At 40.0% G+C, this 125643-nt stretch overlaps 1 protein-coding gene across 2 annotated transcripts; it reads left to right on the forward strand.

Moving 5' to 3' along the window:
* The first annotated feature begins 59126 nt into the window (after nucleotides 1-59126).
* mpped2a (metallophosphoesterase domain containing 2a) lies at nucleotides 59127-121512 on the forward strand. 2 transcript variants are annotated; one of them, XM_058088725.2, is made up of 7 exons: nucleotides 59127-59492; nucleotides 61531-61800; nucleotides 81528-81709; nucleotides 85813-86038; nucleotides 116416-116531; nucleotides 118305-118418; nucleotides 119952-121512. In XM_058088725.2, the coding sequence occupies exons 2-7, from the start codon at nucleotides 61688-61690 to the stop codon at nucleotides 120068-120070; spliced, it is 870 nt and encodes a 289-aa protein (XP_057944708.1). In that variant the 5' UTR covers nucleotides 59127-59492; nucleotides 61531-61687; the 3' UTR covers nucleotides 120071-121512. The 2 variants fall into 2 exon arrangements, with proteins under 2 accessions (XP_057944708.1, XP_057944709.1); XM_058088726.2 differs by lacking the exon at nucleotides 59127-59492 and adding an exon at nucleotides 60755-60876.
* Nucleotides 121513-125643: the final 4131 nt, after the last annotated feature.

Here is a 125643-nt window from a genome sequence, read left to right on the forward strand (position 1 = left end):
TGAGACCCCTGCTCTATTGGATGGTCATGAGAATCAGTTATGATGATAATTTCAAGATGACGCTATGCTTTTTGTCAAAGATTTCACCGTATTAGCATGTAGCAGTGGCTTCCGAGAAATGTCTGTTCTGGTTTGCTAACATGCCTAAAGTGGCAAACATCAGGCAGAAGTGGTTGGAGTTTCAGATTCCTGACAAGGAAGAGAAAAATATGGGACTTTGTTGTGAACAAGGGCGAAGCTGGACTATCCGCAAAACCCGATGCCTTTCCAACATTACTTGGTTTTGTTGAAGAGTCAGAACGCAGACTGTCTTTTAACAATTTAATTAATCAGTGTCCTTACTGTGTTTGTTTTCTGTAAGTAAGCGTTTGTCTGTCTAGCATTATATAGTGTGCATATAGGGACCGCTGTACCTGCACGCATTACAAGCTCACCGATGTCTGGACTTGCTAATAGCCTTTTCCAAGTTTTTTTAAACACAATTAGTCCCGCAAAAATCATTTAATGACCACATTTCCAATACTGATGTGCCAAGATTTTCTGCGCTCAATTAATGCAGACTTACATCAACACTCTTGGAGTTCATATACAGTAAGTCATGGTCTCCAACCAGTATCTCATGAGTTACTAGAAGCTCCCAACCACTTTTGTCGTAGCTCTCCAAAGGGTTTAATTATTTATTATCAACTCCTAGTATATCGATAAAATTAGAAAGTGAGGTTCAGCAGTAGCAGCGTTTGGAATTGTGATCAATCACAGCAGAGTGTATATACAGTAAAGTCTCGTTATATCGATATCGGTTAAAACGAATTACTACTTATTATGATACTATTTTCATTTCCCGGCAAATTTCTAGTCTTTTATGATATAATTAGCTCCGTTAGTACGATACCCGGTTATTATGATAATCCGGTTACTACGATGCCCTTTTCATCTCCCGCCAGCCAATTTGGTCTGCTTATATCGATACAAAAGCAGCTTAAATCAATCTTTGCTTAAGGATTTCAATACCAAAAAAGAACACGGCGAACGGCTGCTTCCAGTCAACTTTATTTTTCACACTTCCACCACCAGAGTGCAGCACACACAGCGGAAAACACCCGTCCCTCGCGCCTACCCCTCCGGGTGGCAACACCTTCCCTATCGATAGTTCCGGGGTGAATTATGTCCCGGTAACCGGTAATCACTACAGCGTAAGTTTATTTTTATTTACTGTAGTACAAAATGTATTGTAGTACAAAAGCATGCTAGATACGCAATCCATGAACTCAAGGAGAAAATTACATGCCATATCAAAGATCCGCCCACTTTTAATGCAGTTCGGCGCAGGATCGGATATATGGATAGTCCGGTTATATCGGTATTTTTTCCGACTCCCGAGAATATCGATATAACGAGACTTTACTGTATTTAATTTAATTTGCTTTTTTGTCTCCAAAAACAGGTCTTGAAAAATATGTATATCAGATATTGTTAGATGAAGACACTAACATCTGAAGCACCAGTACTGCAGTACAATTTCATGGGTGTAATATATGTTTTTACATTTTACTATTGATTCTAAACCCAAACAAATCAGAGGTTGACCAGCGTCCTGGAAAGGATTGTGTTGAACATGTACCCGTATCTGACAATTGATGAGAACCTAACAAAAGATGACAAGCAGCCACAAATCATAGCAGTGACAGCTCAGAGGTCACTCCGCCCTGCAATAACAAGATGTCACTTTTTTTTTATTTACTACCAACGATATTTAATGCATTGTTAAACAGACCAAATATTATACCGTGATTGTGCAGTCTAGCAATGGTTTTGTTTCTTCATAGCACATTGACATATTTACTATTTATTTAGAATTCTTCTTTCTCTTCCGCCCTTTCCCTTCAGGGGTCGCCACAGCAAATAAATCTCCTACATCCAACCCTGTCTCTCTCACACCAACTACCCTCATGTCCTCCTTCAATACATCCATAAACCTCCTCTTTGGTCTTCCTTTATGCCTCCTACCTGGCAGCTCTAAACGCAGCATCCTTCTACCAATCTCTCCTCCCAACCATCTCAGTCTGGCCTCTCTGACTTTATCTCCAAGGGCTCTAACATGTAATGTTCCTCTGATGTACTCGTTGCTGATCCTATCCATCCTGGTCACTCCCAATGAGAACCTCAGCATCCTCATCTCTGCTACCGACAGTTCTGCTTCCTGTCTTTTCCTCAGTGGCACTGTCTCTAGACCAAACAACATGGCTGGTCTCACCACAGTTTTGTATACCTTTCCTTTCATTTTAGCTCAAACTCTTCTATCACACATCTCGACTGGAAATTTTTCTCCACCCGTTCCATCCTGCACCTCCTTATCACAATCTTCTTTGTTTTGGACTGTTGACCCCAAGTACTTAAAATTCTCCACCTTCTGTATCTCTTCTCCCTGTAACCTCACTCTTCCAATTGGGTCCCTCTCATTCACACACATTTCTTTTTAATTTATTTAGAATATAGAAGCAAAATAATAATATAATTTCTTCAACCGGCTATTTGTTGATGTGATGTGACCATGAACAGTCAATTAACAATTCATCATAACGAGATTTTAAAGGCAAATAATAAAAAAAAATAACCACCAGTTTAAAAAATCACATTTATTTTCTAGTGTTGGGAAAACACTAACTGTACTATTTTCATTCATTCATTCATTTTCTACCGCTTTTTCCTCATGAGGGTCGCGGGGGTGCTGGAGCCTATCCCAGCTGTTTTCGGGCGAGAGGCGGGGTACACCCTGGACTGGTCGCCAGCCAATCACAGGGCACATATAGACAAACAACCATTCACACTCACATTCATACCTATGGACAATTTGGAGTCGCCAAACCGGAGTACCCGGAGAAAACCCACGCATGCACTAGGAGAACATGCAAACTCCACACAGAGATGGCCGAGGGTGGAATTGAACCCTGGTCTCCGAGCTGTGAGGTCTGCGCACTAACCACTGGACCGCCGTGCCGCCTGTGCTATTTTCTTTCCTGAAAAAATAATTGAATTAGTAGTGGAATTACACCTTCAAAATAATACCCCATTAGTGTAATATGTATATATTTTTAAAGCTGCTGATTTCTTTAAACAACAAATTCTAAACTGTGATGATGGATTGCCGACTTCTGGGTCAGTGTGAAAATCAGAGCTGTTCTTGGCCTTATGTCACTGGAATGAAGACATTTTTAGACTATCAGCATGCCCTCATGTAATACTCCTCCATAACATACTCGCTATGATGTACCAGCATACCCACGTTCTACCTGAATGTTTGGTAACAGCCAAAGGAATGTGCAGGCAAATAAACGGGCACATATTTACACACAGCAGCTCTACTTCCTCTTGTCTCTCCCCGTCAGCCCTTTCCATGGAGGACTTAATGAATATTTCCCTTTGAGAGGGAGTGTAAAACAAACACAAGCCTGCTTCTCTTTTCCCCCAGTCTGGTTCCTTGGAGGGAAGATGCAAGACACATGAAAGGGCTGAGAGACCAGAGAGCAAATACAGTATTTTGGCATCTGCACTGCATGCTTTCCCTCCACCAAATCCTCTCCAGTCCTCTGATCATCTCCCCCAGCACTACAAACAGTGACAGCACCGAGCGTGGATGATGGTTTTGAGGCTCAGAGAGCCCAGGCAGAGTTTTTTTTTTTTGTATATCCGCATTTGGAGAGAGAAGCTCAATCACTTTCAAATGTGATTTAATCAACGTGAAACAGAAAATGAAACAGAACCAAAAAATATTATACCGTATCATCACATTAATTATTCCTAATCAGCAGCATTAGCATATGCATGCACTAAACACGGCCACTTGTCCTGTTCAACTCCCTCATCTCATCTCTCGCCAGATTAAACTAGAACAGTGTCGCAGTGTGTAGCCACTAAACGATTGCTGCAAAGAAAATCAGTTGAAAAATGTGTCAAATATGACCAGTTATGAGTAAAACATGGAGTGATACAACCTTTGACCCCCATTACTTGGTCTGCATGTACGATACACAGATTGCGGTATAATCTGTTTATGCAGTTTCTTTCACATTGAAGGTTCCAACCTAATTCTGCCTTATATTGCATCAAACAGACTAGCGTATAGGAATATGAAATATGAATGAAATCCGGCACATCACACTATTGTTTCAATACAGCACAAATATAATAATAATAATAATACATTTTATTTGTATAGCGCTTTTCAAAATACTCAAAGACACTTTACAGAAGAATGGAGTTGAATAAAAGCAAGTAAACAGAGTAGAAGATACATTAAAATACAACATTCATTCATTAATACACAGTTAAAACATGAGTAAAAGCGGGGCGGGGCACAGACATTCATTCATTCATTCATTCATTTTCTACCACTTTTTCCTCATGAGGGTCGCAGGGGGTGCTGGAGCCTATTCCAGCTGTCTTCGGGCGAGAGGCGGGGTACACCCTGGACTGGTCGCCAGCCAATCACAGGGCATATATAGACAAACAACCATTCACACTCACATTCATACCTATGGACAATTTGGAGTCGCTAATTAACCTAGCATGTTTTTGGAATGTGGGAGGAAACCGGAGTACCCGGAGAAAAACCCACGCATGCACGGGAAGAACATGCAAACTCCACACAGAGATGGCCGAGGGTGGAATCGAACCCTGGTCATCCTAGCTGTGAGGTCTGCGTGCTAACCACTCGACCGCAGACATTAAAAACAGATTTCAAGAGGTGGGTTTTTAGTTGTTTTTTGAAACTGGGAAGGTCAGGGCAAGCACGGAGTGAATGGGGCAAAGGACAATCGGAGCTTGGTCTTACAGGGGAGTGCCAGGAGGTTGGAGTCTGAGGAGCGAAGGGGACGCGGGGGATTGTGTGGATGGAGGAGGTCTGTGAGATATGGGGGGTGTCAGATCGTGGAGGCCTTTGTAGGTGATGAGAAGAACTTTGAAGTGAATGCGTTGGGGAACGGGAAGCCAGTGGAGGTTTTTGAGGACCGGGGTAATGTGTTGACGGGTGGAGGTGCGGAGGCGGGCAGCGGAGTTGTGAATATATTGTAGTTTGTTGAGGGTTTTGGACGGTGTACCGTAGAGAATACTGTTGCAGTAGTCCATTCTGGTTGGGATGAATGTATGGATCAGGGATTCAGCGGCAGAGAATGAAAGTGATGGAAGAATGCAGTCCGGGTTAACTGTTTGATGTGGGGTGGGGTCCAGGAGGATACCAAGGATGCGGATGAGCGGGGATGGAGTGAGGGTGGCGCTGTCAAATTGAAGATAGAAGTTATGGGTGGGTGTTGTGATGTTTTTGGGACCGATGATGATAATATCTGTTTTGTCACTATTAAGTTTAAGAAAATGTTGTTCCATCCAAGTTTTGCAGTTGGGGAGGGTGTAGTAGATGTTGGAGGTGATGGAGGTGGTAGAAATGTATAGTTGAATATCATCGGCATAGCTGTGGAATTTGAGACCCGGTCGACGGATGATATTGCCAAGTGGAAGGATGTAGAGGATGAACAGAAGAGGACCAATCATTGAACCCTGGGGAACACCTTGAGGTAAAGGGGCTATATGGATATGTGCACGAACTGTTGACGATTGGTGAGGTATGATTGGAGCCAGGACAGAAAGGAATCAGTGATATTGAGGCTGGTTTTGAGGCGGGACAGGAGGATCGAGTGGCTAATGGTGTCAAAGAATTCCAAAGAAAATGGAGCCACATTTCACATAAATAATAAACGGTTTGAGTGTGCAAAGCAAGAGGGTTATTTTTATGTGAAATAAAACTGAAAACTAATGTTAACTCTGTGCTGTTTAAATTACTTTGGAAGCGATTGGTGGGCCGGATTCAAACGCTTGGTGGGCCCCGGGCTGCAGTTTTCTCACCCCTGCGTTATGGAGTTAAAATGATGTGAATACATTTATGTTTTACTCACTCTTTTGGTGATCGTTGGTCATTGGTTCTGCAGTTCCACACACAAAAACAAATAAATGTAAATAAATAAAATATAATATATTCACTCATTCATTCATTCATTTTCTACCGTTTTTTCCTCACGAGGGTCGCCGGGGTGCTGGAGCCTATCCCAGCTGTCTTCGGGCAAGAGGCGGGATACACCCTGGAATATAAAATATAAAATATAAAATATAAAATATAAAATATAAAATATAAAATATAAAATATAAAATATAAAATATAAAATATAAAATATAAAATATAAAATATAAAATAAAAAATAAAAAAAATAAATAAAAAATAAAAAATAAAAAATAAAAAATAAAAAATAAAAAATAAAAAATAAAAAATAAAAAATAAAAAATTAATATAAAAAATAAAAAATAAAAAATAAAAAATAAAAAATAAAAAATAAAAAATAAAAAATAAAAAATAAAAAATTCATTCATTCATTTTCTACCGCTTTTTCCTCAGGGTGCTTGTCGAACCGAACAATTACTGACACCAAGTAATGGTGTTCGTCCATGTTCTTCATGGCTCGTATTTGTATTTTAGTCTGATTTAATAATTAAAGCACATTTCAAAAACCGTCATGCAGTGAAGCCACTAAATTCGATCCAAGGGATGGCTGTATACCAGTGCCATTTTTTTTATTTGAAATTGTTTAATAATATAACTAATATTATACCTGATAAATAAATTCACCAATATGAAATTAAATTAATATTAGATTAAAATTCATTATTGTCATATTTAGCACAAAAAAACTAGCAACAATACAGAACACCAGGAATGTTGGTGGAAAAGTGTGAAGACCTTCCATATAATTCGAGTATAATAAAAATTTCGTTAACAACAGTGTTTACTACTGTTTACGTCGGTACAGACGTTCGGTGCACATCCCTAAGAATGAATCCTCTATTGTTGTTTTCCCATGAGACAAAAGGCTTCTATTCTGCTCCGTGGAGAAATGATTCACAATCAGCAAGGACACAAGACTGAGATTGTAGAATGACTGATCGATGTGTTTTCTTCTTTGCCCGTATCACAGTGAAGAAGCACTGAAAAAAAATGATCTTTTGTCTTCTTTGTTGTGGTCTGCATGGCGCATGGAGTGTTTGCAGTCTATAGTGAACGTGAGAATGTACAGGTCTCAATAACAGTAGATGACTCTGTCGGTTCCTGTGATAACGTCGGGATGCCATGACCCCCAAATGTCTCAGGAGACGACCTGTTCACCTCTGGGATTTGTTCCTCTGTTTCACAATTCCTTTTTAGCCTTAAGCTATCGTCCCTGTCCCTGAAATCCTTTCCACATCATCCTTCAATCTTCATCCTCGTTCTCTGCCAGCATATCGATTTTCTATTTTCCCTTTTCTCCCACCCTCCCTCTGCCTTGTCCTGCACCTCGCTCCATCATCTCGAACACACTTCCTACAGTTTAGCCAGTTCGACTGAGGTTTTTTTTTCATCCCACGGTTTCACTCCTCTCTTTTTTATCCTTCCTCTATCTGGTCTGAGTTTCTCCTCTTTGACAAGGTCATAGCCCAAGCCATGCTTGGAGCTGCTTAAGGTTGGTAAATGGAGATATAATGTAATAGAGTGGTGGGGTAATACAATCTAGGAGGCCCAGGCCTGAGCACGGAAAAATGGGCCGGGCTGGACTGGGTCAGTTGGGATCACAAGGCAGCCACAGCCTCAGCAGACGGTTTGTTCAAAATGATCAAATAAAGATTTAAATGCCTTTCAGTTACTTACATTATAACAATATATATGCTACTTTATACCTCCATGCCACTGATCAAAATTACGCTATAGATCATAGGAAGTGTGCAGCCGCAGTATTCATGGATCTGACAAAAGCCTTTGATACAATCAATCATGATTCTAATAACTAAATTGGAAAGGTACGGAATAGTTTGGAAGATGAACGGAAGCTGAACTGAAACGCTGTAGAAATAGTTGAATCTATGCTAACATTAGCCTGCTAACTATGCTAACATGCTAACGTTAGCGTAGTTGCATATTTTGCTATTTTCATGGGTAATTATGCATTTACCCATGAAAATAGCTAAATATGCTAATTTTATCCATTTAACATTAGCATACTAGCATATTTTATATGCATTTACCCATGAAAATAGCTAAATATGCTAGTATGCTAACGTTAAATAGCTAAATAGCATGTTAGCATTGTTAGCATTGTTAGCATGCTCACGTTAACATACTAACATTTTATATGCATTTACTCATAAAATAGCTAAAATGGTAGTATTAAGCTATTTTATGTTAGTATACTAACATATTTTATATGCACTTACCCATGAAAATAGCTAAATATGCTAGTATTTATCCATTTAACATTAGCATACTAGCATATTTTATATGCATTTACCCATGAAAATAGCTAAATATGCTAGTATTGTAACGTTAAATAGCTAAATAGCATGTTAGCATTGTTGCCCATTTGCCCATAAAAATAGCAAAATATGCTAGTATTTAGCTATTTAATGTTAGCATATTAGCATATTTTATATGCATTTATCGATGAAAATGGTTAAATATGCTAGTATGCTAATGTACTGAACTGAAACGCTGTAGAAATAGTTGGATCTATGCTAACATTAGCCTGCTAACTATGCTAACGTGCTAACGTTAGCGTAGTTGCATATTTTGCTATTTTCATGGGTAATTATGCATTTACCCATGAAAATAGCTAAATATGCTAATATTTATCCATTTAACATTAGCATGCTAGTATATTTTATATGCATTTACCCATGAAAATAGCTAAATATGCTAGTATGCTAATGTTAAATAGCTAAATAGCATGTTAGCATTGTTAGCATTGTTAGCATGCTCACGTTAACATACTAACATTTTATATGCATTTACTCATAAAATAGCTAAAAATGGTAGTATTAAGCTATTTTATGTTAGTATACTAGCATATTTTATATGCACTTACCCATGAAAATAGCTAAATATGCTAGTATTTATCCATTTAACATTAGCATACGAGCATATTTTATATGCATTTACCCATGAAAATAGCTAAATATGCTAGTATTCTAACGTTAAATAGCTAAATAGCATGTTAGCATTGTTGCCCATTTGCCCATAAAAATAGCAAAATATGCTAGTATTTAGCTATTTAATGTTAGCATATTAGCATATTTTATATGCATTTATCGATGAAAATGGTTAAATATGCTAGTATGCTAATGTACTGAACTGAAACGCTGTAGAAATAGTTGGATCTATGCTAACATTAGCCTGCTAACTATGCCAACGTGCTAACGTTAGCGTAGTTGCATATTTTGCTATTTTCATGGGTAATTGTGCATTTACCCATGAAAATAGCTAAATATGCTAATATTTATCCATTTAACATTAGCATGCTAGTATATTTTATATGCATTTACCCATGAAAATAGCTAAATATGCTAGTATGCTAATGTTAAATAGCTAAATAGCATGTTAGCATTGTTAGCATTGTTAGCATGCTCACGTTAACATACTAACATTTTATATGCATTTACTCATAAAATAGCTAAAAATGGTAGTATTAAGCTATTTTATGTTAGTATACTAACATATTTTATATGCACTTACCCATGAAAATAGCTAAATATGCTAGTATTTATCCATTTAACATTAGCATACTAGCATATTTTATATGAATTTACCCATGAAAATAGCTAAATATGCTAGTATTCTAACGTTGAATAGCTAAATAGCATGTTAGCATTGTTGCCCATTTGCCTATACAAATAGCAAAATATGCTAGTAGTTAGCTATTTAATGTTAGCATATTAGCATATTTTATATGCATGTACCTATGAAAATGGTTAAATATGCTAGTATGCTAACGTAAACATGTTAACATTGTTAACATGATAGTGCTAAGTGTTAATATATGTATTTACCCATGAAAATAGCAAAATACATTAGTATAACATTAGCATGCTAACATATGCTACAGTTACCATGCTCTTGAAAGCCCTTGAAGGCATTCAATGTTAAATGATTACTGTTATACGATATAATATACAGTTGTACTCAAACTTAATCAACACTCATTGCAAATGCTATTTATTTGCCAATTTTATAAACCAACAAAACCAAAAATATTTCAATATCTCAACATAGTTCAACGTCTGGCTGCGCACCATAGATGAGAGCTGTGTGTCACTTATTGTTCCACTTACCGCCTCTCCTGTAGCCTTGTTACATCCGTGTCCCGTTCCGGGATGGATCGCTGCTAGTCCCCCTGTCCCATCAGTGATGACCTTCAGATGGATTCTGATGCATAGGACATCACCCAGCTTGGCAGCGTCAGATGGGCCACTGCAAAGGCAAGGACGCAAGTACCACAAATAGATCACAGAAACAAACAGCCACTTCGTCTCGGAGTGAAATGGGAATACATCAAACTCTGATGTTGCAGTAGGTCATTTGCGCCAGTGAGTCACTGCACATTCACTATATGGACAAAAGTCGTGGACATGCACAGCCTGAAAGGGACTTCATGCCAATGAAAATGATTAAGAACATCACCACCGGCTATCATATATTTATAACAGTGGTTTAGAAGAACCGATTGTGCAAAAAATGTCTTTCACTATTACGAATTCAACTTCATAAAAATGGTGTAAATTGTCACTGTTCCAGAATAAGATGTCACTCACGACTGTCTGGTTCATAGAGTGTCCACACACCCAAAATCAGTCTCAGAAAGGCGAAAAGTTCACACACCAACTAGAGGCCCTGATCAGGTCTTATCCCAGGGTACAGGAGTGGAGAGGCACAGTCAGCCTCCACTAGCTTACTGCCTGGAAAACTGACTTTCTGTCCGGGCTCCGGCCCGTTCCCACCCCCCCGGTCTGGCGCAGGGCCGCATCCCGACGGGCCCGACCATTACCATGGTAATGGTAATGGCGATGGCAGCGTGGCTGGGCTTCGGCCCCATCCGCGTCGACGGCACCCCGCACTCTTACGGTGGCGAGGGCACGGCGGGCACGCCCGCGTATGGCCACCACCTTTCCGGTCCGGCGTGGGGCTGCATTCCGACGGGCCTCGCATTCCCAGGGTCGGCGACGGGCCGGGGCGACGGCGGCTCGGCAGGGCTTCGGCCTCGTCCGCGGTCAACAGCACCCCGCACTCTTACAGCGGCAACGGCACAGCGGGGGTTAAGTCTGGGCCTTGGCCTGGCCCCACACCCCGGTCCGGCGTGAAGCCGCGTCCCGACAGGCCTCGCATTCCCGGGGCGACGGCGGCATGGCTGGGCTTCGACCCCATCCACGTCGACGCCGCCCTGCGCTCTTACGGCGGCGAGGGCACGGCGGGCACGGCGGGCACGGCCATGTACTGCGGGGGGTTAAGTCTTGGCCTCGGCCCGGTCCCATCCCTCCGGTCCAGGGCCAGGGCGACGGCGGCTCGGCGGGGCTTCGGCCTCATCCGCGGTCGATGGCGCCCTGCGCTCTTACGGCGGCGACGGCATGGCGGGCACAGCCATGTACTGCGGGGGGTTAAGTCTTGGCCTCGGCCCGGTCCCATCCCTCCGGTCCGGGGCCAGGGCGACGGCGGCTCGGCGGGGCTTCGGCCTCATCCACGGTCGACGGCGCCCTGCGCTCTTACGGCGGCGACGGCATGGCGGGCGGGGGGGTAAGTCCAGGCTCCGGCCCGCTCTCACCTCTTCGGTCCAGCGCGGGGCGGCGCCGACGGTCCGTCTGGCACGGGGCCTCGCTCGTCTCCCCCTCTGGCGGAGACTCCAGTTGGTCTTAGCAGGTTTTAACGAATGTTGTTATTTTTCTCAAGCTGCTTTGCGGCTAGGGGAGAATACCAAGAAAATATAAATACGACACCATAGGTGTGCAGGCAAATACAGCTATTGTTTACAAGAACTTCCTGTAAACATCTGCTCGTAAACAGCTGATCGTAGTTTCCACAACCAGCACGTGTAACAATAGGAATTGATATTGTTGTTTGGGTTTGACACGGACATCTAGAAAGTGACGAACCGGAGTTTAGAGTTCACGCATATGTATGTATTTGTGATGAATAAAGAGACCCAGTGAGGGTCATGTTCAAAGGTCCGGTTTGTATTGTCAGGATCTAAACCAAACTGACGCAGAGCGGATGCTCGCCGCAGTAGCTACTGGTTTCAGTGTGTGGCACTTTTTTGGATTGGATTGGATCAGGACTGCAGCCTTAACAGATCCAGTGTGAGCCGGTCAGTATAGACAAAACTCTGACCGTACAAATGTCCACAATTCTTTGAAATGTGAGGTCATGCGTCACCCTCACAATGACGAACCTGTCCTTATCAACCACAGCAGATATGACATTTTAAAAAGCCACCACTGGTAATGATTTTAATCAAACATTATAAGAAAATACTAAGCATTGACTTCAATTGCCCACAAAGTCCTGTATTTTCTGAGTTTGCATCACAATAAATCTATTGGCTGAATTAAAGTCACAACTTACCTGACAAAAGGGGTGACGAGGGGAAGCATTGGGGTTAAAAGTAGTAAGAACGGTAAATAACTTCTTTAGAAGAAATATGCGATGGCCCCTCCCCTTGCGCCCTTTCTGCCATGCTGAGTAATTACTTGCCCTGGCCTCCTGTAATAATTCCTATTACAAGCAGAACGGAAGACTCGGTAACTCAGCGCACAGGACAAGGTGAAGGCAAGGCCACGGAGCTGTGGATCAATATTTCATTTACTCAACCTGCTTTACCATCCTGGGCTAGGATCAAATTCACCAAAGGAGGCGGACAGAAGAAAATAAGGAAGAAAAAAAAACGAGGTTCACTGAAAACAACAATAGAAGCCCCCTAATTTCTTCTGGGTGCTTGTGGAGGTCAGGTGAGTATGTGTTAATAAACATACCTGGCCCATGATCAAGGTTGTCAATATGATGCACCATAATCAAAGCAGACAAAAAGTTGGTCATTAAGACAGCTGAATGATCTTGTCTAATGATGAGCGAATACACCACTATCGGTATCTGTATCTGTTCATCCAAATAAATTATCTGTATCTGGAAGTGGGCGTGGTTTAAAAAAATGTGTGTGCACAGACCATCTTGGGAGAGGCAATCACTGTGTGTGACTGGCCAATCACAGAGTGTGACAAGTGAATACTTATTGAGCATTTTCTTTGAAGACAAGTACGGATAATGACAAAATGTACTTGTTTCATACTGATATCTGGCAAAAATGCATTATCCGTAACGGATACTCGTGTATAACAATCGTTATATACTCGTTATATACCGAAGTCTAACTATATCAGACCTTCCATCACGCTTGGTAGGAGTTTAGCCTTTTAGCTGACTGGATGTATGAGATATTCTTGTGGTCTGCCCATACCATAAATGGTTGGTCTACTCTAAAGGGTCCAGTTGGATCAAGATTGGGGTGGTGGTAAACAGCTGCTTAAACTCCTGGAACGCTTCTTGTGTTTGATGGTTCCTACCGAAACTAGTCTTAAGTCTACGGTAATGCAGATAAGGGTGATGCGACACGGCTGGAATTTCAAATAAACCTGCGTTAAAAGTTGGCAAACCCCAGAAAGCCCTGTCGGTCTTAGGAGGTTCTGGTTTTGTAATTTTGTCATAAAAATATTTTTTTCCTGTGTCGTGGTTGTTAAACACACGTGTTGGTAAACAATTCAAATGTTTGAGGTGTCACTAAAACAAAAAATATGAACGTCAGTCAGTGTTCTGCTTGAATTTGCTCATCTTTTCAGATTTTTTGGTCAAAATCATGTTTTCGCTGAAACCACATTATGTTCTAGTGCTGATTTATAAAGACTCAAAAAGACGTTGTATTCTGATTAAATAAAAGAGTCTAAGTTTCTTTACATAGTTTCAATGTTTATGTAGTCCTATTATGTAGTCCTAAAACTCAATATTCTGTGGGTCTTGAAAGTTCAGCAAAAATGGCCCAAAACTCTGGCAAGTCTCAAATTGACATGAATTGTTCAGAAGTTGCTATATTACTTCTAGTCCCGCTATAAATGTAATGGTAATGGTAATGGTAATGGTAATGGTAATGGTAATGGTAATGGTAATGGTTTTATTTCATTTGAACATGCATCAGATTACAATTGAGTGCATCCCATAATCAGTTCACAGTTCCACATGTCCAAAAGGAGTAGGAAGAAGCAAAGCTTATTAAATCCTACCCCTCTATCTGGTACTTTTACAATCAGTAACTGTTACATTTGTTCACTTCCTGCTTTCCATAATTCAGTTTAAGGTTTTTTTTTTGTTTTTGTTTTTTTTTATAATGTACCTCGTACCGAAGTACGAGGTGATATGAGCATCCAATGCCATAATGGGTACCATAGTAAGTGTCAATATAGTGATATATATAGCACATCATGACTGGTTCAAGACTCTTCATCCTTGTATTTAGCAAACATCAACTGCTTGTATTGTTTCTTGAATTGGCTCATCGTTGTGCATTGTTTGAGGTCCTTACTCAATCCATTCCATAGTTTGATTCCACATACTGAAATGCTATGGTTGGAGTTGGCTCATGACGCCTGCCTGTGTGTGTTTGTCAGTATGTCTCCAATAATATAATGTTGCAGAAATATTAATAGTACACCATGACTTTCGACAGCCCATGTAATGTCTTTAGTTCTGTTCTCAGTTATTTTTGTCCTGGCCCCATCTTGTGTTTTACTATTACGGCTTCCACATTTAAGATTATGTGCATTGGCACCGTCATTACCCCAATATGTCAAAATGAAGAGAAATGAAGAGAAATTTTTCCAGGGATGTGAATGGGAAAGCTGACTATTTAGCGTGTTCACATCATGTTGCAGTGCTGAAAGAATATAACCTTCATCGCCATTATGTGACAACTTTCATTGACAGAGGAGAAAAGAGAAGGTGAATGAACTGTTGGGGGATCTGAAGAAACAGAGTCTAAGTGGAAGCCAGCAGGGTTTATCGTGTGTGGTTATGTGTGGGCGACTCTGGAACGATATTTTCACCACCTTGTATTATACAGCTTTAATAAAGGAGAATCAGAATCTGCTTTATTGTCCATGTATGTTGACACACTCCATATTTGATTCCGTTCTAACATCACTCTCTATTACAAAGTACAGCAATAGTTCGGGCAAAAGGTGGGGTACACCCTGGACTGGTCGCCAGCCAATCGCAAACTTAATAAAGTTTACATATAAAGCAAAAAAATCGCCAAGTTGGTAACAAGGAACCGAAGATTCATTTACAGTATTCCAGTATTACAGTATCAGTTCATTCATTCATGTACGATCACTAACAGCCAGCAATCATCAGGAAACAGGCAGTCCTGCATGAAGTATACAGCCAATCAGAACGCTGAACACAATGAACAGGTTTTCCCTGAGCCAATCAGGACTGCTGTGGCTCTATATTTAGTCGGCTACAGCCGAACAGATGCTGAGACTAAATAGACACGTCTGGACAGGTCTTCAACTCAACTGGTAGCAGAAGTCCATAAATGAAGAGCTTGCAACCAAAAGGCGCTAAATCCAATTTTCACTAAGTTGCATGTTTTTCATGAGTTTAATAGACCTCTGTCATGTGTATCCAAATCACATATTTTGGTCTTGAAATCATTTTTAAAAATATGAAAAAAAGTGATATGAAATTTATGCTTTCAACCAAAAGGCGCTATTTCCATTTCAGATTTCAACCAAAAGGCGCTAAATCCCTTTCTTTATTTTTTATTCTGATTGGCCCAAGTTTCCCATCTATTGATAATCTGACCAATCAGAGAGAAGAATACAATTGGCACTGCACATACAGAAAGCCAGTATCAGTGCGCATCCTGTTTTGTTTGTGTACATTAAGTACACGTATGATAGTTACAGTATGTTATGCAATTCAGGAGAACACAAATTGTGTTTTTACAGTATTCTGTAACATGGAAGTTTTTTATACGCCATAAAAGGCATGTCTCTACCTTGACACCTCCAACTTTCATGAGAAAGATTATTTTACTGTACTAAAAATCATACAATGTAAAGAGTTTGTAATGAGATGATTTTTGTCACTGTCACCTTCATGGTGCAGTCAAATATGAGCACTGCTTTTAATAACATTTTTATTAATTTTATTAATAATAATTGTATTGTATGTTGAGAATGGCTTCTGTGTTGTAATTATTTTATTAGCATAGCACATTAAAGCACCTTACATTCTTTTACAACAATGCCATTGAAGAAGTTAAAGGTGACTTCAAATTTATTTCAGCCAAAAGGCGCTAAATCCATCATTTCAGCCAAAAGGCGCTAAATCCGAAAAAAAAATTAATTTAAAAAAATATATAAAATACATGGTGTGTGCAGGATTTTTATAGCATGCATTTTTATGACCTATATTGATAGCTCTTTCATTTGCAATATAGACTTGATGACCAAATAGACTGATATGTGCGTAATTAAAAATCATTGATTTTCTCGAAATCAGTCAAAATGGATTTAGCGCCTTTTGGTTGCAAGCTCTTAAAATACAATAACAGACACAACAGAGCACCGTAAGATCACTTTAATACACCACAAAGGACGCAGAACACAATGCATGTTCATACGCTATGAAAAAAAATTGCACTTTAAAAAAATATGCGACAAAGCCAGCCTGCGAAAGGTGAAACCAGGATGTAGACACGCTCTACTACTATATATATTTACATAGTACATACATATGTCTCGGTGTTTCTGCACTACCTTGGTTATCATACGGACAAACAATACGCCTAACAAACTAGTCACTAGTCACATGTTGGTGACTCAGTGTCAGTGAAGAATGGACCATGGTTCTTTTAGAGTTGAGACACGATAGACAGATTCCGGCCAGAGAATCCTTTAATTATCTTTATTATGTGTGTGTGTTCATAGAGCGCACACAGAACAATGAACAACTCTATGTCTGTCCCCATCCTTCCCCCTGCACCATGCACGGATGAGGCATTATTAAATCCTACCCCTCCATCTGGTACTTTTACAATCAGTAACTGTTACATTTGTTCACTTCCTGCTTTCCATAATACAGTTTAAGTTTTTTTTGTTTTTTTAATAATGTACCTCGTACAAGGTGATAATATGAGCATCCAATGCCATAATGGGTACCATAGTAAGTGTCAATATAGTGATATATATAGCACATCATGACTGGTTCAAGACTCTTCATCCTTGTATTTAGCAAACATCAACTGCTTGTATTGTTTCTTGAATTGGCTCATCGTTGTGCATTGTTTGAGGTCCTTACTCAATCCATTCCATAGTTTGATTCCACATACTGAAATGCTATGGCTTTTTAACGTAGCTATAACCATCCACTTTTTCAAGTTATTTTTGTAAGGGAGCATGGGTGTCAAACTCATTTTAGTTCAGGGTCCGCATGGAAGAAAATGTACTTCCAAGTGTGTTGGATCGGTAAAATCAGGGTATATATTATATACACAGGCGCACAGTGCACACATGTCACCAAAACCTCACAGGCTGGTGTTTCACGGTGTCAGGCACATTTCAATACAATAAACAATCACAGCAATATAATCACTAATGTAACCATCTTAACCAGAATGTACATTTTTGTATTAATTGTCCCATCACATGTAATGTCAGATCATTATTCCTTTCGGAATAATGCATTTTGGTCAGCTATGAGTATGAAATTAGTACATTTTGACATTATCCAAATTTGTGTTTAAAGAAAATGTTGTTAGGTTTTCTTCAGCTGGCCTCTAGTCCAGTTTGTATCTAAAGTTACTTGGCAAACACGTCTCGTACCGTATGTGGTGCATTGTGATATGTCAGCATAATACAATACAATACAGAACAATACAGTACATGCATCAGATTACAATTGAATGCATCACATAATCAGTTCACAGTTCCACATGTCCAAAAGGAGTAGGAAGAAGCAAAGCTTATTAAATCCTACCCCTCCATCTGGTACTTTTACAATCAGTAACTGTTACATTTGTTCACTTCCTGCTTTCCATAATACAGTTTAAGTTTTTTTTTTTTTTTTTAATAATGTACCTCGTACCGAAGTACAAGGTGATATGAGCATCCAATGCCATAATGGGTACCATAGTAAGTATCAATAATTAATTGGGTACTCTAAATTGTCCATAGGTATGAATAAAATAGTTGTTTTTCTATATGTGCCCTGTGATTGGCTGGCGACCAGTCCAGGGTGTACACCGCCTCTGGCCCGAAGACAGCTGGGATAAGCTCCAGCATACTTACGACCCTAGTGAGGATAAGTGAAAATTGATGGATAATACCTGGATAATAATTTTCGTTATTTTTCTTTATTTTCTGGAAAATGTCCTTGATTTTTAAATGCAAGTGTTGACAGGTTTGAATCAAATCTGCCTCAGTGCAACTTCAATTGGAGAGCATACATCACTGGTGATCTATAAACTGAACAGAGGCAAGGACTCGACTTTTCTTTCAAAAACCAACACTAGTGTTTGTCGCACAGCTGACAGAACCTAGATCAATATAGGTGAGAACGCTTGTGACTGTCTTGGTCTTCTCTCACAATGGCTGCTGTCCTTTCTTAGCCGCAAAGGTCAGATTACCTGAAGAGGGGACAGCTGAGAAAGAGAGACTCACATGCTTTAAAGACTGACATAAGTCATGGGCTTTGGGGGCAAAGGAGGAGGACAAGGAGGAGGAGGAGGGAATTTAATAAATAACAAATTCTTCTTGGCTCCACTGCGCCAAGCTTTGTGTTTAATTGCACAATATTGATTTTTCCCCTCCCCGTCCTTTCATTCTCAGGACCATTTTGGAACAATCAGGTGGCCAAGGTGGGCTTCCAAGTCGAATGTCATTTATTTTTCTTCCTCTTTCTCCTCATCTTTCTTCAACCCCAGTCTCCTCATCTTCATGTTGTCCGTCTCATCATTATTCCTCCTGATGTTTTTTTTTTTTTTATTGTATTTTGTGCTGTTTCTAGATTCTGAGCTGTCAAGGTTATCTTAAAATGACTTTGAATACTTCCCATCTGGAGTTTGATAAATAGAAGAGATAGGGTGCACAGCAGTAAATGGTCTTTTACCTACAAGACTCTTTTATTTGTTATAAGTGATTGCCGACAAAATAACCCAAAAGGCACAGTTTGCAGCATCTAAAATTCCAGGAATTTTCCCAAAAGGTTTTGCAATCTAAAAATGGAGTGCTTTGCTGTTCACACTGTGGTTATGTATTTCGTCTTCCCAAATAAAGATTAACATTCATTCATTTTCTACCGCTTTTCCTCACGAGGGTCGCGGGGGTGCTGGAGCCTATCTCAGCTGTCTTCGGGCAAAAGGCGGGGTACACCCTGGACTGGTCGCCAGCCAATCACAGGCCACATATAGACAAACAACCATTCACACTCACATTCATACCTATGGACAATTTGGAGTCGCTAATTAACCTAGCATGTTTTTGGAATGTGGGAGGAAACCGGACTACCCGGAGAAAACCCACGCATGCACGGGGAGAACATGCAAACTCCACACAGAGATGGCTGAGGGTGGAATTGAACCCTGGTCTCCTAGCTAGGAGGTCTGCGCGCTAACCACTCCACTGTATGAACTCATTCGCTGCCAAAAATGTATTTAACATCTTTAAAGATTTTTTTTGCACGACAGGGACAAATAGATGATGATGATGATGCAACTCCACAAACAAGAGATCATGTTTGGTGCAAAACTCCACACAGAGATAACCTAGCATGTTTTTGGAATGTGGGAGGAAACCCACACATGCACGAGGAAAACATGCAAACTCCACACAGAGATGGCCGAGGGTGGAATTGAACCCTGGTCTCCGAGCTGTGAGGTCTGTGTGCTAACCACTCGTCCACCGTGCAGGTTGAAAGCAAAGGTTAACAAGTTTGGAAAAATACTTTTGAGTGTCTGTTATCCAGCAGCCTTTAAATGAATTGTGAGGTAAATTATATGTTTCAACATGCATGGAGGTCACGTTAAATGTCATTAATAAACCAACTGTAGCTTAACCTCATCAGGTTTCACATCATATATGTCAACAGTGCCATCGCATTGCTCTCAGCATCGTCTCAGGATGCAGGTGTATATTTTCATCTAAAAGCAAGCAATTTGGAGGGATCCTCCCCTTTAAATGCCAACTTGACATTTCCTGTCTTTATGAGCACAGTGTGCTCTATTATAGAATGAATAGCAATTAACACATGGGAAAATGTCAGGTGAATTACAGCCCACTAATATGTACCTGTGATGTGGTGACATACCGCTTCTTCGCTCCGTCTCAGTCATCCAAACTATCTTAAAAAGAGAAGGTTTTTGTGCCTGGATATATTTTTCGCAGTTCCTTACCATCATCAAGCCAGCATTACTGGATGTCATCTTAAAAGGTCAACAAATATCTTGAGTTGTCTTTTGTCTTATGTTTGCTGATCTACCAGTTGATACGGTCCTTAACTTTCAGGATACAGTTTACCGGGGGTCTCAAACACGCGGCCCGCGGGCCAAATGTGGCCCGCAGGACACAAGTTTGAGGCCCCCGCCTTGATATGAAAGTTTAATGTTAGTGCGGCCCGTGCAAGTTTGATATGGATGCTGTATGGTATCATGTACCCAGAAAAAATTATTACGTTTGATTAATGTTCATGTTAAAGGTTAAATAACTTAATAGTTATCCTCCCTATCCGTGTGGAAGTGGTAAGTTTTTGGCTATTTAAGTTTAAAGGAAATAACTTGATGGCTACCATTTAGGTCGCTAGCTCTCTAGTTTGCGAGTTAGGGCTGTCTCAAGACCCTGCAGTTGCGCAATATGTTGTAAATAAAAAGAGTATAAATGTGACTATAGTCGTGTTTTGTCATGTCTACAGGGCTCTAATAATGCTTTGTTCATTTTAATCTGAAAAAAATCATTTGTCTACCCACCAACTTTATGTGGTTTCTTAAGTTTTTATTATTTGCCGTTTTATTATTATTATTATATTTATTTATTACTGATTGATTGATTTTCTTTATTCTTGATTTGTTTATTTTTCATCTTATTTTGTGCAGAAAGATATTTGAGAACAGTGGAATGTTTTATCAGAGCTTTTATTGTAGAAAATCAGAACCAAAGCACTGAAAAAGTTTGTATATTTTTCTGTTTTTAATAAATGCGTTTTTTTTGGGGGGTGGGGGGGGTCCTTGCCCAGACCCTAGCTCCAGTGGCCCCCAGGTAAATTGAGTTTGATACCCCTGCAGTTTACTGTATTTACTCTATACTGGTTGGTATTCAGGCTGCATGGCAGACGAGTGGTTAATGTGCAGACCTCACAGCTAGGAGACCAGGGTTCAATTCCACCCTCGGCCATCTCTGTGTGGAGTTTGCATGTTCTCCCCGTGCATGCGTGTGTTTTCTCCGGGTACTCCGGTTTCCTCCCACATTCCAAATACATGCTAGGTTAATTGGCGACTCCAAATTGTCCATAGGTATGAATGTGAGTGTGAATGGTTGTTTGTCTATATGTGCCCTGTGATTGGCTGGCCACCAGTCCAGGGTGTACCCCGCCTCTCGCCCAAAGACAGCTGGGATAGGCTCCAGGACCTAGACCTAAAACTAAACTAAACCTAAAAAAAAGGAACATAAAATAAACTGTCACACAGGAACCAACACAGGGCGTGACAATTGGTTCAATATTTTCGATAATCAATTGTTTTATTTTATAAATGGAAATCATGCATAATTTAATAATGGTTATTTTTAGGAAAATATATACTATGTGCATTGCAATCGGAGTTCTTGAGGGAGTCCTACTGGTGTGAATGAAGCCGGCAAACAAAGATACATTTAAATGAAATTGTATATTATAAACATTTTGGAAAATGAGGAAGCGGGGAAAAATATAACAATATAAAAATTAAACAGAAAATCAATTATTTAATAAACAGGAAAAACAGAGCTTTTATCTAAGTTGCTGGAAAATAATAACAAAATAATATTGGCTTTAGGTGAAAAAAAATGTAAAGGCCATAAAACATGCACCAATATTTATTAATTAATAATAATTAATATTTATTAATGTCAAAAAGTCAAAAGTCAATATGGCAATAAAGATTATAAAAAAAATCATTTACATTTGTGTTACTTGATTCAATCATATTTCAACAATATTACATCCATTGTACACTGTGCATGTTATAGTAATAGTTAGCATCAAGTTTAGCGACCTTTAAAGATACAATATAAAGAGACAACTATTGAAAAAAAAACAACAGCCGAAATCAAGGTAACACAATAAAACCTTAAGTCAAAGACACTACTAGTCATTTAGTCACGCAATAATAAATTAACAATCAAGTAAATGAAAAAATAGACATTTCCGCAATGGAGTTCATGGCCCGATCGGCACAATCAAACAAGTAACTTTTCCACACAAGCTACAAAAGGTAGCGGCTTGTCTTCCTTCGTTGTCCTCCGAGTTGGTGACGTTTCAGCTCAATGGCAGGCGAAGTTGATTCTGCAGAACACGGTTCTATCCCGGGAAGAGCCAGACAGGTTACACTAAACTCTACACCAGTGGTTTTCAACCTTTTTTTGAGCCACGGCATGATATTTACATTGGAAAAATCTTGTGGCACACCACTAACCAAAAATGTTCCAAAATGTCACCACGACCTCACACGTGCATCAATAAGTCTATGGGAGGAACAAGGTAGGTGTTGCCACACGGACCAATATTACATTGCTCTGCCAGTCTTTACACCACAGACACTCCACAGTAGCCACGTTTTTACATCACCACTTTTTCTCTTTCCGAATGACCTTTCGGGAAACAATGGTATCCATAGAAAGGAATATTCCAATCTCTTGTCTACATGCGCCGTGAAAATAAAACAGAATAGTCAATAGGGCATGCCCAGTAAAACGTAAATATCAACATCACGTGATACCGGCTTCCCCGAGTTTTTCTTTCACTTGTTGGAATAACTCCGTATTGCCAGTTTTTCGTCTGTCCAGTCTTGAAATTTAGTTTGAATCAAAAACAAACTTTGCTTAGTCCAGTGCCGATTGCTGGCCTCCATTTTTAAAAGTGAAGAACGTCTGGATCTGCGTGTTACGTCATATCTGAGCATGCGCTGAAAGAACGCACCCGGGATCAATTTAAACAGGAAAAGATCAAATTCAACCTTGCTAATATTTTATAATTAAACTCAGGACATGTTTTATATAGATATATATTTTCTTTTTGAATAAAACTGCACTTGTGAATAAAGTATAGAAGGGTTTAGATTCTGTTCCACAGATGGCGGTAATGCACACCAAAGCTGCTTGCCAACCGCCAATAAACAACAGAAGAAGAAAAACACCACGAAGAAGAACGCAGTCTGACAACTTTCCGTTTGAGCGGGTACAAGATACCTCAATCGGATTGGTTAAAGGAATATTCCATCCCTGTTTGAGCATATAAACCAAATGCAATTGGAATATTTGGGTCCATGTATACTATTGACATAATATTTGCAAATGATGATTAATGAATGTTAATTATAAAAATATTGGATAATTCCTCACGGCACACCTGACGGTTGTTTTTTCTGACAGTGGTTGAAAATCACTGCTCTACACCACACTAGACTCAATTTCAAATGTTTGCCCGAGGTGACAAACCCACAATTAACTGGGATAGGTTACTTTAATCAGTTTTAATGAACAATCATGGAAGATTATCAAAATACAATTACAACTAATGGATGAAAAGTGAGTTTAGAATAAAAGTGACGATGCTGAGAATTAAACTAGGTCCTAAATTACACAGGATTAACTTTAGAATGTAGATACAAATCAGCGCTGTGTCATTTCTGAATACAAAGTGTTGAATTTTGTTTAATGCTGTTGCTGATTTGATCTTTTCCCGGAAAGTGGAATTTAATGTGCCACCAGCAGAAAACGAAACAGAGGATGAAGCAAAGTGTTATTTTATGTTATTTTCATCAACTGTTCTTTTGATTTAAGGTAAAGTCATCAAACATTGAAAAGGAAAATTCACATGGCGTCCTTCTGCTGCTGGTCATGCTGGAAAAAAGTTGTCCAGCCTTAGCAACAGTATCCATGTGGAGCGGAGTAGTATGGAATGCCAATTCTTTCTGCCGGAGCGATTCATTGCCGATCGTGTTTGCAGCTACGCTAAACCCTTTCTGTGTGCAGCTTCTTTCATCATACACACAATACCATCTACATTACTACTACTACTACTACTACTACTAAATCATGTCACTTTCAATGACATCATTGCCAGAATGTTGACAACCAATTCATTAATATCACAATGTTAGTGTGATTGGGACATGGAGTTATTAAAGCATAAACAACAACCTTTTTTAAATAAATTCACACATTTATATGTTCTTTCGTCATCCCTTTAATAATCCCTTTAACCCATCACCATTCATCAGTCCTATGTTAGGACTACGTTAAAAAGCCATAGCATTTCAGTATGTGGAATCACGATCTGGTTCTACCATATTTTACTTATTGTGTGGAAATATGGGCTAATAACTATAAAAACAATTTTCACTTGCTAAATGTACTGCAAAAAAGGTCAGTAAGGATAATTCATAAAGCCGCCTACAGAGAACATACTAACTCCTTATTTCTAAAATCACAAATACTTCAACTTGCTGATATAGTTCATCTTCAAACAGCTAAAATAATGCATAAGGCTAAAAATAACCAATTAGCTAAAAATGTCATCCAATACTTCTCTACAAGAGAGGAGAAATATGATCTCAGGGAAGAACTACATTTGAAACACTTCTATGCTAGGACTACGTTAAAAAGCCATAGCATTTCAGTATGTGGAATCAAACTATGGAATGGATTGAGTAAGGACCTCAAACAATGCACAACGATGAGCCAATTCAAGAAACAATACAAGCAGTTGATGTTTGCTAAATACAAGGATGAAGAGTCTTGAACCAGTCATGATGTGCTATATATATCACTATATTGACACTTACTATGGTACCCATTATGTCATTGGATGCTCATATCACCGAACACTTTGGTACAAGGTACATTATTAAAAAAAAAATTGAAATTTTTGAAAAAAAATTATTATGGAAAGCAGGAAGTGAACAAATGTAGCAGTTACTGATTGTAAAAGTACCAGATAGAGGGGTAGGATTTAATAAGCTTTGCTTCTTCCTACTCCTTTTGGACATGTGGAACTGTGAACTGATTATGTGATGCATTCAATTGTAATCTGATGCATGTTCAAATGAAATAAAACCATTACCATTACCATTACCATTACCATTACCATTCAGCATTCCTAAAAATAGTAAATGCCTTCATCCTAATACCAACTCAGTAATCATCAATGACAGATTTCCAATCCAGCCTGCCTGAGGTCACAACTCTTTAATTATCCAAACAGGTCAGAGGTCACAGACACTTATAATGCAGCAAGGGGTCAAAGGCCAGCCAGTGAGGTCACAGAGGTCAAGGCAGAAGCAGGGCATATGGGGAATCCGGTTGCAGATTTTGCTGCTTGCTAACCAGGCGTGATTACTGTTGGTCGTGGGGGGGTGATGACTAGCAGAGGTGAGACTTGCAATGCCTGATGGGCAATTAAAGGCAGATGGTGGCTGTAGAGTACAGTATAGGACATTAAAACTTATGGGAAATAATGGAAGGTTTTTTTTCTTGATTCATTTCTTGGCATGTATGAAGTCAGTCATCCCAGAATGCATACGGTGAATAATAATGAATGTATTTTCCCATATTATTACATACAGTAAAGTCTCGTTATATCGATATCGGTTAAAACGAATTACTACTTATTACGATACTATTTTCATTTCCCGGCAAATTTCTAGTCTTTTATGATATAATTAGCTCCGTTAGTACGATACACGGTTATTATGATAATCCGGTTACTACGATGCCCTTTTCATCTCCCGCCAGCCAATTTGGTCTGCTTATATCGATACAAAAGCAGCTTAAATCAATCTTTGCTTAAGGATTTCAATACCAAAAAAGAACACGGCGAACGGCTGCTTCCAGTCAACTTTATTTTTCACACTTCCACCACCAGAGTGCAGCACACACAGCGGAAAACACCCGTCCCTCGCGCCTACCCCTCCGGGTGGCAACACCTTCCCTATCGAGAGTTCCGGGGTGAATTATGTCCCGGTAACCGGTAATCACTACAGCGTAAGTTTATTTTTATTTACTGTAGTACAAAATGTATTGTAGTACAAAAGCATGCTAGATACGCAATCCATGAACTCAAGGAGAAAATTACATGCCATATCAAAGATCCGCAGGATCGGATATATGGATAGTCCGGTTATATCGGTATTTTTTCCGACTCCCGAGAATATCGATATAACGAGACTTTACTGTACGTACATCCATTCAGATCCATGCAATCATTGTTATATCCACTGCTACATTAAAAGACTTTTGCATTCATCAGGTTTGATGTTAAGGACTTCATTGGGCTTTGTTACGCTTATGCTTATTATTGCTTATCGTTTGGAGTCGGCAATACTGCAAATTTTGGTATCAAACTGACTAAGTACAGGGCTGTATTTACTGCCAATTCTGATGATTTTACCTTAAATTTTTTCAAAATCATTGAATTATTTGGTGGATTGGCTTTTGACACAATAAAACACAGGACAAAGTTTATAGAGGAACAAAAATGTATTTAACTTCATTCATTCATTCATTATCACATTCGGTCAAATACTGATAATTCGATTCTATCGTTATTTGGATTGATTCCATTATTGCTATTTTGGAGGTAATCAAGATGTAGGTGTTTATGAATTGTTTACTGTGGCGTACAATTAGTACAATTCACCCCACAATCATAATGGCAGCCTGCTAACTGCTAACTGAATCAATAGACAAACAAACACAAATACAATGTAAAGAGTGACATCATAGTCTTTATGGAATTAATAAAAAAAAACAGCTTTGATTTGCATGCTACTATATGCTCACAGAGGATATACACACTATATTTATAATTACTGCATATGTATGTACAGTATCGACAATTATTGACACTAATAAAGCCTGGATGCTGCTGCATCGAGGCGCCACCGTACACTCCTCCCCCTCCAAACCCTCCTGCTACCTTGATGTAGACGGTCTCTTCCAATTTCAGATCAACATTTGCAAAAAATAAAAAATATATATAATATATAAAATAATAATTTAATTTAATTTAATTTAATTTAATTTAATTTAATTTAATTTAATTTAATTTAATTTAATTTAATTTAATTTAATTATTTTTCTAAATTATTTAAAGTATTTGTACAAATTACTGTTCACGCTGTACATTGTTGTTCATATTTGATGTCATCTATTTATTCTCCACATTATTTTCACATGTTTCACTGCTGTGTTATTGTGCAATGACAATAAAGAAAGTCTATGTCTATGTCTATGTCTATGTCTATAATAATAATAATAATAATAATAATAATAATAATAATAATAATAATAATAATAATAATAATAATAATAATAATAATAATAATAATAATAATAATAATAATAATAATAATAATAATAATAATAATAATAATAATATAAAATATAAATAAAATGATAATTTTCATAACTACAGACTATATTTAGCTCCAGAATCTCTTGAATCCTGACAAAGGAAGCTAACAAGCTTAATGCATATCCAAGTTAACCTTAGAATATGTCTTATTAAAATGCATTTTAAATTTTTAAATGCAAAGTATACTCACCACTAATAAATGATAATGCAAGATTATTGAAAATTATTGGAATCTGAGGCACAGTCTCGCCCTTAGCCTGGTTGTCAATCCAGGGGCACAAATGTTGACTCGTCACTGCGGGGCTCAACCGCACAGCAATCAGTGGTACAAACTTAATATTGCTGCTAACATAGATAGAGAAGCTACACTGTTTACTTGTAGTTCACAGTACATATCAGCTAAATCTTCCATAGCGACCATATGCTTCCTGGGAGGGAAGTTCAGGCTGTCTGCATTAACATGCACTGAATAGTGGCAGTGACCTTGACGGCCGCAGTTGATTGGTTGATGTCATAGGCATCAGTCATGAACGCTGTCAGTGTGCGTGTGCCTGAGAGATATTGTAGCAAATACCATTTGGTGTCATGGCGTATTCTCCATTAACATTCATTCATTCATTCATTTTCTACCGCTTTTTCCCCAGCTGTCTTTGGGCGAGAGGCGGGGTACACCCTGGACTGGTGGCCAGCCAATCACAGGGCACATATAGACAAACAACCATTCACACTCACATTCATACCTATGGACAATTTGGAGTCGCTAATTAACCTAGCATGTTTTTGGAATGTGGGAGGAAACCGGAGTACCCGGAGAAAACCCACGCATGCACGGGTGCTAACTCCACACAGAGATGGCCGAGGGTGGAATCAAACCCTGGTCTGCGCGCTAACCACTTGACCGCCGTGCCGCCCCTCTGTTAACATAATTCATGATATTCAGAATAAAACAAACACACACTTGCAGACTGAAGAAAGAAGACTTTGACTCTAGAGCAGGGGTCTCAAACACGCAGCCCGCGGGCCAAATGTGGCCCGCAGGACACTACTTTGAGGCCCCCGCCTTGATATGAAAGTTTAATGTTAGTGCGGCCAGCGAAAGTTTGATATAGATGCTGTATGGTATCATGTACCCAGAAAAAAATATTACGTTTGATTAATGTTCATGTTAAAGGTTAAATAACTGTTAATAGTTATCCTCCCTATCCGTGTGGAAGTGGTAAGTTTTTGGCTATTTAAGTTTAAAGGAAATAACTTGGAGGCTACCGTTTAGGTCGCTAGCTCTCTAGTTTGCGAGTTCGCATGTGTCTCAAGACCCTGCAGTTGCGCAATATGTTGTAAATAAAAAGAGTATAAATGTGACTATAGTCGTGTTTTGTCATGTCTACAGGGCTCTAATAATGCTTTGTTCATTTTAATCTGAAAAAAAAAAATTGTCTACCCAGCAACTATATGTGGTTTCTTAAGTTTTTATTATTTGCCGTTGAATTATTATTATTATATTTATTTATTACTGATTGATTGATTTTCTTTATTCTTGATCTTATTTTGTGTAGAAAAATAAAAATTAAGATATTTGAGAACAGTGGAATGTTTATTCATTTTTCTGTTTTTAATAAATGCGTTTTTGTTGGTTTTTTTTGGAAAACCTGATGCGGCCCAGCCTCGCCCAGACCCTAGCTCCAGTGGCCCCCAGGTTTAATTGAGTCTGAGACCCCTGCTCTGGAGTCAACAGGACCAAAGAGACCCAAATATAATCATGCAATTATTATTGTTTCGCTTTATGGGAATCATGGAATTAATGAGATTCAAACCAAAGATGGCCGCCACATTTCCCAGGAGAGTCAAGCTATTGTTGAAAGGCCACATCCTACACATATCTGCTATGTTAAACAGTCCCGATGCTCGGATACCATTTACTGCAATAGTAATCATCATGTGTGTGTGTGTGAGAATGATCTGCTGTCCTTTGGGTGTCATCTGTACTATGAAATAACTTCCTGGGGAATTTTACCTTAATTGGATATGAATTTTTTTTAATCAAATTAAAACAAGGCTAAAAGTGGGATTACACTTCAACTATTAACCCATGCATTTTATTTCAACTTTTCTTGTTTAATGGCAGGTCTGCACGGTGGTCTAGTGGTTAGCGCACAGGCCTCACAGCTAGAAGACCCAGGTTCAATTCCACCCTTGGCCATCTCTGTGTGGAGTTTGCATGTTCTCCCCGTGCATGCGTGGGTTTTCTCCGGGTACTCCGGTTTCCTCCCACATTCCAAAAACATGCTAGGTTAATTCAAACAAAAAGGGTCAGATCATTTTGCCTGACCCTGTATAAGGAAGTCCGCCCCTTTGTGAAGTCACACAGGGGCAGTTTTTAACCACGCCTATTGAAACGGAGCATTTTGAGCCATCCTGAATATCTTTCAGGGCTCACTTCCAAATGCGCAAACCTCATTATCTGAAACTTTGGCATCGTTTAACACGAGAATACAACATTTTAACTACATTTATAGGTCAGAAAAATGGAAAAAGCATCGTAGGTCCCCTTTAAGAAAATGTTGACTGCCGTGAATAATTGAAATTGCCGCAGTCTGGTTCTACCATATCTTACTTATTGTGTGGAAATATGGGCTAATAACTATAAAAGCAATCTTCACTCGCTAAATGTACTGCAAAAAAGGTCAGTAAGGATAATTCATAATGCCGCCTACAGAGAACATACTAACTCCTTATTTCTAAAATCACAAATACTTCAACTTGCTGATATAGTTCATCTTCAAACAGCTAAAATACGGCATAACCAATTAGCTAAAAATGTCATCCAATACTTCTCTACAAGAGAGGAGAAATATGATCTCAGGGAAGAAGTACATTTGAAACACTTCTATGCTAGGACTACGTTAAAAAGCCATAGCATTTCAGTATGTGGAATCAAACTATGGAATGGATTGAGTAAGGACCTCAAACAATGCACAACGATGAGCCAATTCAAGAAACAATACAAGCAGTTGATGTTTGCTAAATACAAGGATGAAGAGTCTTGAACCAGTCATGATGTGCTATATATATCACTATATTGACACTTACTATGGTACCCATTATGGCATTGGATGCTCATATCACCTTGTACTTCGGTACGAGGTACATTATTAAAAAAACACCTTAAACTGTATTATGGAAAGCAGGAAGTGAACAAATGTAACAGATACTGATTGTAAAAGTACCAGATGGAGGGGTAGGATTTAATAAGCTTTGCTTCTTCCTACTCCTTTTGGACATGTGGAACTGTGAACTGATTATGGGATGCACTCAATTGTAATCTGATGCATGTTCAAATGAAATAAAACCATTACCATTACCATTACCATTACCATTACCATTACCATTACCATTACCATTACCATTACCATTACCATTACCATTACCATTACAAACATACCAAGGAGAGCACAAATTGAGACAATGTTTACTTTTGTAAACAAAAATGACAGCACAACATGTAACAGGTCAGTAAACACAACTGCTAATACTATCGTGAATAATAAAACTCCAAACAGCTAACAGCTAACAGTGCTGGAAGAGAGCCTATGTTCTGCAGAACTGTTCATGTTCTGAGCCGTTGTCCAAGAAGATTACGTTGTCTGAGATCCACGGTGGAGAAGTGGTTAGCATGTTGGCCACATCGGAGATCGGGAAGACCTGGGTTTGATTCTGCACTTGGGCATCTCTGTGTGAAGTTTGCATGTTGGCGTAGGTTTTCTCCAGGTACTCTGGTTTCCTCCCACATTCCGAAAAGGAATGAAGAAATACTGCATAATTGCATATTTTACATAATTTTCCCACAGTGCTTTTTGCACCGGAGCATTACTGAACTGACAATTTTTGACATGCTGAGAGGATCGGTTCTTTTCTGACTTATTTTAAATATGTACTTACACATCCAGAACAGGGTCATCTGGAGTCAATCCACAATCTAAAAGGTCTTCTATTGTTAAGATATTTTACTTTCTGCTCCCATATTGAACAAAGAACTGTGCACTCGGGCCAACACCACAAAAAAAAAAATCATCTGCAACAAGACACTTGCGGGTCAGGCTATTCATCTCCCGAAGCACAGATATAAATAATGGGAGTATTGCTGTCCACTGTGATCCCCCCACCCCCACACACCCCCACACACCCCCACCTCTGCTGACTGGGCTGTCAGGAGCTCAGCAGCTGCATCCCGGCAGGCTGCCTTTGCACCACAATGACAATTTATCTCTGCAACTTGGATTACGGTGGATCTTTCCTGTTCTTTGATCGTGATACAGTCTGATGACATATATTCCCTTCACCGCCAAGAGACGCCACAACAGCCGACTAAAAAAGATCCTCATGGGTGAAAGAAAATGCTTCAACCTGGATTGTGAACGAGCGTACCGGTATAGGTTTGTTCGCTTGAAAAAAATGCTTCTAGATAAGGAATTTGAAATTCAAGTATCGATACGTGCAAAACCTTCAACCAAAGTTGAAACATTTGTCACTTGGCGGGGTACACCCTGGACTGGTTGCCAGCCAATCACAGGGCACATATAGACAAACAACCATTCACACTCACATTCATACCTATGGACAATTTGGAGTCACCAATTAACCTAGCATGTTTTTGGAATGTGGGAGGAAACCGGAGTACCCGGAGAACATGCACGGGGAGAACATGCAAACTCCACACAAAGATGGCCGAGGGTGGAAATTGAACCCTGGTCTCCTAGCTGTGAGGTCTGCGCGCTAATCACTAGACCACCGTGCCGCCCCAATCAAAATATAACTTTCATTATTTTCATTTGTATTCAACTATCTGATCACAAGCTCAAAAGAAGTAGGCTGAAGCACAAGCTTATGAATGCATACCCATTTTTGTAAGATATAATCATGTTCATACCACAGTCTTGTTATTATTATCATAGTAATATTGATGATGATGATGTAGCCCTATATTTTTTTCGCTTATACAGCAGTACAAGCGAAATTGTGCAATATCATTATTGTTATTTTCATTATCATTATTACCACTATTATTGTTATTATTATCACCATTATTATAATCATCATTAATATTACCATTTTCATCATTATAGTTGTAACAATTTTTATTTTTTTTTTAATTATTTAATTTTACAGACTTCATTGCTTCTTGTAGAGTACTGTATCATTCCATGTGTTGTTTTCTGAAATCTGCAGTATTTATGTTTTTATTGTCAATTTATTAGCCCACTTTTCCCCCCTAAGTGTAACATTTACATATCATTTTGTGGATTGCATGTGTCTAATCTTGTGCATTAAAAAACAAAGAACTTGAGACTGTGTCTGAACAGGTGACCAACCCAAACATCAGTTTCTTCTTGTTAAGCCCTACCTTGAGGTTTTTAGACGTGGTTTTAGTTTGTGTGTGTCTAGTCTCTGTGCTCAAACCGATGACCAGCTCCATCCCCAGTCTTCACTTGCTGTGCCTAATCTGGGTTGTTTGTTTGCATTGTATTTTATTGTATTGTATTGTAATGGTTGTTGTATTTTGATGTATGTAGGTAATGTTTTTAAATGAGTATTTTAAATCACCACCTTTCTTTGTTTTATCATCAACAACCAACTCCATTTTTGAAGCAATGATGTCTTGCTGTCCGTTATTACTATTTTTTGTAAAGTAATAATTAATATTAATTAATAATAATAATTATTATAATTATTACCTCTATATTTTATGTCTGATTAGCCTAGGTACCTCTACCAATTTTGTGGTATTCTTATGTTTCTGATATCATTCAATCAGAGATGACAAGACAGGATGACTTATGACTACATTTCCTTTTTGTCTAAGACAGGGGTCTCAAACTCAATTTACTTGGGGGCCACTGGAGCTAGGGTCTGGGCGAGACTGGGCCGCATCAGGTTTTCCAAAAAAAAAACAAAAAAAAACGCATTTATTAAAAACAGAAAAATGAATAAACTTTGCTTTGGTTCCGATTTTCTACAAGAAAAGCTCTGATAAAACATTTCACTGTTCTCAGATATCTTCATTTTTATTTTTCAACACAAAATAAGATCAAGAATAAAGAAAATCAATCAATCAGTAATAAATAAATATAATAATAATAATAAAAACTTAAGAAACCACATATAGTTGGTGGGTAGACAAATTATTTTTTTCAGATTAAAATGAACAAAGCATTATTAGAGCCCTGTAGACATGACAAAACACGACTATAGTCACATTTATACTCTTTTTATTTACAACATATTGCGCAACTGCAGGGTCTTGAGACACATGCTAACTCGCAAACTAGAGAGCCAGCGACCTAAACGGTAGCTTTCAAGTTATTTCCTTTAAAGTTAAATAGCCAAAAACTTACCACTTCCACACGGATAGGGAGGATAACTATTAACAGTTATTTAACCTTTAACATGAACATTAATCAAACGTAATAATTTTTCGTGGGTACATGATACCATACAGCATCCATATCAAATTTGCACGGGCCGCACTAACATTAAACTTTCATATCAAGGCGGGGGCCTCAAACTAGTGTCCTGCGGGCCACATTTGGCCCGCGGGCCGCGTGTTTGAGACCCCTGGTCTAAGATGATGCCATCATCAAGGATCAAAGAAAAATCTCGCAGAGACTAAATGTACATGAACTAATCACTCTTTGTGGTCTATTGGTCCAAGATCAGCGGTGTAGTGAAGCCCACTTAAAATAGCCGCCACTTAACACCAATACGCCAACATGTCCCAATGATGTCATCTGACCTACTGTTGACCCTTTAACCTCCTCTGTGTTTCAGAACTCTAATGAGTCATTGACCTCATCTCCTCCCACATCACCCTTTACACCCATTTTAACCCCCCTGACCCCTGTGGTGAGGTCATAAGCCTGTTGACATCAGCAATCATCACTTTTTAAACTGATATTCATATGTCAGTATATCTTGCAAATGTCATTATCATTAAAGAGGAATCTCATATACAGCAGATACAATCATTTTAAAAGGGAAAAACGCTGTCTTAATTAAATGTTTTGGTTTATTGGGCTTCATTCAGATAAATTGATTGAACTGGCAAAAGGGAGGAGGCCTTGTCAGAGTTTAGGATAATGTTTCTTCAACAGCACACGCTTTTAAACATATTGAAGTACAGCGACTAACTGAAAAAGCTCCTGTCTCCTTAGCGCATTAACCAAATTAGGAAAGTCATTTCAGAAATAAAGAGTAGCTTTTGAATGAATCAATCATTCAAAATTGTTGGTAAATGCATGAGTGATGAATAAATATACAGCAAGTATAGGTTCTTAATATCTGCCGGGGTTTTGCAACTACTGAACCATAACCCTTAGGTCACATGTTTTTTTTTTTTTTTTTGTTTGTTTTTGTGTGTCAATGTTTAAACAACAAAGACAAAAAAAAAAACACTGCATGCAACAATTTTTGTCGAAAAAAAAAACGCATTTGACACAGCTATCTTGGAAAAATAACCTTCAGCTACTAAAAATATACCCTCAAAAAGAGTTTTGATTGACACTGTTACAGAATGTTTCATACCGTGTATTACAATATATTATAATTTCCTGTAGGCGGCACGGTGGTTGAGTGGTTAGCGCGCAGAGGACCAGCTAGGAGGACCAGGGTTCAATTCCACCCTCGGCCATCTCTGTGTGGAGTTTGCATGTTCTCCCCGTGCATGCGTGGGTTTTCTCCGGGTACTCCGGTTTACTCGCACATTCCAAAAACATGCTAGGTTAATTAGCGACTCCAAATTGTCCATAGGTATGAATGTGAGTGTGAATGGTTGTTTGTCTATATGTGCCCTGTGATTGGCTGGCGACCAGAAAATGAATGAATTTCATTAGATTGTGCAAGTGGTCATAATGTGGTTGCAGATCCAAGGTTCATAAACAATGAAAATCTACTCTAAATCTACTCTATGGTAAGTTTGGGATTAGACCGGAAAAAGAGGTACAGGAGGGGAAATAACAGAGGATTTTCTGGTGAAGTCTGACATCAGGTCGAGGCTGAGCTGCTACGCAAACAGTCAAGTCGCTGTAATCATCTCTGTGTAAAAGGAGCTTTATTCCAGCTGGCCTTTGCACTCCCCCAGGGGTATGAAGGCAGAGCCGAGGGAGAAGGACATTAAGGCTATTTTGTTTTCAATACCTCCACCTTACAAGGGTGGTTAGCATATGGGTGTGTCGCGGGACAGCAGTCTCAGTCGGGAAGCCCAGAATTCCCGGTCCCCAGCCACCTCCTCGAGTTCTACCAGGGGGGACACCAAGGCGTTCCCAGGCCAGCTGTGAGACATAATCCTTCCAGCGTGTCCAAGGTCTGCCTTGGGGGCCTTCTCCGGCTGGGTATTCCCGGAACACCTCACCAGGGAGACATCCGGACTATATGTCGGAGCCACCTCAACTGGATCCTCCTGGATGACTGAGCTCCTCATTCATGAAGTATTAAAATTCATCTTTCAAAATTGCTTTTAATGTGTCAAATATTTGTTTTTAATTATTTGGAGATTGTTGCTGACCGTCACTGACCGTCCAAAAATAGATGGTGTACCTCCAGCATCAGGATAAGGGATAATTTCTGTCTATAATGTGGAATTGGCTTTAATTGAATTGAATTTAACTGTGGTTTGAAACCAATGATTAATCAAGTCTTGAAGCAATTGAGGCTGAATGGCGTGCACTATTTGGCTACAACCAGTAGAGGTGCTGTTGAGTCACAATTAGCATGTGGCCACAAGAAGAAAGCCATGACATCAGTATTTATATACAATGAACAATGGTATCAAAAGTACACAACATTATAAGATAAGACGTAAAACCTCCATTAATCCTTATTTCCCCAAGAGTCAGATGCCTCAGTAGGTGTCCCCTTGACAATATTTAGTTTGATTCCAAAATACTTTAATATACAACATAAAGTGGCCAGAAATATTTCAGTATTGAAAAAAAGCAAAATTTGTTCTCAATCAGAAATCACTCCACACTCTTTATTGCTCTCTGGTTCTACCATATCTTACTTATTGTGTGGAAATATGGGGTAATAACTAAAAAAGCAATCTTCACTCGCTAAATGTACTGCAAAAAAGGTCAGTAAGGATAATTCATAATGCCGCCTACAGAGAACATACTAACTCCTTATTTCTAAAATCACAAATACTTCAACTTGCTGATATAGTTCATCTTCAAACAGCTAAAATAATGCATAAGGCTAAAAACAACCAATTAGCTAAAAATTTGAAACACTTATATGCTAGGACTACGTTAAAAAGCCATAGTATTTCAGTATGTGGAATCAAACTATGGAATGGATTGAGTAAGGACCTCAAACAATGCACAACGATGAGCCAATTCAAGAAACAATACAAGCAGTTGATGTTTGCTAAATACAAGGATGAAGAGTCTTGAACCAGTCATGATGTGCTATATATATCACTATATTGACACTTACTATGGTACCCATTATGGCATTGGATGCTCATATCACCGAGTACTTTGGTATGGGACAAAAATAAAAAAAAATAAAAAAATGTTTAAAAACAAAAAAAAAATTTATAAAAATTAATAAAATAAATTAATGAATAAAATAAATTTGCTAAATACAAGGATGAAGAGTCTTGAACCAGTCATGATGTGCTATATATATCACTATATTGACACTTACTATGGTACCCATTATGGCATTGGATGCTCATATCACCTTGTACTTGGGTACGAGGTACATTATTAAAAAAATATAAAAAAAAAACCTAAACTGTATTATGGAAAGCAGGTAGTGAACAAATGTAACAGTTACTGATAGGGGTAGGATTTAATAAGCTTTGCTTCTTCCTATTCCTTTGGGACATGTGGAACTGTGAACTGATTATGTGATGCATTCAATTGTAATCTGATGCATGTTCAAATGAAATAAAACCATTACCATTACCATTACCATTACCATTACCATTACCATTACCATTACCATTACCATTACCATTACCATTACCATTACCATTATTTTATTATGAAGGTTTAAAAACACAAAATCAAAACAATATAAAGTATGTTTTCCATATATGTTTGTAACCCTGCTTTGTACTGTACTCTGAGAGCCTCCTGCTCCCAAACATGGGCCCCTGTGACCCGAAGCCTTAATAGAGCAGCAAAGTTTGGAAAGCACAGACCATGTGTGTGTGTGTGTGTGTGTGTGTGTGTGTGGTGCCGGGGTGGGTTGCTCCATTGTCAGGGTCACCTCGGCAGTGCCTTGTGAACACCCCACACAATACGCCACCTTGAGGTAACAATAGCTCTATTGTTGATTTGCACAATGCTGTCTGAAGGACAGGGTTAAGGGAGCGGAAGGGAGAGGAGGGTTTAAGGAGCAAAAGGGGGGCAGGAGGGCCTCAGCACCTGGTAACACTGTATGGTTCTGAGGTGGATGTATGGGGGATGGGGGTGGTCACAGTCCATCAGTTCCCAATGGCATCTAACCAGAGAGAAACATGGTCACAATCACTGACCTGAGGCAGCGTTTCTTATGTAGTCCAAAAATCAGCAGGTGTCCTTGGGATGTGCATTTACTATGGATGGATAGACAGGAAGTGGATGATCATATTCTCTTTGAACTTTTCTCTTTAACGCTGAAACAACTTGCACATGTTCATACAGTCTCTTTTGGCTTCTCTCATCAGAGTCATGTTTGTGGCATTATTGCAAAAAATCTGTCAAATAGAGAACTTGATAATCCCACTTACATTTAAGTACCTTAAAGGCCACACACACAACTTTAAGGGGCCATGTTCATAATCTTTAGGGAACTAACCTCTGTATTTCAATTTCCTGTTGCATTATTAACAAATAGGCGGCACAGTGGACGAGTGGTTAGTGTGCTGACCTCACAGCTAGGAGACCAGGGTTCAATTCCACCCTCGGCCATGGAGTGGTGTGGAGTTCCCTGCTTTTCCTCACGAGGGTCGCAGGGGGTGCTGGAGCCTATCCCAGCTGTTTTCGGGCGAGAGGCAGGGTTACACCCTGGACTGGTCGCCAGCCAATCACAGGGCACATATAGACAAACAACCATTCACACTCACATCCATACCTATGGACAATTTGGAGTCGCTAATTAATCTAGCATGTTTTTGGAATGTGCGGCACGAGTGGTTAGCACGCAGACCTCACAGCTAGGAGACCAGGGTTCAATTCCACTCTCGGCCATCTCTGTGTGGAGTTTGCATGTTCTCCCCGTGCATGCGTGGGTTTTCTCCGGTTTCCTCCCACATTCCAAAAACATTCATTTTCTACCCCCTCACGAGGGTCGCAGGGGGTGCTCGGGCAAGAGGCGGGGTACACCCTGGACTGGTCGCCAGCCAATCACAGCGCACATATAGACAAACAACCATTCACACTCACATTCATACCTATGGACAATTTGGAGTCGCTAATTAACCTAGCATGTTTTTGGAATGTGGGAGGAAACCGGAGTACCCGGAGAAAACCCACGCATGCACGAGCAGAACATGCAAACTCCACACAGAGAATATGCCGAGGGTGGAATTGAACCTTGGTCTCCTAGCTGTGAGGTCTGCGCGGTAACCACTCGACCGCCGTGCCGCACATTCCAAAAACATGCTAGGTTAATTAACGACTCCAAATTATCCATAGGTATGAATGTGAGTGTGAATGGTTGTTTGTCTATATGTGCCCTGTGATTGGCTGGCTCGCCTGAAGACAGCTGGGATAGGCTCCAGCATGAATGAATGAATTATTAACACATGATTTGACAAACATGCCACTTCAGTCACGAGCAAGATAAACATGATGTTGAACATGAACGTAAATCCACATAACAAAGGTACGCTATTTGCAAATGGCAAAGAATGCATCATTTTGTATCCTTTATTTTAGGAGATGAGTGGAGGGCACGTACGAGGAGATGGAACAAGCTCAAAACTTCTTCTGCCTTTTATCCCCAAGATAAAGAACTCCAACTTATACACACATATAGTACCTAAGCACTCACAAAGCAAATACACACAATGCTTTTTGTCAATGAACACAAGCCATCCGAGTCCTTAAAAGCTCTGTCTGAACATAGACCCAAGGCCAAACAGCTCCAGAGGTCCAGCATCAGTAGTGCTTGAATATGTCTGTTTTATTACGGAAAAGATTCTTAAATTCTATCATTTACTATTGGTTTATCTCTTGTTGGTGGCAAGGTGCATACGTATGTGAATGGGACGATTACTAGAGATGTCAGGGTTTCTCTCCTGCTTTCTCTCCCTTCGTCTTGTCAGTGGTCTTGTAAAAAAAAAAACAAGCCCTTTGTTGTGCACTGCAGTATAAATCATTTACAGGCTTTGCATAAATTTGTGTAATCTTCTTGGGGGCTGGGCTGCCTATCTGATTCAGTGGACACCAGGGAGGAAGAGTTGGCTGCATATGCCAAACATACGTTGATGTTGTATGTGGGTGAGAGGAAACCTGCATGCACTTAATTACACAATCACATGATATACCCTCGCCGTGTGTGGAGAAAAAACTTCATGTTAACTTAATAACTTTTTGACATTTTTACAATATCGACAGTTTGTCCATTTCAAATTTGGTACAGTCCATTCTTTAGGATATTTTTGTTAATTTGATTTTCAATTTGATTTCAATTTGATATTTTTATGTATTTTTGAATATTGTAAAAAAGTTTTAAAGAGGACCTATTATGCTCATTTTTAGACCCTTTGCATTATTGTGGACTCCTATAGAGTAGCTACACACAATAACCCGGACAGAAAACTTTCTAGAGTTTTCCTTGGATTTGTGCTTCCCGTCAAAACAGTCTGTTTTAATTTATTCCACCCACTGCCCGCCTCTGGGCATGCCCACTCCTCTATGATTGGTCACACGCCCAGAGTGCTGCCTAACTACGAATGAACCCCACTTTCTAATATAGTTGGTATAAGAGTTGATGATAAATGAATAAAGTTTTTGGAGAGCCGGACGTGTGGCAACATCGCCTGCTCATTGTCGGACACACTTTGTCATAGGTGCTGTTGGTACACTAGATATCTTCTGAATGCGTTATATTTGTAATGGTAATGGTTTTATTTCATTTGAACATGCATCAGATTACAATTGAATGCATCCCATAATCAGTTCACAGTTCCACATGTCCAAAAGGAGTCGGAAGAAGCAAAGCTTATTAAATCCTACCCCTCCATCTGGTACTTTTACAATCAGTAACTGCTACATTTGTTCACTTCCTGCTTTCCATAATACAGTTTAAGGTTTTTTTATATTTTTTTTATAATGTACCTCATACCCAAGTACAAGGTGATATGAGCATCCAATGACATAATGGGTACCATAGTAAGTGTCAATATAGTGATATATATAGCACATCATGACTGGTTCAAGACTCTTCATCCTTGTATTTAGCAAACATCAACTGCTTGTATTGTTTCTTGAATTGGCTCATCGTTGTGCATTGTTTGAGGTCCTTACTCAATCCATTCCATAGTTTGATTCCACATACTGAAATGCTATGGCTTTTTAACGTAGTCCTAGAATATAAGTGTTTCAAATTTTTAGCTAATTTGTTGTTTTTAGCCTTATGCATTATTTTAGCTTTAGTTTGAAGATGAACTATATCAGCAAGTTGAAGTATTTGTGATTTTAGAAATAAGGAGTTAGTATGTTCTCTGTAGGCGGCATTATGAATTATCCTTACTGACCTTTTTTGCAGTACATTTAGCGAGTGAAAATTGCTTTTATAGTTATTACCCCCATTTGTATTTTCATTAATTTTGCCATTTTTATCCAGTTTGATTAAATATGCATTTTTTTACTAATAATAATTTGCATTTAACCACAAAACAGCGACTATTATGAAACAATAATTTTTTGAAAAACCATGATGGCACAAGGGTGGTGTTTGAATCGTGATGTAGCGAAGGGAAACTGTAGTCATGACAAGAGGGCACAGAACAGAGGAATATGGGGACATGTACTATGTGGTGCCCACGTATTCATAATCACACATACTAGATAATTCTCCCAAAAAGGTCCTTCCTGAATACATATGTTTATGTTCAAAGGCTAGCTCAGCAGTTCTCCCTTGACATGCATGTTGTTGTGTTGCCTGTTGTTTATTGAAAATAAGTTACAATCATAATGTCTTCAGAATATTCTAATATCAAAATGTTGTGATGGTCTTTAGTTACTGGCTCGTGTTGATACCACTGGCACATTTAAACAAACCACGCCCTGATGAAAGTCCCAATGAAGCAAAGGAATTGAAGTTGTGACCAATGCATTTTTAATAGGAATGTTTTCCCAGCCAAATTTTAACTTTGATTACTGCACATACAGGATGGGAATGAATATTTAATGATAGAGGAACACTTAACATTCCGAAACAGGTTTTCTTTTTTTCATCAAATATTTCTCTTCTGTGTCCAATAACAATGAAAATGTTTGAAATAATACCTCCAGATGATTTAAACTAACACAAACACATTGTGACATTTAAATGCTTTTAAAATTAAACAGATGTGCTGTCACTATTTCATTGCCTCATTTCTTCATGCTGACAATTTGCATTATTTTCATTGAAAATGCTCCTTGTCCGGAAGAAGAAGAATCGGAAAGGCATTAAAACGACTCACATAGCCATAACCGAAATTGGTTTGAAGGCAGTTTTGAGGCAAAATGAGAGCACAGCATGAGACTGTGTCGCCTGGATTTTTCAATCAGACTCGCTTCCACTCTCACCTGTTCGAGCACTCTTGCAACACACACCCAACAGACACAGCATGTCACGTCACACGGCGGAGCCTTGCCTCTCTTGTGTGCACACTCAAACACACACACACACACACTTGCAAATCACTTGCCAGCATCATTTTGCACGTCCTCTGTGGGGAAAACCCATCAACTTTCACAGTAGGAAACAGAACAACGAAACACATCCCAGATTGTGGTTCATCTCTAACACACACACATATTTACTCTGAGGGGTAGTGGGGTGATCATCATCCAAAATGTGGTCACACGCGTACACACCCCATATAAAGATGTCAGGCACACAGGGTAAAGCATTTCACGCAACCTTGCATCAACGTGATGATTGGTGTACTGCATTGGTGTACTGTACAGTTTTAATGACTTCTCCTGTGGAGCCAGCTTGCATCTTCTTCTCTTTCGCTTTCCTTTTCCATAGTCTTAGGTCAAGGGTGCCGTACTTTTGATGGCCATATACAATGCCCACTGTGACATTTTTTTCAGTTCAACATAAAAATAATTCTCAGCTTTATCATAAAGGTGATATGAACTTCAAGCTTTGGTCTTTTTTCACGTTTTTTTAGTTTTACTCAAGTTCATGGATAGTCTATTATTATCAAACCATATTTTTAGTATAGTTAATTCATCTGTTATTAGTTCCTGTCATTCCTTGTGTTCCTTGCATCTTGTTGTTATTCTCATAACATATTTTTATTCACAACCTAATTTTCAAAAAAATGACAACTTTATTTGTTCCTCAATTTTTTTTCTTTTATATTTCAACTTTGCATTATTTTTCCACATTATAATATCAACCCCCACCATCGGCCATCTCTGTGTGGAGTTTGCATGTTCCCCTGCGACCCTCGTGAGGAAAAAGCGGTAGAAAATGAATGAATGGATTAATAATATTAACCCATTGTTTTTATACATGTACAGTAAAGTCTTGTTATATCGATATCGGTTATAACGAATTACTGCTTATCACGATACTATTTTCATTTCCCGGCAAATTTCTAGTCTTTTATGATATAATTAGTTCCGTTAGTACGATACCCGGTTATTATGATAATCCGGTTACTACGATGCCCTGGAAGCAGCCGTTCGCCATGTTCTTTTTTGCTATTGAAATCCTTAAGCAAAGATTGATTTAAGCTGCTCGACATTGTTCTATACTATAGAACAATGTCAAGTGCATTATTGCCCACTTTTAATACAGTTCGGCGCAGGATCAGATATATCGACAGTCCAGTTATATTGATATTTTTTCCGACTCCCGACAATATCGATATAACAAGACTTTACTGTATTACTTTTTCTTCTTAGGTTACAACTTTTTTCTCGTAATATTTTGACGTTTTTTTCATTTTTGTTTTTGTTGTTTTCAAATTATATTTGTAGAAAGTGTTGCGGGCCATTTTTTGTTTGCTGCCACAGTCTTGACATAGACTGCGGGGGAATTTCTCATGCTGCACTGACCCCCTCGTTCCTCTTTCTTCTCTTCTCATCCATGTCTTTTGTGCACAATGAGGAAAATAATTACTTGATCCCCTGCTTACTTTTTAGGTTTACCCCCATTACAAAGATATGAACAGGCCATAATTCTTGGTAAATGGTAAAATGGTTTTATTTCATTTGAACATGCATCAGATTACAATTGAGTGCATCCCATAATCAGTTCACAGTTCCACATGTCCAAAAGGAGTAGGAAGAAGCAAAGCTTATTAAATCCTACCCCTCCATCTGGTACTTTTACAATCAGTAACTGTTACATTTGTTCACTTCCTGCTTTCCATAATACAGTTTAAAGTTTTTTGTTTTTGTTTTTTTTTAATAATGTACCTCGTACTGAAGTACAAGGTGATATGAGCATCCAATGCCATAATGGGTACCATAGTAAGTGTCAATATAGTGATATATATAGCACATCATGACTGGTTCAAGACTCTTCATCCTTGTATTTAGCAAACATCAACTGCTTGTATTGTTTCTTGAATTGGCTCATCGTTGTGCATTGTTTGAGGTCCTTACTCAATCCATTCCATAGTTTGATTCCACATACTGAAATGCTATGGCTTTTTAACATAGTCCTAGCATAGAAGTGTTTCAAATGTAGTTCTTCCCTGAGATCATATTTCTCCTCTCTTGTAGAGAAGTATTGGATGACATTTTTAGCTAATTGGTTGTTTTTAGCCTTTACATTATTTTAGCTGTTTGAAGATTAACTATATCAGCAAGTTGAAGTATTTGTGATTTTAGAAATAAGGAGTTCTTTTGTATGAGATCTTTTGTATTTGATTGAGTGAATTATGTGACCTATTATGCTCATTTTCGGCCCTTTGTATTGAGTTACGAACTCTTATAGAGCACATAACCCACATGATCTTCACCTCTTTACACCTCTTTATAGCTAGCCTCGAAATTCTCAAGGTTTTGAGGCTGTCACTTGGCAATTCAAAGTTTCTGCTCCCCCTACGGATATTCCGTTGGCATAAAAGGTTGACAGGTCCTGTCAAGGATCTAAATGTGCTTCTTCTTGAACTACTGCTTTGCTGCCTTGGACAAATGTTTTGGGTCATCATTAGTCTGAAAGACCAATCTACAACCCATCCTCATGTGTTCTTGTTGAGGCTAGTAGGTTCTCATCCGGGATTCTATTCCTGTTGCCTTGACAGGGAAACAAAGCTTCCACCGGCATGTTTGACTTTAGGGATCGTGTTGTTTGGGTCATTTAGCATTTCTCTGCCTCCAAACATATCAATCAGTTGACGGCGTAGGGTTCAAGTTTGGTCTCATATGACAACATCCCAAAGCCATCTCTGAATTATTGAGGTGTTCATTGTGTCTTATTGAGCAGGGTGAATCTGTGGACAATGCAGGATCTCAAGTCATTACAGCAAAGTCTGTTACAAATGGTTTTCTTGGTAACTGTGGTCCCAACTCCCTTGAGATAATTGACATGTTCCTCCCTTGTAATACTGAGATGATCCCTCACCTTTGTCAGAATCATCCTCAAACCACGAGGTGGAATCTTGCATGAAGCTCCAGAGTGTGGACGATTGACTGTTCAAGTATCCCACAGCAGTGGGACGGAGGCTCAAGAAAATTGAAAAATGCACTGGCCATACCCCATTGGCGCAGCAGAAGCGCGGCGCAGGGCAAGTTCATTCCAAGTGGCTGGAATAGTGACATCACAATCATATCCTCTGATAAAATACAACAAGAAAACTTTTATTTTCCTGTTTAATGCCAACTCTAAAGTCCGCGATTTGCATGTTCCTTTCCACTGAGTGTTACTATGCTAACTCTCCCCCCATTGCTGCTCCTGTCAAGTTCATTTCTTTTTATCCTTTGCCTGTGCCCCCTTTCTGTCACTCTGTTTCCTGAGTGTGTTTCAGTGTTTGAAAGTTCAGTCCTTGCCCTGCCAGCTGACCTGCTGACATGTTTTTGTGCCATTGTACACAAGTAGCAGCACACAAACAATAAGTCACAACTGCTTTATACACTGAAATGCTGTGGGTTTTTAGCATGTTCTCGCATATAAGCAGGGCTCTACATTAAAAACTAAAATTACTTGCCAATGGGGAATCCTTAAGGTGAGAACTACTTGCCCCATGTAAAATGAAATGAAAATGTTTAATATATTTAGCATCAATATATGCTGATAATTCATCAGATAATAGTACTGACGCATTGTATTTGGAGGAATGTCTGAAAAATTGTGATGTATGTTAACATGGCATGCCATACTACCTTACACATGGTAGTCGTAGTAAGCAGTGATATTTATAAGTTATTATTGAATAGACACATTTGTGTACTAGTAAAGTGTTTTTAATCCAGAAAAAAATGCTCAATAGTCAAACAATAATTTGTGAAGCAAAAGGTGAGAAAAATACACAGAGAAATGGAAGCGCTAGATTTTGTAGCTTGTGCAAAATCAGCACTTGGTATTGGATCTAATCGGTGGTGTTTCATTGTGACCACTTCAAATTGTCACAGCAATGTGATTCACTCACCTGTGCCATCATTTGATTTGCTGCCGCTAATAAAATACTTGTTTAGGAGGCACTGGTTCATCACTTTTTGCTGTTTTCCTTCACAAGTTGTTGAAGAATTAGACCATGTTGGCAGGGACGCCATGATTGATGTTTTTGCTGATTGGTTGATCGCGAACAAGAACAGGTGTGGGTAAAACGCGGACTGTGGTCTAAATAAACGATTCTGATTGGTCCATTTCAAGATTTGCAAGGATTTGCTTACAAATTACCACCGGAAAACTCTTGGCAGTATGGCATGCCAAAGTGCACTTGCCTGACGGGAATATCACTGATTGGATTTACTTGCCTGAATTTTGTTTTAACTTGTCGCCGGGTCATCGGTACATCGTTATTGTCGAGCCCTGATAAGTGTTCTAAGTTTAGTTTTTCTCTAAAGATCATATTTCTCCTCTGTTATGGAAAAGTATTGTATGAGATTTTTGGGTAATAAGTTATTGTTAGTTTTATGCACTATTTTAGTTGTTTGAAAATTAACTCAATCAGCAAATTTTAATATTTGTGATTTTATAAATAAGAGATTTGTATGTTCTCTACGCGCGACATGGATTATCTGCACTGTTGTTTTTTGCCATTTTTTGCCAAGACATTTAGGTAGTGAAGATTGCCCCATACACCCACACAGTAATTTACATATGTGATACCAGAGAGCAGTAAAGAGTATGGACCAAATTGGCTGGCGGGAGATGAAAAGGGCATCGTAGTAACCGGATTATCATAATAACCGGGTATCGTACTAACGGAACTAATTATATCATAAAAGACTAGAAATTTGCCGGGAAATGAAAATAGTATCGTGATAAGCAGTAATTCATTATAACCGATATCGATATAACGAGACTTTACTGTACATGTATAAAAACAATGGGTTAATATTATTCATCCATTCATTCATTTTCTACTGCTTTTTCCTCACGAGGGTCGCAGGGGTGCTGGAGCCTATCCCTGCTGACTTCAGGCGAGAGGCGGGGTACACCCTGGACTGGTCGCCAGCCAATCACAGGGCACATATAGACAAACAACCATTCACACTCACATTCATACCTATGGACAATTCGGAGTCGCCAGTTAACCTAGCATGTTTTTGGAATGTGTGAAGAAGCTGGAAAGAAAACCCATGCATGCACAGAAAGAACGTGCAAACTCCACACAGAGATGGGTGAGGGTGGAATTGAACTTTGGGTCTCTTAGCTTTGCGTGTTAACCACTCGGCCGCCGTGCAGCCTTCTCTCTTGGAAGTGGACACAATGCATGCATGTAGAGAAATTTGCAAGAAACTGACTTTTGCAGCAGAGTTTCTTCGAAACTACAAGGCAGATAATTATAAGCAGCTGGTGGCAAACCGTCTGAAGTCCTACAGGGACCTTGGCTACAATATGTCACACTTTTTGCATTCCCATCTTGATTTCTTTCCAGTGAACCGTGGAGAAGTCAGTGATGAGCACATGGAAGGATTCCACCAGGACATCGCAGCTATGGAGAAAAGATATCAGAGAAAGTGGAATCCATCTATGCTTGCTGACTACTGATGATCCTGCTGCTTCAGATACTGAATGAAGGGACCTTTGTGGTTTTAAGTGATACTTCAGCTTGCTCTTCATCAGACATTCATTCAGCTGATGTCTTAGATATTTCTTGTTTATTTCTTGACAGATAAAGAAGTGCGACTTAAAAATATAAAAAATGTTAAATATTATTTTTTAAGCAAAAATGCCTAAATCTATTGTGTAAACAGATGGGATTTTGATGTAAAATATTCATTCATTCATTTTTCTACCGCTTACCCTCACAAGGGTCACGGGAGTGCTGGAGCCTATCCCAGCTGTCTTCGGGTGAGAGGCGGGGTAAACCCTGGACTGGTCGCCAGCCAATCACAGGGCACATATAGACAAACAACCATTCACACTCACATTCACGTTTTTGGAATGTACCTGAAGAAAACCCACGCATGCACGGGGAGAATATGGAAACTCCACACAGAGATGGGCGAGGGTGGAATCAAATTTGGGTCTCCTAGCTGCATGGCCTGCGCACTAACCACTCGTCCACCGTGCAGCCTGATGTAAAAAAAAGTATCATTAAATATACTGAATACAGCGGCACAGCTGTCGAGTGGTTAGCGCGCAGACCTCACAGCTAGGAGACCAGGGTTCAATTCCACCCTCGGCCATCTCTGTGCGGAGTTTGCATGTTCTCCCCGTGCATGCGTGGGTTTTCTCCGGGTACTCCGGTTTCCTCCCACATTCCAAAAACATGCTAGGTTAATTAGCGACTCCAAATTGTCCATAGGTATGAATGTGAGTGTGAATGGTTGTTTGTCTATATGTGCCCTGTGATTGGCTGGCGACCAGTCCAGGGTGTACCCCGCCTCTCGCCCAAAGACAGCTGGGATGGGCTCCAGCACCCCCAGCGACCCTTGTTGGGAAAAGCGGTAGAAAATGAATGAAGTTCATCAGTTCATCATATCAAAAGTTTGTAGACAATTGTTATAATTATTATTCATGAGTAGTGAATATTCGTGTGACAATGCTGCAACACAAACGAACACCACTGGCTAAACTATAAATTAAAACAAAATCCGAAACAGATGCGTTGGAGCAGTAAACAGAAAACAACAGGAAGTCAGTAAAAATAAGGGCATCGAAACAGGAAGTAAGGCTTAGAAATGAAAATCCCAGATTGTGACACATATCAAAGATTTTGGCCATTTGCTAATAGCAAGTAACCACTGCAGTAATGTATATACACAAAATTAGTCCTCTTTTGGTGCAAACAGAGTTCTTGAAAAAGAATAAAACCTTCCCATCCCTTGTCACTACTTGCAGTGAGCTAACTCTTCCATACGACTCACAAGATTAAGCAAGCGTACCTAATGTAGTGGCCGGTGAATGGAAGTACAGTAAAGTCTCGTTATATCGATATCGGTTAAAACGAATTACTACTTATTACGATACTATTTTCATTTCCCGGCAAATTTCTAGTCTTTTATGATATAATTAGTTCCGTTAGTACGATACCCGGTTATTATGATAATCCGGTTACTAGGATGCCCTTTTCATCTCCCGCCAGCCAATTTGGTCTGCTTATATCGATACAAAAGCAGCTTAAATCAATCTTTGCTTAAGGATTTCAATACCAAAAAAGAACACGGCGAACGGCTGCTTCCAGTCAACTTTATTTTTCACACTTCCACCACCAGAGTGCAGCACACACAGCGGAAAACACCCGTCCCTCGCGCCTACCCCTCCGGGTGGCAACACCTTCCCTATCGATAGTTCCGGGGTGAATTATGTCCCGGTAACCGGTAATCCCTACAGCGTAAGTTTATTTTTATTTACTGTAGTACAAAATGTATTGTAGTACAAAAGCATGCTAGATACGCAATCCATGAACTCAAGGAGAAAATTACATGCCATATCAAAGATCCGCCCACTTTTAATGCAGTTCGGCGCAGGATCGGATATATGGATAGTCCGGTTATATCGGTATTTTTTCCGACTCCCGAGAATATCGATATAACGAGACTTTAATGTATATGAAATGAGTGAAGTGTTCCACATGTCTGGAGACCGAAGACTCATTACAGGCGCAGATGTTGTTATCATCAGGAGCGAGCCACCAGCCACCTTCACAGAGCGAGTCCAACGTTATCCTCCTGTGAACTTGAGCAAATCAATTGGTGTGATTTAATACACAGTCACTCTGCATGGAACCCAGCAAGGAGCAGTGTACTCCTAATTTATCCAGTATTGAACGCATCGAAGAAGGAAGGAGCAAGGCCGGGCATATTGTTTATAATTTTTTGAGGCAAAATCTCAATCTCTAGGGTAATAAAACGGCTACGTTGTTGTATTTATATGCTGCTACAGTTGAAAGGGGTGGGAAAAAAGTGTGGCGGGAGTCTTGTCTCTTGTGAGCTCTGGTCTAGCCTTTGGCATCGAAAGTGAGCCTGCATATTAGTCTGTCTATCACAACACAGCAGGAGAATGGAAGGAGAAGTAATACTCTTGGCTCTCTCTCTCGCTCTCTTTCTTCTCTCAAATGCCATCTTTTTTTTCCCCCTCGGGCTCCAGTGGACAAAAGCACTTTGTGTGCTAATAAAATTAACTTCTAAGCATAGTTATTTTTTCACCCAGCTCATTACATGGAGTATTGACTATTGAATTTTCAGCTCATTTCTTAACCCACGCCTGGTGCCAGCGGCGGCTCGGTCTTTAGAGTGCTGCTGAGCTTCAGGGTCAAACATTTAAGCATGTGTGCTTTTCAATGAAATAAAACAGTATCTAGTCTTGCAAGACCCTATCTGACTCCAATAAATCTGAATAACGACAACTTCAGAGGCAGGTCTCCGTTTGTATTTGTCTACGTGGCAGACGGCGAAAAAACATGAGCAACATAAATGTGAATCAACACAGCAACCTTGTAGGTTAAGTGAATATCACCTTCTACCTGCTCAAAGTGCTCACCCTTCTATTCCCCTCCACACATTAAATATGTGTTTCATTTCACCTTATTTGGATAGAAAGTCATTTTCCGCTCTTTCATAGAAGGTCATAAAATATATGGTGTTTTTTTTAACACTCAGTATAACATTTACATTTTCTATTATATTAATGTGATCATAGTGACACAGGGCTGAATAAAACATTCATGGCAAAAGCCATTTCCTGTGTGACATTTGGTCCTCCTATCTATGATCGGTTTTCTATATGCAACCACAAGGCGGGGGAAAAAAAAAAAAAAAAAAAAAAGCCGGTCAAATGTTTAAATGTAGCCTCACCACATAAAATTTAAAACCCGTTTTCACATTAACACCCGCTGGCTAGTTGATGGAAATGCTTTTGTGTGTGCGGGCGTGCAGATAAGAGAAAAGTCAAATGGAAATGACTAGCGGGGCTGCTGTGGCAGTGTCGAGTGTGCAGATGGGCCTGGGAAATTGAAGCTTGTCAGTAAAATTACAAAAACGGCGCTCTGCTTGAACTGGCAGACATGTAAATGTGGCAGACCCCTGAGATGAGTCCATTATGGATTGTCCTAGGCAGCCTCTTCTCATCAAAAATCCCATCAGTGTATTAAAAAAATAGTATGGCCTCGCTACTGACAAATTGATTCTTTCATTTTTTTTTTTTTTTTTTTTTTTTTGCTGATTTGAATCTCAGTTGAACTCTGCGATGGACGGCAATTCAATTAAATTCCCTCGGAAAAAAAATATACAAAAGAAAAGAACATCATTCATCTTGACACTTAATTGTGATTTTTGTAACAAACACATAAGTCATTATTTTTACTAAATGCTCTTCAGAGTCAATTAAATAATACATCTGACAAGTTACAAACTTAAAATATGCGGCGTGCTATGAAACATCCTTTTATGACATGAAAGCAGCTATTGACAACTTGAGAATCGGCCAAGCTGTATTTAAAAGAGATTCGGCAATCCAACAGACAAAATAGGCCAGATCTCGAAGAATTCATATATAATTTAATGAATTGATAATTAACCATTTAAACCCTGCGGAGCAGTCTGCTGTTTCTAAACCCGTCCAAGTGGCAGGGTTCTAGAAACAGTGCTGGCCCATTTCATGTTGTGTGAAGGACTCCCACAGGTGCTCATTAGTATTGTTTACTCGTGAACCCAATGGAGCCGTGTTCTCTTCTAATCTTAGATCTTATAACACTTCCTATGCGCTAGCAGAATGTTCCCACATAGAGCATCTGTGATCTCATGAAAAGATATTCCAGGTCCATTTGTGTACATGTGCTGTCTCTCCTACCCCAGTTGTGGCTGACAAACAAACAGAGTAAGGTAGCACTCGGGCGCGCTGAGGATTTCATTCAAATTCAATAATTGAATAGATCATAAACACTAGTTTCACTGGAGTGTCCTTGCACAAATATAGAATAGAATTTCAACCTTTTTCCTCCCCTACAAAGCTCTAATTAAGCACCATTGTATTGTAATTAGTGTCTAATCACCCTACGAGTACATTGCGTTCCCAGAGTTCACTACTTGTGGTTCCCAGAATCCCTGGAAGTTGAGTTCTTCTGTGAAACCGTCTTCCAGATTTGGTCGTGGGCAGTCAACCTCTCCATCGTCAAAGGTATAAGGATTATAGTGGGTATGATTCACGCTAATCATCCCTTGGTGAAGCTGTCATAGGCCCATACTACCAGGCAATATCCCATGATGCATCTCGTGTTTTTCAACCTTTTTTGAGGCACGGCACGTTTTTTACATTGGAAAAATCTTGTGGCACACCGCTAACCAAAAATGTTACAAAATGTCACCACGACCTGACACGTGCATCAATAAGTCTATCGGAGGAACAAGGTAGGTGTTGCCACACGGACCAATATTACATTGCTCTGCCAGTCTTTACACCACAGACACTCCACAGTAGCCACGTTTTTACATCACCACTTTTTCTCTTTCCGAATGACCTTTCGGGAAACAATGGTATCCATAGAAAGGAATATTCCAATCTCTTGTCTACATGCGCCGTGAAAATCAACCAGAATAGTCAATAGGGCATGCCCAGTAAAACGTAAACATCAACATCACGTGATACCGGCTTCCCCGAGTTTTTCTTTCACTTGTTGGAATAACTCCGTATTGCCAGTTTTTCGTCTGTCCAGTCTTGAAATTTAGTTTGAATCAAAAACAAACTTTGCTTAGTCCAGTGCCGATTGCTGGCCTCCATTTTTAAAAGTGAAGAACGTCTGGATCTGCGTGTTACGTCATATCTGAGCATGGGGGATCAATTTAAACAGGAAAAGATCAAATTCAATCTTGCTAATATTTTATAATTAAACTCAGGACATGTTTTATATAGATATATATTTTCTTTTTTAATAAAACTGCACTTGTGAATAAAGTATAGAAGGGTTTAGATTCTGTTCCACAGATGGCGGTAATGCACACGAAAGCTGCTTGCCAACCGCCAATAAACAACAGAAGAAGAAAAACACCACGAAGAAGAACGCAGTCTGACAACTTTCCGTTTGAGCGGGTACAAGATACCTCAATCGGATTGGTTAAAGGAATATTCCATCCCTGTTCAATTCTTTCCGTTTGAGCAAATAAACCAAATGCAATTGGAATATTTGGGTCCATGTATACTATTGACATAATGGCTATTGACATAATATTTGCAAATGATGATTAATAAATGTTAATTATAAAAAGTGATATTGGATAATTCCTCACGGCACACCTGACGGTTTCTCAAGGTACACTAGTGTGCCGCGGCACAGTGGTTGAAAATCACTGTCCTAAAGCACACCTCTATCTGTTCACAGTCATGAGGAGGTGGCCTATCCTTTGTGATTTCCCCCCAAAATTCCAAGGGGATACGTTTGTTTTGTTGACTTGGGATGGGAAGTGGGGGGTGTAAACTGTGACATTTAACTGTAACAGACAGATGCCCTTTAGAAAGAAAACAATGCCAGAGCAAAACACTACAAATGACAACAATTCTAAAAGCCCAACGTTCTACTGAGAATTTTTATTGCTTCACTAAATCAAACATAAAGTACTTATTTTCTTAGTCGTAGATTAAAACCATTACACAAGACAGCTTAGAGACTTGTTATTCCCACTCTTATCCCATCCATCAATTTTCTACTGCTTAGCCTGTTAAGGGTCACAGGGAGATGGAGCCTTTCTCAGTTGACTTCGGGCGGCAAAAGGTAGGCTGCACCTTAGACCGGTGGCCAGTCAATCACAGGGCACCTATAGAGACAGACAACCTTGCTCACAGACATTCACACTGTCACGCCGCCACAGTCAGGATTGATCCCTGATCTTTGGCTGCAACTGAACTGAAGTCAAATGAGTCAACCACTAGACCGTCAGTGACTACTAAGAGTCAATGCAGAAGATGCCAAATGGTTTGCTCTGGGTATGGTCCCTAAATCTGTTCCATTTACAGTTTTTCTCGATTGTTTACACACAATTTGTGATGCCTGAGACACAATGACCACAACATAGAACCAATGCACCAACTCCATGAACCAAGTCTGCTAAACTATAAGCACAATTCCTGCTTCACACTCAAACTGCAGATCTACAACACACGTTTTTCAAAACACTACACATAATTCTCTGAGTTTTGGCACAATTTTCATGAAGTAAACTTCTTGTTTTCACAAAGAACACAATTCCACTCAAAACAGTCAAATTAATATTCCTATTATTCACACTGACTCACATGGGTAAACGCCTGTCACACATTTTTACAATTAGCGGTCTAACAATGAGGGATCCTGGGTAAATCCCCTTCTCCAAGCTATGGAAGATGCATGTGGAGAGATTCCAGCAGATGCTTTCCATGGCTGGATTCGCCATGCTAGGCAATATTTCCCCCGCTGCTTGGCTAGAGAAAACCTTGCACATGATGTAGATGAGGTGCTGTGGCCTGACCCAAACAGAAGACGTGATGCAGTATAGTCTTTTGCTTTGTTATTGATTGATTTTTTATTATTATTTCTTTAACTGAAGCTGTATACATTTAGATGCAGACCACTGTATGTGGAACTTTGTGTTGGCTGTGATGAACACTTCGTAGATTGTTTTTCTGTGAAAAATAAAAATACAGTAAAGTCTCGTTATATTGATATTCTCGGGAGTCGGAAAAAATATCAATATAACCGGACTATCCATATATCCGATCCTGCACCGAACTGCATTAAAAGTGGGCAATAATGCACTCGACATTGTTCTATAGTATAGAACAATGTCGAGCAGCTTAAATCAATCTTTGCTTAAGGATTTCAATACCAAAAAAGAACACAGCGAACGGCTGCTTCCAGTCAACTTTATTTTTCACACTTCCACCACCAGAGCACAGCACACATACCGATTCCCGCACTTCCTGGTTCACAGGTCATGCTCAACCCGCCCCACATAGCTGGCCAAATATATGCCTGCAACAGAAGAACCAACTGCGTTCGTGGTTTTTCTCGTGTGTATAGATTCTATACAGGCATGATGCTTTTGTATCGATATAAGCAGACCAAATTGGCTGGCGGGAGATGAAAAGGGCATCGTAGTAACCGGATTATCATAATAACCGGGTATCGTACTCACGGAACTAATTATATCATAAAAGACTAGAAATTTGCCAGGAAATGAAAATAGTATCGTAATAAGCAGTAATTCGTTATAACCGATATCGATATAACGAGACTTTACTGTATATATATTTCTGTGTAATTTTGTGTTCTGAGTCAAAAAAATAGCAAAAAACAATTCTAAAATATTTTGCAAGAAGTGTCACACTGAACACAAAAAGGCCCAAGTCATGATGATTATGATGTAATCACAGTGTTTTACACTGAGCACATCAGTGTTTAACCGGTTCATATCAATGTCAAGAAGAATGAAGACTGTTTTGGATGTAAAGTTTCATTTTGCAGGAGAATTGAGGGGTTTTCAGAAATGTGTGAGTGATTTTTTGATTTGTGTGTAAAGTTCTGAGAATATGAGGCATCCTTTCCGAAAATGTGTTTAAACAATCAAGAAAAACTGTAAAAACCCAATTGGCTCTAAGTACCCATCCATCCATTTTATACACTGCTTATCCTCATCAGGTTCGCGGATATGCTGGAGCTGACTTCGGACCAATCGCAGACAAACAACCATTTACACTAACAGGCAATTTGGAGTCTATTTTGGGGAGGAAACCGGACTATCTGGAAAACCCATGCACACGCAAACTCAACACAAATATGCCCAGCGGGGAGAATCGACCCCAGGTCTTCCCTACCATGCAGCTGTCTCTACATACAGTAAATAAAATATCATTGACCTTTTGGTGTCATTATTTAACTGGACAATCACCAGCCATCTATGACCAGGATTACATTTCAGATGCCAGAAATGATATCAGATGACACTCTGAACAAAGGTGTTTAAATAACTACAATAATTGAATACTGCAAGAGATAGTGCATGATAAAATCAATAGCCTGCTTAATAAGCCATATCATAAAGTTTTACAACCTTGAGGAGACCCACTCCAGTTAAACACCCTTTCCAGAAGGGTGAACCGTACGACTCACATATAAGGGAAACAATTTATGCAAAATAATCATTGAATATATTTTGGGAGAAACAATGACTTTTTGTCACTTTCACTGCACACAGGCGCTCAAACCGCTTCTGTCCTCCAGCTACTGTCCTGTTTCACAGCTGGTCAGTATGATCACGATTCCTATTGGCAGCCACGCCAAGTACAAATGTGGCCTGAGACCGAAGAACCCCAGGTTTGATTCCCCAGGCTGGCATTGTTGTTGAGGAGTGAATACGCCCCTCTTATATCAGCAATGTCAGAGCGAGGGTACCCTTGAGCAAGGCCCAATTCCTCCAGTTGCCTCCAGACATTGGAAAGCTGAATACAGCTGAATTGGTGTCGCTCGTAATGTGATGTTTCTGTTTTTAATAGTTTGATGGTCATATTTTGTGTATTCAATAGCAACAGTGTTAATCCTAAACACTTTGTCACCCATTTGTACATGTTATTAATTGTGTAATATTATTATATTTAATATTATTATATTATTAATGCATGGCTGCACAGTTTGGTTCAGACGTATTTGGACAGTAGTTTTATGACACCACATAGAAAGCATTTGCAAAAATAGAGTAGATGGTTCAGCAGTGATTTTAAAAATGTAATGTAAATTTTCATTTACCAAAAAAAATTACAACAATTTTGGTAATGGTAATTGTTTTATTTCATTTGAACATGCATCAGATTACAATTGAATGCATCACATAATCAGTTCACAGTTCCACATGTCCAAAAGGAGTAGGAAGAAGCAAAGCTTATTAAATCCTACCCCTCCATCTGGTACTTTTACAATCAGTAACTGTTACATTTGTTCACTTCCTGCTTTCCATAATACAGTTTAGGGTTTTTTTTGTTTGTTTTTTTTATAATGCCCCTCGTACCAAAGTACAAGGTGATATGAGCATACAATGACATAATGGGTACCATAGTAAGTCAATATAGTGATATATATAGCACATCAGTTTTTAGCCTTATGCATTATTTTAGCTGTTTGAAAATTAACTATATCAGCAAGTTGAAGTATTTGTGATTTTAGAAATAAGGAGTTAGTATGTTCTCTGTAGGTGGCATTATGAATTATCCTTACTGACCTTTTTTGCAATACATTTAGCGAGTGAAGATTGCTTTTATAGTTATTACCCCATATTTTTTTATATAGATTAGGTACACTTTCAGGGGCTCATAAGCCCAGTTGCTCCTTTTTATTTAAAATCCACTGCAGTAGTGTATAGATAAATACTTGCCAGTCCAGGATGCATCTTGCCTCTTGCCCAAAGTTAGCTGGGATAGGCCCCAGCTCACCTGTGAATCTGAATGAATGTGATTCTGATCTAGTTGGGGTACAGCTGGAATGGTATATACGTAAACAAACAACCATTCACACTCACAGTCACACCTATGTACAAATTAGGGTGCGTTTACACTTGCAGTCTGGTACTAAAAAAGAAACAGCATGTGGCGGTCACTTTAGTGTGGTCACACTTGTATTTATGTCAGCATACCAAATACTGCTCATAGTTAAGCATATGAATAAAGTGGTGCTTAGACTGGACAGTGTATGTGATGTGAAAGTAGTTCGACATCATCACGTGGTGCGGTGGAGCTCAGGAGCTCAAGTCGGACATGTGGCAACTTCGCCTGCCCAATTAAGGGATAGCGCTAATTGTCGGGCACACTTTGTCAGAAGCGCCGTTGGTGTGGTGGAGCTCAGAAGACAGATTTAAGAGCGCTGCCTGGACGCACAGTGTGTCCGAAATTAATGCACTTTTTTCAGCGAGTGTGCGATGCTTCTGGCTTTAGCAACAGTTTGGAGGATATTTCATGTTCACAAAAACAGTTCCGTGTGAAATGCTATTGACAAATGAAAATATTTTTGTCTTGCTGGGAATCACTAAATACAATAACTTCTGCCCGAGCTTTTTTATAAACAGAAGCGCAGATCTTGGGGGAGAGCAGAGACCTTATTTGGCTTACAGCCACACCAATATAAGGAAGTCCGCTCCTCGCCTTCTGAAATTTAAATATATTTATTTTTTAATTTAACTCATTTTAAGTCTTTTTTTGATAGAGTGTAGCTTTTTGTTGGGTGTTGCGGTCACACTTGGTGACATTATATCCAGGGTTTTGGGCCATTTTTCTAGTCGGGGTTCACACTTGTCTAGAGTGGTCAAGCGGCTCCCTGTTTCTGGCCCTGTATCTGATCCTTTTGGTCCTGGACTCTGTTCACACTTCACCAAACAAACTGTACTTGCACAGAAAACAGACTGCAATCTGTAATCTGACCAAAAACGAAGCTCAGTTAGCCTCACATGCATGTTTTTGGGATATTGGAGAAAAACAACAAATCAACTGAAATTCTAACCCGGAGCTCCTCACTGTGAAGTAGACATGTTAACCACCAGTTAACGACAGTGCTGCCCTAATGTGATCTGAAAACATATATACCTTTCAACATGTACATTTCTCACTAGCTAGCTACCTATTTAGTCATTTATCTATCATTTGAATAGAGTTCGTTTTTCCAGTTGCCATTGAACGCAACACGACTGTAGCGCAGGGCTTGCTTGAACGCCTCCTCCCCGCACGCTCCGCTCCCTCCCTCCCAGCTTCGCGCGTGTGCCCGCCGGAGAGGGCGCGCGCACGGGAGGTGGCTGGGGGTTGTGCTCGCTTGTGCTCTCCCTGCTCTCTGACCCCAGTGGCAACTCCCATTCACTGCACTCAGGCTCCTTCTGTGGGAGGCTGCTCCCTTAGCTTTCTCTCCCCTCCCGCTTGTCTGTCAGTGTCTCTCGTCCGCCTCCTCGCTGTTCTTGTCTGGTTTCTTTGCACAGAAGCCAGCCGAGGTCCCACCGGGTCGAAGGTTCTGCCCTACCTGCGCCTTCTTCCACCAGCCAGGACCGCCTTCTTTGCTCTTACGCCGCCTGCTCTTCTTGTGCTTGCCGCATGGACCCTCGTCTCCCCGCCGCGTAGGGAGCGACCCCGACCTGGCTCTCTTCCTCCGGCTTGACACAAAAATCGCACGACAAAGGTATAGGAGCATTTCCACTCGCCTTTGAAACGCGAAGAAAGAAAGAAAGAGAGAGGGAGGGCAGAAAGGGGAGAGGAGCGACATCATTTTCTGTTCGCCATCGCTTGTAGGTGGCTTGTCATTTCCGCGGAGGAATAAGAGGTTAGCGCGGGGCTGGCTTGACACTGACCACCTTTGGGTGCTCTTTTTGTGGGGGAGTTCAGGACGACACGGACCTTTTTGTGTGTGTGTGTGTGTGTGTGTGTGTAGCAGGCGGTAGCGTTTAGCTGCACATATCACACACACGCACACACACACACACATATCGTGAGAGTGTGTTTGCGTGGTGCCTAAAAGGGTCAGTTTATTCACTGTCCTCTACTCTTCCTTTACCGGAGTGATTTCCACCCGGAAAGTTAAGCCGATGCGGTTTGCAGCGCAGGCTACCCGGACACTAAATGTGTGCGCACCGGCTTCAGAGACGAGCAGTTAGAATGAGGAGCGAGAAGGCAACACAATTCAAATAAAAAAATGGATTGTCGGGGAAGCTTTAGCAAGCTAAGCTAGAGGGCTAGTTGCTGCTACTGTAGCCGTAAAGGTAGTCACTTTCTGCTGGCATACACATGCACCCATATATATTTGCATGCACACACACACACACACACACACACACGTCGTGGCGTGCAGCACCATTTATTGCATGCATTTACAAAAAAAATAAGTTTACATTCTGAATTAGAATGAAACAACATGACTGTAATGAAAGTGTACAGATAATATAGTATGGACTTTTATATGGACCGGCGAAATATAATGTAATTTTAGCCCTCATGTAAAATAACTAAGGTACAGTGGAGCAGTGTCACTGTTAATTGCATTAAGCTACTCAAGTGGAAATATTGCTGATGCGTTTAATATAATGCACCCACATGTATTAAATGTCCATTATAAGAATCAATTGTTTTTGTCTTAGAATTTAGTCTATCTTTTAGCATTATAATAAACACCATTGGTGACCGGAAAAACAAAGAATCTGCACCTAGAATACATTCCCTGTCTTAAAGCGTTACATTCCTAAAAAAAAAAAAGTCCTCAGCTGACAGAGAATTAATGACATGCTTTATTGTTAATTGAGACAGATTTTGCATTAAGGTATTCACTGGCCTTGTCTAAGTATTAAATAAACAATGGAGCTGTTGATTTCCATTCAAAAAGATGCAAGACTATAAATTGAGGACAATCTGCTTTTTTAAATTTTTTGTTCAACCTCTTTGGTACTGATGTGTACGCATCAGGGGCTGTGGTATAAAGCACTTGTCAAAGCCTGCAGCGGGCACTTTATGATCAGTCGGGGACGTCAGACAGGTGGGGAGAGACTCACGGTCCAAGCAGACGGAGCTGCCCGGTGTGTGAGTGTTGAAGATGCACGGCCATGCTTTTTGTGCACACTCCTCTTTTAGCTGCTTATTCTTTCCCTGAGGTTAATAATTCATTTAGGCTTTTTTTTTTTAAACAGAGTTATGCAAGAATATTTAAGGAGTTCACACAATGGATTCAGTAGTGCATGAGCAGAAGGGGAATATAAAGCTTTGCTTTTTGTTGCTTTGTGTGTATTTCATGGGAATTTGTTTTTTTTTTGTGGATGCATCTTTGATTTTTATTTTTATTTTTTCTCTCTACCGAGTGAAGTTGTGTTTTTGTTCAATATCAACAGGCTGATTCCAGCCTGTTAAAGCTTTTTCATATTTCAGTAATTTATAAAGAATTGTGTTGAAGGTTGAATTTTGGAAATATGTAACATTTGAATTTTTTTCTTTAATAAAGTAGTTGTGGTTTCAATACAAGAAAGCTAACACACGTCTCTAAGGTACTATGTGGACTTGTGCATTAACCCGAAGAGATGGGGATTTATAGAAAAGGGTTGGGCTTTACCTTTAAAGATATGATTAAGGTTTTTTTTTTAACACATACCATATCGAGTTTGTTAGTTTAAATAAAATCAAATGTGTGTCAAGCAGGTGCATGCCTCTAACAAGCCACTATTCTCCTGTTGGTGCAGACTCCAGTGTGCTGGGTCGGTCAGCCGGGTGTGTGCTGTCGCTGCTTCTGTGGGTGACTTCCTGGGCTTTTCAAAGCCGGTCTGAAGGATGTCCGCTGTACGGATCGCTGCTGAATTCCGGTAAACGAACGGCGTCTCATGTCCAAACGGCGGAAGGATGGCTCATGGCAAAGTGACCATCACGGTGGATGAGTACAGCTCCAACCCGACACAGGCCTTCACACATTACAACATCAACCAGAGCCGCTTCCAACCTCCACACGTCCACATGTAAGTCCTGGAAAGACACACATGCATCAATTTCATATTACTTGCTGTATGGAAAACAAACAGAAACAATCTTAGTTAAGTTAGTTTTATTTGAAATTTGGACACTTATGCTTCCTCAACACTTAGAAAGCCATATGCACACCAGTTAGGATATGTAATTACAGGTCGCTCTCTGTTGTGGCAATTCGTGATGTTAATATATTAATTAAAAACTTCATCAACACTACTCTCAATACTGGACTGTGGTGACCATCATTGAGGATAAATATTGTATGGTAATGTCTACCCAGAATGTTGTAAGGATAACAAGGTGGTGGTTATAACAAAACAGGTGACAGGTGTCAGCTGAACCATGCCAAAACAACGTCAGCAAACTCAAATGTCCTCTTCCCGCATCCACATACCCACACACAATCAGGACATAGCCTGTCACTTTCACAGCCGGTCTGTAAATCACAAAAGTCTTGAACACAACCCATACTAACTGCCAGGTCGCTACTGTATCGTTTAAACCAGGGGTCTCAAACTCAATTTACATGGGGGCCACTGGAGCTAAGGTCTAAGGTTCCCCCCCCCCAAAAAATGCATTTATTAAAAACAGAAAAATATACAAACCTTTTCAGTGCTTTGGTTCCGATTTTCTACAATAAAAGCTCTGATAAAACATTCCACTGTTCTCAAATATCTTAATTTTTATTTTTATGCACAAAATAAGATGAAAAATAAATAAACAAATCAAGAATAAAGAAAATCAATCAATCAGTAATAAATAAATATAATAATAATAATAAAACGGCAAATAATAAAAACTTAAGAAACCACATATAGTTGGTGGGTAGACAAATTATTTTTTTCAAAGCATTATTAGAGCCCTGTAGACATGACAAAACACGACTATAGTCACATTTATACTCTTTTTATTTACAACATATTGCGCAACTGCAGGGTCTTGAGACACATGCTAACTTGCAAACTAGAGAGCTAGCGACCTAAACGGTAGCCTTCAAGTTATTTCCTTTAAACTTAAATAGCCAAAAACTTACCACTTCCACACGGATAGGGAGGATAGTTATCCTTTGATAACTATACGTTTGATTAATGTATTAACTATACGTTTGATTAATGTTCATGTTAAAGGTTAAATAACTGTTAATAACTATTAACAGTTACTAGTGGTTAGTGCGCAGACCTCACAGCTAGGAGACCAGGGTTCAACTCCACCCTCGGGCATCTCTGTGTGGAGTTTGCATGTTCTCCCCGTGCACGCGTGGGTTTTCTCCGGGTACTCCGGTTTCCTCCCACATTCCAAAAACATGCTAGGTTAATTGGCGACTCCAAATTGTCCATAGGTATGAATGTGAGTGTGAATGGTTGTTTGTCTATATGTGCCCTGTGATTGGCTGGCCACCAGTCCAGGGTGTACCCCGCCTCTCGCCCGAAGACAGCTGGGATAGGCTCCAGCACCCCCCGCGACCCTCGTGAGGAAAAAGCAGTAGAAAATGAATGAATGAATGAATGAGTTATTAACAGTAATATTTTTTCTGGGTACATGATACCATACAGCATCCATATCAAACTTGCGCGGGCTGCACTAACATTAAACTTTCATATCAAGGCGGGGGCCTCAAAAATTTGGCGGGCCGCGTGTTTGAGACCCCTGGTTTAAACGATCTGCTCTTACGAAAGCAACGGTAATAACTAAGCAGCGTGGTCATATTATAAAGATGCAATGGTTGCCAATGTTTTGGCTTTTATTTTGTATTTTAATCTTTTTATTATATTTTAATATGCTTTATGTAATTATTGTATTTAGAGTTTTATTACTAAATTTGTTGTCCTTCATGCGTTCTGTGCGCAGGGTGAATGACTTGGGACTTAATTTAGCTTGTAATGTAGGTACACGATCCAACTTACATCACAGTCTAGGAATGGAACTCTTATGTGACACGAGGACCACCTGTACACTTGTATTAGAAAATAGGTCACACACGTAATTTGTGTTTTTTCGCCTTTAATTTGTTGCCCTTTTATACATAAGACACTTTGTAGGAGTAAAATTGTATTGTCGTCAATGGGAAGTTTATCTACAGCTGGCTGTTGGCAGTGTTCACATACTCATCCCAACGTACCGTTTTGGAATTTGGAAGGGCTGGCGGCACAGCGAGAGTTGGGTGCCTCCAATGTGGAAAAGGAGACAAGGTCACCTAGCAGTTTATGTTATGTTAGTCCATTTTAACGGTTGGCAGAGGCGATGATAAATCAGGCCAAATACCTCAATTTGAATTAAGGGTAACCGTGCCGGACAGCACAGGACACATTGTGGTGGGATGTCTGAGCTTGCTCACACAATTTATCTCCTTCTAGATTTTAGTTTTATACCTCTGTTATTAAAAGTGACAGCTTTTGTCGTCGTTGTTTTATGGTGTCGCGGTGCGTTTCATCTCAGCCTTTTTTAAGGGCAGTGTAGAACCAATTGGCCGTGTGTTAGGATAAGTTTGATTTAAATGAAAATACACAATAAAAAAAAAAAAATCTAATGGTAAAAAGCTTGGTTTGAGAATGTTTGCTTTGGGTTGGAGCTGTACAAAAATAGAAGTGGTCGTATTTGTTGTGTCAGTAAATTACACCCAGTTTTTTTTAAACTTACATCAAACAAGTAATCATTTTTAATGTTTATATTAAATAAGAGATTCTACATAGATGTTGTTTCTCTGTCGCATTTTGTAGAGGTGACTCCCCCTGTTAGGGGGAATGTGATGAGGCTGGGGGGCCTCTCCCCAGATATGTGTTTGGATAAATACATTAGGCTGTTTCCTGGCTTCCACAGAGCCTGCAGTGTTTTACACTGTCATTCTAAAACTCAGACTGGGAACCCCGGGATTCCTTATGCATACACGCGTGCACACACATGCACACACACACACACACACACACACAGTCTCCCATCAGCCCATCCCCCTGCTATGTTTAAATGCTTATAGAATACGCGCTCTGTTCTGGGAAAGTAAAGGCTTGTTTAGATTTGAGAGATAATGAGAGGGAGAACTGAAAGTAAGGCAGTCGCTTCTCTTTTGAAATACAATCTCTCTGTATGCCCCCCCCCCTTCCTTCCGACAGTGGATATTTAGATTTTGTGTTGAGCACTGCAGTGTTCTTTACATGATGCAGAAGGTACCACTCTATGAACTACATGTGCAAATATTCATATCACATTTGCCATATTGCTTTGTAACTTGACCCCAAAGTCAAAGTGGTCCTTCCTTAGCAGCACGGGACGTCTGTCTGTGCCTGTAAGTAAGTGACAGACTTAGTCCAGGCCTATTTGCATCTGGTTTATTTTTCTGTGCCGACCGAGAGTGTGTGTACATGTGTGTGTGTTTTCTTCTTGCTTCAACCCCCTCGTCATCGTCTCGTGAAATGAAATGCTCAACAACTTGGAACATATGCTTCGAGTTGGGACACTAATGGCTTCCAATCCAATTTGAGCAGAATGTGGACCAGACTGCAAGCCCAAAATACAAGAAAAAATACAAAGAGTCAATGATTGATAAAGGGAAATTGTGTCTTGCATTGTGTAAAAGGTAGTTTCTTACGGCCAGTGGGCAAAGCCTTTTTACGGCCACAGCATAGAGTACCAATACAAGACATCAGTATAAAAAAAAACCAAGTATGTGAGAATAGATGTCCTCTGGGATTGGATGGTCTTTACCCACGTGGTATGCTATGTGCCCATGAGGGGGAAAAATACAATGAACAGACCAAATGGTAAAGTATTGTATAAGAAGACAATTGTGTGTGTTTCAGAAAAAATAATGAACACCGCACATATTCTGCATCACATGGTTACAGCACATCCATTCATTCATTCATTTAGCCTATTCATTCCTGGGCCTCTGTGTTAGAAGGACACTAATAAAAGCTTAGAATCACTGGACGCTTAGATAAAATATTTGCAAGCCAAACCATGTCACAAAGTGTTCCATTTTACACCATTATCCATGAATAAGAGGCCTGATCGATATTTGGGCAATTTTTTTTTTTAAATAAACCGGCACCCCGGTATAGATTCCAATAATTAAAAACATGACTTATATATATAAATTATAAATATAAACAAGCTGAGTTGATGACTGGGTATAGAAGTTGAATCAAATGCTGTTATTGTGAGAAGGAACTTTCGTGTGGCATTTCCTCGACGGACCGCTGAATTGCGGCACAAAATCATTGTAAACACTGAACAATCCCCTCTCGACCTAAACATTTTGAAATGGCGATAAACCCCTGCGAAAGTTGGCCGAATCTTCTCTTACAGAGTGTGAATGGAAGCTAGCAGGGGTTAGTTTAGTTTAGCATGTTCGTGTGGTTCTGAGTGTGTGTCTGGAACAGCATGAGTATACATCATTTTCTTCACGTTGTGTTTTAATGTAAGGAACGTTTTACAGCGACCGATGACAACATGTACGTTATAGTGACAAAATACAAGAAGCACGTTTATTTTTGACCGCAGCTCATCATATAGAAAATGACTTATACTGGTGTTAATGATAAACGTAAACAAGCCGAGTTGTGCACCGCAGCGGACTTTGACACTTGAATGAAATGCTGTCATTATGAGGAAAAGAAACGTTTGTGTGGGCAAGTATTTAGTCGGCGGGCTGCTGTTACTAAAAAAACTAAACTGCCTTCTCCTGAACTAAAAAGGTTGAAATGGTGATACACACCGGCGCAGGTTGGTGAAATTTCTGAGCGTGCATGAAAGCTGGCTGGGTTAGCTTTGTTTAGCATGCTAGTGTGGTTGTGATTCGCTTAGATCAGTATACAGTGCATCCGGAAAGTATTCACAGCGCTTCACTTTTTCTACATTTTGTCATGTTACAGCCTCATTCCAAACTGAATTAAATTGATCTCTTACCTCAAAATTCTACACAAAATACTCCATTATGACAATGTGAAAAAAGGTTTTTTTGACATGTTTTGAATTTATTAAAAATAGAAAACAAAAAAATCACATTTACATAAGTATTCACAGCCTTTGCCATGAAGCTCAAAATTGAGCTCAGGTGCATCTTTTTGCCACTGATCATCCTTGAGATCTTTCTACAGCTTAATTGGAGTCCACCTGCAGTAAATTCAGTTGATTGGACATGATTTGGAAATATAATAACTGTCTATATAAGGTCCCACAGTTGACTGTGCATGTCAGAGCACAAACACCAAGCATGAAGTCAAAAGAACTGTCTGTAGACCTGCGAGACAGGATTGTCTTGAGGCACAAATCTGGGGAAGGATACAGAAACATTTCTGCTGCTTTGAAGGTCCCAATGAGCACAGTGGCCTCCATTATTCGTAAATGGAAGACGTTTGGAACCACCAGGACTCTTCCTAGAGCTGGCCGGCCTTCTAAACTGAGCGATCGGGGAAGAAGGGCCTTAGTCAGGGAGGTGACCAAGGCCCCGATGGTCACTCTGTCAGAGCTCCAGCGTTCCTCTGTGGAGAGAGGAGAGCCTTCCAGAAGGACAACCATCTCTGCAGCAATCCACCAATCAGGCCTGTATGGTAGAGTGGCCAGACGAAAGCCACTCCTTAGTAAAAGGAACATGGCAGCCCGTCTGGAATTTGCCAAAAAGCACCTGAATGACTCTCAGACCATGAGAAACAAAATTCTCTGGTCTGATGAGACAAAGATTGAACTCTTTGGTGTGAATGCCAGGCGCCATGTTTGGAGGAAACCAGGCACTGCTCATCACCAGGCCAATACCATCCCTACAGTGAAGCATGGAGGTGGCAGCATCATGCTGTGGGGATGTTTTTCAGCAGCAGGAACTGGCAGACTAGTCAGGATAGAAGGAAAATGAATGCAGCAATTTTTGAGATATCCTGGATGAAAACCTGCTCCAGAGCGCTCTTGACCTCAGTAGACTGGTCATGTACCTTGACCATATAGACAGTAGACATTAGCACACAGCCAAGATCTCAAAAGATTGACTTCAGAACCACTCCGTGAATGTCCTGGAGTGGCCCAGCCAGAGTCCAGACTTGAATCCGATCGAACATCTCTGGAGAGATCTGAAAATGGCTGTGCACAGACGTCTCCCATCCAACCTGATGGAGCTTGAGACTTATTGCAAAGAAGAATGGGCAAAACTGCCTAAAGATAGGTGTGCTAAACTTGTGGGATCATATTCAAAAAGACTTGAGGCTGTAATTGCTGCCAAAGGTGGATCAACAAAGTATTAAGCAAAGGCTGTGAATACTTATGTAAATGTGATTTTTTTGTTTTCTATTTTTAGAAAAAACTTTTTTTTTGATGTTTTTACAACACGGGACTCTGGATGAGTTAAAATAGCAAATTCAGAATGAAATTCACAGATTGTTAAAAAAGTTCCCATTTTTTTTGTCACCCTGTATAACACTGCACCCAAAGGAATGCACATCACTACTATATCCATATTGCATACATTTACATTCCATGCACGTTTACAATGAATATAAAAGGCTCCAAAAGAGATGACTTTTTGGTTGAACAAACAGTTGCCTGAATCATTTTTCCAATGGAAATACTCTCCTACTCTGTACAGCTGCGTCTGATAAGAACTGTAAACTGTATTATAAATGTTCATGTTAATACAGCAACACTTTGGTGCAACACTTCCCTGTTTGAAGCAATTTATTTTTGTATTTCCCATCTTAATGTAAGATGTGACTGTTTTGAGGAAGACATGATGATAGCCGTTGAACAAACTCCGCTGGTGAAAATGTATTTTCACTCTTGGGTTTCTTGCATATCGTATATGTTTTCTCCTATGCCCTCTGGCAAATAGAAAAAATGGAATAATGTCATCATATGTTTCATACCATGAGTTTGATGCTTTCTCTTTGTTGCTCCCTGTGAGAATCGACTGGTTGCATCATTTAGAACGGGGGAAAACTTCTTATGGTTACAGTGAAAAACTTTTTTGAATACTTGTCATGTATTGTCAGTCAAAAGCAAGAGCTAGTGTGTCCAAAGGTTTACTGTATATCAGCATCAGTATCTCAGACTGTGCAAGTGGAGACTGTGGAGTCTCCACTTGCAAACATGCACAAGAGTCTTCACGCGACGTACTTAAGTGTACATTTGGTGAGAAGGATCACTGATGACAATCCACAACTTTTGCAATACTTTGTTATATAAAACATGTAGTTGAGTATCCAAGTTCCTTTGTTTTGTCTAGTATGTTGTATGTGCATGGAGGGGCTTTTGTAACCGGAGAACCCTTGAACTCTTGATTAAGCCCCCCCTTCACCCCTGACCTGCTTTGGTAGCCCAACAGAATGGTTGTGGAATTGGAGATGGTGGTGGTAGTGGGTGGGGTGGGGTTAAGTGTGACAGTTGACATTGTACAGGTCTCTGCTTTTGAGGATTTGTCCTGCTGAGTCTTGGAACCTGGCATTGTCGGGCACCATCTCCTGATTAGCCCCCCCCCCCCCCCCCCCCCCCTCAAAATGAAATGGAGGTAAAGTGGCCCCAAGCCTGTAACGTCTCAACATGACATGTCCACTGCTTTTAAGTGTTTTCAGTTTGTCTCTGTGTTGATAATCTCTGCCTCGTTTATTAACACAAGTAATCCATTTTATCTGACAAGTAATTTATTAGCATGGAAAGCATAGTGCAGCTCGCTGCGCGAGCAAGTGGCAAGTGTTTGAATCCTGTAGTGTATTTTACCTTCACAAAGAGAAATACACGAGTCATAGCCCATAAGAAAGGACACAAAACAAAGGAGTGGTATTGCTTGAGTTCCACACACTTCCACATCTTAGATGGGTTACTTGTACTGTATGTGTTACTCGTGTACAGGTTAACAAGTCATTGAGTAGGCATTTGTTATGCCCTGGCTCAAATCCATGTTACCGATTCCACTGAACAAATGTTAACACTGAGATCACAACTACACTTAAGAAGAAGCCATGTTACATAAAATTTCATGTTTATCGTTGTATTTGCACATCAAATTTTTTACCACAAAGAGATTTCCTCTATTTATTATAGATAAAAACTTATTTTTATCTGTGATTAATTGTGAGTTAACTATGGACAAAAAATGTGATTAATCACAATCAAATATTTTAATCGGTTGACAATGGCACTGACATTGGCAATGATAAGTGTTGTCATTCAGATGAAAAGGGCATCGTAGTAACCGGATTATCATAATAACCAGGTATCGTACTAACGGAACTAATTATATCATAAAAGACTAGAAATTTGCCGGGAAATGAAAATAGTATCGTGATAAGCAGTAATTCATTATAACCGATATCGATATAACGAGACTTTACTGTACATGTATAAAAACAATGGGTTAATATTATTCATCCATTCATTCATTTTCTACCGCTTTTTCCTCACGAGGGTCGCAAGGGGTGCTGGAGCCTATCCCAGCTGTCTTCGGGCGGGAGTGGTCGCCAGCCAATCACAGAGCACATGAATGTGAGCACATAGAGCACATACAGACAAACAACCATTCACACTCACATTCATACCTATGGACAATTTGGAGTCGCCAGTTAACCTAGCATGTTTTTGGAATGTGGGAGGAAACCGGAGTACCCGGAGAAAACCCACGCATGCACGGGGAGAACATGCAAACTCCACACAGAGATGGCCGAGGGTGGAATTGAACCCTGGTCTCCTAGCTGTGAGGTCTGCGCACTAACCACTAGTAACTGTTAATAGTTATTAACAGTTATTTAACCTTTAACATGAACATTAATCAAACGTATAGTTAATGCATTAATCAAACGTATAGTTATCAAAGGATAACTATCCTCCCTATCCGTGTGGAAGTGGTAAGTTTTTGGCTATTCAAGTTTAAAGGAAATAACTTGAAGGCTACCGTTAGGTCGTTAGCTCTCTAGTTTGCGATTTAGCATGTGTCTCAAGACCCTGCAGTTGCGCAATATGTTGTAAATAAAAAAAAAGTGTTAAGTGTTTGGTTTGAATTTTATTTTTTTTTTATATTGTGATGTCTATCTAGCAGACATAACTGTTTTCTTTTTTTCTAGTCTGTAGCTCACATTCATGTCATGCTTGTCTTCTCAGCGTCTTCCTCCCATCAACCCTGAAGCCGTGCAGACTGTCAGCAGCACAATTAAGGCCTGTGCTGTAATGAAAGGGGCATTAGCAGAAGCAATTTATTTCCCAACGTAATGCCGGAAGGTTTTCCTAGTGCCGATTTTTCCAACGTGGGCCGCTTTGTGTGCTGAACTTGCCCATAACAGCAGGAGTACAGGGAGGGATAAGAACAATTCATTCTGACTGCACAAATGGAGAATAGGACGGGGGCCTCAAGGCAAAGTGTCATCATATTTTATTTAAATTGTTTCAGTATTTGCATGTACAGTATGTCTCACATCATTTTTGTAATCATGCTGCATCTACATTCTGTCAGGGCTTTTTCCACTTTTTTAATCCTTCTGGGCTTTCTTGTTTCGCTTGTTCTTGTCTACCACCTTTGTCGCGCTCTGCCCCCATGTGCACGCACACCCACCCCCAGCTGCCCCCTCGCTCTATCTGTTATTTCTGTGTTCATTTTGTTCCTCTGAAGTTTATTGAATTAGCTCAGACAGCTGAAACGCAGAAGATAAGAGAGGTGCGCTTTGCACCTCTCTCTGAGAAATGGTATTGCACAGTGGATGACTGAGCGGCATGTTTGAGGGGGGGGGGGGGGGTTGATGCCGAGGTTATAGACACAGGCAATGGGGAGCATTGTGATTGTGATTTGATGTTTCCCCTCAACACGTGATAATGTCTGAGGTCAATGACAGACTAATTGATTTGCACTTAAATGTATTGTGTTATTTATTCATTCATTTTCCAGGCCGCTTAATCCTCCTTAAGGGTTGTGGGGGCATGCTGGAGCCGATGCCAGCTGACTTTGGGCGAGAGGAGAGCCAATCACAGGGCACATACTGTATAGACAAAACAACCTTTCACACGTCCTCTTAAACCAGACACTCCTTTATATTGTGTTCTTTTGTTATTGGCCGAGGATTTGAGCATACCTAAAGGTTTGTTGTAAAAAGACATTTGACTTTTTCTGTATTTATTTAGAAAACAATGGCCTACTTCATTATAGTGGCTATTTTTAGATAAGATTTTTTTAAGTGCATGTTGCACAAAGCTTTAAAATAAAAAACAGTATCCTCAGTATTTATTTTAAACAAACAAGTTGAATCGCACATTTGGCTTTGATTTTGTCTTTATGGAGAAAATATCAGGATATCTAATCTAAATATATGGGAATATGAGTTTTTTTAGCGCCCAGCCCTAGTTTACTGTTTTGTCACAGGTTTAAATTTGTGTTTCTTAGGTTTCTTAATTATCTTTATCAAGTTCAGCACACTGATGCATGCCATCCGACATCACTTCACATCCATTTTGACTTTTGACTTTATCCTCTTTTCCCCACTCTTGAAACACTTACATCAGTGTTCGACAATAACGATGTACCGATGGCCCGGGGAAATCCAATCAGTGATATTCCCGTCGGGCAAGTGTACTTTGGCATGCTATACTGCAAACCAATCCTTGCAAATCTTGAAATGGACCAATCAGAATTGTTTATTTAGACCGCAGTCGGCAGTCCACAGTCCGCGTTTTACCCACACCCGTTCTTGTTCGCGATCAACCAATCAGTGATCGTTTGACTATGAAAACATCTATCATGGCGTCCCTGCCAACATGGTCTAATTCTTCAACAACTTGTGAAGGAAAACAGCAAAAAGTGATGAACCAGTGCCTCCTAAACAAGTATTTTATTAGCATCAGCAAATCAAATGATGGCACAGGTGAGTGAATCACATTGTTGTGACAATTTGAAGTGGTCACAATGAAACACCGCCGATTAGATCCAATACCAAGTGCTGATTTTGCATAAGCTACAAAATCTAGCGCTTCCATTTCTCTGTGTATTTTTCTCACCTTTTGTTTCACAAATTATTGTTTGACCATTGAGCATTTTTTTTCTGGATTAAAAACACTTTACTAGTACACAAATGTGTCTATTCAATAATGTTTCATTGTGGTGCACAACTTATAAATATCACTGCTTACTACGACTACCATGTGTAAGGTAGTATGGCATGCCATGTTAACATACATCACAATTTTTCAGACATTCCTCCAAATACAATGCATCAGTACTATTATCTGATGAATTATCAGCATATATTGATATATGATATCATTATGGCGGTCTTTTCATTTTACATGGAGGCAAGTTCTGGGCAAGTAGTTCTCACCTTAAGGATTCCCCATGGGCAAGTATTTTTTGTTTTTAATGTAGAGCCCTGTACATTTTGAAAAAGTGAATTAAAGAGGCTAAATAGTTGGTTCGGTAGCTTGCTATGGTAGTAATGGCTTGTGTCCTTGCAGTGATCCTGCATTAAAGTTGAGCAATGTTTTATAAAGTATATAAAGTAATGTCAACAGGGCTCAGGGTAAAGTTTGCATTTAGAAAGTTATTTAACAGATTTTCAATGCCCAAAGTACGGAAATATTCAATTTACCAATTAACCGAGATAAATGATGAATGTGACAGGAGTACCATAGTCTGGAAAATACTGTATTGTACCTGTAGGGTAGTATCTGTATCCGTTATTGTGAAATTGACAAGCAGGAGAAGCATGTTCCTTTTTTTTTACGTCTCTGTGACAAGCAGTGAACCAGCAAGGACAAAAGTCTTGATCCCATTTAACATGAACAAGCAGGTCAGTTTAGTTGATTAGCAGTCCATTTTCACATTCCCCTTTGACCCCAGAGGTTTTAGGGGGCTGGCTGGCTTATTGATGAGAAATCATTAGCAGGATGGCTCCATTAGCAAAAGAGGACACAGGAGTGAGGCAAGTGTCATCGCAATGATTGGCAGCAGGTATGGATGAAAAAGTTTAACTGTGATTGGCAGGTGCTTCTCTAAGACAAATGGGCAGTTTCAAGGTCATTGACCCCGTTAACCCAGGCTAGGTACATCGATGTCAACTAAAACCGGATGCCTACTTAAATGATTATATACATATGTGCAACATCAAAAAATACAGTTTGACTACAGTTTGGTTTTATGAGCGGTAAAGACACAGTTTTGACTTGTGTTTGAACTAATGGATTTGAACTGTATGCACAGTTTGCAGTAAGTGAGCCACTATCTAGTCAAAGCTGTGTGTAGACTCCGGAGACATATCAGCAAAACGTACACATCGCAAAGCAGTGCAATCAATCATAGTGCTTATGTGGCATCTAGAAAGAGCTCAGGGAGTGACAGAGATGGTGACCTCCTTATCTGCTGCCAGTTTAGTGTCACATTTTAAGGAGCCAGCGAGTGCTGAACTTTGACCCTGTTTTGCTTGTGTGTTTTTCCAAAAGGCCACAGAGCCGAATGTGCTCCGTCAAATTAAATATCCTCCTCCAGAAAACAGAGAGCCATACTCCCAGCCTCCCTGTGCTTGGGTTTCTGTGAGAACTACTGACCGATATATCACCATGACTTAGTTACTCTTTAGACCAGGGGTCTCAAACTCGCGGCCCGCGGGCCAAATGTGGCCCGCAGGACGCTAGTTTGCGGCCCCCACCTTGATACCAAATGAATACCTAATGAATACTCTAGCAATGGCACACTTCAGAATTTTCAGAATTAACTCCATGAGGAAAAAAATAATTCCTTAAGTCCTTTTCGTGTTGCCAATTAAAATGTTAATTATTAGAGCGTTTTACTGTACACCACGGGTCTCAAACTCGCAGCCCATGGGCCAAATGCGGTCCGCGAGACACTACTTTGAGGCCCCCACCTTGATACCAAAGTTTAATGTTGAAATGACAGCTTAAAGCTGTGTGCACACCGGACACAATTAACATGATTTTGCCCCGCCCATACTGTTACCCTACCCTGTTACCCCGCCCTGTTTTGCTTTGGATTAGCAATGAAGCTAAAGGCTTATGACGCTGGGTACAAATAAATGCAGGAAATGATTTGGAATAAAAGGGAAAATACACGTCAAGATAAAGCATCTCATCAAACATGTTGTTAAAGTTACGACGCTGCTCCCAGATGGAACTGAGTACGATGCTAACTTGCTAATTGGGTCAAATTATTAAGTTTCATTAATGTTCATGTTAAAGGTTAAATAACTGTTAATACTGTACATTTGAATCTGAAAAAAATAATTTCTCTACCAACTGTATGTGGTTTCTTACCTTTTTCTTATTTGCTGTTTTATTATTATTTTACTTATTTATTACTGATTGATTGATTTATTGTCTTTATTCTTAATTTGTTTATTTATTTTTTTTATTTTATTTTGTGTATAGAAAAATAAAAATTAAGATATTTGAGAACAGTGGAATGTTTTATCAGATATTTTGGTGTGGAAAACCGGAACCAAAGTACTGAAAAAGTGTAGGGTATAGGTATAGGGTATATAATTGATTTTTTTCCAGTTTTTAATAAATGCGTTTTGGGTTTTTTTTTTTTAAAACCTGATGCGGCCCGGCTTCACCCAGAACCTAGCTCCGGTGGCCCCCAGGTAAATTGAGTTTGAGACCCCTGCTTTAGACATTTTGCTGCAGAGTCCAACCTCCAGTTAAGCACAATCTTTTCCATGACACTTTTTCCGATTTAAATATACGTATTTCCCATTGAGATTAATTAGATTTGGATTAATTTATTCCACTCAAAACTATCACCATCATTAACCTTTATTAACTGTAGGCAATGTTTTAAATAACAGTTACTTAGTCATATACGCTACCGTAAGTATAAGCAAAACTATGCTATATGTTATGTGTTAGACTTCTTTTTATTTCCGCAGCTAAAGTGTGTATTAATTATGTTTTATGGAGTAGAGAGAAGTGATTTCCTTTATGTTTTGTGCATCTCTGCACCCGTTTTTATTGTGAGGTTGCGTGGGCACATGAAGGTTTCAGACATCACAGACATTTCTTCATCGTGTAGGTATTTCTGGAGCCACAGAACTTGGTCTTGTGTCTGCTCCAATATCATGCTGTTGGATACATTTCAGCTCTCCCCTATGTGCTTTCCCTGTTTTCTCAGTTTTTCCTTCACCGCAGACATGTTAACGCAGACCTTCACGCTAGCATGCTTCATTCTGTTAAAAAAGATCTATTGTTTATACCGCACTGTTCTACATTGAACTCTTGCGTATACTGGTAATAAAGTAAACTGGATTAGTGCTGCACGATTCTGGAAGGAAATCTGTCTGTTTGTCTATTCCTATATTTTGTCATTGTAGTTTCTTAAGAGTGATGTCAAATATCATCTGGTCTTGTTCTGGTGAAGCCAATATCATAAATCGTCTCATCTTATGAGTTGAGTATATCATAACATCCATAACCATTATTATTGGGCTCCTCATTGTCTTGTTTTACTTCTTCCAATGCCCTTTCTGCCCTTCTTCATAGGAGGTCTTAATAGATAATTATAAGATAATAGAAATTGCCGACATAACACATTCACAGGCACTTGTTATGTTTGTTGTGAGCTAATTTAAATAGCTAATAGCGATTTGGCATGTTTAGTTAGTCACGTTAGCTGACATTGAATGTGTCGTAACAGCAACATGAATGTAATGGTAATGGTTTTATTTCATTTGAACATGCATCAGATTACAATTGAATGCATCACAAAATCAGTTCACAGTTCCACATGTCCAAAAGGAGTAGGAAGAAGCAAAGCTTATTAAATCCTACCCCTCCATCTGGTACTTTTACAATCAGTAACTGTTACATTTGTTCACTTCCTGCTTTCCATAATACAGTTTTTTTTGTTGTTTTTTTAATAATGCACCTCGTACCGAAGTACAAAGTGATATGAGCATCCAATGACATAATGGGTACCATAGTAAGTGTCAATATAGTGATATATATAGCACATCATGACTGGTTCAAGACTCTTCATCCTTGTACTTAGCAAACATCAACTGCTTGTATTGTTTCTTGAATTGGCTCATCGTTGTGCATTGTTTGAGGTCCTTACTCAATCCATTCCATAGTTTGATTCCACATACTGAAATGCTCTGGCTTTTTAACGTAGTCCTAGCATAGAAGTGTTATATGAATGTTAATTGTTAATGGCTTCTATGAGGCTGACATTGTGTGTGCGCACGTGCCACTGACATGTAAGTGTATATCAACAAACAGAAATTATTTTAATCATCCCAAACTAAAATTAAGAAAATAAGACAGCTTTTATGCAGTTTAAAAGTATTTCTGAGAAACATTCCGGGAATTGAGTTTTAGACATTTAGACATTCAATTCGAAGGAGTCTGGTTCAACTATCAATTTCACCGCTAAATCATATAAAAATGTCATGTGACCAAGATTTTAGCATTGTGCCTACATGAGGGGTGGCTACAGTTGCTACTGTGCATACATATTTACAAAGAATTTCTTTGTTTTTGTTGTAAATAGCCTATTTAAAAAATAGCTAGGTGAGCGCTAGCTTTGAATGCTAGCAAGCCTGTCAACATCAACTGACATAATGGATACTGAAAAATCATCTGTTGTGGGGAAATACTTTGAAAAGATTAAATATGACTCCAAAACGTGAAGTGCATCTTGTGTCCACAGACTCTTACATATCACAACATGCAAAAGAGTAACATTCAAAACAAGTAAGGCTGTGACGCCAACGTCATTTCACAGTACAGTAAAGTCTCGTTATATCGATATCGGTTATAACGAATTACTACTTATTACGATACTATTTTCATTTCCCGGCAAATTTCTAGTCTTTTATGATATAATTAGTTCCGTTAGTACGATACCCGGTTATTATGATAATCCGGTTACTACGATGCCCTTTTCATCTCCCGCCAGCCAATTTGGTCTGCTTATATCGATACAAAAGCAGCTTAAATCAATCTTTGCTTAAGGATTTCAATACCAAAAAAGAACACGGCGAACGGCTGCTTCCAGTCAACTTTATTTTTCACACTTCCACCACCAGAGCGCAGCACACACACCGATTCCCGCACTTCCTGGTTCACAGGTCATGCTCAACCCGCCCCACATAGCTGGCCAAACACATGCCTGCAACAGAAGAACCAACTGACATAGCATACACACCTATTCCAACGAAGACACAAGCGTACAAATACATGTATTTAATTGTGTTGTATTCAGATATCTTTTTATCGCTTGCAATAATCACTGTTTTTCATATGTACATGCTGGCGTTCGTGGTTTCTCTCGTGTGTGTATAGATTCTATACAGGCATGTGTTTGGCCAGCTATGTGGGGGGGTTGAGCATGACCTGTAAACCAGGAAGTGCGGGAATCGGTGTGTGTGCTCTGGTGGTGGAAGTGTGAAAAATAAAGTTGACTGGAAGCAGCCGTTCGCCGTGTTCTATTTTGGTATTGAAATCCTTAAGCAAAGATTGATTTAAGCTGCTCGACATTGTTCTATACTATAGAACAATGTTGAGTGCATTATTGCCCACCTTTAATGCAGTGCGGCGCAGGATCGGATATATGGATAGTCCGGTTATATCGGTATTTTTTCCGACTCCCGAGAATATCGATATAACGAGACTTTACTGTATATCCCAACAGTCCCTATGACCCAAGTGAGGGTAAGCGGCCTAGAAAAGCGGCTGGATCCTAACAGTGCATTTGAAGGCTGTTAAGTGAGAGGTTGCCAAGAAGTTTTCTTTCGCTCTTCCTATTTTGGGTGAACTTTTCATTTGTGTAATATCACATTATCAGGAAAGAGTGTGAGCCTCCCATCGTGTATTTATGAAACAACTGTCAGTATCAAGGATCTAATTGATAAGGTTTGCTGGTATTTACTTAGATTCACTGGGAGGATTGGTCTCAAAGGAAAGAGGGAAGTGAAGGTAATATTTTTTTCTTCCAGGTAGCTGGGGGTGTGCACATATGCAGAAATATACAGGATGTGTGTGTTTCATCATCCCATGTGGTTCCGCATTTGCCCTTCTTCCATGACGAGCACTGCCGAATTCTGTAAAACTGCATGGGGCCCAAGCACCACAGAGTACCGAATCTAATCAGCAGCTAGACTGCAGTGTATTTCCCGCTCTGCTGGCTTGGCTTTAATTTCTTTGTTTATATATTTTACAGCAGACTTAAATTAGTGCACAAAGTCGATTGCAAATATGATTATCTTTGAAGACACTTTTTCATGTTGTAGTTTATTCAATATCAAGCCTACACTTGCTGACTAAAGCACACAGGTACCAATATCTCCAGGAAAAACGGACTTTCTCTTCCAGATAAAGATCTATAGAGGGAATGTGGTGTGTTTGTATGGTTTATAAAATGTGTACCGGTTTTGCAATTGTTGGGCTGTGTTTCACCAATGTAGTGCGACACAAAAAGGCAGGTAATGGTTTTATTTCATTTGAACATGCATCAGATTACAATTGAATGCATCACATAATTGGTTCACAGTTCCACATGTCCAAAAGGAGTAGGAAGAAGCAAAGTTTATTAAATCTTACCCCTCCATCTGGTACTTTTATAATCAGTAACTGTCACATTTGTTCACTTCCTGCTTTCCTAATATAGTTTAATTTTTGTGTGTGTGTTTTTTTTTTTTAATAATGCACCTTGATGATAAGAGATGATAAATGTAGTTCTTCCCTGAGATCATATTTCTCCTCTCTTGTAGAGAAGTATTGGATGACATTTTTAGGTAATTGGTTGTTTTTTGCCGTATGCATTATTTTAGCTGTTTGAAAATTAACTATATCAGCAAGTTTAAATGTATTTTGTAATATTTCACAGTATTTTTGTGCCACGTGTAATTCAGTTAGACATTATTAAATTACATTTTCATTTAATGTAATTGAACATTAAAAAAATGTACTGTAATTTTTCCTGATGTCGATTTACATATAGCAACAAAGAATAATATTCAAGAAAACATTCAATGTTGGATATCATTCGGAGTACTTTTTCCATCCATTCCGTGAATATTCTCTTGTACTAGTGATGCATACGCACCCCAGGCTCACAGATGGTGCCCACAGACTACACATGTTGCTTCACACTACAGACGATGGCCAGTTTGTCCTCCTTCGGACTACTATTAACATGAAGTAAAAAACAGAACAGATTCCAGGCAGTTTGTGATGCCCTCTGCTTCACAGAAAACAGCTTCTTAAATTATACATTTACAGATGAACGTTGCACTTTGCTTTTGTGTTTGGGTTTCCCATCTCTGCTAATCACATCCTCTCCAGCCTTTTGATTCCATCAGCCTCTGTTGCCTTTTTCAATGCCATGTTTGCGCTCGCCTGCACGTTAACTGCCTGTATGCACATACGTGCGCTTGTCAGTTCGGAGATTACAGTGTTGATTATGTGTCTTGATGTTGTCAACGGAGTGACATCCCTTCTAATGAAATAATGGCCTCGTGGCAGAGTGCTGGAAAATTGCGCATTGTAGACGTCAATTACTCTCACCATGATTTTCTGTCCTTTTAATAAAAAAAGCTTTCCCCACCCTTCTTTATAACGGATGTACCCACAATGAAGAAAAAAAACATGCATTTTTTTCCAAGCACACTTGAGGCTAAGTGTTTTTTTTTCCCTAAGAAAATGGATAGAAAGGACATGGCATGCTTTAATGCACCACCACTTTAGCCGTCCTACCACAAAGCAGCCATTGCCCTCCTTTTGTGCTTCAATCAACGCAACTGCTGGTTTTCTTCTAGGGCAAATGACACATTTTTCACTGTTGTAATGTCTCCTTTCTTTGAGATGTGTTTTGCTCGGCTGCATGTATTATTCTGTAGCATGTTTTCAACATCATATTATCTTTTTGAATCTTGTTATTCAGATAGACCCATTCTATCCATCCACTCATTTTCTATAGTTCTTTTGAAATGAGCATGTTTACCTTGTCGTATACCTTATCTATTTTATCCAAGTGGCATACCTTCATATTGCAAATACAGTAAAGTCTCGTTATATCGATATTCTCGGGAGTCGGAAAAAATACCGATATAACCGGACTATCCATATATCCGATCCTGCGCCGAACTGCATTAAAAGTGGGCGGATCTTTGATATGGCATGTAATTTTCTCCTTGAGTTCATGGATTGCGTATCTAGCATGCTTTTGTACTACAATACATTTTGTACTACAGTAAATAAAAATAAACTTACGCTGTAGTGATTACCGGTTACCGGGACATAATTCACCCCGGAACTATCGATAGGGAAGGTGTTGCCACCCGGAGGGGTAGGCGCGAGGGACGGGTGTTTTCCGCTGTGTGTGCTGCTCTCTGGTGGTGGAAGTGTGAAAAATAAAGTTGACTGGAAGCAGCCGTTCGCCGTGTTCTTTTTTGGTATTGAAATCCTTAAGCAAAGATTGATTTAAGCTGCTTTTGTATCGATATAAGCAGACCAAATTGGCTGGCGGGAGATGAAAAGGGCATCGTAGTAACCGGATTATCATAATAACCGTGTATCGTACTAACGGAGTTAATTATATCATAAAAGACTAGAAATTTGCCGGGAAATGAAAATAGTATCGTAATAAGTAGTAATTCGTTTTAACCGATATCGATATAACGAGAATTTACTGTAGTCACATGTCACATTATAAATGTATTAAATGCAGCACAAAAAAGGACTTATTTGGTTCATTGTTTTTAACACACTTCTTAAATCACCATTCTTAGACATTCACAACTCTCTGTGCTTTCAGGGTGGATCCAATTCCCTACGACACTCCCAAGCCGGCCGGCCACACCAGATTTGTGTGCGTATCGGACACACACTCGCGGACAGACGGCATCCAGATGCCTTACGGTGATGTGCTGCTGCACATGGGGGACTTCACTGAGCTAGGCCTTCCCTCTGAGGTTAAGAAGTTCAACGACTGGCTAGGTACTAAGCTCCTTAACACCCTCATTCATTAGCATGCAATATGTATATGTTGTGTTAGACCTGATTACCTGCTGAAATGCACAGTATATATATTTTATGGGTTTAGGACATAGGATAGCGGCACAGGCACGAGACACATTGCACGCATAACAAGCATGGACCACACAATGAACCCCCACCTCTCCTGCGTGACCTCACAACTGCTGTGCTTAAGTGTCCAGTTTAACCTTTGTGACCTAACACCCTGGATCAGTTAACCTTTGACCGCTCTCTACGACCACATGCAGTGAAAGCAAGTGTGTGTCTGTCTATGAACGTGTGAGATCTTGCACACAAGGCTTGTTTTTTAAATATACACATATTGTCAGTCTTTTCATCTTTTTAGTTTGCTTTACATACTTATTTATTTAAGCACGATATCAAAATCAACCATATCGTTGATATTAATATAGACTGGATTTGAGGTTTATCTCCCTCATGCCTGCATGAAGAAGAGAGAATGGGCAGAGCATATGCCCGGAGCTAACAGGCTACCATGTCTGCAGTGGAAGAAATCGGTAAGGAATAAGCAATAACTCAGTAATATGGAGGTACTTTTGAATTTGAAATTTAAAAAAATAATTTTCACCACCTTAAAACTTGGCACAAACTCCAATATGAGGGAAGTGTGCAATGTCTGCCGTGCTCCTGTTGCATTCCCCATGAAAGGACAAGCGTCCTCATCACATTGCTAATATGAAGAGCTTGCAACCAAAAGGCGCTAAATCCAATTTTCACTAAGTTGCATGTTTTTCATGAGTTTAATAGACCTCTGTCATGTGTATTCAAATCACATATTTTGGTCTTGAAATCATTTTTAAAAATATGAAAAAAAGTGATATGAAATGTATGCTTTCAACCAAAAGGCGCTATTTCCATTTCAGATTTCAACCAAAAGGCGCTAAATCCCTTTCTTTATTCTTTATTCTGATTGGCCCAAGTTTCCCATCTATTGATAATCTGACCAATCAGAGCGAAGAATACAATTGGCACTGCACATACAGAAAGCCAGTATCAGTGCGCATCCTGTTTTGTTTGTGTACATTAAGTACACGTATGATAGTTACAGTATGTTATGCAATTCAGGAGAACACAAATTGTGTTTTTACAGTATTCTGTAACATGGAAGTTTTTTTTACGCCATAAAATGTCTCTACCTTGACACCTCCAACTTTCATGAGAAACATTATTTTACTGTACTAAAAAACATACAATGTAAAGAGTTTGTAATGAGATGATTTTTGTCACTGTCAAAATTTTTATTAATTTAATTAATAATAATTATTTTGTATTGTATGTTGAGAATGGCTTCTGTGTTGTAATTATTTTATTAGCATAGCACATTAAATTCTTTTACAACAACGCCATTGAAGAAGTTAAAGGTGACTTCAAATATATTTCAGCCAAAAGGCGCTAAATCCATCATTTCAGCCAAAAGGCGCTAAATCCGAAAAAAATAATAAAAAAAAATATATAAAATACATGGTGTGTGCAGGATTTTTATAGCATGCATTTTTATGACCTATATTGATAGCTATTTCATTTGCAATATAGACTTGATGACCAAATAGATTGATATGTGCGTAATTAAAAATCATTGATTTTCTCGAAATCAGTAAAAATGGATTTAGCGCCTTTTGGTTGCAAGCTCTTCATATATTGTCCCTTTTGCAACATTGGGAAAAATGGCTTTAAAAGCCTGCTAACAACAATGTACAACATCCAGCAAAGTTTTGAATCCACAATTATTTAGCTTTACCACAAATGTATTCAGACAGTTTGTTCCGACAGTTTGTGTTAAGTTGTGTTCATATACTTTCCAAGTAATTCCGGACCTCAAAGTTTTTCTTCATGTCTTTTGTACTTTTTTGCTAATATGGACGTGAAGTGGGTCTTGAATAGTGTTCATAGTGGTCTTAAAAAGGCCAAAATTTGACCCTGAAAGAAGAGACTCACAGAAGTCTGAACACTGGATTGTGAAGATTGTGTATTAACGTGTACCCGAACGCTGCAAGCATAACGAGGAGGTGGTTGATCAACAATCTGTTCATTGTCCTTCATGTGTTTTTTTGTACATTGTGAGTGATTTAAGAGAACTATCCGACTCACTGCAAGTCAGTGAATGCATCTGGCCTGTGTTCTGAGCATGGGGCAGCGAGGTAGCCTCAGTCAGTCTCACTGGGAAGTTGTGATTTGAGTCTGCATCGAGTTACAGTGTGAAATTCTGTAATTAACAAGAGCGTAGCAATTTGCTGTATAACAACGAGCATGTTTTGAACATCGCTGATGTGGTGACTCCAGGAGAGGCAGATAGTGTGCCGCGGGAGCTGACTGTGCATTGATGGCTTTTGACTGCTGTGACGCACCACGGACCTTCAGCAGCAACCGCAGAACAATACTTGCTTTGATTTAGTCTACCAAAAAACAGTGCTTTCACTAAGTCTACAACTGCCAGTCACTACATTAGTCGCTAGTTGCTTTTGGGAAAATAAGTCACCAAGAGGGTTTGGAAAGAGTCCAGATTTTGTGAGAAAATGGCCAACACATGCTTGCTGCACTTTTGTTTGTTGAATTTTGTTGGTGCAACAGGTAACATTAACATTTGTGCAAATTTATAATCTGTGTAATGTTCAGACTATTTATTTTTCAACTGGAAAAGGTTCCAAAGTGACTTTTGATGCTAAAGGTTGCCGACCCCGTTATAGAGCAACAGCACATCTCTCCACAGTACTATTCTTCCTACTTACAGTTGAGGAGGCAAGAATGAAAACATAAATCTGAGCGTATTACTTTACTTACACTCTGTAAGATGTATCACAATAGCAATAAAAAGCAGAGAAAATTCCCAGTAGTTTTCGAGATGGAGTTGTTTGATGGTAATTATGTTTCCCATACCTTTTTTCCCCGGCTGATGACTGGGGAATGGAGTGGGGTGAGTGTGATTTGCCTGTGTGTTGCTTTGTTTGTGTGTATTTTTAAGTGGATCTGTGATCCACTTTGAGAGCTGGGGGACTTAGGGAATGGAGCTCACATATAAGGTTAGACCGGAATTCATCATCCTGAGATTTGAGAAGACCTCATTTAGATTTACCCAGGAAAACAAGAGTCTTTGAATTTCACTATTAGACACACTTTCTATTGATTTGATGTAATTGATGTTATCATACATTACATAATATAGCATGCATCACTTACAACAGTCTACAAAGCTTGTTATTTTGTTGCATTTTTGTTGCATCTTTTGTGACATTAATTGAATATTGTTTCCTTATCATTGTTATTATTATGAGTAGCAGTACTATGTTATACATGGATCAGTATTCCTCATTTTGGGGCCACAGTACATAACTGTACTACATGTATCCACCTCCATAACATCTGTACATAAAGACAAAGAAAAGACACAATAGTGGAGAAAGAAATATACAGAGGGAGAACAGAAGGGTGATAAAGGCCAGACCCTTTGGTTGAGTGCTCAATCGGCTGGAATAAAGTAGTAAGTTAGTTTTGTGCTGCAGAGAGGAAGCAGGGACAAATCACCCAGACGGAGAAGCACAAAAAGGTCACTGGAGATGTTGAATGATGAGGGGATGAGAATAGTAATAGATGTTCATCGCTATGAAGTTCAGGTTCATGCTTTTCCAGTCGCCAGGTGTCTACTGAGATGGATAGTGGTCGCTGTGGTCAAGCGGAACCATCAGATCTGCTTGTAAAACCTCGAGGACTCTGAATAGAGCTCTCAGGCAGCCAGGCAGCACATTCACGGGGCTAAGTCTACCTCTCATATAAATCTGTTAATTGTGTTCTTTTCATTCTATAATTGCATAATTTGCATTCTATTTTCCCCTTGTGTTCTGACCTTTACTGAACACCAGAAGCAATTTACATACATCATACATACATCCTGTATAAACTAAATGCATATACTGTATAAAATATGCCTGATTCTTTTTCTTACCCTTTGCACAGCATTGATACACATTCATTTTAGAGTATAAGGAATAAAGTTTGACAATTTCCGGCTGTAGCTCACCACTCTCCCTGGTTTTCCCCGTCTCTCGCAGGTGGTCTCCCTTATGAGTTCAAGGTGGTAATTGCCGGAAACCACGAGCTGACCTTTGATAAGGACTTTATGGCTGAGCTGGTCAAGCAGGATTACTACCGTTTCCCCTCAGTCTCCAAACTCAAGCCAGAGGACTTTGATAATGTCCAGTCGCTCCTCACAAACTGTGTCTATCTGCAAGACTCGGACGTCACCATAAAGGGATTCCGGATATACGGCGCACCATGGTAAGACCAAAGACTCTAAAGCATTGATTAGTAGCCCAAAGCCATCCTCACCAATTCTTTCATCTTTGCTGAGTCACATTTGCTCCCTGTAGTGTTCTAAATCCCTAAAGTGGAGGTGTGCCTCCCTTTTGTCGGTGATTGGCCATGTTCCAGCTTCCGTCCCTGCAGCTCGCTGCTGTACGCTCTGTCGGGGGCTTCTCTTACATGCTAGATGTTATTCCCAGCTTGTGCATTCCTTTATGAGCGCAGGACCTTCGTCTGTAGTCGGGGTTTACATTACACCTGTGTTTTGACACGGGGTTAAGTGATACGCATGGTACTGTTATACACTGTCAATCGGCTCTCATGTGGAAAGAACTCGAAGAGTGATGTGTGATTGTTGGAAGAACGCTCCGAGCGGCATGCATTCAACAGACAGAGGCTATGAGCAGTGTGTTAAAATAAGAAGTGGTTGTGCAGGGAAAGTGTTTACTATCCTAACGGATGAGATCACTGCTGTGTTGACCGAGGTATGGCAATATAACCAAAATAAGAGCGCAAGCATTGCCAAGAGCAAACAAAATGCCACTGCGCTCATGTTTTTCGGCTAATTCCAACTGTATTACTGCTGCCTAATTTCACTGTTTAAACTGTGGGCACATGATTCACAGTCCTGCCAATAATATCCCACTGATTCTGCCACAGGTGATTCTAAACGCTAATATCAGCAATGCCTGCATAGAAGCGGCTGGAAATCTTAAATAAATATGAAAAACAATTAACTTCTGTCCTTAAAAAAAAAAGCAAATATTACACACTTAATATAAAATAAAACTTTAAATTTACAATGCATCGGAAATGCCGGCATTTGATTTTAAAGTTAAATGTCCATTTTCAGTATTGTGGACTCATTCAGTATGTTATAAAGCTTGTATAGGCTTGCTTAACATAACAGTTATTAATTCCAAACGGAAGCCATTTTTTCCATAGGAAATTATGTAAATCCAATCAATGTAATTCCAGGAACCCAAAAATATTAACAAAGGGGTGTCACAAGATCTCATGTCATGAGATCTCGCGAGATTAAAAAGTGACACACTATAAACCTTGCAATCCAACCTACCTCTGTGTTCTCATCACAGACTCATAATGTGTGGCTGTTTTTTTCCCATCAGCCTTCAACCACTGCCACCATGTTAATGTCCAAGCATTAGTAATAAATCATCGATAATAGTATTAATAACTAATAAAGCTGTAGTAATTTGACCAAACTTACTTTGTCATTTTAAAACATGATCACCGCATAAGACTTCTATTAAAATGGGATAGTTGCATATATTTCACTACTTTCTGGTAGTTTTTAGTGTAAACATAAAGCTAATACTGTGTACTGCAATCTGCAATATTTTGTCAAACTACATGCCATGTGTGTATGACTACAATGACAATAAAACTTTTGTACATGTATAAATCTTCCAGTGGCTAACAATCAGATTTTTTTGAACGGGTGCATTGTTAGTTGCTGTTGTAGAATCCAGATTAGATTTATATTTTGAAGTTTACTTTGCACTTATCAGGAAGTCACTGCATTAACTAAACTATAACTAAACTCTTCTGTTGTTAATGAAGTTAGCAATACTTAACACGTACCGATGTACGTGTATATGTACTGATTTTTCATAGGTGAGGTCTGTCAACCTCAGCTTTAGCGGGCATTTTATGGTGATAAGAAGAACACGGTGGACCAGGACTTGATGAGTTTGGCATGGATGGATTGTCGACAAACGGCTCGACTTAAACAAGTTTGATTGTTTTGTGTTAAAGGCTTTGCTACCCTTGTGGCCCTTATGTCCCTCAATGGTTCTCCCAAGTCTGTTCCAGGCTTAAAATAACCATTTAGGTCATGCTTTTGCAGTTATAATTAGCAAGTTTGTCTGAGAAGAGGCAGGGGTATTTAGGTGAGTGGGTCATATCTCAGCATTCCAACTCACAGCAGCAGGAAGAAGATATTACTCCTTTTGTTTTCCGTCCATCCTTCCACCTTTCCTTCCTTTGCATTTAAAAGGCAGGATGCCGCCTTTCCTCCCTGGTGGGTGTTTAGTGTGAGGGCTGGTAAGTGTCTGTTGTGACAGCTGGGGGTCTCGTGAGAGGCATAGTGGACAGCTTGGCCACCCCCCCGCTTACCCTGACTCGCCTTCCACACCTCCTTCACACCCATATGCCACCGTGGCCTGAGGTCTGGTCTGCTTGTCCGGTGTGAGGTCTCACTTAGCCACGTAGTGACTCTTTACTTATCAGCAGCTCACCATATCACCGCCTGGGTGGCCGGGCAGCACCGTGACCTCTGTGGTCCACTGCTGCGAGCCACACTCACGAGAAAAAAAAAAAAAACCAGACACCTGCTGCTACTTATTCATGGGTTCATTTATTTCCCTTGTAATTATGTAACTATTTCCAATGGTGCATAGGCAATTGCAGTAGTTTAGTTTTGATCTGGTTGCAGAAAAAAAACTCCCAACATAGCGTGCCCGTTTCCAGGCAAGGGTTCTGTACGTGTGACCTGATGAGAGCCATGTGCAGAATTGGTTTGGGTGGGCAGGGGGGGGGTGAGGTCATGTGCATTGGTACGTGCTCTGCATGTAACAGCCTGTTTAGGTCTAAGAGGTTGGGGGTGGGGATGCCTCTCATTTTGAGCGCATTGTGTGAGCATATAACTGAATGTCGTTTGTATTTTGAAGAGTCAGGGCCACAAAGAAGAAAAAAAAAGGTCAGCAGCATGCTTTTATAGCATTAAACGGAACAGAATATAAAACACTGCCTTGCTTTTAGTAAGTTGATGGTGAGATTGTTAGCTCAGCTCAGTTTACTTGTCGGTGATGGGGACCATTTTTCCATGCAATTACTATGCAACATGAAGGATGGAGTCTTCATAACTGATTTTCATTTAGGTATTTAGAGTGTTTGAGTTTCTAGTGTTTCTTTGTGTGTAATTATCATAAAGGTATTTCAAGGCTCGGGCTCACACACTAAACCAATAAACCACCAGCTCGACACCAGCCTCATCCTAACCAATTTATTTTGGTCACAAACACAATGAACTGTCCTTGCACACCTTTACTTTATTGGTTTCCTTGGTTTTCACATATGCAACATTGTTAACAAGTTGTTAACAAGTACTTGATCTAATGGTTAAGAGAAAAAAAATCCCAATATCTGTTTAGCGCTCTGGCCTAACGCTTCTTCCTTTGCCAAGGAAAAGATGCTCTGAAGTAAAAGCAGTCGACCATGAAAGGCATACAACACATAGTGTTTAATGACAGATGCTTAACAGACCAAACACCTCAATCTCCTTTCCCCAGGCTTTCCTCACTCCTACAAACTGTGGAAAGATGAGCAGGTCCCTCTACCTTGTCCATCAAAACTCCTAACGGGAAGCTGAAGGTCTGTTTCAGTTGGACAGTGGATGAGTTTATTCATATAATTTAGTTCTTTTGCTCTAGGGAACAACCTTGTGTACAACTTTTCACTCGTATCACAGTACTAGCATATCACCATCAACGTGCAACGTCACAAAAACCATGTTGATGGTGATTAAGTGCACTATTTTGTGAAAGAATGTGCATATTATGATATGGTAGCATGCATGGGTTCGAGTAAAGACACTAAAAATATATTTTTATGTTGCTGTTCACAATATAACATATACAGTAAAGTCTCGTTATATCGATATTCTCAGGAGTCGGAAAAAATACCGATATAACCGGACTATCCATATATCCGATCCTGCGCCGAACTGCATTAAAAGTGGGCGGATCTTTGATATGGCATGTAATTTTCTCCTTGAGTTCATGGATTGCGTATCTAGCATGCTTTTGTACTACAATACATTTTGTACTACAGTAAATAAAAATAAACTTACGCTGTAGTGATTACCGGTTACCGGGACATAATTCACCCCGGAACTATTGATAGGGAAGGTGTTGCCACCCGGAGGGGTAGGCGCGAGGGACGGGTGTTTTCCGCAGTGTGTGCTGCACTCTGGTGGTGGAAGTGTGAAAAATAAAGTTGACTGGAAGCAGCCGTTCGCCGTGTTCTTTTTTGGTATTGAAATCCTTAAGCAAAGATTGATTTAAGCTGCTTTTGTATCGATATAAGCAGACCAAATTGGCTGGCGGGAGATGAAAAGGGCATCGTAGTAACCGGATTATCATAATAACCGTGTATCGTACTAACAGAGATAATTATATTATAAAAGACTAGAAATTTGCCGGGAAATGAAAATAGTATCGTAATAAGTAGTAATTCGTTTTAACCGATATCGATATAACGAGACTTTACTGTATATACAACATACATGATCACCCAGCAGTAGTGTACAATGCACTAATGACAAAACATAAAAATAATTGTTTCCATTGTTAAAAATAAATGCCATTAATGGACTCCCCACCCAAAATGCTACAGTGCTTCTAGTTGTATTGTATTTAAGTTGTATTGGTTTCTTTAAGCTTACATGTGTTTCAACAGACAGATTTACAGTTCCATGTTACAGAGACATTGCAACATTTTCTTTTGATAGAGACAAAAAATGATTAAAAAAAAATGCAAAAGTCTTGATGCTGCCACAAGTAAATATGTAGTATATGTATTTATGAGAAACACTGCTACTCCTTTTGCTTCTTTGACTTCTTTTTTTCTTGTAAGGATGAACTATTGTTTGATTTTGGCCATGACCACAACTTAGCTCCACCATCCAGCATCAAACTGTTACTCACCCTGTCGTTTGATTCCTCGTGCCCTCGTTTTTCCTTATTTCTATCATTCTTCATTCACAAGCAAGCTTTCCTTTGTATTGCTACGACTGACATTCTCATCCTTGCCTCTCGTGTCCTGTCCTTATGATGCAGTCCACTTTTATACTCCTACTCATTCATTTCAAAAATGTAATTAAAAAAAATATTATTTTCCAATATTAAGTATATGTCTTTTCCACTTCCTTTCTGTATCTTCCATGGTGTTTAGTCATGCCTGCCACAATTATGACCTGAAGTGATAATATAACTAGTACAAGTTGTTCATTGAAAGTTTTTTTTTTTAAATTTAGGTAAATTATGTAAGGATAACGATGACATTCAGTCACAGTTACCTTAAGATATAAAATGTAAAATATTGAGGTGTTCTTAGTAACTTCACAACGTTATAGACCCCAATGAATGAAGGCGTTGTGCTCTTGTTTCACCCTGCAAGAGATTCAGGGCACAAGTTGTCTGATGCCATTGTGAAAAAGGTCTTTTGTGCACGTGCATGTGTGCGCGCGCACGGGTGTGCGTGTGTATCTTTGCATGTTTCCCAGAGGCGGCAGATTAAATCCAACTGCCCTCATTTGACTCTCTGAAGCCCACCTCGGGGGATACTGGAGGGCCAAATGCAGATTTGTCATTTGCAGATTTTAGTTTTATTCATGTATTCATTTTTGCTGTAAAGGTCAGCTTTGCGGGTGTGTGCGCGTGTGTGTGTGTGTGTGTGTGTGTGTGTGAGAGAGAGAGACGGACAGAAAGAAAGTCAGTAGTGCCTCACTAGTGTCATGTTTAGACTTAATAGACTTCATAGTGCTTTTGGAGGCCACCAATATTTGAGAATATTATTTTTTTTTGTTAGGTTAATAGGCAGCTTTAAATTGTCCGTAGGTATGATTGTGAGTGTGAATGGTTGTTTGTCTTTCAGTATGTACCCTGGGATTTGCTAGCAACTAGTTAAGGGTCTACCCTGCCTCTCACGATATATAATTTCACCAGTTTCCAGTTTATAATCTTGATATTGTTGTGTGTTTCTTGGCTGCACTGCTTCCAGTTGTTCAGTTTTTCATTATAATTTTACACAGTCCTTCTGTTTCCCGAGCCACCATCATAAGTTTCAATTATTTTTCTCCCACTTCATGTGAAACAATACTTCAGAGCGTAATCAAATAGCTTTGACGCAAAGAGTAATTTATTGTAAAAGAGTTGTCTCCTTAGAAGAGAAATATTTTGCAGAGCCAAGGTACTATATAGGTGCACTCTGAATTTTCGGAATAATAACACATTTTCAGTTTACAGCAGTGTCATAATTATTTCAGGAGTATTTCTGAATTAATTGGATAATAATTATTTGATGGTAAATGTGAATAGATATTTAATGGAGCATAAAATCAAGATACAAGTGTTGACAAGGAAGCTGCAACTGCATCGCCTATCTGTCCACAGGTGCCGGTTCCGATGCTTCTGCAGCTGTAGTATGTGTGTGTCAGTGTGCACATGTGTTGGTGTGAGATTGTTCACCTGTGTGTCAACAGAGTGAATGAGAGAGTTAAGTGATGGATTTGTCAGAGCACCCTCACTTTCTGCAAAATGACCACTCGGAGCATTCCCAGCGGAATGACTCGCCTTGCACATACACAAGCCGACCCGCTCCTCACTTGGCTGTTATGCCACGTACGACCTGTTTCACATCTCACTGAGTGCTCACTCAGTGCCCCCACCCCCACACCAAGGTAAGCCCCAAATATGTCAAAGGGAGAGTGATGACTCCTCTGCAACTGCCTAATAAAGCTCTTCTCAGTGGCCTTGTGCACATCAGTCACCGGGCGACCAGGCACAGGTCGACAGGTCCATCACATGTCTGGACATGGAAAAGGGCTGACACAGCCAAAATCTGCTGAATATGAGCCATAAAAACAGTTAAATATTTGGCATTATACATGGAAGTCGGAGAGCTCAGAGTCTGTGCCATCTAGGTAAATTGGTACAATCCAAAACTGATTCAACTTTATTTGTAAAGCACTTTAAGACAACCACTGTGGCTTAAAGTGCTTTACAAAATAACATATAAAAGGCATAAAAGTTAAAGGTACAGTATATCCACTACAGGAATGCTGTAGCCTATCCTAGCTGTCTTTGGACACCCTGGCTATGGAGAATTTGGATTCGGCAATCAACCTAACATGCATTTTTTTTTTGGAATGTGGGGAACCGGAATACCTGGAGAAAACCCACGCATTGGGAGAATATGCAGACTCCACACAGATGCCTAAGCTGAGTTTCGAACCCAGGTCTTTCCGGTCTCCTGACTGTGTGGCCAAAATGCTACCCAATCGTCCACTGTGGGCCCCCATATCAAAAACACCTAATATAAAATAAAAATAAAATAAAATAATAAAAGACTACGAAAACATGTATAAAAATAACAGCCAGGATAAACCACAATAAAACAACAAAATAAAATACAATACTAGCATATAATATGGTGTGTATATCATGTCTTCTCACTGTCATTTTTACCCATACGTTACCCAACAAGTGCTTACACCAGGTGTCTCAAACACACGGCATTTGGCCCGCAGGACACTAGTTTGAGGCCCCCGCCTTGATATGAAAGTTTAATGGCAAGTTTGATATGGATGCTGTATGGTATCATGTACCCAGAAAAAATTATTACGTTTGATTAATGTTCATGTTAAAGGTTAAATAACTGTTAATAGTTATCCTCCCTATCCGTGTGGAAGTGGTAAGTTTTTGGCTATTTAAGTTTAAAGGAAATAACTTGAAGGCTACCGTTTAGGTCGCTAGCTCTCTAGTTTGCGAGTTAGCATGTGTCTCAAGACCCTGCAGTTGCGCAATATGTTGTAAATAAAAAGAGTATAAATGTGACTATAGTCGTGTTTTGTCATGTCTACAGGGCTCTAATAATGCTTTGTTCATTTTAATCTGAAAAAAAATAATTTGTCTACCCACCAACTATATGTGGTTTCTTAAGTTTTTATTATTTGCTGTTTTATTATTATTATTATTATATTTATTTACTTATTACTGATTGATTGATTTTCTTTATTCTTGATTAGTTTATTTATTTTTCATCTTAAGATATTTGAGAACAGTGGAATGTTTTATCAGAGCTTTTTTTGTAGAAAATTGGAACCAAAGCAAAGTTTTTATTTTAATTAATGTGTTTTTTTTTTTTTTGGAAAACCTAATGCGGCCCAGTCTCACCCAGACCCTAGCTCCAGTGGCCCCCAAGTAAATTGAGTTTGAGACCCCTGGCTTACACTGATCTGAGGTCAGATGAGTGTTTGTCCCTGACGGTGTAGGCATGTGGTAGCAACAGTACACACAGCATATCTGGCTGGAAGTTAATTGCTCCTGTCTGCATGCATGTGTGTATGTGTGTATGTGTGCATGTGTGTATGTATATTAGAGAAATCGGTGGACCCTGTCCAATGTGTCAACAGGCTTCTATGTTCAATGGAAACGAGGCGAGACAGATGATGATCTGCATCATGTGTGACATCTGTAACAAAACTTGGAAATTGATGCTCCCAAATTTTTGAACCCTTTTGTAAAACTTCTGAAGCGTTAATAATTTGTGTAAATAATCACATCACTGTCAGTGGTGAAGAAATAAAGGTATCTCTTGTTACTTGAACAGGGGTCTCAAACTCAATTTACTTTGGGGGCCACTGGAGCTCGGGTCTGAGTGAGACTGGCTCAGGTTTTCCAAAAAAAAAAAAAAAAAACGCATTTATTAAAAACAAAAAAATTAAAAAAAAATTTGCTGTGGTTCCAATTTTCTACAAGAAAAGCTCTGATAAAACATTCCACTGCTCTCAAATATCTTAACTAAAAAAAAAAAAAATAAACAAATCAAGAATAAAGACAATCAATCAATCAGTAATAAATAAATAAATATAATAATAATAATAATAAAACGGCAAATAATAAAAACTTAAGAAACCACATATAGTTGGTGGGTAGAAAATTATTTTTTTCAGATTAAAATGAACAAAGCATTATTAGAGCCCTGTAGACATGACAAAACACGACTATAGTCACATTTATACTCTTTTTATTTACAACATATTGCGCAACTGCAGGGTCTTGAGACACATGCTAACTCGCAAACTAGAGAGCTAGCGACCTAAACGGTAGCCTTCAAGTTATTTCCTTTAAACTTAAATAGCCAAAAACTTACCACTTCCACACGGATAGGGAGGATAACTATTAACAGTTTTTTAACCTTTAACATGAACATTAATCAAACGTAATAATTTTTTTCTGGGTACATGATACCATACAGCATCCATATCAAACATTAAACTTTCATATCAAGGCGGGGGCCTCAAACTAGTGTCCTGCGGGCCACATTTGGCCCGCGGGCCGCTTGTTTGAGACCCCTGGTCTACAACATACCCCTACAATCCTAATGAGGATAAGCGGCATAGAAAATAAGTGAATGACTGAATAATGGTTTGTATGTGAAAAGTAGCAAGTACCAAGGTTTTGGAGTAGTTGGTGGGTGTTAATACAAAAAAAAACAAGCTGTCAAAATAAACACGGAAGAGATGTAGTTTTAGGGTCTCCAATGCCTTTTGATCATGCCAACTTTGATGTCTGACCTGGGGAGCGGGGGCCACGTTCTGCTGTCTGACCTCTGAGTCTACACTGCATGACAACTTGGTAAAACCATACTTTTGTTCTACTTGACCATGTATGTCAGGGGATTCTTTTACACAGTGGATGTAACCTTTCCCCTGTTTGAATATAATGAATGGCTTTGTTCAGTTCAGCCTCTCGCTTTAAGCTCAAAAGCATCATCCTTGACGACCTTTATTTCGACCGCGTATTGGGGGAGTCCAAACAGACAAGCAAAGGTCAATGATGTGTCTTTGTTCTGGTGAGCGGCGGATCATTCATCTGAAGGATACAACAGGAAGTTCACTTCTCTGCCTCGAGTATTTATTTTTTCCTGTGACATGTTTAGCCTCTCGCTGTTGTCCTGAACCTTCACCGTGGCAGCTTTGCCTTGTGACAGTGCTGAAAGGGCACCAAAGTACGAACTTCCTGTAGATGTTGAGCTACCAAGTTATTTCTTTCGGTGCTGATACTTCTAATACTTTTCTTTGTTTTTTTAAGAGACTTCTTTTGAATTAAAGGAAGTGAACTGACTGGTCTAAGAGGTTGTTGTTTTTCGCCTGCTAAGTCATTAGGTAACCTTTCATACAGTAAATCAGGGGTTTCCCATTGGTCGCTTTCCATCTGATTTTGAGTGGTTCACCAAAGGGCCAAAGAATATTTGCTTTAACCCAATGAGCAACACTGGTTGAGTGGAGATCTACTCAACCTACATATAAATAAAACAAAAATACCTCACTTCTCCTTTCTTATGGTCATGTAGCTCTAATAGTGATAAAAGTTGGGCGGGGGCGCTGCAGTAGATAATGCATAGCACTGGCATCACATTTAATTTCTTTGCTATTTTACTGGATAAACCAATACCGACACAAAATTTCATTTGTATTTTTTCCCCCTTTGTTTTCTCCTGTTGCTATATTGCTGTATTTTTTTTTTTTTTTGTCCTCCAGCATCTTTACTTAACCTTCAAAGCGCACTGCAATCCCTAGAGGATTAATTCGATCAAACAAAGTGTTTGCTTGCCACTTAAATGGTTTGTTTTCTTCTAGGAGACAGTATTTTTTCAGAAGAATAATGATTTGCCTGAAGGAATATTAAAGGCATTGGCGGGCCTTTGGGATCAGATCACACCTATGTTGTGGTGGTAGAGGCTCCTGTTCAGTGTAGTCCAAAGATTGATGTTGAAATTGATAAGTAGTATTATTGATGGGTGATGGAAAATAAATACATTTGGGGTACATTAAATTAAAATTCATTCTCTCAATCACAATAATGCCTGTTGATGATGCAATTTAGCCACGACCCGCAAGATGGAGAACGACATGCTGCAACACATCGCCAATGTAATAAGTCAACACGGCTGAAAACAAACAGGAGGATCTTTATCTTTAAGTAGGATTGTCCTGGTGCAATATTGATATCGGCTATTGGGTCGATATCGGATTATATTTGTCTACATTTAAAATCACCAATATTGGCACTGCGATACAAGCAGTCAATTCCAGACTTGGTCTCAGCACGTCTACCCAGCAGCAACTGGATAGAACTGACGTGATCACAACAAGAGTGTGTTATAAAGTATTAAGCTTAGATTAGGAGTGATGTCAGCCATGTGTATTTTTGTTGAAGTGTAAAAAAAAAATACAACACTGCATGCACAAGTTTCCCGTGGTGGCACAGAACCGGGGAAGTTTAATATAACCACACTCATTGCGTATTTGAAGCAGCATTATATGGCAAATTCACACGAGTGGTACCTTTTTGGCTACTTTGTCCGTCTTGCCTTCACAGTTTGAAACCCTTAGTTATGGTTACGAGTTAGCTCAGTAGCTTGCTAATGCTTGAAGCAGTGGCCGTCTCTTGTGTTCATGTAGAGATGCCGTGGTGTAAACAAAGATAGTCATGGTGAGGATGGATGACCGATGGATCAATGTAATGCAGGGGTCTCAAACTCAATTTACCTGGGGCCCACTGGAGCTAGGGTCTGGGCAAGGCTGGGCCGCATCAGCCCCCCCCCCCCCCCAAAAAAAAACACATTTATTAAAAACAGAAAAATATACTTTTTTTTTATTTACATCATATTGCGCAACTGCAGGGTCTTGAGACACATGCTAACTCGCAAACTAGAGAGCTAGCGACCTAAACGGTAGCCGTCAAGTTATTTCCTTTAAACTTAAATAGCCAAAAACTTACCACTTCCACACGGATAGGGAGGATAACTATTAACAGTTATTTAACCTTTAACATGAACAATAATCAAACGTAATAATTTTTTCTGGGTACATGATACAATACAGTATCCATATCAAACTTGCGCCGGCCGCACTACATTTGGCCCGCAGGCCGCGTGTTTGAGACCCACAATATGTTGGAAATACTTCAGTCAACTTTCCCAAAGCTAACTTGAGTTATTATGTATTATTATTGCTTTTCATGTCTAGTATATTAGGTAATACCAATATAAAGGTGGCTACATGGTTGTTATTTCATGTCTACAGGGTTCTAATGATTCTAAGGGTTCTAAAATGTTTTTTGCTATGAAACTATTCAATTTATTAATATTGAATCCTAATTTGTGGAAATTCACCTATGGCAATTGAGTCTGGAACCATTTAACCGCAATAAACGAGGAATTAATCTACATTGAGCAACAACTAAATTTGAAAATTGATTTTGTCCATGCAAACATGTCCATGTTCACATATCTGTATAAATCTGTGTTAGTGAGCGCTTCTTTTTCGCCGACATAATCCACCCAGTTTACTGCTGTCGCACATCAGGATGCTGATTAGATAGCATGATTATTGCACCGCCGCGCCTCAGGCTGGCCACAATAAAAGGCTACTCCACAAACGTGTCCAAATCACCCATCTCTAAGAAGAAAAGAGAATTAAAACACCAAGAAAAGTGTTTTTTTATGATCTGCTTGTGTTAATTGAAATCGTGCCGTTCTTAGAGTTTAGTGTTTTCTACCACCGGTGACTGGTTTGCTCAGACAAAAATGTTGAATAAGCCAGAAAACTAGCCCCGCAGGAGCATATTTAGCACAAGCTGCATTCATAAACATGCTCTTCAAATGTGTAGTTGTTCCTAAACACTCCCAACAATCTTCCACACTCCACCATCTGTCCAAGAATTGGATGACAAATGATCTGTGCGCTTGTGTGCCGCGTGAATTAAAAGCGCCAGGCAAACCTGGAACTACTGCCACAATCCTTTTAATTAAAGCAGGAAATAATTGTTGTCAAGCAAATGCACTGAGACCTGTGAGAAGGCAGACTGAGCGAGAGCCAGCAGGAGGAATACAGTGGGGGATTAAAGACAGTGAGCGAGTGTTCCAGACCCCGTGGCCAGCTTGCTGCTGTAATGAACATTAGGGCTGCGGCATAAATTTAATGACCTGTGAAACAAACAGCGTGGCTGAGACCAGTGCCTCTGAATGCTAAGTGGCTCTATCATTAATACTAGTTCAGAGATGCCACTGTGTAAACACATTGTAAGTCTCTTTACCCTATGAGCCTGTAAAACAGAAGGTGGGTGTGTGATGATGATGCACCACCTCTGTGCAGCTCTTTGTAAAAGGGTCATGCCTCCTTATGTACCTGCGCAATTAATGGTTTGTCGTCCGTTCACTGAATATCTGCACTAACTAAAACGATATGGGTAGCTTTCCTGCTAATGGTCATGCAGGTTAGTCACCTCAGTAATGAATACTCTAGCAATGGCACACTTCAGAATTTGCAGAATTAACTCCATGAGGAAAAAAAATAATTCCTTAAGTCCTTCTCGTGTTGCCAATTAAAATGTTAATTATTAGAGCGTTTTACTGTACACCAGGGGTCTCAAACTTGCGGCCCGTGGGCCAAATACGGCCCGCGAGACACTACTTTGAGGCCCCCACCTTGATACCAAAGTTTAATGTTGAAATGACAGCTTAAAGCTGTGTGCACACCGGACACAATTAATATGATTTTGCCCCGCCCATACTGTTACCCTACACTGTTACCCCGCCTTGTTTTGCTTTGGATTAGCAATGAAGCTAAAGGCTTATGACGCTGGGTACAAATAAATGCAGGAAATGATTTGGAATAAAACGGAAAAATACACGTCAAGATAAAGCATCTCATCAAACATGTTGTTAAAGTTACGACGCTGCTCCCAGATGGAACTGAGTACGATGCTAACTTGCTAATTGGGTCAAATTATTAAGTTTCATTAATGTTCGTGTTAAAGGTTAAATAACTGTTAATACTGTACATTTGAATCTGAAAAAATAATTTCTCTACCAACTGTATGTGGTTTTTCTTATTTGCTGTTTTTTATTATTGTACTTATTTATTACTGATTGATTGATTTATTGTCTTTATTCTTATTTTGTGTATAGAAAAATAAAAATTAAGATATTTGAGAACAGTGGAATGTTTTATCAGATATTTTGGTGTGGAAAACCGGAACCAAAGTACTGAAAAAGTGTAGGGTATAGCAGAAGCAAAAGCATTGAAGATTGATTTTTTTTCCAGTTTTTAATAAATGCGTTTAGGTTTTTTTTTTTTTTTCGAAAACCTGATGCGGCCCAGCTTCACCCAGAACCTAGCTGCGGTGGCCCCCAGGTAAATCGAGTTTGAGACCCCTGCTGTACACCACTCTGAGCACAATAATGATCATATTAACTTCATTAGTTACCAGTCTGAGAATATTGATATCATTTAGTCTTACCTTCTCTTCGTAGGTTTTGTATTAAAGGGAGTGGCTGCAATTCGCGCCAAATGACATTTTTTGAAGCCAATAAATAAGAACATCACTCCTGACTAGCATGTGTTGTCAATAGTGGTTTAAAAGAATGGATTGCACAAAAAAATGTTTTTATGTAGGGTGTGACTTGCAGTGTTGCAGTGTTTCTGTTTGTATGTTCAAATGTTTCCGCGCTCTACGGAGCTGGACGAATCCGCTGCATACATTCCCTTTAAATGCAATTACATTGTGTGCATAGGAACGTGAGCACACAACTGGAAACTATTCAGATTGTAAATGTGTTTGCTTCATAAAATTTTCAAAATGTTTATAGTATGGTATCTTTCCTTGCACAAGCTACGTGGCAATGACCTCCTCTTTTCCAAAATGATCTAATGTGTGTAAGCAGGTATGCGGTGGGTTTGGAATAAGAACCGGTTGTGATTATGAGCAGCGTACATTTAATCAAAACACGGGGAAAACTACAGTAGCCGTGAGCAAGCCAGATGTCTGTGACATGAGGAGGGATGCATGGCATGGGCAGCCTGCCTCAGGCGATAAAATGCCTGGAATCGCCGGGAAGGGAGCCCAAGATGGCTCAGTAACCAGCCCCAGAACCCGACCTTAGGCTAAAAACTGATTCCAAAGTGAAAATGCATAAAAACTCCAGCAAAGCAGCATCAATACTGTGGTTAAAGAAGAAAGAACAGCATGTGAATCTGTCCATCTGTTTGTGTTTTTTGTTCCGTGCTTGACGTGATGTGCACGTGTTGGGCACCGGCTCAGTAGGATGCCATCTTGCTTTGCGTCCCATGCTGTGTCTCCTGCTTTCAGTGGATAAATATTTGAACAGCAGAGGAAGCCCAGTGTCCCTGACTTGCGGCCTTAGGTGTGGCTGCTTTGCACAACATTATTTTATTGTTGTGACTTTATTTTTTTTCCAGTTTGATCTTGGAGCATTTTTTCTCTTTGATGCTAGTGTGAAAGGTCACCAACATAGTGTTGGCACATTTTATTTCTGCACAAGTGTGCTCTCTTGATGAATAAGTAATGCATTCGGTGACAACAAGGCAGTAGAGTTCCATTGCTGGAAGGTTTTTAATACTGAGAGGAGAGTTTTCTCTCATGCTTAAAAGGTGGAGAACATGAATGTTTAAGATGGAAAAGGATGAAGCAAAGCCGCAGTCGGAATGGCAAAGCTGCAGCTCAAATCTTTTTAACGCCACCACACATCTCAGTACTGTAGTACTGCTTGTACTGTATGTTATTCTGAGGGAGGCTATACTGTAGCTTTATATATTGTTCCTTTTAAAATATACAAATACTGGACACATTCTTAGTTTTTTTTTGTGAGTTGGGAATACTGGGAATTTAGACAAATAGCCCTGGAAAAATAACTGCCTTTTCCTGTGCAGTCGACATGGGCAGGCATGATATTGTGAAAGTATAATAAAGTATACAGTAAAGTCTCGTTATATCGATATTCTCGGGAGTCGGAAAAAATACCGATATAACCGGACTATCCATATATCCGATCCTGCGCCGAACTGCATTAAAAGTGGGCGGATCTTTGATATGGCATGTAATTTTCTCCTTGAGTTCATGGATTGCGTATCTAGCATGCTTTTGTACTACAATACATTTTGTACTACAGTAAATAAAAATAAACTTACGCTGTAGTGATTACCGGTTACCGGGACATAATTCACCCCGGAACTATCGATAGGGAAGGTGTTGCCACCCGGAGGGGTAGGCGCGAGGGACGGGTGTTTTCCGCTGTGTGTGCTGCACTCTGGTGGTGGAAGTGTGAAAAATAAAGTTGACTGGAAGCAGCCGTTCGCCGTGTTCTTTTTTGGTATTGAAATCCTTAAGCAAAGATTGATTTAAGCTGCTTTTGTATCGATATAAGCAGACCAAATTGGCTGGCGGGAGATGAAAAGGGCATCCTAGTAACCGGATTATCATAATAACCGTGTATCGTACTAACGGAGCTAATTATATCATAAAAGACTAGAAATTTGCCGGGAAATGAAAATAGTATCGTAATAAGTAATTCGTTTTAACCGATATCGATATAACGAGACTTTACTGTAATAATCTTGGGCAAAAATGTTGAGGTTTTGAGGGTTTATTCATTCATTCGTTCATTCATTTTCTACCGCTTTTCCTCACGAGGGTCGCAGGGCTGCTGGAGCCTATCCCAGCTGTCTTCGGGCGAGAGGCGGGGTACATCCTGGACTGGTCACCAGCCAATCACAGGGCACATATAGACAAACAACCATTCACACTCACATTCATACCTATGGACAATTTGGAGTCGCTAATTAACCTAGCATGTTTTTGGAATGTGGGAGGAAACCGGAGTACCCGGAGAAAACCCATGTCTGCACGGGGAGAACATGCAAACTCCACACAGAGATGGCCGAGGGTGGAATTGAACCCTGGTCCTCCTAGCTGTGAGGTCTGCGCTCTACCACCATAGACTACATGTTATAATTTTTTTTTTTTTTTTTGCAACGGCCCCCTATTGGAGATGAAATTACTTTGGAAAACACTGACTTGTTCCCACCCGTGCCACTTCGTCTTCCGTGAAGCTGTGTGGTCAGATTGTCCATATACTGACAGGTCCATAAACAGAAGGCCAGCGTACATACGTCTTCCTGCTCGGTTCTGATAGCATTCACATTATCCTGCAGGACTTCCCTTTCTTCCTGTTGAACGCTCCGCAATTCTTTGTGGCAAGAACAGGACAGTCCTTATCTCAAATGGCTGCGGTTTGGACCTCCAGCGTGGGTGGTCGTGACATCCATATCTTGGTGTCAAAGTAAATGACTGACTTATGTTCCGGAGGTTCGCAGGTGGTAATAATTTTTGTGTTTCTTGTCATGTGTCGTCTATTACATGTATGACGTTGGACAGAAAAAGATCAAGTACTTCTTTGAGACTTGATGTGTGGTCTGTCATAACATTGTCGTTTGAAGCAATAATGAGTTCAACATTGGAGGAATAAACCTTGCATGCAGCGAAGGCGTTTAAGGGTAGCCTGTGGAATAACGTTCACAGATCAGTGTCCAATGAAAGCTTAAATGATAAATCTCTGGAGACTGTAAATTTCAATTTGTTGCGCTTTGTGTCAAAATGCTTTGGAAGACATGCTCACATACATGTATGTAGTATATGTACTGTATTACTAAAACGGTGTGGATATTGTGTGGTGATTCAGACAAGTACTATATAGTTACAGTAGGTGACATTTAGTCATGCTTTGGTGTGTAATAAAAATGTAATTTGCCACATTTTTCATTGTAATGGTAATGGTTTTATTTCATTTGAACGTGCATCAGATTACAATTGAGTGCATCACATAATCAGTTCACAGTTCCACATGTCCAAAAGGAGTAGGAAGAAGCAAAGCGTACTTTTACAATCAGTAACTGTTACATTTGTTCACTTCCTGCTTTCCATAATACAGTTTAAGGTTGTTTTTTTTTTTTTTTTTTAATAATGTACCTCGTACCAGAGTACAAGGTGATATGAGCATCCAATGCCATAATGGGTACCATAGTAAGTGTCAATATAGTGATATATATAGCACATCATGACTGGTTCAAGACCCTTCATCCTATTTAGCAAACATCAACTGCTTGTATTGTTTCTTGAATTGGCTCATCGTTGTGCATTGTTTGAGGTCCTTACTCAATCCATTCCATAGTTTGATTCCACATACTGAAATGCTATGGCTTTTTAACGTAGTCCTAGCATAGAAGTGTTTCAAATGTAGTTCTTCCCTGAGATCATATTTCTCCTCTCTTGTAGAGAAGTATTGGATGACATTTATAGGTAATTTGTTATTTTTAGCCTTGAACTATATCAGCAAGTTGAAGTATTTGTGATTTTAGAAATAAGGAGTTAGTATGTTCTCTGTAGGCGGCATTCTGAATTATCCTTACTGACCTTTTTTGCAGTACATTTAGCGAGTGAAGATTGCTTTTGTAGTTATTAGCCCATATTTCCACATAATAAGTAAGATATGGTAGAACCAGAGAGCAATAAAGAGTGTGGAGTGATTTCCAAGTACTAACCGAGATCGGACGGGATCGGGCGTTTTCAGGGTATTATATGGCAGTAATACTATATTGTGACAGTAATAAGGACCGTTGCGTCAATATGGGATGCATACTTTTTATCTCATTTGTAAAACACGGGATATTTTATTTTGCTGTGGCACACCACCACAATCAATTACATGACATGTCCTAAATTTGTCACATGACATTACGTCCGCACATGCATGCATGTATGTATGCACGCCTGAAATTTCCAAGTCTAGTATAGAAACAGCTGGCCATTATTCCTTACATACAGAAAGAAAATCTGAGGGGTCTAGTTGAACATATGAACAATAAATTGAATAATACAGAGATGTCTCAATACTTTTGTCAGTACTATGGTGCTTTTTCCCCGCACAAGCCTTTAGTGCACGCTGCCAGGTGGGTTATCTGTGTTCCAGCTTGTTGTATACAAACCCTGGAGACCAACAATACCAGTTTGTGTGCTTTCCTGTGCCTATTGTTGCTGCTATGACTCCGTGCCCTCACTAACATCCACTTGTTGTGAGGTCAAGACAATAGCTGCAGACAGAGTGGCATGTATCTGCACTGCTTTGACCCGGCGGCCCTTCCTGTTGCCTTTAACACCCCCCCCCCCCCCCCCCGCCTCTCCCCAACATCTCGATCTTTGACCTCTACAGAGAAGACTGTCAGCCTGTTATGCTGGTACAAGGCGGGTGTGCTCCCAGCCCTTTGACAGTTCTCTCTGAAAACCTGCTGCTTTCTTTCCTGTTTGAGGAAGGTTTATTCACATTGCTACCTTTTTATAAAAAACAACTGTAATGTTGCGCTGTATGTTCATTTGTTCTTGACACAAGAGCGAATTATTTTATTAAAACTAAACAAACAATGCTAGCACCATTCCAAGTATTGCAGAAGAGGAATTGAATCAGGGAGCGCACTATAAACTGTTTTACTGTATTTACTACCTTTGCAGCATTTCTAACAAGGCTTACAGGATTTTATTTCTGTTTTCTAATGTGAGAAAGTGCAATTTGCGTAAAAAGTAGTAGCAGACCTTCAACGATGAACCTGATTTGGTGCCTTCTTTGTTTCACAAGCTGCAAAGCTGATGATATAAAGACAACTAGCGAGAAAGGAAAAAGGGAAATATATTGCCTACATGTTTTGATGTTCAATATTGATGTGGATTGATTGAGTTCATTTTTTTCCATCTTAGCTTATAATGAATGTGTGATCCCACATTGTTTCGAGTATGCAATTTATGATGAATAAAAGTGTTAAGATATGTTGAACTCTTCAAGTGGAACAAAGTGTAGGCTGTGGAGATGGTGTTCATTGGAGGTCATGGTTCAGTGATAATTTAGAATGATTCCATTTTTTTATGGATCCTCTCGGCTGACTTCTGGGTTGCCAGATATGCAATCATGTAGGCCAGCTTATGTGTAGTCACCAATGAATTGTATTTGAGTCATTTGCATGTAGTTTTTTCCACTTTAGTGATGCTGTTGTGGTATCGCAATGGAAATTTTTAGGTAATTTCATTTGAACATGCATCAGATTACAATTGAATGCATCACATAATCAGTTCACAGTTCCACATGTCCAAAAGGAGTAGGAAGAAGCAAAGCTTATTAAATCCTACCCCTCCATCTGGTACTTTTACAATCAATAACTGTTACATTTGTTCACTTCCTGCTTTCCATAATACAGTTTAGGTTTTTTTTTGTTTTTTTTTTTAATAATGTACCTCGTACCGAAGTACGAGGTGATATGAGCATCCAATGCCATAATGGGTACCATAGTAAGTGTCAATATAGTGATATATATAGCACATCATGACTGGTTCAAGACTCTTCATCCTTGTATTTAGCAAACATCAACTGCTTGTATTGTTTCTTGAATTGGCTCATCGTTGTGCATTGTTTGAGGTCCTTACTCAATCCATTCCATAGTTTGATTCCACATACTGAAATGCTATGGCTTTTTAACGTAGTCCTAGCATAGAAGTGTTTCAAATGTACTTCTTCCCTGAGATCATATTTCTCCTCTCTTGTAGAGAAGTATTGGATGACATTTTAGGTAATTGGTTGTTTTTAGCCTTATGCATTATTTTAGCTGTTTGAAGATGAACTATATCAGCAAGTTGAAGTATTTGTGATTTTAGAAATAAGGAGTTAGTATGTTCTCTGTAGGCGGCATTATGAATTATCCTTACTGACCTTTTTTGCAGTACATTTAGCGAGTGAAGATTGCTTTTATAGTTATTAGCCCATATTTCCACACAATAAGTAAGATATGGTAGAACCAGAGAGCAATAAAGAGTGTGGAGTGATTTCTGATTGAGAACAAATTTTGCTTTGTTCAATACTGAAATATTTCTTGCCACCTTATGTTGTATATTTGTAATATGAGGTTTCCAGCTTATATTTTCATCTATTGTGATCCCCAGAAATGTATTTTCCTTCACCCTTTCAATGTCCACAGCGTCTATTTGTATTTGCTGGTGTCCTTTCTGCTGTTACCAAACAGTATGATTTTAGTTTTATTTAGGTTCAAGGACAATCTATTATCATCAAACCATCTTTTTAGTGTGACTATTTGTTCTTTGACCTTTCTAATGATTTCGTCTGTACTCCCTCCAGAACAAAAAGCAGTGGTATCATTGGAGCAAGATTGACATGGTCTTCAGTATTTTCGATTGGGGCCCTATTTTTTTAATTGCTCCAAAATGTTCCTTAGAGCCCAGCTCAGGCTGGCGTGGCCTGTCAGTTTTTGTCACAGAATTTCCTCGCTTGCTCATTTCCCAGATATATTATCCTCACTGCCTCCCCTCTTTTCACTTGCCCCCGCCACCCTCCCTTGTTTTGCATTGTCCTCCTGGATCAAGTTCACGGAGGTCGGGGCTGGAGAAGGGTAATGGGACCCATGGCCCTGTGTCTCAGGGCAGGTTGAATAGGTCTCTGCTTCAGCACCCCCAGCCCCCATACACGCTCAGTGAATAGAACCCAGATTCCTTCTCTTTTTATGAGTCTGGTTTTCAGTTTCTCCCGACCGGCCCAGCTTTTCAGACTTCCGTGTTCATATCCATGTTCTCACAACACCTCCCTGCTCTTCCCGAGCACCACCTGCCACATCCGCATGCAGACACTCACAAGGACCATCACACCTTTGATATTGTGCCTCACCGGCACATTTTATTAGATCGTGCTCAGTTCACAAGCCTCCAGACGCAAATAATTCACATAAATTGTTTTCTACCATCAGTGAAGCCTCTGCCGAAGATGCTCATGGTCCCATCTATATTTTATTGTAACACTGCTGTCTCTTATCACTCCTACAGGGTGGCCCCGATTGCAGCACAATTCACTATATAGTCTGTCTCGCTTGGTTGCAATCACGTATTTTTATGTTGGTGGTGTCAATCAGCACAGCGAGGAGGAAATTGTGTTTTAATGGCATCCCATTAACTCATTGCTCATTGTTATATGGGAGACAAAATCCCCACGTATTTGGACGTCATACGAGATTTATGGCTGTCTTCTTAACTGTCATAAGATTTGTTTTGTAAAATGCCGTGAATTAGCCAGCTGCTGTGGTAGGAATGACTACAACTCAGCAATATTTTGCAACTTAAAGGGGACCTATTATGCTTCTTACACCTTTCTGACCTATAAATGTAGTTAGATTGTGGTTTTCTCATGTTAAATGATGCCAAAGTTTCAGATAATGAGGTTTGCGCATTTGGAAGTGAGGACGGAAATAAGTTTGGGATGGTTCTTAACGCTCGGTTTCAGAGGCCAGATACTGGTTCTCTGTTTACGGTGTTAGCAATGTCTCCCAGGAAGTGTGTCTTCGGGTGTAAGGGAAAGCTAAATTTGTGATGGTGATGGTGATTCCCTACCAGCAAAAGAAAAAATATTTTCACACTGGTTTTGTGAACAGTGGCCAGTATGCAGCTGGACTAGCCAACAACTGTTGCTGAAGCCTGTGACCTTTCCAATGTTACTTGGTCGTATCGAAGGGTCAGAAGAGCAAGCAGTGAGTAACAATTATTATTTTCTGTTATGTTATGGAACAAAAAGCGGTTGTCTGTGTAGCATTATAGAGGGTGCAAATTACAAGCTCAACGAGTCTGGCGTTGCTAATTCCCACCACAATCAGTGGGTCTACCAGAGTCTTTTAAACGCTCGTATAAAGTTGGGTTCGGCAGCTATCCGGAAGTCCTCTTGAGCACTTGGGAGTATGACCATGAGTGGATGCGCCTTGGGTGGAATAAATTGACAGACCGTTTTCGCGGGAAGCACAAAATCCAAAGATTTACAGCTGGAAAAGGGTCAGATTCTGGAAGATCTAGAAAGCTGTATGTCTGGAAGATCTAGAAAGCTGTATGTGCTGGTTATGATGTGTTGCTGCTCTATAGGTTTTCACAACTCAATACAAGGGGCGGGGCGTCACGGCGGTCTAGTGGTTAGTGCGCAGACCTCACAGCTAGGAGACCAGGGTTCAATTCAGTTTGCATGTTTGCAGTTTCCAAAAACATGCTAGGTTAATTGGCGACTCCAAATTGTCCATAGGTATGAATGTGAGTGTGAATGGTTGTTTGTCTATAGGTTTTCACAACTCAATACAAGGGGCGGGGCGTCACGGCGGTCTAGTGGTTAGTGCGCAGACCTCACAGCTAGGAGACCAGGGTTCAATTCAGTTTGCATGTTTGCAGTTTCCAAAAACATGCTAGGTTAATTGGCGACTCCAAATTGTCCATAGGTATGAATGTGAGTATGAATGGTTGTTTGACTATATGTGCCCTGTGATTGGCTGGCGACCAGTCCAGGGTGTACCTCGCCTCTCGCCTGAAGACCGCTGGGATAGGCTCCAGCACCCCCCGCGACCCTTGTGAGGAAAAAGCGGTAGAAAATGAATGAATGAATACAAGGGGCTTTTAGGAAAAGTACAATGAAAAAATATGATATAATGCAATCTGCTTATTAAATGTTTACTATCTTGTTACACTCTTCTGCCTACTGTGAAAAAAAGAAATCTTGTCAAATTTTAATCTTGTGAGATCTTCTGACATTACTAGCCTTTTCACCTAAAATATTGATATAAATATAATATAAATGAAATAAAAAAACCTACAGTAATTATAGCACATAGTAAAGGCAAGGTCACAACCGGTCATCCGGGCTCCTCCAGGCTGTCTACGTGCAAAAAAAAATGTAAGAAAAAAATGATGTGTTCGCGTGTGTGTGCTGATTTTTGAAAAAAAAAAAAAAGCTATGTACGGTTGTGACCAAGGCTAAAAGAAGAAAGACTTCCAGCAAGGTTCAAAAGTGAGACATGGATAGCATTCATTATTAAAAGGTTCTGATGTACATGGTAGTGTTTTGTGTGTGTGTAGCTGTGCATGCATCCTGTGCAATGCATGGTAGAAGATGCTTATGTTGTAATATTGCTGCGGCTATTTCATTCCCAGCTGAAACACTGCACGCTTCACACTTCTTTTTCTCTTCCATACCTGCATGTCGTCTTCAAGCACACAAAAAACACACTGACAGAAAGTAGAAGCTGCCAGGTCAGTGAGAGCAGCTGTGTTTGCTACAAAGCATCTGCTGGTTGTTTTACGTTACTGGTCTGCAGGTCAAACTGCAGCTGACTGCATCTCAGCATGGAGACAAACCCTGGGGAGAGTGTTTGTGTGTCTGTATGGTTGTATGTCTGCTGCTGGTGTGTGTGTGTGTGTGTGTGTGTGTGTGTGTGCGCCACCATGTCCCAATGGTTGTAGCCTTTCCTAAGCGGGCTAAGTCTGATGGCTAACCCTCAGTGCCTTGGCTTTGGCAGCATGACTGCAGCAAGATTAATCCATTCCACACTCCATCAGTCACTAGGCACAGGTTATTAGTGCTGGGACAGAGCACACACACACACACACACACCTTTCACCCCTGTGACTTAGCTTTCCACCCTGTCCCCAAAGTTTGCAAAGGTGGCCTTGGTGTTGAGAGGCCATTTGTCAAAAGCCTCCACTTGGCTCCTTTTAATAAGGCTACCTGGGCTCTGGGATAACACGCTGGAATACACACATACACAGGTGGACACACACACACACACACACACACACATAGGACTGCTTTGCACATACTCATACAACCAAGTGTCAGGTGGTGCACCCCATGAGGCTTATAAAAGTCCCATTAACATGGCCCTCCTCATTGGTTCTGACAGGTTGATCAATTAGATCCCTCCCCCCTCTGACCTCAGAGCCGCTCTGACTCAAGAGGCCAGACACGATGGATCACTGGTCCTGTGCACACACACACACACACACACACACGCTCACCCCTTTCTTGTTATCTGGTCACAGTGCAGCTTGTTTGTGACATCATGTGTCCAGCACCATGGCGATATCCCATGGTGCAGCAATTCTCCAGCTTTTAAAGGTGGTGGATCAGATCATAGATCTGTGACGTGTTTTCATCTTATCTGTGTTATGACCAAAACACACACACACTTTCATAAGAACTGTCTTGTTGTGTGTGTGTGTGTGTGTGTGTTTGTGGGAAAGAGATGGACTGTGCAGGAGAGCTGAAGATTAGTTTTTTACTGTATTAGTAAGCGTGTGCATGGAAGTCAATGAACGGCGTCATGTAGGGGTCTTACAAGCTTTAAGGGGCATTAGTCTTATGGCTTTTAGTCTTCTGTGTATCAGATGTGCTGTGCAGTGATGACTGTGAGTTTGGGCCAACAAGGTCATGAACTAAAACCTTACTACCGACCTCACAAGAGCTTGAACTGACTACTGCAGATATGAGTAAGCATAGCGATGATGAGATGATGGTTGACTGCCAACATTAGCTGGCAGCCTTTAGGTATAATTATTATTACTACTGTTTTTTTTTATTCTTGTATGGCTGTAAAGAATGTTGAAATGTTACTGAGTAGAACCATTTTTTTCTGACATGTTTAAATGACAGTGGAAGATGGGTTTTTGTCATTAATCTGTTCCAAAAGGTCAGACGAAAAACAAACTGAAACATACGAAAAACAAATATTTTCCATAGGGAATCATGTAAATCCAATTAATCCGATGCAGACGCACAGAAAATAATCGACAAAACATATTTCATAAAGAACTAGAAAATTCCCGCGGAAATTTTGATGGGCTTGCCACCTGTGCTGTGTACCTCGGGCCCGGTGCGGCTACCGTGCTAGCACCTAGCAAGACAGCCTCAAGTACCGAAAAGGTTGATGCAGTCCCATAGTGTCCCCACATCATGCCATGTGTCTATTTGCCTTTAAAAATGAGTAAATTAGCTAAAATGCTAACATGCTAACAGTCATCATGCTAGCACCTAGCAGGAGGGCCTCAAGTTTAGAAAGTGCCAAGGTTGTCCTATAACCTCCCTATATCATGCCATGTGTGTATTTGCCTTTAGACATGAGTAAATTAGTTTAAATGCTAACATGCTAATGGTTACCATGCTAGCACCTAGCAGGAGGGCCTCAAGTTTAGAAAGTGCCAAGGTTGTCCTATAACCTCCCTACATCATGCCATATGTGTATTTGCTTTTAAACGTGAGTAAATTAGCTTAAATGCTAACATGCTAACAGACATCATGCTAGCACCTAGCAAGAGAGTCCCAAGTTTAGAAAGTGCCAAGGTTGTCCTATAACCTCCCTACATCATGCCACGTGTGTATTTACCTTTAGACATGAGTAAATTAGCTAAAATGCTAACATGCTAACGGCTAACATGCTAGCACCTAGCAAGACAGCCTCAAGTTTAGAAACTGCCAAGGTTGTCCTATAACCTCCCCACATCATGTCATGTGTGTATTTGCCTTTAAATGTGAGTAAATTAGTTTAAATGCTAACATGCTAACAATCATTATACTAGCACCTAGCGTGAAAAGTCTGTGAAAAGTCTGTAAATTCTCATTCTTTTCTCTGGCATGAGCTGTTCTAAAAATAGCAAAAAGTCTAATCTAGTGGCCCATTTTTTAACGTTTTGGTTAATAACGTCGCCATGGTTACAAAAAACATTCCAAAAACTAAATACCGCTGTAGTCCCGAGTGCCACGTTTCCGGCGGTGTAACATGTGTGGGGGTCCTTCTTGTGGTTTTGGCCGCATTACACGCGCAAAAAAGGGAAGATTACGATATACGGAATAACTAGAAAATTCCCGCGGAAATTTTGATGGACTGGCCACCTGTGCTGTGAACCTCGGGCCCGGAGTGCCAACGGCTACCGCGGTAGTACCTAGCAAGAAAGCCTCAAGTACGGAAAAGTTTGATGCAGTCCCATATTGTCCCCACATCATGCCAAGTGTGTGTTTGCCTTTAAACTTGAGTAAATTAGCTAAAATGCTAACATGATAACGGCTACAGTGCTAACACGTAGCAAAACAGCCTCAGGTCCTGAAAAGTTTGGGGCAGTCCTACAGTGTCCCCACATCATGCCATGTGTGTATTTACCTTTAGACATGAGTAAATTAGGTAAAATGCTAAGATGCTAACAGTCATCAGGCTAGCACCTAGCAAGAGGGCCTTAAGTTTAGAAAGTACCAAGGTTGTCCTATAACCTCCCCACATCATGACATGTGCTAAGTAGCCTTTAGGCATGAGTAAATTAGCTTAAATGCTAACATGCTAACAGTCATCATGCTAGCACTTAGCAAGAGAGCCTTACGTTAAAAAAGTGCCTGGGTGGTCCTGTAACCTCCCTAAATCATGCCATGTGTGTATTATCGTTTAGACATGAGTAAATTAGCTTAAATACTAACATGCTAACGGCTACCCTGCTAGCACCTAGCAAGATGGCCTCAAGTTTAGAAACTGCCAAGGATGTCCTATAACGTCCCTGCATCGTGCATGTGTGTATTTGCCTTTAAACATGAGCAAATTAGCTTAAATGCTAACATGCTAACAGTCATCATGCTAGCACCTAGCAAGAGAGTCCCAAGTTTAGAAAGTGCCAAGGTTGTCCTATAACCTCCCTACATCATGCCATGTGTGTATTTGCCTTTAGACATGAGTAAATTAGCTTAAATGCTAACATGCTAACATGCTAGCAATTAGCATTTAGCCACAGAGAGAGTTCAGAAGTTTATCTAAAAAATGATCCATCAATCACGTTTCTACGTGGCCGTATGGCTGAGCTACAAGGCTGTGAAAAGTCTGTAAATTCTCGTTTTCCCTGGAATGTGGCTGTTCTAAAAATAGAACAGGTGTATCTAATCGAGTGGCCCATTTTTTAACGTTTTGGTGAATAGCGTCGCCACGGTTACACAAAACTTTCCAAAAAATAAATACTGCTGTAGACCTGAGCGTCAGGATTCCGGCGGTGTAACATGTGTGGGGGTCCTTCTTACGGTTTTGGCCGCATTACGCACACAAAAATGGGAAGATTAAGATATAATAATAGCTAAACATCACAAGGAATAACAATATGGGCTTGCTCAGTAATGCAATGCCCCTCTATGGTATGGGGCTTGCATTACTGAGCAAGCCCATAATAATTATAGTGCATAAAACAATGCAGGCAATGGATAACGTGGCGTACGAAAACCAAGGATAGAATATACATTATTTTTCTTATATTTAAAGAAATATAGCTCAACCCTGAGGGATACCATTTGCATTTCAGTGATGGGTGCACTTTGAGATGATGCTGGTCCAATGTGACGATAGAGGTCCAATGTTTTCCGTATATTTTTGTTTGTGTTTAACGGTTTTCAATTACAATGAGTATTTTGGCCTCGTACCCTTAAACAATAATGTCCTCTGGTGCCCAGTGTCGGAGGTATCATTTCCTGTCTCGGGACCAAGAAAGGGCTCGGGGCAAACAGGGGTTAAGAGCAGTGTTGCGCCCCGAGAGAGAGACGCCATCCTAATGATGTCCAACAGCTTAATTGAATATTGGCGTTCTGCACATGAGGGCTAAATTGCTTTTGTCTGCATCACCTCCGCTGCAGGCTGATTTTTAACCTATTTCCACCATTTGATTCCCAGGGGGATCATTAAATGTGCCTGTTACCACGGTTACCAGCCTTTTGTGCTTGTGATGCTTTTTTTTTGTGTGTCTGAGCCGAGTACTGTTATTTGAGTTATAGAAGATCCTCCTTTCTTAGTCTCTTACTTTGACTTTTTTTTTTTTCTGGTTAATGTGTTTCACTTCATACTGTGACTGCTTTGTTTCCATGGCAACAGGCTCCAGATGGCAAGTGTCAATAAGGCATGACAGGACTACGCACATCCAGGATATGCATTATTTTTATTACTGTACTACATTACTGTTGACTGTGCTGCACTAAACATCACATTACTATATAGTAAACTTATTTACAATGTGCGCACTCTGCACACATGCATACACACACACACACACACACACATATGCATATATAATGAAGCCCGTGTCAGTGCTGCACAGGAAACCATCTCTCCTCTATTTGACTGCAACATCATTAATCCGGGTGGGGGTTAACAAATGCAGGAGCATGGAGGGTATATTTCACAAGCAGACATCTGACAATGAGGCCATTGTGGCGCCGACTGCAGCGCCTCGCTCTGCATTCAGCGAGGACCTTTTGGGTTGGCTCTGGATCTGCGGTTCATGTCAGGGGTTTATGTTTCATGTCCCTGATGAATGTGTTTATGCAGCACAACACATGAGCACAAATCCTCTTTCCCGCTCTGTATAGTTTTTTGTTAGACTAAATCATTTTTTTTTCTGAATGGAGAGGGAAAATAAATGTGTTTTTCCATTTTTTTTTTCAAAGTTTGGCCATGTTACTATTAGTCAGACAAATGTTCTGCTGGTGCCTCGTGTGTTCAGCCAAGCGAGCGATGCCAGCTCAGCTCTGATTCACTGCTTTCTAAGATTCTCCGCTGCCGCAGCCACCTCTGTTTTCCCGCGCAGAAGTGCTTAGTCTTCCCACTAATCCATTAGACTTCCATTAGCTCTGATTTGTGTGATTAGTTCTAATTAATCAGTTGAGTCTGTGGCCTTCGCTCCCCCTTGCTCCTCGTGTTTAATTTTTAACCTCATTTCTCAGCTCTCTGCCAAACGAGCCAATCGAAGAGTCTGCTTCAGAGCCGCCTTTGTCTCCCGAGCGCAATGCACACTTCACACTGTTCGCACACCCCAACCGATGCGGGGCTCTGACATGCTCCTTTCTTCACCACCTACAGGCAATCTAAATAATACAGCGTGCTATTTTATATTGTGGAGCTTGTTAGAGATGGCGGTGTCATTTTTTTTACATTTTCTTGAGTGTGTCCGCTTGGCCTCGCTCTTTGCCGCAAGTATTGATTAGCCAGGTGACCCATCCTTTAATGTAACAGAACTTATTGATGCTTTTGTAGCCGTCATTTCCCCCCTGTGGTTACATGCTAAACACAGAAGCATCGTTTAAGTGGCTGGAGGCTGCTCCCGCTATGCAGACAAGTCAGGGAGTGCAAATCACGTCGTTGGTGTTGAGTCGGTGCGCATTTTCCTGCAGTACCGTATGATGATAATCTATCTTCTTTTTCTCTCTTGTCAGGCCCTCTATTGCTATTGCCACTATTGTGATAAATGAAGGCTCAATTTATCAAGCCGCATCTACTCAAATTCCGCCCTCCCCAATGTGCACGGAACCTCAAATCTATTTCTTCATCTGTTCCTTCAGCATCCGTCCATCCACGCTTCTTTCCCGCTCTCTTTGTGTCTGCCAGGGAAGCCTGAGACACAGCCTGTCACCCCGGAGCTCCACACTCTGATCCAAGCTGCCGGAGGTGGCCCGGCTTCTGTCAATCAATCTGGAAGAGAGTTCCAGGGGGCTGGGGGGGCGGGAGGTGTTTGACACATGACAGGAGCTCCCTACTGTTTAGATATTCACTCTTTATTTTTGGAATGTGACTGTATGTCCTTGAGTTGCTGCTTGACTGTATGTGCGCCTGTACCTTTAAGACGAAAGGTCGCGTTTTATTCATGCGGTAATTAGCATTTATTTCAATGCGGTTCCATAGAAAGATGCACAGGCGTGCACAAAGATCACATTCTAAACTGTGTTTCCTTTTGAAAGTGCGGAAATACCTCATATGAATATGATGTTTGCAGTAATGATGGCACGGTGATGTTCACGCCACATCTCTTCATCTGCCTCCCCAGGACTCCATGGTTTAACGGCTGGGGTTTCAATCTGCCTCGGGGTCAGTCTCTGCTGGATAAATGGAACCTCGTCCCAGAGGGCATCGACATCTTGATGACCCACGGTCCTCCGCTGGGTGAGTCCAATTAACCAATCACAGCACCCCCACATGCCACCGCCATATCTAATGAGGATGTAGCTCATTATTCCAAATTTGCATGGCAATATAGCGATGATGTGTGTTTTCATGGCAATGTAACAGTCGCACAACACAACCCTGAACGTTCAATATTTGTGTTTGACTTCATGAAAGAAACCAACATGTATTGTTGATTTTATCACCACAGACTGATTGCGTTTTCTCTCCGGGTGTTTGGGCACTGTTGTTTTTTTTTTTTTTCGCCCCCCTTTTTTCTTTGTTGTGTTCTCCATCTGGTTTTATTGAGTGATTTCTGTTCCCCTCGCCGCTGCTGCTGCTGCTGCTGCTGCTGCTGCTGCTGCTGCTGGGCGTGATTGCATGGAAACTCCATTTCGCACCACTGTGACAGACGCCACAAACAAGCACAGGCATAATATTTTAAGGGAGGCAGCAAAACAAAAAAGCCAAAAAAAAAAAAAAGAAAAATCTGAACTGCATAATGGTCAAGAGAAATATCATATGTTTAATAATGAATATGAATAAATAACACTTTGCGCCTGTTAAATTAAGATGAGAAAATATTGGGTGTTTAAAAAATTAGCAACAGCAAAATAAACAAAATAAAACAATAAGACTATTGTTAGCAATGTCTTTCCACCTGATCATTTTCCTATGAACCATTTATGTTAAATAGCTAAAGCATATAATAATCCATTATTTGCCTGTAAATTAAAATTGTGTTAATTTATTGTCACCCCGTCACATAATGAGATGGTCCTGCATGCATACATACAGAAATATTGCATTATTAGTAGCTTGATATTTGAATCAGGACTGACATGAATGTGGAAAAAAAACAACCTTTTGGTGTACATCACTGCCTATAAATGATTCTGTGGCGTTCTACTGTCACTGATGCCACTATCGGAACAAAAAGCGACGCAGTAGCCATGTTTACATGAGGAGTTTTTCTCTTTCCGAAGACCTTTCCGAAAGCAATAGTATACATGGAAAGGAATATTCCAATCGTGCGTCTACATGCGCCGCTATAGTCAACGGGGCATGCCCAGTAAAACGTAAACATCAACAGTTTACGTGAGTTTTTCTTTCACTTGTTGGAATAACTCCGTATTGCCAGTTTATCGTTCGTCCAGTCTTGAAATTTAGTTTGAATCAAAATAAACTTTCCGCAGCATTCCAGTGCCGATTACTCGCCTCCATTTTTTTTTTTAAATCGAAGAACGTCTCGAGCTGTGTGTTACGTCATATCTCAGCATTTGCTGAACGAACGCACCCGGGAAAAGATAAAAGTTCAATCTTGCTAATATTTTATAATTAAGCTCGGCACATATTTTATATAGATATATATTTTCTTTTTTTTAATAAAACTAGACTTGTGAATAAAGTATAGAAGGGTTTAGATTCTGTTCCACAGATGGCGCTAATGCACACAAAAGCTGCTTGCCAACCGCCAATAAACAACAGAAGAAGAACGCAGTCTGACAACGTTCCGATTGAGCGGATACCTCAATCGGATTGAGGAAAGGAATATTCCACCCCTGTGAATCCGATTATATATTCATTCGGATTGGCACTTTTCTTTCGGAATGAGATGTAAACAAAGGTTATATTCTTTCCGTTTTAGCAAATAACCCGAATGGAACTGGAATATTTGGGTCCACGTATACGTGGCTACTGTTTTAACTGGTAAAGCATGTTTCAAGTAAAACAGTCTAACCGGGACGTGTGTATGTGTTTGTGTGTGTGCAGGTTTCAGAGACTGGGTTCCTAAAGAGCTTCAGAGGGTTGGTTGTGTGGAGCTGCTCAACACGGTGCAGAAGAGGGTACGACCCAAACTCCATGCATTCGGAGGCATACATGAAGGTACGTTGCGGTCAGCAGGAACTGCGGTGTTTTAAACATGAAACATGATGAACGGGCCCCCTGTTTGATGGCAGTGGCTCTCAAATGAGTCCTGACTCATGAGGAAAACCGTCATGGGTAAAACACATGGATTCAAATGTCGTCCTTCACTCAGTCGCAAAAATGGCTAAATGAAAGAAAATACAAATATTACTGGCGTGAGTTGGAGCTGACAGTAGCTCCTATGGGAATGTTAACTGCATATGTGTTCTCTACGCCATTGCAGTAGTACTATATAATATATAATATTACAGTAAAGTCTCGTTATATCGATATTCTCGGGAGTCGGAAAAAATACCGATATAACCGGACTATCCATATATCCGATCCTGCGCCGAACTGCATTAAAAGTGGGCGGATCTTTGATATGGCATGTTATTTTCTCCTTGAGTTCATGGATTGCGTATCTAGCATGCTTTTGTACTACAATACATTTTGTACTACAGTAAATAAAAATAAACTTACGCTGTAGTGATTACCGGTTACCGGGACATAATTCACCCCGGAACTATCGATAGGGAAGGTGTTGCCACCCGGAGGGGTAGGCGCGAGGGACGGGTGTTTTCCGCTGTGTGTGCTGCACTCTGGTGGTGGAAGTGTGAAAAATAAAGTTGACTGGAAGCAGCCGTTCGCCGTGTTCTTTTTTGGTATTGAAATCCTTAAGCAAAGATTGATTTAAGCTGCTTTTGTATCGATATAAGCAGACCAAATTGGCTGGCGGGAGATGAAAAGGGCATCGTAGTAACCGGATTATCATAATAACCGTGTATCGTACTAACGGAGCTAATTATATCATAAAAGACTAGAAATTTGCCGGGAAATGAAAATAGTATCGTAATAAGTAGTAATTCGTTTTAACCGATATCGATATAATGAGACTTTACTGTATATAATACTGGCTATATTATATAGATTATATAATACTGGCCACTAGGCCATTGATGAGCCAATAGCCACCAAGTATGCTGTTAGCAGGTGTAATGTAATGTCTTATTTTCTATTTTCATGTCAACTATATTGGGTAATACAAGTGGAAAATGGGATGGTTAGCGCACAGGCCACATAGCTGCGAGACCTGGGTTTGATTCCCCCCTTCTCTGTGTGGAGTTTGCATGTTCTCCCGATGCAAACGTGGGTTTTCTCCGGGTACTCCGGTTTCCTCCCACATTCCAAAAACATGCTAGGTTAATTGGCGACTCCAAATTGTCCATAGGTATGAATGTGAGTGTGAATGGTTGTTTGTCTATATGTGCCCTGTGATTGGCTGGCGACCAATCCAGGGTGTCCCCGCCTCTCGCCCGAAGACAGCTGGGATAGGCTCCAGCACCCCCTGCGACCCTCATGAGAATAAGCGGTATAGAAAATGAATAAATGATGATGTCATCTCCCAGAAGCCAATACCAAAGATCCATTCGAGTCCCGTGGGGAACCCTGATGTCCACTTTATAGCAGTCAACCGGTCTAACTTGCAATGTCGCTGTGTTCTTTACACAGGCTACGGCATCATGACAGACGGTTACACAACGTTCATCAACGCGTCCACTTGCACCGTCAGCTTCCAGCCGACCAATCCCCCTATCGTGTTCGACCTACCCAACCCCTCCAGCTCCTGAGACCAAAGGAAACGGAAACGGGCGTGGGTGGGAGTGTTTGGGATTAACTACAGTTTTTTTTACTACAAATATGTAAATTTAAAAACAAAGGAAAAAAAGAATGTTTCCTTTTTGGCCTCTCCAATGTATTGAGAATATTTGGAGAAGTGACGGGAAGGACTCGGGGATACAGTATGTATACTTGTCTGTGGATTAAAGGAGAATATCGCTGAGTGTTTTTTTTTAACCGTTGGTTTAACACAATCATGTTTTGCAGATTGGATATTTTGTCCATTATGAACAACTTTTTTTTTTTTCTTGCAAAATTCACTTTTTATGTCAACGCTGCAGCTTGACATTTTAATCACTTAACACAGGGAGGAACAACAGTCTTTATTTGTACACGATAAAGTTATGCAGACAATAGAATATTTAGTGAAGTGGATGTACAAAGGAACTACGGACACCGGTATTCTCTTTTTTTTCAGCAGGGGGGGGTTTGTGATTAAACAATCTTGCTCTTGATAAATAACGGTCAGATCTGTAAGATAAACAACGCTTGGTGAATTTGTACAATTTCTTTATGTTTGGTTTTTCTTTGACCTGACAATGGATGCCATCTGTGTTGTTATCATCTATTAGGTGTTAGGTCGGTTTTATTTTCTTTTTTTCTCATTTTGTTATTGGCTGACAGGGACGCTGCCTTAAACTAGCTTTAATGTTGTCAGCTACGAGCCCCACTCTCTGCCAGTTCAGAGAAAAAGTTCTTATTTATTGTCCATCATCCCCGCAAAAAACATGTGACTGACGCAGGGAGTGAAAGCTATTATGAATTCCAGCCCAAACATTTACTTTGTATTCCATCCCGTTTAATGACTCCTGATCTAATTTGGAAAGTGTATGTATAAAAAATATATATATATTATATATTCATGTTGTAAAACTTCTGTACTTAAACTTGTGTTTGATGACAAAAAGGGTGTATTTGTCTTTCTCTATGCACCCGTATGATTGATCTTAATTGTTCTTGAAAAAATGTCCCATTTTTTTGTATGGACTCTCCCATTAGGGTACATCTTGGATGAGAGCGCAACATGAAACATTTCAGTCACAATCCATCAGGCGATGTTCCCCCCCCATTCCCACCCCCAGCAACACGCCTGCCTAAACATGCTTAAGTTGTCCTTTCAAGTGTAAATCTGATAGTTTTGTGTTTTATTGCTTTTCTTTATTCTTATTTTGCACTGTGTGTAAACGCAATCTTGCTAGCACAAAAAAAAAAAATCTTGCCAATTGTAGTTTGGACTTTGCTGCTGTAAATGCTCTTTTCGTGCTCTCTTTCGCTCTTTTTCTCTGATTGTATCCCTCCTTCATGGAAAATGTTAGTTCTCTCTTTTCAGTTCATTGTGATATATTTAGCTGCCTTTATATGCAAATAAAATTGCAAGATTTTTACTTATGAAGCTGCCTCTGCTTTTAATGATATGCTGCCTTGCTGGAAAATGTCTGTTGACGTGCAATAATGGCGTCATTAAGGTCCAAAGATGATACATTTCTAAATGCCACTCACATTGTATGTATATAGCGCTACTTTAAAACCACTCTGCAAAGCACAAAGTTTTATAATTACTTTTCAGAAATGCCATCTTTTAACTTTTAATGTAAATTAAATTGCTACAGTATGTTATGAATAGAGTTAGGCATCGAGTCTCGAGCAATGGAATTGTTATAAAGTTTTTATGTTGTTCCAGTATAAAATAGCCACAAAGAGGGTGCATGATCAACACGATTAATGGTCACGCATTCATGGTCTAGAAATAACAGTACCTCGTCTTTAATGCGGTACGTCTCTAAGCAACCAGAAGTCAAATAATAAATTACATCTGTATTATGCTAATGTAACGCAGGGTTTCAGGATGCTAGCTGATTTTCTCAGTAATGATCAATTATTTTTCCTGTACAACTGCTCCCCTCTTTGGCGGGCCTCAAGGTTCCATCCTTGGGCCTACCTTATTTTCACTGTACATGCTACCATGAAGAATGGAATGGCCTTTATTGTCATTATACAAGATGTACAACGAGATTTGGGATCAATCATCTCCAAACACAATAATCTTTTTTTGCCGATGATTATCTCTTTCGGCTTTTCCCTTCAGGGGTCGCCATTGGAGATTGGAGATCAATCATCTCCAATCTTGTATTATTGTCATTATACAAGCTGTACAACGAGATTGGGGATCAATCATCTCCAAACACAATAATCATTTTTATGCCGATGATTATCTCTTTCGGCTTTTCCCTTCAGGGGTCGCCATTGGAGATTGGAGATCAATCATCTCCAATCTTGTATTATTGTCATTATACAAGATGTACAACGAGATTGGGGATCAATCATCTCCAAACACAATAATCATTTTTATGCCGATGATTATCTCTTTCGGCTTTTCCCTTCAGGGGTCGCCATTGGAGATTGGAGATCAATCATCTCCAATCTTGTATTATTGTCATTATACAAGATGTACAACGAGATTGGGGATCAATCATCTCCAAACACAATAATCATTTTTATGCCAATGATTATCTCTTTCGGCTTTTCCCTTCAGGGGTCGCCATTGGAGATTGGAGATCAATCATCTCCAATCTTGTATTATTGTCATTATACAAGATGTACAACGAGATTGGGGATCAATCATCTCCAAACACAATAATCATTTTTTTTGCCGATGATTATCTCTTTCGCTTTTCCCTTCAGGGGTCGCCATTGGAGATTGGAGATCAATCATCTCCAATCTTGTATTATTGTCATTATACAAGATGTACAACGGGATTGGGGATCAATCATCTCCAACCACAATAATCATTTTCTTGCCGATGATTATCTCTTTCGGCTTTTCCCTTTGGGTCGCCATTGGAGATTGGAGATCAATAATCTCCAATCTTGTATTATTGTCATTATACAAGATGTACAACGAGATTGGGGATCAATCATCTCCAACCACAGTAATCATTTTTTGCCGATGATTATCTCTTTCGGCTTTTCCCTTCAGGGGTCGTTATTAGAGATTGGAGATCAATCATCTCCAATCTTGTATTAATGTCATTATACAAGATGTACAACGAGATTGGGGATCAATCATCTCCAAACACAATAATCATTTTTTGCCGATGATTATCTCTTTCGGCTTTTCCCTTCAGAGGTCGCCATTGGAGATTGGAGATCAATCATCTCCAATCTTGTATTTTTGTCATTATACAAGATGTACAACGAGATTGGGGATCAATCATCTCCAAACACAATAATCATTTTTTTTGCCGATGATTATCTCTTTCGCTTTTCCCTTCAGGGGTCGCCATTGGAGATTGGAGATCAATCATCTCCAATCTTGTATTATTGTCATTATACAAGATGTACAACGGGATTGGGGATCAATCATCTCCAACCACAATAATCATTTTCTTGCCGATGATTATCTCTTTCGGCTTTTCCCTTCAGGGGTCGCCATTGGAGATTGGAGATCAATAATCTCCAATCTTGTATTATTGTCATTATACAAGATGTACAACGAGCTTGGGGGATCAATCATCTCCAAACACAATAATCATTTTTTTGCCGATGATTATCTCTTTCGGCTTTTCCCTTCAGGGGTCGCCACAACAAATCAACTGCCTCCATCCAACCCTGTCTTCTGCATCTGTCTCACACCAGCTACCCTCATGTCCTCTTTGGTCTTCCTCGACGCCTCCTACCAGGCAGCTCTAAACGCGGCAATCTACCAATATATTCTGACCCTGTAATATCCCTCTGATGTACTTGTTCCTGATCCTATCCATCCTGGTCACTCTCAATGACAACCTCAGCATCTTCATCTCTGCTACCTCCAGTTCTGTATGCCTTTCTTTTCATGATGATGTACAGCTCTACCTACCAGTAATGCCAAGTGACAAGAAAGTACTAGATGACACCCCCCCTCCATAGCTGCCCGCACGACATCAAACAGCGGTTGTCTCAGGATTTCCTTCATTTAAATAAAGGAAAAAGTATTGGTGAGTATCGTGTCCGTGAGGATGAGGGTTTCATTCAGGATTTATGGTTTATTCTGTGGTTATCATCATATTTCCTCTTTGCCATAACTGGTACCCTACTCTGGTGATATCACAAGAAGAAAATAAAAAAAAAATCCAGACAAAGCAAAACACACTTGTGGTGATAACGTCTCATCATTTCAGCTCAACATCATCGTTCACGTGGTTTCATCAGGTTTCATTCCTTTCACGTTCTTGCCAGCACACATCTCATGTAGGCCAAAAATAAAATGGGCTCAAGTTGTAGGACGCCTCTGCCAGTCTTTTTTTTTTTTTTTTTTCCCGGCAACCCCCTTCTCCCGTCAGCACGACATCAAAGCAGCCCAACCAATTAGCTATTCCCCGAAACAAGAGCGGCAAAACATGGCCCCGCACCCACCAGATCCCCCTGCACATTACCATAATCCAGTCTAATCATATTAACACGGGCCACGGATGAGCAGGAGGAGACACGGCTGCATACAGGCACCTCTATTCTTCACTCAGAGGGTGTCTCCGTAGGGTTGTGCATGTAATAAATACTCTCATGTATGCCGTGACCCCTTAATGGAGCACAATACATCCCACAGTCTATTAGATGAATGCCATTGATGGACATGCAATGCATTATTGCAGTTGGAAAGTAACAGAATTTGAAAATAGGAAAATAGGATATCCAGGTATTCAAAGTTATTTTGCACTGAAATGACCTCCAGTGTATTTTAAAGGGAAACAAAGATGAAGTGAATGCCAATGAAGGTCATGTCTGTTTGGCATTTAAATAAAGCACACAATCGCAACATTTTCTGCATGTTTATACGCAAATATTGATTTGGTCACGGTGGTCGAGTGGTTAGCGCACAGACCTCGCAGCTAGGAGACCAGGGTTCGATTCCACCCTAGGACATCTCTGTGTGGAGTTTGCATGTTCTCCCCGTGCATGTGTGGAGTTTTCTCCGGGTACTCCGGTTTCCTCCCACATTCCAAAAACATGCTACTGAAGCGCCAAAGAACTGGAGTCTGAGGCGGAGTGTCGAATTTGGGAGAAAACTTTATTTTTCTTGCAAACATTAACTTGCACTCTTTGCTACATAAAGACATGAAAGCCTCGTCTCTCAACCACAACAGGAAGCGGAAAAACCCCGTCTCTTGCTCCCACCCCTCCGGGTGGCAACCCCTCCCCTATCAATCGTTCCGGGGTGAATTATGTCCCGGTAACCTACAGTACACAAGCCGCCCCAGAATTCACCCATAGCCAAAATCGTCTATGCCTGCGCCCAGAGCTGCGCCCAGAGCTGCTACTGAGCGCAGGCCTCCCCGTTTCCCTTAACTTTATAGGTGCAAGGGGGGCGGCATCTCCTCGCCTTCGCACCAAACCTGGCGTGGAAGAAACACCATCCATCCTTGCGCTCGGGGGGCTTCTGGAGACTCCCCCTGGCCGGCGACGTTGTTCGCAGGGGTGCACGGGCTTGCACCGGGGCCAAATGGCCGGGCGTAGAGCGCTGGGCGGCCAAGAGGAAGTGGTCTGCCTC

Source organism: Doryrhamphus excisus, linkage group LG13 (assembly GCF_037039965.1).
Source record: "Doryrhamphus excisus strain RoL-2023G ecotype Guam linkage group LG13, RoL_Dexc_Guam_v1.1, whole genome shotgun sequence".
NCBI lineage: Eukaryota > Metazoa > Chordata > Actinopteri > Syngnathiformes > Syngnathidae > Doryrhamphus > Doryrhamphus excisus.

What these genes read in the sequence shown, in the direction of transcription:
- mpped2a (XM_058088725.2), top strand. Translation starts at nt 61,688, where the DNA reads ATGGCTCATGGCAAAGTGACCATCACGGTGGATGAGTACAGCTCCAAC. An exon ending in CAACCTCCACACGTCCACAT is followed by an intron (nt 61,801 to 81,527) that starts GTAAGTCCTGGA and finishes CTGTGCTTTCAG; the next exon opens with GGTGGATCCAATTCCCTACG. An exon ending in ATTCGGAGGCATACATGAAG is followed by an intron (nt 118,419 to 119,951) that starts GTACGTTGCGGT and finishes TTCTTTACACAG; the next exon opens with GCTACGGCATCATGACAGAC.